We start from the raw sequence: 144,179 nt of genomic DNA on the forward strand, positions 1-144,179 counted from the left end.
CTGAACTCTGCCCTAAGGACAGAAGGCATAAGTCAGACCCTGGAGTGGTTGGTGCCAGGGCTGTTGCTGGGCGGTTATGGGTGATGACAGAGGCCAGGGCAATGCTACCCAGAGCAGGATGGGCGTTTGTTACCAAGGAGTTACGTCCTTGTTACAGAGGTTGAGAGTGAGTGTTTAGAAACCTTTATAGCAAATCAAAATGGTACTTTCATGTAGGTCTTATCTAATAGTTAAAAACAAGTGCATCTGTATGCCTTTTCCATTTATTTTTCTCATAATTCACTTTTATTACTTTACAAAAGAGCTGGTCTCTGATGGATTGGACATTTAAAAAATGTCGCTTCCCCACAGGCAGCTTGAGAAGCAGCAGTCTACAGTGTGATCGCAGGAGTAGGTGAGTAAGGCAGGATTGAAGTCAGATTTACTGGAGGTGAGAGGCCAGGACCTGGGGCATCATTTGATAGTCAGTGCTGAAGTCACCAGGAATGGTGTCATACACAAGGTGGAACAGACATCAGTGGGATATTTCAGCACCCTGGGGACACGGGTCCTGAGGAGGGAGGACAGAGTCTAAACTGACTTCCTTAAGATCATGTTGCCAGCATCCAGGTTAGCCCGAGGCTTCCAAAGCCATGTGCCTGGTATCTTGAAGCCAGGCTCCTGTGCTTTCTCTGGCCTGCATTGCCCCCAGGAAAGCCAGCAAGGGCCTGGCTTTGATCTGAAGGCCAATGTGGAAAAGCTGCAGCTGACACCCTATGCAGGTTGACAGGGCCTGGTTTCAGAGGCAACTCTCACAAGAGGAGGTACCCAGAGTCTTTAGAATATAAAGTCCTATCCCTCCCCATTGCAGGTTAGGGAGACAGGAATGGTGCTGGGACTGTGGGAGGTGCACCTGGCTCTGGTGTGTGAGAACAGTCTTGGGCAGCAGTTTCTGATTAGGGTGGAATCAATGACAAGTGGCCCCCATCAAAAGAACAGCGGCCATTGGACCTGAGGCATGTGTTGGGTTTGGGGGTAGTGAGAGGTACTTGTATTGAAGTCTTTCCCCAAATAGAAGAGGAGGTGCAGGCCCTGACTCATCCGGGTCCCCATGATTTGGGATTCACTGAGACACACAAAACCTGGTCATATATTTATTAGGGTGATGAAGTAATCCTCCACCCTGCAGTACTTTCAGATAGATAGGATTTCCACATGGAACTCCAGCTGGTTGGAAGTGCTCTTGAATCGTGCCTGCAAAACCTCTTCAGTCTGAAAGGCTAGGTAATTGTTTGAGGCCTGGGGTATACAGACAGCTTTGCATATCTGGCTGTAACGTTGATGGCACTCCCACATGCGAACCAAGGACTGGAGCTTAACCACTGCCTGCTCCTGGATTACGTAGGATTGCAGCAGGCGCTGCCTCAGCTTAAGTCTCCGGCTCCGTATGGTTGTCCTCCACCACTGCTGAATCATCCAGGCCCTGAGGGCGGCCACTAGCAGCACCCGACGCACCAGGGTGCCACGCCACCAGGCCTGGATCTTCTTGGCCGCTTTGACTCTTTTTATTCGTTCTTGTTCTTGTTGTTTTGCAACAAGCAACTAACCAAGCAAAGCAGAAGACTCCCAATGAATTTGTCACCATCAACCACAGTTCTGGTGTCTGCCAGGATCCTCTCAATAATCAGCTTTCCCCTGGGGGTTCTGAGGACTCAGAGCACCTGGGTGGGGTTTTACCTCTACTTCCATCTTGTCTGTGGCCATGGACACAACTACTCATGGACGTACCTGCTCACCCTCTTATCACTGCATTCTTATCTGTGAAATGGGAATGTGCTGCCTTATGGTCTTCACAGATTTGTAGAAACACTTTCTGATCCAGAATACCCAAGTGGGTGAGAGGAACCAAAGAATCTGCATGAAAACAGGCCTCTGCACTTAAGGCCTGTGTCTCAGCTCAAATTCCAGCCCAGGATGCTGTTTTCTGATGCCTCAAGCCATGCTACTGCCCTTATCTCTCTTCTTTTGACTCCCAAACTACCTCAGTCACCCCCATATCCTTCTAGACCTTGCCTGACCCTTCTCTGGTGTCTAGTTTCCATTGAGCTATGCCCTACCTTCCACAAGGCCTGCCTGCATCCTGATTTCTCACCCCTCTACCCTCTCTCTCCATGCATAACACAGCTTGTCCGGAACAGGAAGGGAATTTATAGGGGCTGGGGAGCAATGTTGAGCTGATTCCTGTGGGACCAGAGCTAGTTTCTCCAATCCCAGGGAACTCTGGGGTTAAAGGGCCAATGATCTGCAGCAACTCTCATGCTCCTGGGCCTCACCTACCTTTTGCTTCTCCTTCGCTGCTATTTCCTCTGCATTTTCTCTAGGTGGTTGAGCCTTCTGCAATCAGAACATAAGGAAAAAGCATGTGTGAGGATCAGCCCCTGAGCAAAGTCCTCACAGCCCCACTCCCCATTCTTGCCCTAGATCCTTTGATGTCATCTGGGGCTTCCTTTTGTGTTGGGGCAACTCCCTACCACCCAGGTGGCAGTGTCTGAGAGTCTTACACCAGGATGATTGCCCATGGCCAGGGCAGCGGCTCTGGTGTTCCCTCACTCCCCGTCTGGTTGCTGCTCCCTTGCCCTGGCCGCAGGAAGGGTGGTGGGGAGGAGGCGGGCATGATGTCACAAGGGCAGCGGTGACCCAGCGACGTGGCTGTCTTCTCCAGACTCCAAGTTGCTGGATAAAGGAGGAAACACCCGCCCTTTCCCTTCTGCAGGGATGGCCCCGAGTCTTCATGGAATACAGCCTCTGTGGGCCTGTCTCACCCCAATAAAGACCTCTGCTCTGCTGCCCTCAGGACCACCCTTCATCAGCCACGAGGAGAGCAAGTCACAGGTGTAGAGGAAGGTGCTGGTTCAGGCTGCCGCCGGCGCCCTCCTGCCTTTCCTGCCAGGGTGCCCTTCCTCAGTGGGGGGCAGTCCTTCTTTTAATGGAGTGGCTGTGGGTGTGGAGTGTCAGCAGAAGGGTCAGGATGGTTGTACCTCAGGCGATTTCTGCTCCCTCCTTTCAGCTGTTGTAGCCCCCCTCCCTCACCCCTCTGAAGCTGCTTTGGCGCTGAGCCATCTTTATATGTCTGTTCCTTCAAACCAAACAAGCCCTTCCATTCTGGGTCTGAAATCTAGTGGGCTGGCGGAATTTCCAAGCATGAGTCACTACCCAGAAGATGGCTTCCCCTCCGCACTGCAGGTTTCTCTGGCGGTGGCAGTGGCGTCTGAAAGAGGCCACCAGTTATTCAGCAGGCTTCCCAAGCCAGCCGTGCTCTGGCTGTCCCAGACACCATTCCCAGCCACGTCGGCTCCTCCTAACTACCCTGGGGAGCCCTCCTTCCAGATCTTGGTAACTCACCGACGTGGCCCCTTCATTTCAAGGCATTATCGATCAACTATCCACCATGGGAGATGAAGATTTCACTTTCTGTCTCATCCCAAACCACCCCGCTTTTTCTTCCCTCCCAAGCCATGTGTCTGGTATCCTGAGGCCAGACTCATGTGCTTTCTCTGGCCTGCATTGCCCCCAGGAGAGCCAGCAGGGGCCTGGTTTTGGTCTGAAGTCCAGTGTGGTAGGTGTTGCTCACAGCTGCCCCGCGGAGCTCTCCCCTCCCCTTTCTCTTCCTGCCCAGCCTCCCCAGCCTCTTTATTATGAACTGTTTGAGTACGTGCAAGGTACCGCAGGTAATGGCGTCCATCTGTCCTCCTGGCCCAGTATTACTTGTATTCCTCCTCTCTTCTCCACTGATGAATTGATTTCCAAGTCCCCTCCTATGAATCTCCACAGTAGACTACGTCATGCATTTCTGGGCAGCCAAGGGCGGCATCCTCCAGGGGATACACGCCGGGGTGCTTGTTGAGTCATAGGACGGGGGACTCCTCCATGCCACGAAATGCCGACAGATTGCTCTCCACTGTCGCAGCTCCTAGCTGATCTCTGTCAGTCACTTTCCAATTTTTACTGTAAATATGTCAAGATGCTGCCTTGTTTTCACTGGCATTTCTCTGAGTAGGGGTGTGAGCAGAATGTGACTCTTAGGAATGAGTACCTGGGCTGGAGAGAGAGGCTGCCTGCCTGTGTGAACTCAAGTGAGCCTTTCCGCCTCTTTGTGTCTATTTCCTCTAGTGAAATTTTAGGGGGTAACATGGTTCTTCCTCCATTGAGTCATTATGGGATTCATATAGGGCCTGTTCTTGGAATAGCATCTTGTCCTAACACCGCTTAGTGTCTCTTAGCTCCTATTATGATCGAATCTTGGCCCTTGGACATCACTGTGCAATTGCCTGGTCCTGTCCTTGGCCTATTTTTCTACTGGATTCCCATCATTCTCTTGTGTGGCTTCCCTGGGTAACTCTTTGCTGGATGGAAACGTTACAAGACTTTCCCAGGCTGTCATCTCTCAGTTAACTTTTTCATGGTGTCTTTTGTTGCACAAATCTTTCCACCTATTCCTCCCTTTATAACTGCTTTTGAAATTGTTTAGTGGGAAAATCCATGGTCGCATGTTTATACCGAGGGCTTCCCCACGTGACAGGAACATGATCTGTACACGGTGTCTCTCTCGTTCTCACTTTTAGTCCCTTGTTTTGATAGTTCCCTAGAAAAGGTACATGGATATAAATGTGCAGACTTGTGTGTCTGAAAATGACTTTATTCTGCACTCAAATCTTTTGATTGTTTTGCTTAACATAAAATTCTAGATTGAAAATAATTTTCTCCTCAAAGTTTTGAGGACTTTTTTCCACTTTCTCCTAGAAATCTAATGCTAATCTTATTCCTTTGACTGTGTGGCTATAACCTGTAATTTCCATCTCTGGAAGACTTTAGGATCTTTTCTTTATTCCTGATGTTCTGAAATTATTATTTCAATAACTATTTCTGTAATGAATACAGGATTCTATCCAGCTGTTCTCTAGCCCTGAACTGTTCCCTCAACCATCATCCCAGATCCTGCAGACATCACAGCAAGTTGTTCTCAGTCTCTCTGAGAAGAGCTGATCATTGTGTATGATCCTTTTAAAATATTGCTAAATTCAGTTTGGTAAGATTTTGTAGTTTTCTTTGCTTGTGATATCCTTGTCTGCTTTTGCTATCAGGATAATGTTGGCCTCATAAAATGTGTTTGGAAGCATTCCTTCAATTTTTGCGGAAGATTTTGAGAAGATTAGGTATTAGTTCACCTTTGAAGATTTGGTAGAACTCAGTAGTGAAACCAGCGTGGCTCTCTTAGAATCACAGCCTTGGGGGCACTGAGGAACACATTTGGAAAGTGGAGGGCAAGTATGGGGGAAATCAATGTGGGGCTGTGGAGGAAATGAGAAGAGGAGGCTGTTAAGGCTTGGCTTGTGGGTGTGAAGGGACTGAGGAGAACACGAGTAAGCTGTAAGATGGGGAAAGTGGCAGGTATGATGAGCGGGACAGGAAAGGTACAAGATGAGTCTGTTTGAAGATAAAGGTTTTGGACAGTGCCCAAATGCCAGTCTTGCATTTCTAGATTTCTTTCTTAGTTTATTTATTTTTAAAAATATTTTATTTTATATAATTCTTGCATCATTTTTCATCTTTGCACAATGTATGCATTTTCATTTTGTTTATATTCCCCATACAATTGCACTTCCCCCCTTATTTTGACTCTAGTCCTTCCTCTCCCCCGCCCCCCGCCTCTCCCCCCCTCACCCCACAGGGTGTCTGGTTTATAGTTGCTTGCTGATTTTGATTTTTACTTTGTATTAATTAGTCTTTTTCCTGGTCTCTTTATGTAGGTTTTCTAAATTCCTGCTATGAGTGAGACCATCTGGTATTTTTCTTTTTCTTTCTGACTTATTTTGCTGAGCATTATCTCTTCTAGCTCCATCCGTGTTGCTGCAAACTGCATGTGTTTATTTTTTTTGAATGCTGAGTAATATTCCATTGTGTATATGTATCACATCTTCTTAGTTTATTTAGATCATGGAAAAGAAATTTTTTTACTATATTGTTACTTTTCAATTCCTTCAAGCAGAAATTTTAAAATAATTTGATCATTTTTTCCAGTTAGTCTCAGCAAAGGATCAATCCTAGTTACTTAGCAAGAAGCGGGAGTCTCTCCCCTGATATGTTTTTATCCACTACTTTATTTTTAACTTCTTATCTTCTTTTGTTAACAAAAATACAGGTGTGTCTATTTTGATCCAACAAAAGAGTCTTATTTTTAATAAACAAATACTGAAAATTCATATTTATTCCAATTTCTAATATGCCTGGACTTATTGTCATGCTATATCGTGGTTTCTATCATCTTTTTTTTGTTTTTTTTCATTTCTCTATCTTTGTTGTATTGGTTAAGATTTCTGTAGAATTTTATTCAGTAGAAGTGGAGATAGAGACTACTGTTTGCCAGATAAGTATCCAATTTCCTCATTTTCTTAACAAACAAAACCATAATTTGAGGTAGCAATATGTTCAGAATAGGGAAGGGGAAAGAAAGACAATTTTCATCAGTCTTCCTTGCAAGTAGGGGTGGTCATGTGGCACTCACTGACCAAAGAGCTGTCAGTATAAGTCCCTGGGTAAGTCTTCTAGAAAAGCTTGTAAAGAGCTGCCTCAGGCAAAGATGACCTTCTTACCTATACCCATTTGTCTATACCGCTCTTCTTTACTGAAGTATACACGTGATGGCTGGCACTCTCACAGCCATATTGAGAGTAAGAGGCAAGGGAGCACAGGAAAGCAGAGTGATAGAAGTCTGAATTCCAGCTAGGGACAGCCCACTTCTAGAACTTTTCTCTTCTTTTTTTTTTTTTTTTAAAGATTATTTATGCATACAAAAGCTGGGGTAAAGGCCAGAGGTGGGGGGGAGGTGAGAGGATTCACCAGAGACAGAGTGGGGAACAGAACAGACAGACTGACCGAAGTACACTGCAGAGGGGAACAGCAGGCAAGTCAGGAGAGGTCTGCTGTGCCATGTGGGTTGCTCCCTGGCCCACCGGGATCGAATTTGTAGCTATAGAGGCTGCGGATAGCTTCATAGGTTGCATCTTAACCCCTTGTGCCACCAGGGAGGCCCCCACTTCTAAAACTTTTCTATGTAAGATAAAAAGCTAGCCTTTTTCTGTATGAAATAAACTTCCAATTTATTTGAGCCACTGTTTAGGTTTCTGGTATATAACCAAATACAATTCCCTATTGATATAAAAGTTATGTATCTTATTGTTTTTCAAATGTGATTCAATATTAATGTTTATTTTGTTTTCTAATTTGCAGTTAACATTTAAAATAAATCATTATGTATCTCCTCCTCCTCCAATCAAGCAAAAATTTTTGCCCAATTTCTTTTCCTCCACCCACTCCCTCAACAATCTCACAAGATGTTATCATCTTAAGTAAACTGACATATTGTTTTACAGTCAAGTCTTGTTTAAACAATAAATTTGACTGACTTCCCAGCTCGCTGCTGCTTCTTGTATCATTCCCCTACTAGTTTTTTTTTTAATACTTTTTTTTAAGATTTATTTGTTTATTTATTTATTTATACAAGCACTGGGTACAGTCAGAAGCACGGGAGGGTGAGAGAATTCACCAGAGCCAGAGCGGGGAGCAGAGCAGGCAGGAGGACCGAAGTACACTGCTGAGGGGAGCAGCGGGCGGCAGGAGAGGTCTGCGTGCCATGTGGGACCCTCCTCCGCTGGCCGCCGAGCAGCCGGTAATCGAAATGGAGCTGCAGAGGCTGCAGGCAGCTTCGCAACCCGGCGCTCAACCGCTGCGCCACTGGGGAGGCCCAGTTTTTTTTTTTTAAACTGTGATGGAAGATAAACACATGCAATTTGCAGCAACATGGATGGCGCTGGAAGGAATCATGCTCAGTGAAATAAGCCAGAAAGAAAAAGAAAAATACCGGATGGTCTCACTCATAGCAGGAATCTAGAAAACTTAAATAAGGGACCAGGAAAAAGAATAACTATAAGAAAGTAAAAATCAAAATCAACAAACAACTATGAACCAGAGACACTCTATGGGGGGTGGGGGGTGGGGAGGGATTGGGGTCAAAATAAGGGGGTCGCAATTGTATGGGGAATATAAAAATAAAAAAATAAATTAAAAAAATAAAAAATAAAACTGTGATGGAGTTTATTGCACAGTAAACACTGCCGGTTAGTATAGTAAATGTTCTGAGTCCACATATATGAATGGTCTCTCCTTTGTCCTTACACTTTAATAACATTTGAATGAGTTTATAATCCTGTGCTCAAAAAGTTATTTCTTCAAAAGTTATTTTCTTCAGAAAGCTACTCCTTCCTTGCTGCTGAGTTAAATAATGTCAATTTGACTCCCTTCTTGGTAAGTAAAATCCTCAGTAGGTTTTATTTCCTCTTTAAATGTTGAAATATTTATCCTTGCTAGCTGAGATTGCCCCACAACATGTTTTAGGTTTCAAATCATCTGTTTTCAATCATCTCAGTGCAAGCAACAGGCAACCCACTGTCTCCAACTGTGATTCTTTCCAAAGGATCACTTTAAAAACACATCAATGTCTAGAAATTCTCCCATCAATGCTTTGAACATTGCTTCCATCCATTCTCTAATCTTCCTTTCGCAGGAGCACACATTTGGCCAGAGCTAGAACTTCTAGGCCTTCTGTTTCTCTGCCCTTTTTGTCTTGCATTTCGAGAGAATTTCTCAATGTCAAAGAACCTGCACTTTTGTCTTGCCCATTCTGCTCTTAATTTCATACACTGGATTTCAATCGAGACACCTATGCTGTTCCTAATTTCGATATGTGACTTTTTAAAATAGTGGCTTGTTCTTTCATCATGGCAAGTGGTGTTCTTTCATCCTTCAAGAATATTAAATTTATATGGAATATAGAGGAATAAAATGAAGGATCAGACAGAATCAAGTTGATAACAATCCTAGAAGTCTGACTGTAGAATTGAGGCTACCAGAGAGGGAAGAAGGAGGTGGAGAGCAGGGTGTGGAGGGGGCCCGATGGACTAAGTGAAGGACTTGGGGTGCCTGGGTGCAGTGAGTGTGGTGGGGTAACACATCTGAAGAGGTGCCATCCTATACCTCTGAATCATATATAGTGTTGTAAACCAGTGTTACCTCAGCAATTAAAAAAATAACAATATTAACTTTATTTCTTTGAATTATCTTCTTAATTCTTTCCCTTGCTGTTGTGCTTCTGCTTGTTGAGCTTAGGGATGTTTTTTCATGCTGTTGGTTTCCTCCAAAGCTTGGTGATTCTCGCTTGGGTGCTCATCTTTGTTTAAAGATTTCCCTTGAGAAATGCAAATCAAAACTACCATGAGATACCATCTTACACCAGTGAGAATGGCACATATTAAAAAAACTAGCAACAACAAATGTTGGCGAGGGTGTGGAGAAAAAGGAACTCTTCTGCACTGTTGGTGGGAGTGCAAACTGGTCCAACCACTGTGGAAAGCTGTGTGGAGATTTCTGGACCTACTAAACATAGAGCTTCCATATGACCCAGCAATTCCACTCCTAGGTATGTACCCAAAGGACACAGAAACATCAATTCCAAAGAACACCTGCACCCCTATGTTTATAGCAGCACTGTTTACAATAGCTAAGCTTTGGAAACAACCCAAATGCCCAAAAATAGATGACTGGATCAAGAAGATGTGGTACATATATACCATGGAATATTACTCAGCATTCAAAAAAGATAAACACATGCAATTTGCTGCAACATGGATGGCGCTGGAAGGGATCATGCTCAGCGAAATAAGCCAAAAAGAAAAAGAAAAATACCGGATGGTCTCACTCATAGCAGGAATCTAGAAAACTTAAATAATGGACCAGGAAAATGAATAACTATAAGAAAGTGAAAATCAAAATCAACAAAAAACTATGAACCAGAGACACTTTTAGGGGGGCGGGGGCGGGAGGGGAGGGATTGGGGTCAGAATGGGGGGCTGCAATTGTATGGGGAATATAACAATAAAATTTATTAAAAAAAAAAAAAAATAAAGTTAATATAATAAAAAAAAAAAAAAAAAAAATAAAGATTTCCCTTGAGCCTTTTTTAAAAAAAATATTTATTTATTTATGCATACAAGAACTGGGGTACAGGCCAGAGGTGGGGGGGTGAGAGGATTCACCAGAGACAGAGTGGGGAACAGAACAGGCAGACTGACAAATACACTGCTGAGGGGAGCAGCTGGCAAGACAGGAGAGGTCTTCAGCACCATGTAGGTGGCTCCCTGGCCGGCCAGGGATCAAACTCATGCTGCAGAGGCTGTGGATAGCTTCACAGTGCTGTGCTTAACCCCTTGCACCACCCTGAGGCCTCCACCCTGAGCTGTGGTGGGGAGCTGTGGGCTGTCAGTGAGTGGAGTCTTGGGGCGGGGAGTGAGGGGGGGCTTCCTGTGCCAGGGTGCCACGTGACACTAAGCCCTGCCATACCTCCCCAGGTCAGTCATGGCTTCTCCCTCTCTTGCAAACTGCATGACTTAACTGGAAAGGTGGCTGTTCCTCCTTCGGTCTACTCGGCCAGACCCCACAGTAGCCCACGCCCTCTGGACCAGCACCTCCAAGCTCAGAGGGTCTGCTTTTGTATAAGGACATTTTTTAGAGTTTTAGTTTATTTTCTTTCAATTTTTCATGTCTTCCTCTGTCCTTTAAAGAGCCACATGATTTCTGTTCACTGAAGGTCCCTTTTTAAATTTTTAGGTAGTATTGGAGGTTTTTAAAATAGATACATTCCTTTTCTTTTATTCCTATGAACTCACAATGGGAGAACGCCTGAGCCTGTGCTTAAATATTTTAATTCATTTTCTGATGGACATTCTCTGGGTCTCCTTTATGGTTATGCTTCCTTGGGGCATGGGGTGAAAGCATTGAAACAGATTTAATCCAGTGACTGAGATTTCCTCTACAGATGGTACGTATCTACTTTTTAAAATAAAGGAAAGTGAGAATGTCATTTCTTCTTGTTCTCCCCATCTGTTTCTTCCCCTTATTTCCTAAACAATTCAGCCTGAAAATCACTGGCCTAGGCAGTGCAATGTAGGTGCCCTTGGAGGAAAGACAGCCACAGAGGAACAGGGAGGAGTGTGGGTCCCCAAAGGGTAAGGAAGGTGTCAGCATCGGCAAGTGGCCCAGCGTGGAACCCAGGCAAAGTGAGGTGTCCACATAGATACCCACGATCATGCCAGTAATGGGCATCTTACCCAGTGGGAGGTGGCGGGTACTCTAGAAAGTTGAAACTTGAGTATGAGGAGGATAACCACACAGAGGGTGACCAGACATTTCGTGTCCCCTCAGATTCGGTGGGGGGATAATTTACATAGATCCGTAGGCCAGTGAGGGGTGCCATGAGGAGTGTGTCTACACAGGGCCTGTCTGTGGAGACTGCTGGAACCTGAGTAGAAGAAGGTGTCGATGTGAGGAGATTCCCCAGCATGGCGATGCCCGGTCCTGCAGGGGGCAAAGCCGATTGTCCACATCGAGAGGCAGCTGGCAGAGGTGTCAGAGCCTCAATGGTACCAAGCTGGTGTGTACATGGGAGTTGGGTAGCAGCAGGGATGAAAGACTGGTCACAAAAGGAAAGATTCAACAGACAAGAAAAAATTTTAAGGATAGTTGGAGTCAGAGTAATGTCAGCAAGCCAGCAGAGGAGATAGCAGCCTTCATCCACAGATTAAAAAAAAAAACAACAAACTATTCAACTGTTCACAAGCGAAAATAACCCTGGGGGAGCTCAAGAGTCCAGTTAAGACCTATAGCAATCTAGTGAGGTAAAAAGTAGGGCTCATTATACACTTGATCACTGGGGAGGTTGGCTTAGATGAGACATCTGGAGACAGAGCAAAGAATGGCAGGAGCTGTCAGGATCAGCCCCGCGGCACCGCTGCCACCACTCCCATGGCCTGCTCTGCAAAAGACCCTGATCACCTGTGCTACTGAGGCCTTGTGGGTTTCCCACAACTGCATAGCAGAGGACTCCACAGTGTTTATCCACACAGGCCCCAGCAGTCTGCTCCTCAGAAGACATTGGCAACTTTCACCATTGAGGTAAAAAACAGCCATAGTATTAGAACCCTTGAAGAGGGAGACCTGCTATGCCTCCTGCCCCAGCCTCCTGTTACACCACCCCAGGAAGAAGGCTGCCCGTACACCCCATGGACCCCACGGGCCAAGCTGCTCTGCATGTGCCGCCACTTCAGATACTGGTGTTCAGGCCCCTTTGTCCACATCCATGTTCCAAGCTCTGGCTCTGGCCTCTCTGCACACCCCCAAGCTCCTGACTCCATCCCCTGGCCACCCTGCATGCACCCACATGTCAGACTCTGATGTCCACACTGTGGCCAGTGCCCAGAATCCAGAGCTGCTGTCATTAAAGTGTCCCTGTGCACAGACTCCAACCTCGTGGCTGCTTGGCAGGCAGCTGCGTCTCAAAACTGGAGCTGCTGCTGCTGCAGGTTATCCAGACCCCGGCCAGAGACGCGATGACTCTGTGAGCACTTGTGCCTTGGCTTTGGCTCTGTGGCTGCTCTGTACCTGCCTGCACCTCAAGCACCAGAGTCCTTATCACCGTGGGGTGCCTGTGAGTCAGAGCCAGAGCCAAAGGGGAGCTCTTCAGTCATGTCGCCCCCTGTGGGAGAGGGGAAGGGTTACTGTCCCAGCAGGTTTGTGACAGAAGACCTAAACAGGCAGAGATTCACCACCGCAGCAGACACCCACATGCTTTGCAGTGAGGACCCACATACACTCACCTCAACTAATGGGGCTGCATGAAGACTAAGCCCGTGGGCTTTCCCTAGACCTAGAAGTGGCATGCCCCGCTCAGCTGGTGCCCTTGCATTCACTGTGGATAATCTTTCCTTCACCAAAATCTATCCTTTATGTCTAAAGGAAGTGACCGCTCCAGCAAATGCGGGCTACAGGAGGCACAAAAATATCGAGGAACTACAACCACCACCATCACCTCCGTGACACTGTGACCACAATTTTTCAGTAACAAAGATATGGAGATTTGAAATTTCCATTTCAGACGTTCTTATATTTTAATTTTTAGCAACAGGAATACTATACAGTCAGGAAAAATGAAGCAAGAAGAGAACCAGAAGTTGGGGACAGGAGCCAAGGATAGTAGTCTGAGGAAACTTAAAAAAGATTCAGGAGGTTGATTTTACCCCCACTGCAAATAACTTCAAAAGTGTGAACATAAGAGTGACAAGCGGTTTTTCCACGGTCTTCTAAGGAGACATAGCCAGGATGTTCAGGCAACAACCAGCCAAGCCCAAGTTAGAGAGGAGGGAGCCATGAGGAATGGCGGGTGTGGGGCTTGACCATGGCCAGGGTGGATTGAGTCCAGAGTGCTGGTCACATCCACAGTCCCCTTCCAAGTGATTCTTCAGCAGAATCCTGTGGACTGAACTGGAAGTGGATGCCTGATGCCAGGACTGAAATTTAATGCAGCAATGGAGGAACGGAGATGGCTGATACCAACACTCTACTCATCAGACTGACAGTCAGTAAAAGAAGCCACTCTTGAGAACTTTTGACTTGATACAAGGAGGTTTCTTGGTTGACAATAGGGCCGGAAGCTGCAAGATGCCCCAACGGACGCGCTATGCAAGCAGTACAAGGGATGGGACACGGCTCGCAGGAGCCTTAACAGGAGCCACAGTCAGCTCATGGCTCCAGGGGCGGAGGGGACCCAGCATGCCCTCAGGCAGAAAAATGAACCAGTGTGGATTTCTGGAAGCACGAACACACATGCTGACCAGGGTCATATCCCATAGGACTCCCAGCACCTCCGCTTCACTTGGGACTGCAGTTGCAGTCCTGTCTCTGAGTCTAGAAGCACAGCTCTCTGTGAGCACCCCCGAGACCAGGCGGCACAGCGGGGCAGCACAGTTCTGCTTCTTACAGCACAGCCAGGCAGATCCTGCTTTGTGGGACCTGAAGCTTGTACAAATTGGGAGGCCTGCTTTAAGAAAAAGAACACAAAGCTAAGAAATCACAACAAAAGATACATTTTTAAAAGTGGGAAAATACCATAAAATAGCACAGTGTTTGCATTCGTTATGTCCCACCTCTGTAATAATTTTCCTACATTTTTAACTCATAGCCTTTGGTTACATCTTCATATGATGATTTGGCAATATCAATTTCTATAGAAACTTGTTTATTGTTAACATCCGGGATGCAGAAAATAGGTGATTTCTCAAGCTGACCGCATTCAGCTCACACTGGCTCTGCTGGGTGGTTCCCTGTGATCACGGGAATTCTGATAAGTTCTAGTTAACACACACACACACACACATTCACAGACAGAGAAAAAATATGGCATGTTTTTAACTGTCTCGTTGCATTGCCAAGTATCTTCCTGACAAGACAGACATCGACAAAGACAAAATATTCCACTTGCTGTTTTACATGTCAGGTAGCAGGAGGAATCTTCTATAGAACATTTTGTCTCCAAACTGTGCTTCTCCTCCAGCAGCACTTCTGTCCCCACATTTCACAATGACCAGTGAAGGAGGCAGTAACTGTGAGTGCTCCTGGAAATTAGCAAAATGGCTAACAAGACTTTATTCCCAGGGCTGACTGTGAACCACATAGCTACCCCATTTAACTCAAGCTAAGTATATCCCAACTCAGCTTCCCCTTAGTCACGTGCCGAAAGAGGCTACAGACACGCTACCCTTCCAACAGGAGGAAAGCAGGGGTCAGAGTGGGGGAGGCAGAGGTCCTCTCTGATTGCAACCAAAATATCTTCCTTTCATAAATTCTACACAAAAGCACACTAACGCATGAAAACATGGTTCAGATCCCTCCCACATACTCTGACACTTCAACTTCCAGAAATCCACACTGGCTCTGAGTAGTCCTAAGTAAAACCCCTTTCCTGAAGGAAAGCTGTGTGACTCTTTTCACTGCCAACAGCAGGAACAGGGCCTCCCATGGTGGCTCAGCGGTTGAGCACTGGGCTGCGAGGCTGCCCGCAGCCTCTGCAGCACCACTTCTTTCCCTGGCCACCGGTGAGGGTCCCACAAAAAAACAAAACAAAACAAAACAAAAAAACAAAAAACAGCAGGAACAGAAATAAGTGAAGAGCAGGTGTGGAAAGAGCAAGACTTAAGATGACAGGTGGGCCTGAGAAAGAAACTGAAGGCATGAGATATGGCACCCTCCAAATGATAGAATCCATAGCTAAAGTGACCCCAATCCACAAAGAGACATAAGTCAGAGAAAAAAGAGATGTGGTTAAAATGTAGAGGGGCAGGACCTGATGAAGGGGACCCCAATGTGCAGGTGGGCGGAGTCTAATGATGGGGGTGACTAACAGTTGAGGGTGGGGCTAAAGACTAGGGTGGCCTAGCTGATAGACAAGGACTGTAAAGACCAGGGCCATGGACACACAAAATATAGAAACGGCCCATGAAGGAGGCACCTGCCCAGCGGATGATGAGCAGTGTCTAAAGGTGAGTGAAGTGAGAGATGGAAATATGGCTGGGAACTAGAAATGAGATGGCAGGGTCCCCTGGGCCAGGCTCCTTTCCTCCCAGCACCAGAGGTGGGGATAGGAGTGACAGGGTACCCCACTGAGCATCTTTGTGTTCTTCCTTCCCCTGACCAGTTAGAGAAGGCAGCCATAAAGATTCAGTCATGGTGGCGAGGCAACGCGGTGCGCCAGACGTTACTGCACGCGGCGCTCAGGGCCTGGGTCATCCAGTGCTGGTGGAGGTCGATGCAGGCCAAGATGCTGGAGCAAAGACGGCGCCTGGCACTAAGACTCTACACCTGCCAGGAGTGGGCAGTGGTGAAGGTGCAGGCACAGGTTCGAATGTGGCAGGCCCGCAGACGGTTTCTCCAGGCTCGACAAGCAGCCTGCATCATCCAGTCTCACTGGCGCTGGCATGCCAGCCAAACCCGAGGTCTGATCCGGGGTCGCTATGAGGTCAGAGCCAGCCGGCTGGAGCTTGACATCGAAATCCTCATGACCTAGGGTGCTGGCAGAGCCAAGGAGACTGGATCTCTCTCCCAGTGAAGACATGTACTCACCACAATCTTGCCCTTTGAACATTAGACCCACAGCAGAGGAATCAACCCCTCGCCCTCCTGCCTTCCACCCCAAGAAATTTTCCCCTGGCATGGTCTAAATCCATTCCAGGGGGCCTCCCCTCCCTGGTGGCGTAGGGGTTAAGTTAAAAAATAAAATTAAATAAGTAAATCCATTCCAGAGCAAGCTACCTTCCCTTGCTCCTAACACCAACTTGACCAATCTTGCCTCCAAGAGAAAGGCCAGGCCCCACATTAGGCTCTGACATCTCCACCAGCCTGACCTCAGCTCTCTCCAAGGGGGAATGGCATTTGGCTTAATTTTCCTGCAGCACTTGCCCAGGCATCTCCATTCAGGGCAGGAGACCAGTCTGGCTGCAGCTGGAGCCAGCTGGGGAGGCCAGGACTTCACAGGCTTGAGCTGGGCAGGGCCCTCAGGACCAGAACAGCACTTGGCAGGGAGCCAGGAGGATAGGGCACCTCAGCTGAGCAACAGCAAGACAGCTGCTGCGCGCCTCTGCGGGACAGCAAGCCAGAGCCAGACCCCCCGGGGAGGCCAAGGCAGGGGCTGAGGAGCAGCAGCTGTGCCCACTGCCTCCCTCTTGGGGGCTGACAGACAAGATTTCCCTCCCCTCTGCTGGTCATCGCTTGAGAAAACCAGGCACATGGCAGGGAAGCAAGAGAGAGCCAAGGTGGTGGGGTGCAGGATAAACAAGCAGCGGAGGGCTAGGGGTGGTCAGAGGGAAGGCTTGGCCCTCACTATTTGAGGTAATTGGTTTGAGGGGGGCAGCCTCTAAATCCTGCCACATCCTCAGAAGTGGCTATGCTGCTCTTTCCCCCAAAGCCCTCTCTCCCCCTCCACATTTACATTTAACATGCGAAAGGTAGAAAAAATAGAAAGCCAAAACTCAAATAAAGTGATGAGCTTATAGTAGAAGAAGGATCACTACCAAGGTCTTCTGGCTCTAAACCATGTCTTTAAACTCCCCTGAACTCTGAAGAAAGGCTTACTATTAAGAAAACAAGACAAAGCAAAAAAAAAACTAGGCCCTTCCAGAGAGGTCCTGCAGGTTGCCAAGGGCAGCATGAAACTCTATCTCTGCCTAAAACAGAGTACAAAAAAGAGTAAGAGCATCTGTGAATAAACAGGTACAGAGGTTAAGTGGTGTGCTGGACACTGATGTATATGACCCTCAGAGCCTGGATCATTCAGGGCTTATAGCAGCTGATGGTGGAGAAGCCTCGGAGAAGAGAGTGGTTACATAAAAAATGCCTAGGAATGACCTTAGCAAGCAAATGAAGGAACTTTACACTGAAAACTATAAGACACTGATGAAAAAATAGAAAAAAAACACAAATAAATGGAAAGACATTCTGTGCTCATGAATCAGAAGACTCAATATTGTCAAAATGACCATTTTACCCAAAACAATATACATATTCAACACAACCTGCATTTTCTTCACAGAACTAAAACAAAAAATGCTAAAATTTGTATGGAACCACAAAAAACTCTAATAGCGAAAGCAATCCTGAGATAAAAGGATAAGAATATAGATACCATGTGCCCTGTTTTCAAACTACAATACAGAATTGTGGCAATCAAAACAGTATGGTTGGAATAAAAACTGGCACATAGATCAAAGGGATAGAACTGAGAACCCAGATATAAAACTTTGTCATAACAACTAAGTTATGACAAAGAAAGCAGGATAATTAAGTGGAGAAAGGAAAGTCTTAAATAAACGGTGCTGGGAAACTGGAGAGCATCTTGCAAAAGAATGAAACCAGACCACTACCTTACATCATATACTAAAATTAATGCAAAATGGATTAAAGCCTTGAATATACGACTTAGCACCATGACACACCCAGAAGGAAACACAGGCTATAAGTTCTTTGACATTGACTTTAGCGATGTCTTCATGAATTTGTCTCCAACAGCAAGAGGAACAAAAGAGAATACAAACAAATGGGTCTACATTAAAACCAAAAAGCTTCAGCATAATGAAAGAAACTTGTTAAAACAAAAAGGTAAATACCAAATGGAAGAAGTTATCTGCAAACTGCAAGATTAAATCTTTTTTTGAAATTAAAAAAGATGAAAAAGATTGGCCATAAAAAAGATGAAGTCGTGGGCCTCCCCTGGTGGCACAGGCGGTTGAGCACCGCGTTGTGAAGCTGTCCACAGCCTCTGCAGTGCCAGTTCGATCCCAGCCGGCCAGCGAGGGTCCCACATGGAGCAGCAGACCTCTCCTGTCTCACCCGCTGCTCCCCTCAGCAGTGTATTTCAGTCAATCTGCCTGTTCTGTTCCCCACTCTATCTCTGGTGAGTCCTCTCGCCCTCCCATGCATCTGGCCTGGACCCTGGTTCTTGTAATAAATAAATAAATAAATCATAAAAAAAAATAGATGAAGTCTTACTACTGGTATGACAATGTGGATTGAAAGGATTATGCCAAGTGAAATATATTCAAATGAGAACGACAAATACATTTGTGGAATAGAAAAGCAAAATGTACAAATAAAGCTAAAACAAAAACAAACCTTTAGACAAGGACAACAGAATGGTTGTTACCAGAGTGGGAAGACAGGAAGAAAGAGTAGAAGGGATTGATTTGTTGGGAAGGATAACGTCTGGACATTTGGTGGCAGATGTGATATGATATATAGATTCGCTGAGGTGAGAAATAACCCACCTGAAACTTAAACTGTGTTATAATGTTACCTCATTTTTTTTTTTTCAAAAAAGAGATATAACCCATTAAAAGTGGGCAAAAATTTGAACAAATACTTCAAATAAAAAGAAAAGATATATGAGTAGCCCAAAGTACATGAGAAGATGTTTAGTATAATTACAATAGAAATATAAATTAAAACCACAATAAGATGCCAGTTAACTGGAGTTAAAAGAACTAACAGGTGACAAGGAGGTCCAATTTCCTTTTTTTTTTTTAGATTTATATATTTATACACATAAGAACTGGGGTACAGGCCAGAGGCGTGGGGGGTGAGAGGATTCACCAGAGACAGAGTGGGGAGCAGAATAGGCAGACTGACCGAAACTGCTGAGGGGAGCAGCGGGTGAGTCAGGAGAGGTCTGCTGCGCCATGTGGGCTGCTCCCTGGCCGGGGATCGAACTCACACTGCAGTGGTTGAAGATTACTTCATAGGTTGCGTCTTAACCCCCTGCGCCACCAGGGAGGCCCGGCAATTTCTAATAAAGTTTAAAATGACTCCATCGTTCTACTCAGGCATTATTACAGAAAATAGAAAACCTATGTGCAAAAAGACTTGTTCAAAAGTGCTCATAGTAAATATAATTATAATAGCTTTAAAAACTGGAAGCAATCCAAATAATGCATCAATGGGAGAACAGATAACCAAATTACCATATATTTGTACAATGAAATACCGCTCAGCAGTCAAAAGAACAAAGGTCTGATGCTCACAAAAACCTGGGTGAATCACATAAACACACTAAGAGAAAAAAAGTCAAAACAGCAGAGTACAGTATGGTATGGTTCCACTTATATAAAGTTCTAGAACAAGAGGCAGTATGCTTAAAATGGGGTGGAAGTTGCTTTTCATATGAAATAAATGGTTAAAGCAGAAAAAAGAAGTTCTGGAACAAGCAAAACTAATCTCTGGTCATCAAAGTCAGACAATGGTTTTCTCTGGGAGGAGGTGATCATTACTGGAAAGGGCCCTAAGGGAACTTTCTACATCTAGATTTGGGTGTTGTACCTGGCTTCTATGTATATCAAAATTCACAGAATTTTACCTTTAAATTTTATGCATTTTATAATATATAGAAAACAGTAATTCTTTTAAAATCAGATAGACATCAGACTTCTCTACAACTTTATTCACAACTAGAAGACAATAGAGAAACGTCTATCAAGTTCTAAAGGAAAGAGTACAGACTCCAAAATACTAAAACCAGTTGAACTTTTATTCAAGTAAAAAGTCAAGTGGTGGCCTTCCCTGATGGTGCAGGCAGTTGAGTGCACCCGCAGCCTCTGCAGCGCTGGTTCGATTCCGGTCTGCCGCGAGGGTCCCACATGGCATGGCAGACCTCTCCTGTCTCGCCCGCTGCTCCCCTCAGCAGTGTATTTCGTCAGTCTGCCTGTTCTGTTCCCCTCTCTGTCTCTGGTGAATCCTCTCACCCTCCCGTGCATCTGGCCTGTACCCTGATTCTTGTATAAATAAATAAATAAATAAATCTTTAAAAAAAAAAGTCAAGTGTCAAACATTCCTATCATTCACCTTGTGAAAAAATTCATTGAGATTTGCTTTTATGGATTGTGTGCATTTTTGAATTAAAAAATTATTTCACATCTATAGAATAAGTATGTTAATGGAATATAGCTAATATAGCTAGAGGATTAAATTAAAGGACCTTCGTATGTATGTACAATACATATGCCATTCAATAGCAGTGTCCAGAGCGCATTAATACTCAATGAATGTTGTATATTATCTTAACTTAAAGGATAAGAATTAAAAAATTCCTGCGGGGTGAAAGGAAAAGAACGGGGGTACATGTGAAAAATATTGGCTAGAGGTTGATAATTTTTTTTTCTTTTTTCAGCCCCATCCCACCTTAAAGCTAATAGATTCTTGGAGATATTCCACTATTTTACTTATAAATAAAATATTAATAATAAAAAGGGAAGTAATGACTGCAAACAAGGGGATCTTTTTTATTACAATGAGTTGTAGTAAAGTTTGGCAAAATTAATAAAATTCATTTTTGTAATAACATGCCTGGAAAGAGGGGCATTGACAAATATAAACCAACTTAGAATATGAGGCCTGTGAGCCTTTCATGAAATAAAAGCTAAAAAAACTCAGCAATCAAAAGTTAGAGCTCAGGACTGGAGAAACAAACAGAAGGGAAGGTGTTGACCTGAGGAGACAGGAGAGTGAACACTAAATAAGTAAACTACAGTTACCAAGCAGAATGTGAGCAGGAGAAAACTTGACATTGTAAAACTACCAGCTAATGCTGATGTTCTCAGTTTCTCAACAGGGAGTCAATCAATGTCTACAATGAAATATGGTTAATAAACAATGTTGCTGCAAGACCGCCAGACTGAGTTTTAGATTTTGTGAATCAACTCACAAGACACAAGAGGTTGTCTCAGTGCCAAGTTTATTTCTCCTGGGGCGGGGCGGGGCGGGAGAGAAGCCCAGCACCCCTGCCCTCAGCGCCCCTCAGCACCCCTCCCCGAGGGGGACAGCTGACTTGAGCGCTCAGCACTGCTGCGGCTGGGACATGCCAGGTGTGGGGCCCCTCATCACCAATGCACAGGGGTGTCCGCGGCCTCACTGAGCCACCCAAATAGCAGGTTAGACTGACCCGGCCGGGGCAGCACCCCGGGAAGGACCCCTGTCAGCAGACCCCCTTCCATTCAGCTCACTAAAAGCTTGGCCCTGGTCTGGCTCGTCCCAGCATCCCTGAGCCTGAAGGAGTGTTCACCTCTAAATGTCACTCTCTCTTTTCTGAAAATTAAGGAATCTTTCAGGGAGAAAAATAACTTTTGTGGTTAAGAAATGGATGTGAAGTTCAAGAATTTCTTCAGTTTCATTTTCTTCAATTAGACTCAAGTAAAATGAAATCTTTACCAAAAAGAAAATAGACATATGGCATGATCCCATTTTTATGAGAGTATTTCTATCTCTCCTTCTAGCTGCAAAAATGCATAGAAATGTGTCTCGGTTGCTGTACCAGAAATGTTAATGATGGTTATATTTGAATGGTGAAACTTGAAGTAATTCTTTTATTTTCTTTTCATACTTTTCTGCTTAAACCGCTTACAGGAGCAATATTATTTTCACAGAGAGAATTAAAAACCCTGACTTCTTGGCAAGTGCCCTCAGGGTTTAAAGCTTCCATGTTTTTCTTCATCTGTTCCATTCCCTCTTTCCTCCCTTTGCACTCTCCCCGGTTTTCACTTCCTTTTAACCCCCTCCCTGCTTCCCCTACTTTGCCTAGCTCTGGCCCCTGTCCCCTAGACTGAGAGCACCCCATCTTTTTGCTCCCTGTCCCTCTGGCCCGTGGAGGTAGGAGTGGTCAGCCTTCCTTTCTCCATAGGAGGCTGGGGTGGAGACATTTTCAGAGGGGCTTGAGACCCTCACTGACCCCTCCTGTCCCCCTCTGCTCCCTCCACCCCCACACCAGAAGAGTGGAGAGCTCGCTGGCACGAAGGCAGCTGAGGGACAAGGTTCTCGTAGGAACCAGGGTGTGGAGGACCTGAATCTATGGCCAGTCCCATGTCATCTGGTCAGCTCCATTTTTTGGTCCCTGACAGCTTTGCTCAATACATCACCAACTTCTTGGATTGTGATGTTCATCTTTCTATCTCAAGGCTGTGCTCCTAGAGGGCTCACGTCCCACTGCCAGTGCCAGGGCTGGGGGAGCAGTGAGCTGGGGGAGCTGGCCTGAACCACGGTCACCCACACACAGGCACTCCTGGTAGAGGCAGCCAGGCTCACCAGGACAGGCTACCTGCAACTTGAGCAGGACCAATGGAGAGGAAAGGTGATAGGAGACAAGTGGGTGGGGAGGGGCTTTGGGCAAACTGGCTACCCAAACAAAGCAAACGGGTGTCCTAGTGCTCAGTGACGGTCAATGCACCGCGATGGGGAGCTCCCTGGTGGTGGTGGTGGTAAGAACCCCAAAACTTGGCATCTCTGTCCATCAGTCCCCAGAAAGGTCAGGACTGTCATTTCAGGATTCCAAGTCTCACATAAGCAAGGTCAACCCAGCAGGGACCAGGGACCTCACACCTCCTTCTCAGCCTGGGGTGTCAGGGTGCTGTGGGCCATGAAAGTGATACAGGAGGGGAGGAAACAGTTACACAAACCCAGGCCACTGGAGGAGAACTGAGCTGAGTGTAGAGGGGGTGCAGGCAGCTGGAGGGCCTTGATCCTAGGAAAGAGTGATAAGGATTGAGAGTTGAGGCATGAAGGCTGGGGTTCTCTGCCACAACCCCGTGTGGGGCAGAGTGAGGATGGTGAAGGAGGGATGGAAGGTGGGTCAGCAGAAAGAAAAGGGTGTGGGTGACACCCATCTCCTGCCCTCCTCCCCCTACCCCTAAGCCTCTGGGTCCTTCCCCCTGGAAGGGTGACATGAATAGGAACCTCTTTGCTGAATACCCTTTGTACATTTTTTTTGGCTGTGAAATATATAAATTATTACCATTCAAAATTTATTATTATTCTTATCACAATTTAAGGACAGTATCCCTAAACCATACGAAGGAGGGTTGCTTTTCAGGTGCATGGAGATCAGGACCCTACCTTAGCCTGTCCAGGGGCTAAGAGGATGGGCAAATGTTCCCTGGATGCAGTTTGTCAGGAAAACTCAGGAAAGGCCACACTGGAATCAGAGATTAGCACCACAAGTCTTGACACTGGGGGCCACACCCAGGCCTGGGTCACACAAGACCAGGGATCTGGAACAGATCCAAAAAAGTTGCCAAAATTAACAAATAAAAATATAGGATGCCCAATTTAATTTGAGTGTCAAATAAACACAAACATGCTTAGTATAAATATGTCCCAAACATTTCATGGGATATACTTATAGTAAAAAAATTATACACTGTTAATATGATATTCCAATTTAACCAGGCAGTCACATTTTATTTGGCATCCTTGGAATCCCAAATATTTGCTGGAGAGGAAGAATTATTCCTGCAAGTTTTTTTTTTCATTTTTCTGTTTTGAATTATTTAAATGTTAACCCAAATTTCTATCTGCTCTCCAGCTCATAGGTGCAAATTAGCTCACTGAAAAATAGCAAATGTCTCTGGCCTGCCCCAGTCCACCGCAGGGAACTTTGTCCCCCTAAGAGACTGCTGGGCAGGGTCCCCCAAAATTTTGAGTTGGGCGCCCACTTGCCTCTAGGCCACAGGAGGGCAGTGATTGCCTGAGTGAGCGGCGTGGCAGACGCTGTCCCTCGGCGCCCTCTGCTGGTGAAGCCCCGCAGCGCGCACGCAGGGAAGCCCACAGGACCAGAGCGCCCCAGGGCCGCGGCTCCCACCCCTCATCAGGCTGACCGCAGATGGCCTCTCCAACTGCCCGGCCTCTGTGCTCTCTGCTTCACTGCCCTCCCCCTCACCAACTCTTCCTGGCTTTGTGTGCGCCTGGTGAACAGGGCGCGTGCCGCTCCCTGCCTCCTCTTGCTTCCCTCCACATGGCGCGCTTGACCTGCCCCTGCACCAACCCACGGCCCTCCAAATGCCAGGAAAGCCCACAGTTCCCAGGGGTCACAGCTGCCCTGCCTGCCCGTCACCCACACTACCCAGGTCCTCCCCCAGACTGCCAGGGGAGCAGGGCCTTGGCTAGTCTGTAGCAGCTCCTTTTCCACCCCGCCCCCCCTTCCACTCCTTTGGCTTTCTCCAGCCCCCTCCCTCCCTCCTTCTGGACCTCAGCAAGCCTCACTTCATTTATCACTGCCCGCCTGTTTTTATAAGTATTTTGCTTGGTTGAATTGTCTGCTGTGTAAACATCCAGTATTTGTTTTTGTCATTCTGACTTCCTTTGCCACATAGAATTCCCTCGAACAGCTTCCGCGTTGCTGTAAGTGGCATCATTTCATCTTTCCTTATGGCGGAATGTGGGCCACTGTGTGGCGACCCTCCATCTTCTTGGGGCTGCCCGCCGTCCTTGGCCACCGAGGCTGCTTCCGTGTTCTCGCTGTACTGCACTGTGCCCTAGCAGCGCCTTTCAAGGGGAGATGGCTTATTCACATTCCGTCTCCCCACCAGGCAGGGCTGCGGCTGGGGCTCCGTGGTCTGAGCTCGGGGCACAGGGAAATGCCAACAAGTACTGGTGAAATGAAGGTTGAGGGGGCTCACGACGCGGCCCTGGGCCCGGAGCAGAGTGATTTTTTTTTAATAAAGACAATTTATTTACAGATAATACAAAATAAATCACAGGACAGACTACTGTGCAGGGGGAGGGATGGCCCCACAATAACCCCCTCCCCATCCCAGAGTAACATATAAAAAATTAAAAAGGCCCTAAAACGAAGGAGGGGCAGGGCTGGAAGCACCTTTCTGATTGGGGCTTGGGATCTGCAGTCCTCAACCACCCTGTTCCAGGACAGAGTGGACCCTGGCTTGTGGCCATTGCAGAGGTCCCTTGGCCGAAGACCCTGACTTCTGGCTCTGAAGGGTTAGAGCAGGGGGGTAGCGGGGAGGGAGCAGGGGTGGGTGTTATTGCAGTGCTCCAGCCAGCTCCCTCCTGGCCCCAATGCGGTTTTGTGCCGGGTCTGGGGAGCAGCTGTGTCCAGCGGAGCAGACGGTGGAGTCCTCAAAGTGACGATGTTGTTGAGTCCACCACTTCACGGCCATTGCAGACAGTGGGGACAAACTGGGACCCAGAGCCTGTGGAAAGGAAGTCGGAGTTGGGGCTCAGCTAAGGTCCTCCACGGAGGGTGGGCAGCCCAGGAATCTGGGCTGCAGAGGGAGGTCCCCGCCCTGGCCCTCTCCTGTCTTGTCTCCTCTAGAGGCCATTCTGGGGGACCAGGAATCTCAGCAACCCAGGGGGTGACTCCCGTGCTCAGGAGCTGAGGGGGCAGGGCAGGTGGAGGCTGCGCTTGGGGTAAATGCTCACCTTGGCCGGTAGAGCTGGCTCGGGCAGCAGCACTGCCAAAGCGGCTGGTGGGTGCGCGGTGGGTGACCACATTCTTCTGTGGCTGGAAGAGGATGATGTGCAGCTTGGGTGCAAAGAGACAGCCCAGCACCACAGAGCCACTGAGGCTGACCGACACGCACATGGTGGTGGTCTGCACCTGCGGTGGGTGAGGTCGAGGATGAGTCTGGCCCCCAGGCCTGGGCCCGGCCTTGGGATCCCCTACCTGGACTTGGGGTAGGGAGTAGGGGAGACAGGAAGCATTCAACACTGGGTCACCACCCATTCGCCAAGCCCTAAAGGATTTCTAGGAAGGCTGGGCACTGTCCCAGCGTCAGCCCCAGTAAATCTTCTTCCTAGGGAAACCAAAGTTCCAGCTGTGAGGGTAAACATGCAGGGGTGCATGTGCACATGGGAGTGTGTGTACAGGTGGGGGGGCATGTGTGTATAGAAAGGCTCAGATGTGGAGCGCATGCATCCAAGTGGGTATCTGTGTGAGTGTGTGTATCCAGGCATTGGTGAGCGTGTGTGTGTGTGTGTGTGTGTGTGTGTGAGGGATGCATGTGTAGGTGGAAAGATCTCTGTGTGTCCCAGCTATGCCAATGTGTTGCACATGTGTGATATGTGTATGTGTGCATGTATATACACACATGCACGTGTGAGCCTCTGAGTGTGTCCCGGATGAGTCCATAGCCACCTATGATTGGCATGCAAATGCAAATAATATGCAAATGCAGGCTGAGTCAGAGCAGATTCCCTCCCCAGCCCTGGCCTCAACCACCCAAGCAGGTGGCCCAGCAGGTGCAAGAGCAGCCAAGCTCAGCCGTTCCTGTCCCCCAGCACTGCCCACCATACCTCTGTTGTGGGGGAAAGGGCCTTTGCAGGGACTCTCGCCTCAATTTTGCTGCTCCTTTAATTGTTAAGATTATCAGTTCAGACCCTGCTTTATATTCCCAAGCTGAATGACCTTAGGCAAGGGATTAAACCTCTCAGAGTCTCCATTTCTTCATCTGTAAAATGGGGAGAGCCGCAAAGTTTACTCCAGAGTCATGAGGATTAGCCAAGATGATCCTCATCATTCAGAGCTCAGCTCCCCTGTCACCTCCTGAGAGAGGCCTCCCTTGATACCCCAACTGAAGCAGCCATTGCCCCTTGAGGCTGAGACACTCCGTGCTAGTTGGAACTTTGCTTGGAAACCACCAACGGGGGTACAGTTTTCGCCAGTTTTAGTCTTACTCGACACTGCATCCTGAATCTCCTACCACTCTTTGCTTTATGTTCTTGCCTTTCCTGGTTTCATTTCTCAATCCCAGAGTTGCCCAGCCCAGAGCATATACCCTCAGGCTGCTGCAAAGCTCGATAACTCTGCCTCTCCCCATCTAGTTTCCTAGCTGCTTCTCTGCCTAACTTTCCACTATTATTTCCCCCTTTGCCCAAGCTGAGAAGTGCAGACTCTCTGCTGCAATCAGCCTCCACAACAGCTGCCTCCCCATCTTCTATGTATTCAAACCTGCTTGTCTTGCAGAGTCAGTTCCAAGGCTCCTCTCCCAAGAAGCCCTACTTGATTCCCTACATAAACACACACTCACTACCACCAGCACCAACACATATCACCTCCCCCTTCTGCACGCTCACTGGGGCCTTTTGTCAATCTAAATCAGTCAGTAGCATTTCCTGACTTAGCTCTTTAGTCAATCCTCTGGCCACCCGCTAGCTCATGATTTCCCCAAGAACAACCAGGTCTCCCCTCTGCAGTCAACCCCTCAGGGGAGCTGGGCAAAGCCTCTGCTCATTTGCACCCCTATCTCCTCCCAGGCAAGGGGTTAAGCCACATTCCTATCTCCTCCCAGGTCAGGAGAGGGCAGCTGAGTCCTGAAATCCCTTCTCAGCTCTAAGCCCACCACTTCTCTGGTCATTTCCCCAAACTTCCTCAAACTTTCCACTGTTCCCTGGAATCCAGTCTGAACTGAGCCACTCCAAGCTGTGTGCCCTCTGGGTTAGCATTTAACCTGTTGGAGCCCCCAGGTTATCAGAATATTAAATAAGACACCAGGAAACAGAAGGCCTGGTGTCCTGCCCCCCAGTCTCTGAAGCAGGTGGCTCACCCGGTAGTCACTGGAGGTGACATAGAAGATGGGCAGGAAGGCCAGCCAGATGATGCAGGTGGTGTACATGGTGAAACCGATGAACTTGGCCTCGTTGAAGTTCTCGGGGCACTTGCGGGTCTTGAAGGCGTACAGCGTGCAGAGTGCGATGAGCAGCACGTTGTAGGCCAGTGAGCCCAGCATGCTGGCATCGCGATGGTTGCAGCGCAGTGTCACCACCTCCCGCCGCTCAGGGGCTGTCTCCTTGCCTGTGCCCGGTGCCTCCACCACCAGCCAGGTGGTCACAATAAGCAGCTGACCTGAAATGAGCGCCAGGCAGATAGCCACCTGCGAGGCAGGGCTGATGAACCTCGGCCGCTGGGCTCCCTCCCGGGCCCCACCGAAGATCCGTGCAATGCGATTGGTCTTGGTGAGCAGGGCCGAGTAGCAGACGGAGAAAGCGGTGCCCAAGCCAAGGCGCCGTAAGGTGCACACCACGGTGGACGGCTTGGCAATGAAGATGAAGGTCATGCAGTAGCAGAGGAACACGCCACCCAGCAGGATATAGCAGAGCTCCCGGCCCGAGGCCTTGACCACTGGTGTGGCATTGTGCTTCACAAAGACACCCAGCACAAAGAGGGTGGCCAGGGCACCCAGGCAGGCAATGGTGACAGGTCCCACGGCCCAGGCATCACCCCAGCGGATGTACTCCTGGGGCAGCTCAAAGCAGCCAGTCAGGCTGGCGTTGGGCCAGTAGCCCAGGCCGCAGTCAGCACAGGTGAATTCATCTAGCCGGTACTCGTAGGGCTGGCAGGGGATGCAGAGCCAGCAGCAGACCTCGCCCGGCTGCACACTCTTCACCTCATTCTGGAGGCAGGGCTCGCTGCAGCGAGAGGGGGGCAGGGGACCAGCAGTGGGCGAGGCCCATGGGATGAGGCTAGTGTCCAGGGTCAGGCCTTCTGCCCAGTAGCCCACCTTCTGGTAGCGATAGCGCCCACTGCCTGCCCGCAGAAAGGTGAAGATGTTGTAGCGACCAATACCATCACCAAAGCGGTCGAAGCGGACCTCACTGTGGGTGTCGGCTGGGCGGAAGGGAGCTGGGGGTGGGAGGGAGGAAGAGAGGGTTGGGTCATCCTGATGTGATCCCAAACTGCACCATATCACCAAGCCCCAGCGTTTAGGCCACTCCTCAACCTTCTGATCCTTACCCCAACACTAAGCCTGCCTTCCCCACAGCCATTTTTCTCAATGGGTGGCTACAACAAACCCCAATTCTAAACTCCACATAGAAGCCCCACCTCAAAGCCCTAGCATCTCCCACAAACTTAACACCTAACTACCAATCCCCCAAACCCCACCTCAAGTCTAGTCTCCAACCCTGAGCCCAGCGCCATCATAATGCACACCACACCCCTTGCCCAAACTCAACAGACTCCCAAAGCTAAACTTGGCCTTGGATCCATTCCTGGTCTCGCTTAATCCTGTCGACCTAGCTCCCCTGCTCCACCCCCTGTCAGGGTCCTACCACTGACCCCAGTGCAAGTTGAATCCTAACCTCAGCGGTCACCTGTTCCCACTAACGTTCGCCAGAATGTGCTTGGTAGCTACAAATCGCCTCTCTCCCTGCCACGCCTCAACCCTGCCCAGACCCCTGTGAACCTCGTGTCTCCCAGGCCCAGAAAGCAGGACCCCTGTCATCCCGAGTCCCATGAGAAATCAGGGCTCAAGCAAGCAGATGATGTGCTACAGGCCTGGTGGTGAATGGTGCAGGGGGAGGCAAATGCAGGTCCTCCACAGACCCTAATCTTTCTACCCAGCTTCAAAGTCCTCAAAATCCAACTCACACCCCACCATAAATTCCACCAAACCCAGGGAACTAAATCCAGCCTGGTAATAATTCAACCAATCAGACCCCAGGCTCTAACCTTAACCAAAACGCTGATTCTCCCAAAACCCTGAATGCCAATCTGATTGGAATTCCCATCTGCCTCGACCCTGGGCCGGCGGGCACGCCAAGTTTCATCAGACTGGCGCCCCTTTCTGCAGTGAGTCTTCCTGCAGCCCCACGATTATCTGGAGGCATTTATTTTTCTTAAGCCTGGAACTTTTATTAAAATGGCTTTTGGGTTGAAGAGGCTGTGGCCACCTGGATGAAAAAGCCAGATAAGGAATAGAAATTGTCTATGGCGAGACAAGGAGTGTCATCCTGATACTCAGCCACGCTTACTCTGCCCCCCACTGCTGTTTTATTGCCTGAGAAAGCACTCCAGGTCTCCTGGCTGCTACTCCTTGCAAGATAAAGAGGCAGGAAATAGAAGGCAAGGTCTAAGCAGCAACCAAAGACCCTGAGAGTTGGGTGCCAGGCCGGAGGTCTACTCTCTGGAAGGGCCTCAGGAAACAGAATCTCACTCCTGACTCCGGTTGGATCCTTGCCACCTAGCCATCCTCGTCCTGGCTCTGGTACCAGGCCCTGGGTGAGGCCCTTATTTGCTATAAGCTATATTTTATTAGTCAAGTAACGGAACCTAAGGGTCTGCTCCCCTGCTACACACACACTCGCAGGGCTGGCAGCCAGCACCATTACCATCAAACTTGACGTTGAGCACGAAGTCCTTGTAGAGGCGGCGCCCGTTGACAGGCCGCATTGCGTCACAGAGGCGGGTGGTGTTGGGGCAGAGGGCGCGGTGCATGTTGTGCAGGGCGTGGGCCATGGCATACACTGCGTTGACCACAAACATGATCTTGGACTCTTGCTCAAAGGGCACGGCCCTCAGTGAGTGGGCCGCACAGTCTCGCTGCCGGAAACTGCAGCCAAACCTCTGTTCCCAGAACTCACGGAACCAGGGGTTCCGGCTGTTGTTCCACGGGTCCAGGCTCCGGAAATAGGAGGCAAAGTCGCTGATGGGGTAGGAGGCCAGCTCAATGGTGATGGCGCCTTCGGCAGCCCTCTCGCTGCCTGCCACCACGCTCTCCAGTGCCCCCCAGCCATCGCTGGCCACCCAGATGAAGCTGGCATTGAGGCGCTGGGTGGCAGCCAGGAGCTCACGGGCATCCTCTGAGCGTGTGAACAGCACAGCCACCCGGGCGCTGGGCTTCTGCAGCAGGGCTCGCACCACACCCTCGAAGGCGGCTCGGCTCATGGCACGGCCCACCTTCTCTGAAGTGGCCACGCAGATGTTGCGGGCGCGAGCTTCTAGCTCAAAGGCTTCAATGCCAGTCTCGCCGTAGTCGCCCTCAGATGCCACAGTGGACACATAGGTCCAGTTGAAGAAACGGAGAATCTCAGCCATGGCCTTGGCTTGGAAGAAGTCGGGGGGCACCGTGCGGGCAAAATAGTCATAGCGGGACTTGTCACTCAGCTTGGCGCTGGTGGAGGCATAGCTGATCTGCGGGATCTGAAATAACCGCAGGAGGTTGGCCACCTGGGAGGGGCAGAGAGGGCAGATATCAGAGATCAGGTCAAATGCTAGCAACCTTATGTGTCCCCCACAGCTATGGATCTTGGGTTTGTGTTCATGAGGTCAGCCCTGAGGTCTCCCTTAGGAGACATATCCTGACTTGATGCGTCTTCTACCTGGGTACAGGGAGATTTCTGTCCCCTCCCAAGGGCTGGGAGAGACAAGACCCAGGGCCAAGGCACCAGGGTCCTGAGTCACACCTGAGTTCCCTGCTGTCCCTTCGGATGTGTGGCACTGTTAAGAGCAACAGAAGGGAGCCTGAGGTGAGCCCAAGGTTGTCAGTCGGCTGCACAGGAGAGGGACGCAGCACGGGACAGCTGGGATGCTCAGAGCTCTTAACTTCTCCTGTTTAGGGCAGGAACCCCCTCCCCAGAGTCAACCCTGCTGGGGTAATGGAGAAAGAAGGAAAATCTTCGCCTGGGAAGGAAGACCCTGATCGGAGGGCTCCATGGCCCCAGGAACTCAAGGGTTGGTCATTGGATTCCTGAGTCTGAAATAAACAAAGTTTCCTTTTACCACTGACTGCATAGCAGCCATCTCCCACCCTTGGGCCCCTGGCTCCTGCCCCTAGTCAACAACCTGGTGGCATGGCAAGTAGGTGAGAGCAGATCATGGCTCAGAATCCACGGGAGGGACTAGGTCCTGCATTTACAACGGGGACAGAGCCGCTCATTCCAATAGTCCCAATGCCCTCGCCCCTGCTCTCTACCTCTGTGCTCCTGAGCAAGTTAGCAACTCTCTGAGCCTCAGTTTCCCACTCCTGCCTTATAAGGCTGCCGAACAGATAAAAATGATAATGCATGGGAGGCCACGGTACCTGGCATATGTAAGATGACAGGGATTTGGATAAGAGAGAAAGGGCAGGAGTGAGGAGAAATCATTAACAGACAGGTGCAGCTTGAGAATGAAGGGCTGGGCCTTGTTTTGACCTACACCGGGGAAAAAGCAGACTGATGCTGCGGTGAGGGCTGCAGGGCTCCAGGAGGCAGGCAGCGCGGGTGGAGGTAATGGGGCTCCTGCAGATGAATACATGGGGAATTACAGGGAATTACGGGGGGCGGGGTAGGGGAAAAACACCCGAGAGGCCCCTGAACACCTGAGCCAGGCTGCCCACCCACCCTGCCCCCAGGCAGAGCTGCAGATGGAGGAATGAGCACAGCCACGTCTGGCCACCTCCAGGAACCGGGACTACTCCCTACAGTGGGGAGATGCCTCCATCCTGGCCAGAAGCTGCTTCCATGTTCAGACTTCTGCTTCATTCTATCCTGAAGGAGCATTCTGGATCAGGGTCCTGGTCCTGTTAGGAGACACCCCCAGTTGACCCCTAAAGGAAGTTGAGCCCCCCTCTGCACTGACTAGCAGGCCCCAACTACAACTACCTTTCTGCTGAGCACCAGGCAGATAAGGGCCTGGGGGGGGGTGCGGTGGGACTGAGTCAGGGTGGGGGTCGGAACCCTCCTGGCCTGAAGCATCTAGTCACGCCCAAGCCTATCAGTTGGGCCAGGACCTGCCGGTGGCCCCTTCAGGGACAACCGGAGGAAGGAGGCCCTGGTTTTCTCACCTTCCCTTTTTCTTCAAACCTTGCACCCCCTGAGTACTCGGCCCCTGCTCCACACACATTCTGCTCCCCTTCCTCTTGGGCCCTCCATTCCTATCCCTCTTCTCTGTGCTGCCCCTGGCTTCTATCTGTCCCCAGATATGAACCACAGAGAGATGATGACTTCAAGGCCCTTGGCTGAGAACCCTTGGTTCATGTCTCCACTTTGCAAATGCCTTGATTTACGGCCTGTCTCTCTCCAAGTGTCAGTTTCCTCATGTATAAAATGGGTTACTAATATTATGTCCTTGTGACTCACCAGGCCCCCAGCCCACACTTTGCATGTAGTAACCTCATTCAATTTTCACCACCACCCTAACAGTGACAAATGTCATATATTCCATTTTATAAAGAGGGAGCTGAGGCCCAGAAGAGGGAAATACCACCCACAATACTAAGCAGGTGAGCCAGGATTCAAACTTGGATTTCTGACTCAGGAGACCTGGCTATTAAGTTTCTCGGGACTGTTAGCATCAGACGTGTGTGTGTTAGAAGTGGGATATTTTCTCTGCATAATCTCTAAACATCAACCCCCATTAGGGGAAGGGCACTTGATTAGTTTTCTGTAAAAAGCTACTCAAAGAAAGTTTCTAGCCCCTCTTCCAATTCTGGGCCCCCGTCTCCACCTCCCTCCCTATCCCCATTTTGGGCAGCCCCCAGTACCTGGATGGAGACGTCGCTGTAGGAGCCGCCAATGACACCGGTGATGGCAGTAGGGGCATCACCGTGGGTGGCATAGGACCCGTCGGGGCAGATGTGGCGTGAGCCATCAGCGCCGCGGCTGAGCGAGGCACGCACGAAGTCGAGTGCCTGCTCCAGGGCATGTGTGTCTTTGGAGCAGCTGTCGAGTATGTGTGCACCCAGGCGCACCCCTGGCAGCAGGCTCGGGTCGCGGTTGATGCGGTCCAGCGCAAAAAGCATGGCTTCCAGGCGCTGGATGCCGCGATGCTCATTGACAGGACCACACTCCTCTGCTGGGCCACCCTTCTGGTGGACCGGGAACAGCCCACCCAACACCAGGTCCCCCTCCAGGGTCAGCACCTTCTTGGCTGGGCCCTCAGCCCCAGTGCCCCACAGCAGCAGCAGTGCCAGGAGCCCAAGCAGTGATTCCATGGCCCCAAAGGGGATATGGGTCCCGCAGACCTGGGCCTCGGGGGGGTGAGGGTAGAAGCAGCAATGACAAAGAGAGGAGGAAACAGGAACCAGGAAAGTACAGACAGGAAGAGAGATGAGAGGGGCCCGGTTCCTGCAGAGAAAGAGACAGACAAACAGGCAGGGAAAAAGAAGCGGAGTCTGAGGATGCCCACCCCTCCTGACCTGCCTGCCCTAAACCCACTGCCCGGGGGCCCAGGGGCCGGGGAAAGTAGTGCCACTCACCAGACCGACAAGCTCCTAGGACACCCCCTTAGTCTGTCTTTCAACCCTACCCTGATCTGGGTCTGAAGATGGGCCCATTCCCAACTCAGCAGAAAGGGAGGGAAGCGGAGAGTAACGGCTCAGACAAGAGACAGGCGAGCCCCAACACCGGGCACAGCGTGTAAGACCTGTCCGAACCGCCCAAGGCCAACACCTTTACAGCAGAGCCCAGGTCACTGAACAATTTTGGGATGGGGAGCACTGGATTTCCAGAGAGGAGCCATTATTTGCTGAGAATCCACAGGGAAGAGGGAAGGAAAAGTCTCTAAAGGAGAGTCTCCGGCACCTCGGGACACTGGAGCCCAGGTGAGCACCCAAGGGTCCTAGCCTCTGGTTCTTACAAAGCCATCCCCAGAGTCCCCTGACGGAGGAAGTAATAGAGACTCTAGGCCCTGGGCATTAGACAGCCAGGAGGAAAGACTGGCCCTGGCGAGGGACACCAGAGTGGCCACAGGTCCGCATCACCAGAGAGAGTAGATGCGAGTGTACGTGTGGGTCAGGGGTAGGGGCAGTTCGTCTGTCAAAACCCCAAAGCAGAGCTCAGGATGAGACTTGGGACACCTTAGCTCGATGTAAAGCATGTCTGAGACTTTTTGCCTGTTTTCTCTTCAGCCCAGAACCAAGCAGAGACAGTCACCATCTCCAACCTCCTCATCCTCAGTCTCAGCACGCCATCACCCTCTCCCTGGCTCGGAGACCCCTCCTTCCCTTTTCTGCTCTGCACCCCATCATTTGTGCTCCAACTGCCCTCCCAGACACCCACCCACACAGGCTCTCACAGTCACGGAGGCTGGGGAAGCCTAGGTAAGGGAAACTGAGGTTGAAGAAGGGCCGTAGCTAGTCCAAGGATCCTGTGTCCTGGCCACAGAGACTGGGGCTCTTCACTTTGTCCCCTCCGTCCCCCAGGATTAATCTTCTGCTGGTGCCAGGGTGGAAGGGCTGAGATCCTGCAGGTACCCCCAAAGAAGGAGCCCAACCAGGGGAGAGAGGCAAGCATGAAGACCAGCACAGACGGGGATAAGGACCTAGATGGGGGCTGAGGCCCAAATCTGTCAGGACCAGGAGCCTTCCACAGGGGGTGTGAGGACCAAAGCTGCTTCTGGGGCAGAACCTCAAAGGCGGCAACCCCGGGTCTTGGGTTCCAAAGCCTGCGACGGGAGTGAGAGAGGCTGAGAGGCTGAGACAAAGGGGCACAGACAGAAAGACGGATGAAAGGACAGCGGGGCAGGAGGAAGGAGGGAGTGTGATGCGGGTCGTGTGTTCTCTGGGGGTCGTGGGGGGAAGAAGGTGGACGCGCAGGGCTGTCTTCCCGCTTCCCGGAGCTGCTGGAGAGTGCTGTCTGGGCTCTCCGGCCAGGGTGCCCCCAGAACTCGAGGGCCCGCAGGACTTCGGGAAGGGGGGGAATCAAGATTGATAAGGTCGGCGGCGGCCGCCGCGCCACCGGCTTACCCTACCTGGTGCGCCCGGCTCTGGCGCGGAGAGAAAAGGAGAGGAGCGGGGCGCGGGGTTCCTGCTCCCGCTCGCTCGCTCGCTCGCTCGGAGGCTCTGCGCTGTCCGCCCGCCCGCCCCGCCGCTTTCAATCGCGGCCCGCCCCGCCCCCGGCCCCGGCCCGCCCCCAGCCCCTCCTCCGTTCCTCCCCACTCCAGTTCTCCCGCGCCCCAAGCGGCCTCCGCCTCCCTCCAGACTCCGCCAGAGCCTCGCCCCGCGTCTCCGGCTCGCGTTCTTCGCGGGCCGCGGCCCGGAGCTGTCCGCCGCCGGGTGCTGAATCCCGGGGCGCTCCCGCCCTAGGCCGGGGCAGATGCCTCAAGCCTTTACCCGGAGAGGGGCGGGCACCGGACACAGCCCTTGGAGGTGCGCACAGCAGCCATCTGCAAGAGCAGAGGGGTCGGGCCTAGGGTCGCAGGGCACCAAGGGGGGAGAGATGAGAGGGGCGCGGGGAAGGGAGGTGGAGCACTTAGCCTGCTGGGGCAAGTCTGTCCCTGGCCTCATCAATTTTCCCCACCCATGAGCTGCAGCTCAATCTACACGCCAGGCCTGAGAGGGGGGCATGTCTTCGAACCTACGGGAGACCCTGGGCCTGAGTCACTAGAAAGAGATAGGGGGTGGGGCTTTAGAAGAAATCGGGGGCCTCCTCTTCCTGCGATGACCGTTGAAGCTGCTTGCTACCTTCCCCCACACACATACCCAGCCTTGACACCTCTCCATCTCCACTGCCATGAATGAAGGGGATTCATGGCAAAGAGCTATCAACCTGGGTTGGGTTGGGACTTTAGGGCCAAGGATAAGGGTCAGCCCTGTGGGACATGCTGAATCTGGCAGAAGGAGGTGGGGAAAAGGCTCCTGAAACTGGCTGCTGCGTAGGAGGGAGCAGGAGTTGGAGCCCGAGCAGAGGGAGGACAGCTCTGAGAGGATGCTCTTGACTTTTCCCTCTTGCAGCAGAATGGGGAAGGGCGCCCCTTGCCAGGGGGTGGTGGGTAAGCTGCAGTACAAAGCTGTGAAGGACTGGAGGGGCGCGATCCAGAGTTAAGGCCCAGAGCCTATGTTATCTGCCCCGAGGATGAACAAGTGCTAAGGGGCACAGCATCCCTACACATGTCCCCCTGGCACTGCCCTTTCTCCCACAGGTGTCAGTAGAGGCAAAGCTAGCTCAGACGTGCCTACATAACACATGCCAACCCCAGGCCTCTCTGGCACTCACACCGACATGGATGTGGCAGTTGTGGGTGGAGGATCACAAAGACAGGTGTTCTTTTTTTCTCTAGACACAGAAACCCGATGCCCCATGGCTCTGGAAAGAGCACAGCTGTGAAACAGACAAACACACCAAACCCAAACCCAAACCCTATCACTAATGGGAGGCAAGGTGGCAGCGGGATGATGGTTCAGAGCTGCCAGACAGGGTGGAGAGACAGACACTGTCTCCCAGCTTCTGCTCTGCCACTGGTACTCTCAGCCTCTGTGGCTCCCTCAGAGTGACTGCTTCCGGGGGTAGGTGAGTGATAAGCTGGGGCCCTGGAGCAGAGGGGCTGCCAGCAGCAGGGTGAGCGGTAAGGGGAGCTGTGCAGCAATCTATACCACACTCCAAGCCCCCTGGCCTTGGCAGCTTCAAAAAAGACACAGGGCTTTAAACATAGCGCCAGCCCAAGAGACCCATTCCCAGGCCTGCAGCAAAGGCTGCACAGTCCCGCTGCAGCACAGACATGCAGTTACACACCCAGCTACGCAGGCACCACTCCCTGCTGTACAAAGACACATACCCAGCCTCACACCCACAGCAGAATACATAAACACCACTACACACAGCCACAACCATGATACAAAGCTTTTACATATGGACACACACAGCCGTACACAGAAGAACATACATAGAGCTGTGCATGTGGACATAGAGCTGTGCATGTGGACACGGACACGCAGCTGCACTTCCAGCTGTTCACATGCACGCACAGCTGTACAAGGACACAAGTCACACACAGACGGCTGCACATGGGCCAAGCCTCCATAGCCATGCTCCCAGCCTGCCAACCTCACCCCAGTAATACAACCACATACATCTGCACATGAAGCACAGCAACACACACACATAGCTACACACTTTCACACAAATACAGTCACCCCAGTCACATTCACATCCTGATATCCACTTGGCTACACCTACACACAGGACCACCACCAGCAGACCACAGGCGTGTGTGCATGCATGAACACACGCACGTACACAGGCGCTGGCAGGCACAATAGGAATGTCTTCATTTGCTACACATGAGCACAAGCACACGCAAACCAGACACACAAATGCACCCCTTGGAAGCAAATGAAGGGTGTGTGCTCCCACTCCTTAGCCCTGGAGGCGACCCCATGCTCCGCTCTCAGCCTGTGCCCAGCTCTACCCACCCCCCAGCATCCTGAGGGAAACTCAGGGGCTGCTGCCATGAAGGGGTGGCTGTCAATTGGGGCCACAGAGCAGGGAGTGGAGGGCCTCCAATACCCCCCTTTCTCCCACACCCAGGATTCCGGGCACATTGCTCCTCCTCCTCCTCTGGCTGGGAGTGCATAGCCTATCTGCACAGAGCCCCCCAAGGCAGCACACGCAAACAAATGCACAGCTCAAATCCAGGTGAAAGAAAATCACTTGCTTTATTCAGGGTCCTGGAAGCTCCAATGTGAATCTGAAAAAGATGTAACAGGCCAGCAGCCCTGCGGGCTGAGTGCAGAAACAGTCCCTGGCACTTTTGGCCCTGGGAGCTGAGCGGGCAGTGAGGAGAAGGCTTAGCTCGAGGCCTGGGGTGATGAATTCAGGCTCCCCTGAGACCCCTGGCCCCAGCCTGGGCCCTGGATGTGGAGAAGGAAGAGGGCTGGAGAGTCTGCTTAGTTCTTAGCAACTGCACCACTGGAGGGTGCTGGCCCTGCGTTACTCCTCGTCCTTCTCAGGAGTACTGGGCTCCCGGGGCCACTTGGCAGCCCCTAGAGGCTCAGCCTCAGGGCTCAGCCTTAACTCGCCCAGGGGCCCCTCGCCCTCCAGGTCCAGCTCCTCAAAGGATGAACCGCTGGCGCCCGACTCGCTGTAGCTGTGCTCACTGCGGGTATCACCGTCGTCCCAGCCACGGCTGCTCACCCCGGGGGACAGGGTGGCAGCTGAAGTTTCCCGGCTGCCAGGACCCACCTCCAGGCTTACAGAACTTGTGTCGCTCATTGTGTCAGCTCCTGGGTCAGGAAGAGGGAGCACATGTTAGCTAGGACCCCCATCCCACTCCGGGGAGGGGACAGCAGCTTTACTACTAGCCCAGCGGCTCAGCAGGCACAGCACACTCATCAATAATACAGACGCTCCAGCTCAGGAGGCCCATTCCAGCTGCCCTCTGCCCTCTGCCCTGGCTGGGTCTGCACTGACAGGGCAGAGGGAGAAGGTGGGGAGGGAGGGGAGAAGGGCAGCCTGCTGTACTCCCCTCTCCCTGCACTCCCACAAAGCCTGCTGCCCCTCCCCAGCAAGTCAATTAAGGGTCACTCAGCCCTGAGGTGAGGAGCTCAGGGTAGAACAAAGAGACCCAAGTAATGTCTGTCCCCTCCTCCACGCCCCCCTTCAGGCTTAGAGAGAGGTTTGTCCCAGCCAAGAGGATGGGAGGATGGACCAGAAAGCCTACTCGCGTGCCCCCTACCCCGTTGCAAAGGTCCCCAAGGAGCAGCCATAGCCAGGAAGTCAGCTGGCTCTTGCCTCTGGCCCACTGAGCCCTGACGTGAGGGGGAGGCTGGGGCGAGAGTGGGATGGAAAATCCTGAGAAATGAGCAACCAGCTAGCTGCACAGGACGCCGCTGCACAGAGGCATTTTAAGGGCTTTCTTCCTCTACACTTGGGTCACCCAAGAAGAGCCTTTACCCACTCCACCCCCAGCCACTGGTGGGTTCCTGAGCCACAGGCAGCAGAAGGGGACCAAGGAGCACCCTGTTGGTGACTGGAAAGCCCTGAGACAGCGTTGAATTGAGCTGAAGATTCCGATCCCTCCCAGTCTACTCACTCCACCTGCAACGTGCCATCCACACAAGCAGCTCCTTCATATGCCCTGCTCAGATGCCCACCCCTCAATTCATCTCCCCAGATCAGAGGCATGGACAGCAGAGGCAGCAAGGATGGGCAAAGAGCTTGGCCCACTGTGTGCAGGCATCCAGACGGAGAGGCTGGTATGCTTCCAATACTGAGTGAGGAGGGGGCAGCTGCTGAATATCACAGAAGGTGAGGGGTGGGTCAGCATCCCCAGATCTGTGTCCGTGGTGATAGAACCCCAAGTAAGGCATAGCTGGGGACTGCCTGGCATTTGGAATTGGCCTGGAACTTTCAGCGAACCTCAGCTGGGATCTAGGGTGGGAGCTGGGGGTTTGGGACCAGCTCTCCCAACTCCCTGGCCTCAAGAAGATGCCCTCTGGGCCCTCCTGGCAGAGCTAAGCCTTGGAAATGCCAGGCTGCTGACTGGGGCCCTCTTCAAGCCCCAGTTAAAGCTCTCAGGGTGGAGGCATTCAAGAGGGTCCAGGCCGTACTCTGAGTTGTAGACAATGCCCTCTGACCCTCATTTGCTCCTTAATGATGATCAGTGCCTAAGGGGCTGCCAGCCTGAAAGGAGCAAAGAAGGGTGATAGTCTCTGGTCCTATTAAAGTGTCATGTCCTACCTGCCTGCCCACTCAGTGGCTTTCTTAGGACCTGGGTATGCAAACCTGCCTGTTGCTAACCAGCCGCTTCCTCCCTCCAGCTCCTAGGCTAGGAGCGATCAGAAGAAGGAGCCAGGGCTACCCCTTCAGGCCTGGCTGAAGGACCCAGCATGCTGACATGAGGACCGCCACCAGGGACATGTGGACAGTTCTCGTAAGGGAGTGTAAGACAGGGAAGTGGCATCCCTCCAGCTGGACCAAGGTCTGCGCAGGAAGAAACTCCAGAGACAAGGGTCTGTGTCCCAGGGCAGAAAAGGCCAGGCAAGGGCAGGGCAGTATGTAAATTCCCAGGGCTACTGGGGCAGGGAATGAAACTTCCACCTTCACACCAGTCCCTGCCTCCTCCACTGCCCACAGCCAGTGCAAGATCAAATATTCATCGCCTCTCTGGAGCTAAATAATACATCAATGTAATAACAGGCACAAGGCACTTAATCACCCCCTTTCACCTCTCAGCCCAAGCTGGGGCGCCAGCAGGGAAGCAGGCAGGGACAGGCCAAGCCTGGGGCAACTGGGAGCCTACCACACACTGCTTCACAAGTGGCATGCACCTGGCAGGCAGACACCCAGAGCCCGCCCCGGGTTTCAGGGCAGACCCTGTCAGAGGTGGGCAGACCCCTCAACCCCCACACCAGGGAGTGGGCGGGCAGGCTGGTGGGGAGGACAGGCCAAGGAGCTGGGGGCGTGGGAGCCAAGGCTACAGCCAGCTGTAGTGGGTGCCAAGCAGTCCTTCAACACCCCTGGCAGGCAGTGTTTGGGAGGGAAGCCGGGTGGGTGGGCCGAGGGGGGCACAGGCAGCAGGAGGAGGTCGAAGGAAGGTCAAGGCACTTCCCCTTCCTGCACTGTGAGCCGCCTGGGAACTGCCTGCTGACCTTGTGCCACACCAGTGTGCCCACAGTAGGGGCACCAAAGAGTATCTGCCAGGCATGACCAGGCGGGTGGGAGCAGTGCCCCACGGAGGTAATTAAGTGACAGATGAAGTTAACTGTGTTGGACATGGCCCCTAGGGAGTAGAAATTTGCAACCCAGTTCTCCCTCCCCACCCCTCCACCAACACATGCCTTTCTAGGATGACCTTGGCTATTATAAATTGGATGGACAGAGGGTGTCTCCTAAGGAGGTGAACGGGAACAGCTCTCCTCCCAGCCCTACCACTGCCACAGATCATGGAGCTCCAGAGTCACCAGCACAGACTCCCTGGGACCACCTGGGTTGTTAAGATCCCCCTGACTCTGGAGATATATCCAAGATCACAAGAGGGGGTGTGGGCTAAAAGCAGCCACGTGACCTGCAGGCCGAGACCTGGGGTATGATGGCTGGGTCTGGAGCAAGGGGCTGGGCACTGATCTGATGGCTCCCCCCTGCATGCTCTCTAGTTGCTCTTTGACAGGGAGAAAGCGGCAGACTCTGGGCAGGGCCCCGTACTGGGTGGGGACAAGGAAACACCTTGTTCCCTTCCTTACCTTTTAGATCCAGTGCCAATCTTATTTCCTGATGAGCCCCACCCAAGTGACGCCTTTCCTGAGCAGCCTCAGCCCCCTCCCATGAGCATCCAGCTGTCTGTGAGCTGTGTTTCCAAGGGTACTCCTGTTGCATCTGAAGGGAATCCGGACAGGGTCTTTGTATCTGTGTTGCCAGGGGTAACGTATATGAATCCACATCTATGTGATCCACATGTCCAGGAACAGGCAACTCTGCATGTGGGTCCAGCGATCGGTGGGGCTTCTTGTTCCACCTCTGCCAAGCACAGCCTGGACGCCCACAGTGCCAACCCGCCAGGGAGGAACCTCCTCCACCACACCCCTGCAAGGCCCCAGAGAGGGGCTCCAGGCAAAGCCCCACCCTCACTCCCTTCATCTCTGTACCTGTGCCGTCCAGGTGGGCATCATCGGCCTCTGCAGGGACCCGACTCTTCCGCTCTGTCTCCTTCACTTCAGGCACGTAGAAGTCTCCCTGTCGTGCCAGTGGACACATAAAATAGATCTGGTCTTGCTGATAGATCTCCAGCCGAGGGTGGGCGCACAGCTTTCGCTCCTTGGTGGAGAGTGGTAAAAGGTGGAATAAGCACTACAAGGTCTCTGATCCTCTTGTCCCTGAGAGGGCCTAGGAACTGTCTATTGCTTATTCCCTCCTAGGGGGCTGGCTCTGCCTCCTGCTCCATCTCCCCGGGGTTTCCAAACCCTGCTTAGGGTGGCACACACTGAGCACCCTAAGAACGGGGTGCCAGACTCCAGAGGGCAGTGGTCTGAGGACCCAGGAGTACCTGGGACAACACCCTAAGGGTGCTAAAAGAATTCAGGATCCTGGCACTGCCAATCCTATGTGTATGTCTGAGAACAAAGGGCTGTTTCAGAAAGCACTCTCTTAAGAATCATAAAGCTTAGCATCCTGGGCCACCCCAGGACAGGGACCCCATAAACTATGGTCCCGGGTACCTTAGCCAAGCGACGGTTTGACCTGTCAGACTTCCCATGATAGGATCCCCTGGCCTTGACCTCGCTCTCTACCCTGGACAATGTTGATGGATACAGAGATATATTAGAAGGAGCCAGTGTCTATGACCCTTGGGGCCTCTAGCCCTTGGTCTTGCAGACATGACTCCAGCAGACCTGCACAGGGACGCCAGGCCAGGCCAATGAAATCCCTTTTCTACTACTATTCACCTACTAGCTCAGGTCTAGCCGAACCTCGGAGACTCTCCCATGTGGTTTCCCTCCTCTTCTCTCACCTGGTAGTAGAGTTTTAGCTAATGGGGAAGAAGCAGACCCCAGGCCTAGGGAGCAGGCAGAACAAGTAGGTCTAACAATGGACATTTCCCCAGCTCCCCAGTGGATTTAAGTATCAGCTCATAGGGCTCGAAGTTCTGAGACAGTCCGTCCAATCCTTACTTTGGACACATGAACCCAAAGCTCCCTACCCCCGGTGTCTGGAAGGGGACACAGAAAAAGGGCAGGGTAGCCCAGAGGCCGCAGGAACGGTCAGAACAGGGGTCAAGTGCATCCTGCTCTTGAGCCAGCCCCCTTTTCCTGCGATGCAGGCCAATTACCCACTAAGATGACTGCGAGGCCCCTTGCCCTGTCACCGCTCACCCGCCAGCCTTCACAACACGGCTATTTATAACACCGCCCGGCTCTCACCATGAGCTCTGAAATGAGCCTTCCACTTAGCAGTAATGAGAGACTTATCGCTTGGTGGGGAGAAGCCACTCCAGGACTCCACTTGTCCGCCTGCCTGGCCAACCTTAAGATTGAGGAACCCCCTCCAATTAAAGCCAAGTGAAGAGGGGTAAAAATGAGCTCCTTGGAAGGCAAGGGGAAGGAGGAAAGAGCCTGAAAAACTTATCCAGCTGGGGGCCCGTTGCATCTGCCACGGGCAGGTAGATGGCCCAGCTCAAGTCTGGCCACAGCTCAGCTTCTACCTCCACTCCAGGTGAGATGTTGCAAACTAAGCCTGTGTGCTCCGATGCAATGACACCTCCAAGGGCAGTGAGGGAACATCATTATTTCTAATATGAGTCCCATCGTTTTTGCCAACATGGGTACTCTTTGGGCCATCTCTAAAGACCACAGCCCCCAGCTCCTCCCATCTCTGAACGCACTGGTAGCTACCTCTGCTCCTCTACCTCCCCACTCACCCACCCCACCCCTGGTCCTCAGGAGGAGGATGAAAAGAATAGTATCAGGAAGCAGGAACTAGCAGGCTCTGGGACCCTTCTAATGCCAGCACTAGAGGTGGGCCTTTGACAAGACTGAGCCCCCATTCAGTGAATGGGACGTCACTAAGGCCAGGTTCAGGGGGGGCTGAAGAAGGTTCAGGTCCTTCTCTGGCAGCTAGAGGGAAGAAAAGGGCCCCTGAAGCCAATCCCACATGGACTTCACCAGCATCCCCATACTCTGGGCATTCAAAGGGTCCAAAGGGGAGCTGCTGGTGGCCACCAGCGACCTAATGGTCCATCTTGGAAGGACTGTAGACAGCTGACTTTTGGGGATACTCCCAGGAGCCACAGTCTGTGCCCATCCAGAGATTACAGGGATAAAACCCCAACCCTCATCAACACTCAAGTCACCTGCGTAGCTTCCCTCCTGGAAGTAAGAGAGATAGGCAGTGACAGGGATAAGATGGAGTAATGTGCTCTTTCCACCCTCCCTCCAGGCTGGGCCTTAGGGTGGGCAGCACTAGGCAGCCACTCTATGCCACCTGCTCTGCCAGCCCCCTCATTGGCAGGCGGGAGGCAGCTCTGCGGCTGCTCTGCGCATCTGCCTCCTCCGGAGAGCCCAGCTCTGAAGTTGCCTGGCTGTGGACAGCCCCGTTGCCATGGAAACTGCATCCTCCATCCTTGCCATCGCCTTCATCTCAAAGCCATCGGGGAGAACAGAGGAACAGGGGAGACAGAGGAGGGAGAGAAAACTGCGGCCTGGCTACATGGCCCTTCCTTCCCTGCCCAGTCCTCCCTCCCCACAGCATCCCACACAGGGCGAGCCAGCTGCCCAAGCCTGCCCCTGGGCCCCTGGAGGGGCAGCCTCATGCCCAAGCCCATGCCCATGACCAAGCCCCGCTCATGCCCAAGTCCTACCCCCAGCACCTGGGGGCCCCTGGCCCATCCTCCTGGAGGGAGGCAAGAAGCTAATTAAAATCTCATGATGGCTCAGCCCCAAATCATTGTAACACATGCCGGGGCCTGTCAAAATTCAGACTGAAGGAAAGGAGAAGGGGCAAGAAACAATGGCGCAAACTTCCTACCCAGGCCCACAAGAAGGGAAGGGGAGCTTAGAGTGGCCCCTGCAGCCTCTCCTTGAAGACACCTGTCCATACTCTGCTCACTGGAGGCTGGGGACGGAAGATGAGGGGCAGGACATGTCATCTGCCCTGTAACTAAGTGATAAGGCAGAGAGGCCACACCCTTTCCATCTCCACCAGGAGCAGCCTCCAAGAGAGGAGAGGGCAGCCATAGACTAGCTCTCAGGTCCTCGCTACAAAGCAAGAGCTATGGCCCAGCAGCATGTCACTGAGTTGGTAAACATTGGAAAATCATTGGAGGAAGACAGGCCAGCTGCCTCTCCTTCATCTAGCCCCAGGGAGCTCTTGGAAAGCAAATTTCCTAGGGCCAAGGACACCAGGTCAATGCCATACTGGACTGGCACTGATAGGGATCAGGTCTGGAGTATTCCCAGCCCGGGCCACACTCCCTCCCACGACCCAGAGAGCCAGAGGCCTAAGCGAGCATCACTGGGAGAGACACCCATCCTGGGCACTTAAGCCACTAGCCATTTGACAAGACCACAACCCAGAGCAGCTCAATACCACACACAAACTCAAGAAGACTATAAGGCCATTCTCTTCCAAGGGGGGGAGATGCAGATATCCACAATCCTCCCCACCTAACAGGAAGAAGTCAATAATCATGCTGCCAATAATCATGCGGTCAGAAACTGGACTCAGGAGTTCTAGTCTCTCACACACCTCCAAGGCTTCTCTCCCACCTGAGTCTTCTACGTGCAGAAACAAGGGAGACTTGGGACATCATCCATAATGCTGGGATTTCCAGGAGATTTCAGGCTCCAGCATTTCTTCCCACCACCCCCACACCAGCACTGGCTCACCCTTGCTGGGGGACAAGGGAAGAAGCAGCACACAAGGCTGCCATGGTGGCACCGCCTCAGCTACCTGAGAACACACGACTCTCCCTCCTCACTTCAGACTGAGTTCACGTCCGGGGCCGGGGTGGGGGGTGGGGGGTCGGTAAGCATTTGGCACATGCAGCTCTGGTCTCCGGCAAAGGGGCTAGACTGATATGCTGCACCAATGTTTCATAGCAGGACAGGACCCACAGTGCCTCCCTGAGAATTCTTAGGGGAGGTGGGAGAGGGGACTGAGAGAGAGTACCTGGACCACCTTCATTTGATCTTTTGCTCTGGGGCCATCAACTGTACCCTTGATTCAGTTAGGGGAGGGGAAGAGGTTGGGGGACAGAGGCAATCAGCTTCAGGTAGACACTTGAGAGTGGATCCCATTCCCAGGCTGCTGTCCAGAAGTTGGGTTTTCGCAGAGCTAGGTGGCCTTAAATTGCCAAAAGAATAACACCATGGGTACAGGCCAAGGACTGGGTAATAGCATCTCCTATATGAGCTCTAGGCCCAGAAAGGGATAAGGTCTGCTCAGTCTGACTCCACCCCACCACAGCCCCTTACCTCCTATCTAACTGGAGTGAGAGGCACTGGCCCTCTCTGTGTTCACCCTGGGTTGCCCAGTCCTACCCAGCCATCTACGCCAGGCTGGGCAGCTGGGCAATCACACAGTCAGCAAACAGCTGTTGCATCCCACCCGAGGTGGTGGCATCTCCTCACTGGGTGAAGTGAGGCATGCTCATTTTTAATTACACAGACACCAACATGCACCCGCCTGCACACAGCAGTCCCTGTGAGTGGGGGCTCAGACCCTGGAGGCTCCTTAGGCAGCTGGTCTGCATCGCATGTGAAAGTGATGGGGGAGGCGCAGTAGGGGCTGCAACTGGAATGTGGCATATTGTTATCATTCTGCCCAGGAACTTCCGTCAACTTCCTTCTCTTTGGCTCCCCTCTCACTCCCACTGGACATCCCAACAGGCTCTGGCCTAGAATCTAAACCTGTCTGTGAGGTGGGAGGTAACAGCAGGCGATAGTTCTGGAGGCCTTGCAATGCCAGCAGAGAGAACCTGGAAAAGGGCTAGTGAGTCCTCACCCCACTCACAGCAGGAGGTTCCAAGCTCTGAAAATGACAAAGGAGATAAGGAGTGAAATGGGGCTACCAGGGAGGGGAGAGAGGGGGTTGCGAGTGGCAGCAGAGCTCCAGGAAGGAATCTAGAGCCTTGGCCTGGCTACTGACAAACCAGTGGCTTCCCTTTGGGTGTCATTCTCCTCAACAGTAATATAGAGATTGGAACAGATGATCTCAAAAGAAGGAAGGAGCTGGAAAATACAAATAAAATCGTATACTCAAAAAAATCGAAAAAGAATCAATGGAGAATCTACCACAGATATGAAGATCACAAATTAACAAAAGCACAGTCCATTTCTCTGCGCACATCAGCCATTTATAAAATAGAATGGAAGCAGGAGATGAAGGCCCTCTTAGGGTGAGGTCTAGCCCTGGGCTGGTGCGGGAGTCCCCTGGGATGACAGTGCAGGGACTGGCAGGGGCCCAAGCCTGGGCAGGAGCCTGGGGAAGACTGCAGAGAAAGGAAGGTGTGAGAGTGGGGTGGGGAGGCGGGGCTGCAGCGCCTGGCACCACAGCCTGCTGTGCTTGCCACCGCCGCCGTTGCCTGAAGACTTTCATTTTCACCTCAGAGCCGGCAGCTTGCCACGCAATTTACACCTCTGCTCATATTCCTGCACATCCAGGTCCCAGTTTCCTGGGCGGCCCATGTGGGGTGGAGGTGGCTAAGCAGCGTAAGATAAGGGTGGGCTGTGGCACTGAGGGGGAGTGATTCCCTCCAGGCAGGCACAGGGGTCGTCACAGGCGCTTAAGCACCACAGTGCCCGGGTTGCCTGGGAAGCCCATGATGCTGTAGGTCATGCCCAGCATCAGACCCTGCTCAGACCTGTTTTGGCCTTCCTGGGTCCTTGTGGAACAAGACCAGAGGCTGGGAAGTATGGGGGTAAGTCCCCATGGGGCATTCAGGAGCTCAGTCCTGGGATCCCACCAATCTCCCTTCCAAAAGAAGGGAAGCCGTGCTCTCCCAAATGACGCTGCTAACACGGCAGGAGGCTCCATAGTCCATCCATCTCCAAGATCCAGCCACTTTGCAGCATCTGTGCAGTCAAAGACCTTGAACCCCTTCCGGCTCACAGACTGACAAAAATGTTGCTGATTGATTATCCAGCAGCAGGAAGGCGGCTCAGTGCAGATGGAGCCATAACGCCAAGCACCTGGGAGTCAGATGAATCAGGAGGTGCCAGAGAGGAAGGACAGGTGGGAGAGCGAGGATGGAGAGGAGGAAAGCAGAGATGGTAGGGGAGGAGGAGGCCCCAAAATTTCTCATCTCTGACTGGCACCGCTGACCTCCACTTGCCCCTCAAGGCAGGGAAGCCCATCCCATCTGGAGTTTGAGGTTTCCTAGCTGCATAGGCAGCTACCCTCTCCTTATCTGAAGGCTCTGCGAAAGGGTAAAGTGGTTTTGCTCCGTAATCCAAGTAGCCTCCTTGGAATCTCTCCTTCTTCATTCCCCAAATCTCAAGCTTTCTGTAGAGCAACAGAATTCTTCCTTGGTTCGTCCCATCTGCCTAGGGAAGAGGGCTCCCTATAAACTGGTGACAGTCCAACCCCACAGCACCAACCAGACAAGCCTCAGCCCCCTGGGTCCTGCCGGGCTGCCAAGCTACCATATCCAAGCTGGTATTTCGAGAGTGGTGGCTCCCACGCCCGCCCCAGCAAAGGCTGGCTTTGTGCTTTCAGTCCTGGGGTAGGAGAGTGGGGAGAGGTGAAGCCAGAGAGGCTGAGGAGGCATTTCTAAGGTCTAGGCCCGCAGAGGAGGAGGCCTGGCCCCCTCAACACCCAGGGGTAGCTCCCAAAGGGGAGTCAGGGAAGCCAAAGTCTGGCATGGAAGGAAGGGTCTACTCTTGTCTTAGGGCTGTTTAGGGAGTGAAGAGTCACTGCTACTGACTACCCTCATTTAGAGCTCAGTTGTGGCCTCCAGCAGTTCCTCCCTACCTCCCCAAGCTCAAGTCCTGCTCCAAAGCCTAGTGTGGATGCTGTTCCTCATCTGTTCAGACACCATCAGCGGCTCTCTGAAGCCTCCAAAACCCAATCTCATCTCTTGGATCCAAATTCTCACTCCTTCCCTGCACGCCAGCCAGTGTCAATGCTTCTGCCTGACTTACCTTCCCTGCTTGGAGAACATTACACCACTTTTCAAGGCTGAGCCCAAATGTCACCACCCCACACAAATTGCTTTGCCCTCCCCAATGAACCCTTCCTTAGGCATGGCTAAGGAGGCTTGGGGACCCTCAGGCTGAGGGAAGCGGGGGAAAGAAGGGAAGCACTCCGGGGGGTTGTCACTCAGCCCAGGTCTAGTGCTGCTGAGAGTGCCCTTCTCCCTGAACTGGGACAGGCCAATTAGCAGGTGGCAACCCTGGCAGGAGAGCTGGCCCTGAAGCCCCAGTCAAGGAAGCCTGGGAATGGAGCCACCTGAACCTCACTGAGGGTGAGGACCTGAGACCCAGTAAGGCACCTGCAGCAGCTGCTTCCTCTGCCCAGAGCAGCTGCCAAGGCCTCCCCTAATGAGTGCCTGCTGGGCAAATGGGCAGCCGGGCTTTTCCTGCCCTTTGCTGCTAGCTCCCTAAGCAGTCTACCAGACCAGCCACACCAATTCTGCCTACCAAAGCTAAAGATCAAAGGGTCAAGTGGGGGTTGGATCATAGTGCTGCCATCCCAGGTCCATTCTGGGCACCATTCCAAGTGTATTTCAAGTTCATGAGACGTCCTAAGCCTCTTGGGGCCAGCCCTATTTATGGTCCAAGCAGAGTACCAAAAGGCATGTAGCCATCAGAATGATCTCCAACCAAGGGGACCCAGTCTGGACTAGGGCACTGCTTCATCCTTTGACCTTGGGTCACCTCCCCTCTCCAGGCCTCAGTATCCCCATTTGAAAAATGATGGGGACGCTGGCTATGATTGCCTTCTAGATGGTTCCCACATGCCCCAGACAATAAAGAAGTAAGTAAGTAAATAACTGCCAAGGAAATTACTGAACTGAGGTGCCAGGAGGGCCTGCTTTATTGAAAATACTGCTCATTGGGGCCTACCTGGTGGTGTAGGGGTTAAGTTTCAGTGCTATCATGCTATCACCACTGCAGCCTGAGTTCAATCCCCAGCCAGGGAGTTAACCCACATTCAGCGCAGCAGACCTCTCCTGTCTCACCCACTGCTCCCCCTAGCAGTGTATTTCAGTAAATCTGCCTGCTCTGCTCCCCACTCTGTCTCTGGTAAATCCTCTCACCCCCTGCACTTCTGGCTTGTACTCCAGTTCTTCTATGCATAAATAAATAAATAAATAAATAATAAATCTTTAGAAAAGAAAATACAGCTCATAAAACTCCATATTAGCTCAAAGCAGAGGTGATAGGCATGGAGGGAGAGATGTTCCCCAATTTCGCATCCTATTGGAGTTTCCTCACCTGGCTTCCCAATGTCTGCCCCCTGCTGATGTTCTGGCCCCAGCATGGACTCAAATCACCCCTACCCCTGACTCTCTCAAGGTCATCCAGGCAGGTTAAGGTGAAACAAATACAGGCGATTCCAAGGCAGTAGACAGGAGCCCACTGCACCCTGCAGTAGCCCCTGATCCTTTGTTCCCAGCTAGCTACTCCATGGCACTGCCATTCTATCACCCACCACTGGAGAGTTCAGTCAGAACCACCCCAGGGACACTCCCAGGGCTCCCTCCAGGTCCAGCTTCCACTTAGTAATACTCCCCCTAAAACAACTGCCTCTTCTGGAAGCTCCTACCACTGCCTACAAAAGGGATGAGTCCTGTGCACAGCCAGCAATACTTACACCGCAGCTGTTATAGTATCCTTAGGATCCAGAACACTCAGTTGGCCAACAGTAGAAGGGGCATGCCCAGCTGTGTACTACCTCTCAGAGGACAGAGGTTTCAAACCAGTTAAATCTCAAATGTCCTCCTCCAACCAAAAACTCACAAGGTCATCTAGCATGTGAGACCCGGGAGCAGAGCTACTGCAGTTCAAGTAGATAAGGGTGCAGCCTTCCAGATAAAGTATGTTGACACAGATCCCAGGCTCCAGCCCCAGAGCAATCTGGAATCCCTGCTCACTTTAAAGCCCTGACAGGACAACCTCACCAACCTAGCTGGCTCAGAACTCTATCAAGGTTCCCTCCCACTAGCTCACTACATTCACCCTGCACCCCACCCCCCAGCTTTTCTCCAATCCTATGAAGAAAAGGCCAATGTCTGATCTCTAGGACCGTTCTGAACTTCCCAGCCAATCAGCCCCCTTGCAGACAATGCCCTCTGTCTCCTTAAACTTGGGCAAGAGTATAATATTTCAAAAGGACACTTTCTGGAGAACAAAGACTTTGGGGAAGGAGGTTTATGGAGATTATGGATCCTGTTGGGATCCACCGGCTTGGGGAGGGGGGGTGCCTAGCAGGCCAATCACTCTAAGTGACCTCCCCTGCCAGTTGCTATAGAAAGACATGGATCTCACACACATGGATCCCAGGCCTTCCAATCAGTCCTGATCTATTCCGTGTGTCCCAAGCTTTCTCCACTTATTAAGACTGCCAAGTTTCCACCCAGTGGTGAATTCTGGGGTATTCTTATTGCTCTGGCTAACATCTGAGCCCTATCTTCCCTGGGGCTTTGCAATTTTAAGGCAGCTCAGATCCCTTCTACAGCTGCCAAAAGACACCATCCCCCCCAGCTCCCCTCCTCTTTCCTGGGACTCAGGGTGTGGTCTCCTTCTGTCCTGGACTCTGGGAGAGCAGCCTGACAAAACTGCTTCCATGTAGACTGATAAATCACATGATGCTCAGAGATGCCTCACACACATGCTGTCCTAGAGTACTCAACCTGGTCCCCCAGGGGGTTTACATGCAGAAAGACAGAGTTCCAGGCACTACTACTCAGTTTGCTAGGCAGCCAGGCTGAGGAAGGCTGATCAGAGCGCTGGGGCTGACACACAAACCACAACACTGGGATCCAGCCAGCCTTCCAGAATTCCCACCAAAGACTAACAAATGCTTCCCTCCAGACTCGTCCCAGTGGCCCCAGAACCCTTAATGTCCCCTGAGACCAACTCTGCCCCAGGCTTAGGCACAAGTATAAACTGCCAAGACAGCAGCTGCTCTCCACCTCCCTTATCCATAGCTCTCTGAGACCATCAGCCCCTGCTCCTTGCCCCAGCCTCTGGGGAAGACGGTGAGCTTGTCAAGCCCTCCTCCCCCTTCCTCCTGGCAGCAGGAATTCTGGCCTCCCTCATCCCCTCCTGGAACAGAAAGCAACAGTTGCTGTCATTCCATTTGAAACACCTCCACAGCAAACCTAGCCTCAGACACCCACCCCCCTCCCACTGCACGCACACACACAGGCACACACTTAAAGGTGGTCAGCTGTTAGGGTTGGGAGAGTCAGAAGAGCCCAGCATTAGCGGTTTCCTTTCTTTGGTTCCAGGGCAGCAAGGAAGAGGTGTCAGAGGGAGCCTCATATTCCCTTTACTCTGTCTCCTAGAATGAGAGAGGCACAGGGCCACTTTCCTGTCCACTGCAGAGTCTGAGACTAACAGAGTCTTTTCCTATTCTTTCACCTGATTTTCTTCCCCGGGGTGCAAGGTCAGGCTAGAGAGGGGCAGAGGTGATCCCTTTGCCCTAGAAACCAGCACTGTGGACCACGCCTCCACTACGGGCAGCTGGGCACCTCTCTCCCCAAGATGTGGCTAAGCCCCTACCAGCATGCCTCACAGACATCCCTGGAGAAGCCCCTTACTATTCCAGATGCCCCTGGTTTCTTCATCCCAGGCAGGAGAGACGATGGTACTCCCACTGCTCCAGCCCCCACCCCAGGAGAATCAAGCCCAGAGCACAGCTGACAGGCTCCCACGGGAGGAGGAGGAAGGAGGAAGGGCTTTCATCAAAGAGGTGACGTCAAAACCAGGCAACTTGTGAAGCTGTCAGGGGCCGGGAAATTTGGACAAAGGTGTCTAAAAATAAATCCCTGAAGCCAGGAAAAGGCTTTGGTGGCTGAGTTGCTCGCCACCACACCACATGCCACACGATCTGTTCTGAGGTCTGGAACCCAGAAAGTCTCCTTCCAGGTGGTGCTCCTCAGGATGGGCCCTTGAGATTGGCACAGACAAGGTGGCACAGACTGCCCCCTCCTTGGGTGACAAGAGAGAAGCCCCCTCAGGAAGCATGCTGAGCAAGGGCACTGGTGTCATCTTCCTGTCCTCACCATCAGCAGCCAACCCCCCTTCCTTCAGTCTCACCCTGGCCCCAGTCTCCAGCCTAACCTCACTCCCAGGCAAGCAAGCATCCTCCGAGCACCCTCTGGCTGCCACCCTCCAGCTCACCAAGAAAATCCCTGCTCTCCCCTCCCAACATTCAACACACAAAACACCAGTTCTACCTCCAAAATCTCCACCACTGTGTGAATCTCTACAGCCCCTGCCTAGCCCAGGCCACAGCCATCCACAGGAGGATTCACGACAGCCTGCTAATTAAGCATTACATCAGACCATTATCCACAATCCATTCCACCCTGCCCAGGGATGGAAGAGCCTGTCTTGTACAGGAGAAGCTCAGATCTTTTACTTTCCTGGCTGGAACACCACAGTGACTTCCCACTGCCTTTAGATCAAACCCATGTTTTTACCCTGCTCTGTCTAGAACCTTCTTTCCCCCTCTCCAAGGGCTCTTTGAGGATTGTGCCTAAGAGGTTAGCTCCTCCAAGAGGGTGTCTTTGACCACTCTATCCAAGTTGGTCTCCTGCCTTTTCTCACCCTGTTCTAACACATACCCCATTTTTGTGTTAACATTTATTATCTATGACCTCACTCTGTGACCTGACTCTAAGTGCCTATTTCACAAATGAACACGTAACATGATGGCTAGTACAGTTCCTGGCACACATTCAATAAATACAAGTTGAAGAGATGAATAAACGATTCCAAGTTCAAACTGGGTCATTTACCTAGCACTTGAGTTTACAAAATATTTTCTACAGGGAGAAACGTACAACAGGGCAGTTTTAAAAAACCTCTGTGGACACAGCGACCGCTGTGAGATCTCCCGGTAGCTGTCTCTCTCCTTCCAGGCAGGCCAGTCTGCCAATGTTGCCAACAACCAGGTTGAGAACTGCCCCAGTACTGGGCTCAGGAAGTATGTGCATACGTCCATATGGAGGTAGGGCGAAAGACAACACATCGACACTTGGGGTCTGCTCAGACCCTGGGAACCTCTGGGCCCTCTTTCAGCAGGCCTCTAGCAGGATGAGGACAGGGTGGACCTTCTGTCCACGTGAGTCTGGAATGGGGGCTAAGCACTAAGGGTGTCTCTGGTCCAACCCAGAGTTCATCTAACCAGATCAGATTTCTGAAAGAGCTTCCCTGCTTCTGGGAGATGCTCCGGTACCCACAAGGTCTCAGGTATCTGGAAGAGATGCCAGTAGCCTCTGCCCATCCTCCTAGCTCCACTGGCAACAGCTCCAGTAGGCTGCAAGGTATTGGCCTCCCAAAACCATCCGCTTTCTCCCAGACTCCCTGGCTCTCACCCAAAAGACTGGTTGCCTCCCCTTCCCCCAACACACACACCAGGCCTGTGTCTCACCTTGATGTAGGCATCCAGGGCAGGATGGACACGGCGGGTAGCCAACCAGATGGACAGGGTGGTGGTGTAGGGGAAAGTGGCTGACACCACATGGCTGGGTGCCGGAAAGGAGAACACCTTGAAGCCAAACTTCTGGTAGAGTTGGATGAGCTCAGGGGAGGGTGATTCCTCACCTTCGCTCAGAATGCTGCCCACTGCACAACGGCACTTCTCAGGGGGCACCTGGGGAGGCAAGAGAATGGTGTCAGAATTGGGCAAAAGAAGGAGGCCCACAAACCTCTTCATTCCTGGATTGTGTGCCATTTCAGGCCTGGAAAAAGCACCAGTTCTAACAGGCCACACAGTCCGCACACCAGGATAGAGATTTAGATTTTCCTGTTAGAATCCGTCTATGGCCGAGGTCAGCAGTATCCGCTGGAGGACTCATCCATCCTTCCTTTACTCCTCCAATAAACATGTCATATCCCACCTTGACTGTGGAAGGCCTGTAGGAAGCACTGGTTAGGAAGTGGGATAGTGTCGAACTTGGTCGCTGATGAAACTGTGAGGGACCCTCTTCCCCAGTCCTCTGGCAAGGCCCCACCATCAATGAGGCCTCCAGACCTCCTCTTCAACCTATGCCCCACCCCACGCTTTGCTCTACTTCCCAAGCCCCTTCCTGGCTAAACTGGAAGCTGCTGGCCCCCTCCATGTCTTTCTGGACTCCAAGAACCTACACTTCACTACACTCTACTTCCTTCCCTAACTGCTCTGCCTCCCCAGGTACCCACAAACCCCAGCCAGGTAGGGTTCCCATACAAGTCTCCAATGCTTCCTCAGTCTGACCCCAGGCCTATAAAGGCCAGCAATCACTTCTCCTCCCAGCATCAGAGGGACCCAGTTCATCTCACCTCCTGCCGTCTAAGTCTCTAACCACCCTCAGGGGTGTCTGCTCCAAGACACTCACCACAGACCTTGTGCTGTCAATCCTGGGTTTTCCTTGATCTGAAGGCCTCTTTCTTCCTCTATCCCTAAACTTAAAATTCCCTCTATCTCCTCTTGCTCCTCTCCCTAGCCCACCTTCCCAGCACCATGAAGTCATTTTACTTGTTCTTGACTCTGCCCTCCCATTCTGGCCCTTTCCAAAAACCCTGTCAACAATCCCCTAGGGGATCCTCCTCAGTTCTGCCTCTACCACCCTGGCCAACCAGTCCTGTCTTGAGCTTCTCATTTTGTCTGGACTTGGGCAATGACTCCAGGCTCTCACCTCTGTGCAGTATCTATGGGTCACCCCCAGTTCTCTGAAACTCTGGTCCCTTGCTGTCACCTAGACATCTAGTCTAACTCAGGGCTTTAGTGGCAGGAAACATGATGCAGTAGTCAGGACCACAACTTCTAAAAAAAGGCAGTCCTGGATATGAATTCTGAGTCTTGTGATTCTGGACAAGTCCCTCAGTTTCTTGGAGTCCTAGTCCTTGATAGCTACTTGTGGAATTGTCCTGTTCAATGAGCTACTTCATATGTGGACTTAGCTTGGTCCAGCATTGGGAGTGTTCCATAGTTGTTGGTTATTAGTAGCTGGACACAAACCAAACAACAGATCCTTGGCCTAGAATGCCCATTTACCCAAACCTCTGCATATGCAACTCCTCTCTACCCATCCTCCAGGTTCAAATACCCCCTTGGACGACTTTCAGGGTGGCTTGGTGGTATAGCCATGCACACATACACACACACAAACATTCTGCATTAAACTCTTGCCCACGCCAAATCTACCACACCAAAATTACCATATCAAACCAGTCACATCTCTGGGCCTAAAGGTCCTCCCACCCTGCAGTACCACATCTAATCTCTAGATGGTGCAACTGCCCCATTCACCCCCAAGATTTGTGGAAGGACAGAAGGGTGAAGGACCTGGTAGGCCTCCTGCTGACAGACCAAGGGACTGTGCCTGCCATAAAGCCCATCTTCATGTCCTGGCCTAGCAACCTAATGCTACAAAAAGACACAAAACATAGGTCAGGTAGAAATGGACAGAAGGTAGCCTGATCTCTCCTCTCCAACCCCTGACCTGTCTGGATTTGCACCTGGGGTTTTTTTCTGGGATTATTTCAGTAGCCCTCATGGGAAGACGTTAATCTTCCTCAGTTGCTAAAAAGTACTAGAACACCTGTGATCATCCTGTTTCGAACTCTTAGCGGCTCCCAATTCATCTCTAGGATGAAACTCTTGAGCCTAGCATGCAAGGCTATCATAGGCTGGCCCATGCAATGCCGCACAGATTTGTCCACACTCACCTGCAGCACACTTTTCTGCATCCCCAAGCTTCAGCAGGGGCCAGAGTCCAGGTGGGCAGGCGCCCACGGAATATCTGAGCGGCAAAGGGAGGGACAAATCCAGGCTCTGGCCCAGTCGGCCTTGCCAGCCTCCTCTCCTTCCACACCCCCGCACACGCCCACACGGAACTATTTGCAGCTCCCCAAACATGCCACGTCCTCCCATGTTTCCTGGCTTTGCGTAAGCTACTTCCTCTGTCTGGAATGTCCTCCTTCACCCTACTCCACAGTCCCTTCTGCCTGGGAAACTCCTGCCCATGCTTCAAGACTCGGTGCAACCCTCCTCCTCAGTCCTCTGTTGCACTGCTAAGCAGTCCTTAATCTCAGCCCTTAATGCCCACCCCAAGGAGGAGGTCTTACGCTGTACTGTAACTGATGGCCTCTCCATCCCTCTCCATCTCTCCCCACCACTCCCAGCCTCTAGGCCATGCACACAGGACACTCTTGACATATATTCAACAGTATCCACATGCAAACACAGCACACATGGGCCCTGCACCATGAGCAAACCTCCCCTCCCTCCACCTTGGAAAAAAGAGGAACTCCTCTGACAGGAGACAATTCCACAGGCGCGGACACTCCCTGCCCCCACCTCTGCCCTGACCAGTGGTTAAAGGGCAGCCGAAGAGGTTATCCAGCAAGCCAACCACTTGCTAAGCCCCATAGTAAGCTGGAGACAGGAGGTAGCTAAAACAGGTACCAGCAAGGAGGAGAAGGGAGAGGTCCTAGGAGTAGCAAGGCGGTTCTAGGAGCAGGGGAAGTCTCCCAGGAGAACCCAGGCCCACCTCTAGGGGTATGGTCCACTGAGGTTAATGATCCAGAAGGAGTCATAATGGCTAGAAATCTACCTTGGTTCAAAATAAGGTGTTCATTTGGGCCTAACCCTAAGTCAGCCCAGACCTCCCAGTTCCATTGGCCTGATTTCCTTCCCACATTAGTAAGTCCTCTAGGTACCTATGCCCAGAACAGGAGCTGGACCACAACTAGAACCAGCAAGGAACCACACTATGGAGACAGCACAGTGGCCAGACCTACCACTACTTTGGGTAAAGGCAGGCCCATCCAGAATCTGCCTCAAAGTCTAAGAACTAGAAAAGAGATACTAGAGCAGTCCCGTCAAGCTAAGAGGCATCCTGAGAAGGGGGTGGTCTGCTTGGAATCTAAAGCTTCCAGGTATGAGCTGAACCCACTGCTCCTTCTGGAGAGGCCTTGCAGTAGCCCCATAACCCTGCCCTCTGAGGTCAAAAGTAAAGAGAGCCACATTTGGGTCCCTGTCTGACCAAGACCTCACTGAATCTGAAACTGGACAAGGTAGATATCTTCCAGTATCCCAGAAGGGAAAATGGTGTCATGCAGCCCACACTGAAGTAAGACCTTGGGTTCAGTAGACACTGCCAGCAGGCCTTCAACCTGTATAACCCAACAGGGACAGTTGCACTGTCTGGCAATTCTAAGACCACAGGGCTTCCCTGACTTCTATGCTAGCCTACCCGCTCAGAGCTACCCATGGTAAGGAAAAGCAAGGGCGGTGCCCTTCACCCACATTGGTGGCTTCCCCCAGGGGAACAGAGGAGTTATACCTGCCTATTACTGGAAGCTGAACGCTGGGCTCTTTTACCATCTTGGGTGCTGCAGGTCCACACACCAAGCCCCACATGTCCACCCTCTCTGAGCAGCTGATGGCCAAAGGCTAGTCAGGACGTGGTCAACGCACCAGCTGGGTCACAGGACAGGATCCATACTTCAGGCTGGGGATGGGGCTGTGTGGGAAAGGGAGTCAGCAGGATGTCAACCTCCAAAGCGGAGGGGCTTCAGGGGCTTTCTGAGCTCCCACCTGGAAGTCTTTCAGGAGTCTTCCTCTTTTCACTCCCAAGTATAATCCTGACAATAGCTGGCATCTGACAAGGATCTCACCACTTGTCTCAGTTGCGACCTACCATGTATCAGTTCATTAAATCCAGAGAGCACTATACAACAGGTCCCACTACCAACCTTGTTTCTGAGGTCCAGAGAGCAAAGTTACCTAAGAAAGGTCACACAGCAAAGCATTGTTGGAGTCAGGATTCAAACCCAGGCAGACCAGTTTCAGAGCTGCACCACACAACCCACATCTACTCGGGAGCCTGAGAAATACGCCCTGGCTAGGAATGGGCTGCACAATGGCTTCTCCTTTGGCTGTGTCTCCTTATACAGACCAGGTAACCTGCAGAAAGCTGAGACAAGAGACAGGTGGGCCGGCAGGGCTCCTTCAAGTACAAAGTCCCAATAGCACAGGCCCTCAGAGGCAAGGGCGGATGCCAAGGGTGATAAGCACCTATTAGAGGCCAGGTATTGGGTTTTAATCCTCATTATTTAATCCCCCCAAAAACAAAACCCCAAGGTAAGGATTCTCGAGACTTGTGACTCACTCAAGAGTCACAGGCTGGTAAGCAGAGGATCCTTGACTCAAACCCAGAGATTCCAATGCTCTCTTCTCCCACACCTCAATTTTCCTCGCAGCCCTGCTGGGCAGAGAGGCTCACCTTTGTAGGACTGCCCTACAGTTAATCTGCTGCAGAGCAAAAGCATGGAGTCCATCTGACAGGAAATCATCACAGAGTCACTAGTGTAGAGGATGGCCTGGGTCCTCAGGAAATACCCCAGCCCACATTTCCATTACCCTCACTGGCTCACCCCTTCCAGGCTCCATGTAACTTCCATGCTTCCAGGGAGGGCAGGAGACTCATCCCCACATACACACTGAAGGGGAAGGAGAAGGGGAAGTGTGGCACAGGCACAGGTGAGAGTCAGACCTCTCACCAGCCTTCACCCATGCAGACTTGGTGACCCTGGGTCAGTTCTCAGTGGATTAGGGGGAAGAAAGTAATTCCACAGCTTCTAGTTTACTAAAGGTGGAACCCCAGTGCCACCAGTTTCCCCAACCTCTCCATGCCTGAGGCAAGCACCCTCTCCTAAGCATCAGCGAGGTAAACTGAACCAGCTGCCATGCCCCATTTGACTCAGCCAGGCTCCCCACAAGGGCAGGCAGGAAGGATGCTCAAGCCCCAAACACAGCAGTAGAGGCAGAGGCAGCAGAGGGTGGGGCAGGATGTAGAGGGGACAAGCTGGCAGACAGGACAGACCCATAGGCACAGTGATAGCAGCCCAGTTATTAGAACCTGTTCATGGGCCCCAACTGGCCAGGACGAGATGCTCAGGGTCCTCCTAGCTCCTTTCCTCTCCCGAACACCCAAGTCTCCTTAAGGGACAAGGCCTAGGAGGGGAGGCTGAAGTCACTGTCCAACCCCCGTGCACATCTCAAAATCAAGGCTGAGCACAGAGCGGACCTGACCCTCCCCAGCTATACACACGCAGGGCAGTATTTGATCTAAATGCGTGCACGCATGGAGGATGAGGCCGCTAGCCCTGTGACTGACTCTGGCACTCACCTCCCTCCCAAAGTACTTGGAAGAGGAAATGGCCCACAGTCCATGAAAGCCCAGGAGGGGCAGTATGACCCACTGTCTGGGTCGGTGCAGCTCCTACTTGGTGCTCCTTCCTTCCTCCCCCACACCCACCAAGGTCTTCAGAGATACAGAATGGAATCCTTCCTTCTGCCCTTCAGGAACCATTCATCCAGGCTCTGCTGCCTTCTCCTATGAGGAACTCCAGGATATAAACTGACATACGTGTATATCCAGGATATATGTGCTCCACATCTGATATGAAGGGGTCCATGGGTCCCCACAATCTTGCCGTGGTAGTCCCCTTTCCTGTGTCACTTCCTGCATCACAGTCAGGCAGATGAGGCCTCATCAGGAACCAGCCTTGCCCCTGCCCAGCTGAGGCCCAGAAGAAGCATTACGAAGTAGCTGTCAGTCCGCATCTCATAGGGTGGGCAACATCCACAGCCAGGTGGCACCTCCAACCTGGTCCTTCACTGTACCCCACACACAGCCTGCAGCAGTCTTACTCCTATCCCAAACTTATGAAGAAGCAGGTTCCAGCTCCCACACTGTGAGCTACGGAGGGGACAGTGGGAATGGGACATTCAATAGCTCAGCCGATATCGTATTCTTTCCCTGCGACCCAAAAGATGCAGGACCTCATGCTGGACATTGCTGGGGAGCCAGCCTAGGAAGCAGAAAGCTGGGATTCCTAGCCTTCTCCAAGACAGGAGGAGGCCTTTCTCCAGGCTCCCCTGACACCCCCATGCTTACAGTTCCTTAAGGCTCCCACCACCTTCCCTCCCCCTCCCTGTATCTCAGGCACATGAGTGAACTGTGTGAGATCAGTACCTCACCTCCTGCTATCTCATCTTTGGTCTCTTCCTCTTTCGTATGAGCGGTGTGAACCCAGAGGCCTTAGATACTTAGAAACCAGACAGTCTGTGGTGGTCATGAGCACCGGAAGCCTGGGTGCACCATACCGCATGATTCCCTGAACCATTTAAGAACTCTGCCAGGCAGAGAATACACTGCCTAGCTCCCAGAGCAGGTGGTAACTAAGCATCCCTGAGCCACCCCAGGTGCCAGGATATGACCTAGCTCTGAATGGGGACACAGGTGTCCTCTAGAATGACCCACGACTGGGAGGGACAGGATCAGAGGGGTTATCTTCCATGTTGGCCAGGCCAAGGGTCTAGGACTGGGTCACGAATGCTGGGTCTAACTCCCCAGCATACCTAATTGGCATGAGGTTTTTTCCCCCACCCTTTTCTGTTGCTGTTGTTAAATATTTGTTGAAGGCATTTGGTAAATGCCTCTCCTATGTCTCTTAACCCTCATCTGTCTACCTATGAAACAGGTAATTCTATCACCACTCTAAAGATGAGGAAATGGAGGTTCAGAGAGGTAATGTGATATGCCCACACCGCAGGACAGCGACAAGACAGAATCAGGAGCCAGGACTGCCAGCCTTGAGGTTGTACTCTCAGTCCATGGCCCCCCAGACCGGTACTCGAGTCAGCCTGGAAACCCAAGGCCCACACACAGTGTCTACCACGCCTCTGGGAGAGTGCCGTACCGGGGTTCTAGTTCACTTCTCCCTGACCCCGACATACCCTGCTGCCTTGACCCCTTCCCACACTAGAATTAGCACCTCCAACATGTGTTGCATCTAGAACAGGCAAACATGCTGATGAGGAAAAAGGCAGTTGCAAGTATTCTCCTCCCTCCCTGAGAGCTTGAAGAGGGCTCCACTGGACAGGGTACGGAAGGTGAGCAGGAACCAGAAGGAATAGGAGGGAAGGAATATACACAATAGACCCCCGCAGGAGTGGGGGTCGGACATCTGGCCTAGGAGTGTCCCAGAGTCCAGTGGCTGTCCCAGTCCACTTGGCTTCAGTACGCTTGACTCCCACTTACTGCTGTCTCCCGGTCATGTTACCTCAAAACTCCAGCCTCTACTCATGCCCCAACCAGGCCATGTCACCTCTCCCCTGAACCCAGCCCAATCCCCTCGACAGCATCCCTGCCTCATCTCCTTCCCTCTTCCATCTGCCATCCAGTTAGCTTCCTAAACTGCAGGTGGCCTTTCCTTCCAACCTGCTGTGCCTCCTACCACCTGGCCCAGCAAACCCTCTACCTCTTTCTCCACCCACCACATGCCCACTGGCACTTCCCAAGATCCCAGGTCTCCAGGCCTTTATGTTCTTGCATTTCATTTCCTTCCCAACAGAGTAAAATTATCATAGGAGAAAGCCCAGTTGAAACCCACCTCTTCTCTGAGCCTCCCCAACATTACTGAATCCTCAATACAAATGGGCATCGAGCATAGCGCCTTATTGGAAAATCATTTGTGTGAGGCTAAATTGCGAAGCACACAAAGCTTCCTGAGGAAACAGCCAGGTCTGTCCATCTCCAGAGCAAAGGTGTCAAGCAGAATCTGGACAAAGAGGGAGTCAAACGCCCTTGTTTCAACCGAGGACCCTGGTGAAGCCTGGTCAGCAGACAGTGAACAGGCTATAGTAGGCCTTATCTCTTGAGGTCTCCAGGCAATGACACCAGGGCTGGGGATTCCAAATGCCTGGGTTTCTAAGGTTCACAGCTGGAGGCTGAAGAACGCTTGGCAGAACTACCAGTCCATGCAGCTGTGGGCAGCACCACCCATGGTATGGCAGGAAGCTACATTGATAAGTTTTGACTCACTGCAGGCTCTAAGTATAGCCAGACGCCCACAGGGTGCCTGTGATGCTGGCTCAGTCTCTGACTCCTGCATTTCAGACACTCTGGGCAGCTTACCTGGCTCCACTTGCCACCACCCTCTCCCTTCCCCACCCTAGCCCCCAGCCCTCTCCCAACCAGGTAGCTGGATATCTAAAGAACAAAGTATCACTGGGCCAGGGTCTACCAGAATGGTTGGAAAGGTGTAACTGCAAGTCCCATATCCAGCCCTCAAGGACTTGCAGCCATAGCAGGAGAGTTGAAAGAGGGTAAGCACAGAAATGATAAAATATGAGACGGTCAAATCTGAGCAGTCTGGCCTTAGAGCACTGACCTTAAATGGGGATAGAAGAAAGAGTAACAAGAGAGAAAGCAGATGACCAAAGTTCCCGCAGCGGCTAGGGACTCACAGTGGTGCAGTCCTTTGTACTCAGAAGTCCATGGGCAGCCATGAACCAGGGGAACAGACCTGGACAAGTAAAAAGCCAGCATAGGGATGCCTAGAGCAGAAGGTCAGGCTAAATCTAAAAAGGAACTTCAAGCTCAGAGAGGAGGTGGTCTGGAGGGCCAGCTCACCATCCCTTCCTCAGAAACCAAATGTCCCTCCCCCAACAAGTCTTGCCCCATGGACATTCATGGGGCAGAACCCCAGCCAAGACACAGGAGGTTCCTTACCATTTGGGGGTTGTCATAGTAGATGGCGATGGAACGGAGCTTGGGGGAGACACTACAGCTCTCGGTGAAAAGTCTCCCAGTCTCGTTGTAGGATCCCATGTGGAACTTGTAGGCCACAGTGACATTGCGGAGGGGGGGTGAGCCAGCACTCACTGTCACCCCAGCCAGCAGCCCTGAGTACCCGGCAAAGGCCAGCAGTGTCAGCAGCAGCAGCAGAGTCAGGCCCCCTATCAGGCCCAGAAGCAGCAGGTCCGACATGGCTCTATACCCCGCACGCCGCACCCCGAGGCAGCTGCAAAGGAGAGAGAAGGGAGAGGAGGCTGGTAGCCTGCTCTGACCAATGTGTCCACCTACCTGCCAACCAGTTCTGGCCCAACCTTAGCTCTGCCTTAGGTGATCTGACCCAGGAGGGGGAGGGACTAGAAGTGTTTACACATTAGTGACCTAGAAGGGAGCTACAAAGGATGACTGAAGCCACAAGCCTCTTTATTTCTTAATCACAATAGTTGAGGCTCTCAGAGCAGCTCTGCCTGTCAGCTGGGAGCCTTGGTCACACCTGGGGAAACTGAGTCATAGAGGGGTACAGGAGTGAGTCATAGTCAGGGACATATTCCCAGCCCTGAGCGCCTCCCGAGATAGGCCAGTCGTCAGCCATCCTGCTTTTCTCTGTATTGCCTTCTCCTACTCAGAGCTGAGCACACTGCCAGCCCAGTCCCCCCAAACTTCATGAATTCCCTGAGAGGAAAGGCAAGTGCCAGGATGCAAACACTTGTGAACAAAGAAGGAAACAAAACCCCAGTGGGAAATGTGCCACAGGAAGAGGCTGTCATAGGAAACTATCCTTTGCTAATAAGTACATCTGGCCCTCAGAATCTTGCTATCCAACAAGCTCACCCATCCAGAACCAGAGAAGAAACCAGATCAAATCAGCCTGAGCAAGCAGAACAAAGTCCAGCAGGAGGCTCCCCAGACCTGAGCTCCATTCCACCTTTCCAAGTCATATATTAGAAACAGCAAAGAGGCAGAGGAAAAGGCTGCTAGACTGGAGACACACAGCAGGGAGAAGTAACAGTTAACTCCCATCTGGACAGCACACTTCATCCTGGGGGGGGGGGGTGCTGTGCTAGGGGAAGACAATCACTTCTCCTACCTTCTCTTCCTCCCTCCAACACCAGCGGGTGTTTAGAATTTACTGGTTGTGGCTCTGATCTTCCCACCCTATCTCTTCTACTAGGTAATTCAAAGAAAGACATCCTGGGGTAGGGTGTGGTGTTTGTGTGTGTGTATATATAGTTTGTCTGGCAATTCTCCCTCCTCTCCACTGGCCTTTCCCCATTCCTCAAATTTGCACAGTACCAGCAATAAAAATGATTGCGGGGGAGAGGGGGTAAGCAGAGAAGTTATCCAAAAGAAGGTCCAGAAACACAACTCAGACTGCTGTGTGAGCAATGCAAGGCAGAAAGCCCAGTCTCCAGGAAGCCTGGGGTCAAAAATCTTACTGAATCAAAAAAAAAAAAAAATCACAACACAAAGACAATTTTAAAAGGAAGGAAATCACACAAACCACTGGAGAAGCATTCCTACTCCAAGAATTTAAAATAAATATTTAAAATTTAAAAGGTTTGGGGGCTAAATGTCAATACTTTGGTCCTATGGAAAACCTAGCTCTATGGAATGTTTCCTGTGGGTTCTGGGTGTCAAAACTTTTTACTGAAAAATTGTCTTTGGAGTTAATGTGTACATGTGTTTATCTCAAAAGAAGTAAAGCAAACTTTTAACCTTTGCTGTCCATTCTGAGGTGTCTTACATGGGTCTTCTCATCTATCCATGTTTCCATCACCTAGGAGCCCCAGAGTTTTTGGCAACAGAGGCAACTATCTCTTGGGGAACACATTCCCTGCATTTTGCCTCCAGTTAGATTCATTCCTGTTTTCTTTGATAAGTCTTTCACTTAGTACTTACAGCATGGTGGGCACTACCTAAATGTTGAAACATAGCTACTTCATTAATCCTCAAAACAAGGTAGGTATGGATTAGGAAATAAGTGGCTAGAGGTCACACAGGTATTAGTATTAAATGAAACCTCATGGACAAAAATGCAGGCAATCTGACTCCATGCTCCCATTTCCACTTTCTCTCTGCTCCCTGGTGAGTCCAGAAAAGTCCAAGCATTTAATTCACTGTGAACATATCTGAACTCCAGGCCCTCAACTGGAAGCACTCAGGATCTAGGTCCCCCATTTGACTTGGGAGTCACCGGTCCTCATTGTGACCTACCCTCTCAGCTGCACACTTCCTGTCAAGGGAACTTAGTTCCCACGTTTCTCTTCCTTTCACCTACTAAACATCTGAGAGGAGGGGGGAAATGCACCGAGGGGGCCTCAGAGGTTTGGGCAACACAGGAAGGAGGCGGGGGCAATGTGAATTTCCCCATAGTCAAAAGAAAAGGAAGAAGAGCCGGAGAAGCTCACCTGAAAAGCCAGGCTCACTTTTAGCAAATCATGGCATCCAGCGCGGCAGGGACCAAGTCTTTCCAATGCTGGGGGCAGAAAGGAAATAATCACAGAGTTGGACACCAAGTCCGGACTGCTCCCCTTTCAGGGCAAGCCCATGGGGCGACTCTACAAAAACGCCCTCCTTCAAGGTTGCATTCCCACCACTTCCTCAGACCCCTTGAGGGACATCACAGGCCAAACTCTTTACTAGGGTCCTGCCCAAGCCCTCTGATCTTGTTTCGCCCTCTTCTTGAAGGGCTCTCTGCTCTAGGCACAGCTCCCGCCGCTAACCCTGGGCAGGCACTGCCCCCTCTCGGGCCTCGGTTTCTCCTGATTCAGAGGCCGGGTGGTCGCCCGGTCGGGAGCCGGCGAGCGTCGCGGCGGGCAACCAGCGCCCGCTTCCTGGAGTCGCTCACGTGCGCCGGCGCGGCGGGCCCGGCCCTTAAAGGGCCCAGCTGCCGGCAAAACTTGGGCGCCCGCCGGGAGCGGAAGACCGAGCTCCGTGAGGCCTGCGCGGGGCGAAGCACACGCTGCCCCCTGCTCCCCGCTTCCAGTGCCTGCTCAGCGGCTTCCTTCTTTCCCCAGTCCCTTTCTTTCCGAACACTGCCTCACCGGGCCCCCACGCACCTCCGCGACTTAAGGGACGCTCAAAGTTTGCAGCCACCGTGGCGAAGCGCGGCCTCAGGGGGCGGGGGCGGAGTTCAAGCGCGGCTCTCGCCTCCTCCCCCCACCCCCGCTCCGCCGCCTCGAGGCGTGCCCCGCACCCGCGGCTGAAGCCGGGGGTGGCCCCGGGTCGGGGGGCTGGTCCAAGGTCGCGTTCGGGCCCTAAGACCCGGCCTGGGCCACTGTGGGCGAGACAAGATGCAAAGAGCGGCCCGGGCCGCGGGGTAACTCAGGGGTGAAGTGGGCCCTGAGGTCGCACCCGGGCGGACGGAGGTCCCGGGGCTCGACACACGTGGGGCCGCCCCTGCGGGGACACCTCTACACCAGCCGGGCCCTCACCTCAGCCGCCGCCCGCCGCGGACGCCGATCCGCGCAGGCGGCTCCCGGCTCCGTCGCGGAGCCTGCGCGCGCCCGCCGCGCACGCGCGCTCCGCCCCATCTCGCGGCGGGACGTGGCCGTGGGCGCGTGCGCGCGGGACCCCGAGGGTGGAGGCCCGCCCCGCCCTGCCGCCATGGAAACGGGCGTGCGCTGTCAGGGGCGGAGTCCACCCGGCGCTTTCCAGCTTCCCATAAACTACCGGGTAGCAGAAGGTGACTTAGCAACAACCTTGGCATCTAGGCTGGCAAGAGCATCACGAGAGCGTGGGGGGACGCCAGCCTAGTGACCCGCAGTAAAGAACCCGGCTGGGGTCCACGAAGCCCCACCAGAGAGGAGCGTTTAAAGGTCGTCGAGAAGTAAGTGCCGCGTAACCGTACAGTTTTAGGCTTTTGAACTACCTGGGTCTTCCCACTTTGCTCTCACGGAGGCTTCGCAACAGGCCTGGGAACTGAGCCAGGCAGGGCCACTTACTCCTGCTTTACAGATGAGGAAACTAAAGCCCAATCTGGGCTCAGGGAAGCTGATGGACATAACCTCTGGACAACGCAAAAATTATCTTCATGCATTCAACCCTCCACCCCCTCTTTCACCCTGCCCCACCACCTGGAGTACAGGGGTGATTATTAATCTACCCAACATTATTAAATACCACTCCATGCCAAAACAGTTCAGGGATTTGGTGATACTGAATGGACAAACCCAAGGTCCAGATTTTTTGGAGCTCTTCAGAGAAAAGAACCTTTCCAGGTTCCTCCCCCAGTGCCCCGGATGTGGCTGGAAGAGGTTGGTTGGTCAGCCCTTCTAGCCTAGTGTATTCTAGGTAACTGCCAGGTCAAGTATAAATGACTTGAACTCAGGTTCAATCTTGTGCTCGTGTTTCTGAGGGTCTACAAACCACAAAGCACTCTTCTAGGACACAAAGATCAAACCGCCTCCTGAGAGGCCCAGTCTTGCAGTGGAAGGTTAAGAAAGGGGACAACTATGCACATAAGCTTGGCTACATGACAGGCTGGGTTAAGTTACCTGGTGTTCCTGAAATGAAGAATTGATGTTTGGGAGATGAATCATCTTGTGGATCTCACTATTAACGCTAGTAAAGAGCAGACTGGGCAAAGACACACTTAATTCTGGCTTCCTTTTCCTTGGCCTCATAGTGTTCCTTCCACTGGCAGGAAATATTGAGCCTCATCCACAGGGTGAAACCTATCTCAATTCTCTGGTCAGACTGGCAGAATGAACAGCTGAGCCTTTACAGGCACTGAGGACTGGGCTTATGAACATCAGGCACATTATCAAATCCTTTGGGTGCCCCAGGCAAGTGGGCTCTACACTTAGAAGCATTTCCTGTGAGACAAGGGTCAGCTCACCAGTGCAGAGACAGACCGCCTCTGCTGCATGGTTTTCATGGGTCAGCTCTCCTGCTTCTCAGAAGCTGATGAATTTCTCCCAGGAAACATTGTCTGAAGCTGTCTTTGCTTCATCTTGTTCTCTCTGCTCACTTCCTTTATCCTGGATGGGAAACTCCACAGTCCCAGGTCAGAGCTCAGGGCATGCTTTAGAAAGGAACTTCAGTGCCCCTGTCCTGAAAGGCATCTGCCTGTGGCTGGGATTGCAGGCTATCAGCCTGCCAGTCTTCATCTCAAGTTGCACAAACGGAGCACTCTACCCTTGACAGATCCCAGTAAGGCCTCTGCTAGCCACCAGGAGGCAGCAGTCAGACATTTTATACTCCCCCTTGTAGCAAGTCTCAGCAGATCTGGTCACTAACCATTTGACATGTCCATGCTCTATTCCTAGTCCTATTTCCCAATAGCACATACATATTGTCCTCTCATGACCCCAGATTTAGCCTTTGTCTCTTTCTGCCTTTTCCTCAGTCCAAAGAATCCCCACAGGGGCCCTTTAATTTCCCTTAGTGAATTTTCAGAGACTGTTTCCCCATGGCTCCTACCCTTAAAGGGACTGAATGTAGGAAGCCAAAGAGTGGCCATTCCCACCTTTTTTTGCCACCTCATGTTGCGAAGTCTTGGATAGTTCTCTTTGTCAATGGTTAGGTCCTCTAACTCAGATGACAGAGAATATATGTTCCGTGTAGGATGCTCTGCAAACCCTGTCACCAGTCATCTCCCACCTTCTGAAGGCTTTGATGCTGCACCCAGGATCCAGCCACTCACAGCCTAGTTAGGAATGCCCCTGTAGGACATGCCATGACTGAGAACCAGCCTCAAGTCACTCCAAGGCAGCTCCAGTTTCCTCTGGAAAGGCAGTCGTCTTCAAGTTAACAAAGGCAGAAAAATCTGAGTGAACCCCACTGCAACAAAAAGTGTACCAATATTCATCAGTCTGCCCTCTTTTCCCACTTCCTCTTTCCCAACCCCTGCCCCCATTCCATCCCAGTGACCACTATGCTCTCAGTTAGATCCCTTTTCCCACCACCCAGCTAAACAGCTATTTAGACAATCCTTGATCAAACAACACTGCCTTTTTGAGTTTAAATTTTATTTTACAAAAAGAGAAATAAAGAAAACTGATAGGCAGTTATACTGACTTACAATTGTTCTGTTTGCTTTTTTAAAAAAGTGACATGAAACACAAGTAAAAATAAATACGTCATAGAAACAGCCAGTTGCCCAGTCTCTGGGGCAGGAGCACCTGCCCTGCTGAGAGAAGAGGGAAGCCCATGATCACACCAGTAGCTGGAATGCCCAGCCACTGATGCTCCTCAAAGCCAGGCGCAGGTCCCAGGCCTCAGGGGGCGTCCTGAGGAAAGAAGACGGAAAACCAAAGCCAGATGCCAGGTCCCTGGGGCCATCCCATCTCCCCCAAGTCCTCCTGGCAGCAGTGTGGCCTTAGTGGTTATCCACTGTGACCCCCTCAACCCACCTGGATCCCCTTCCCCTGACCCCTCTGGAGAGGGTACAGGAAAAAACCAATCTTGGGCAGGCTGAGGAGATGAGTCCCCAGCCGACCCTGAGTAACACAACCAGATTAACAGTCAGTTTACACCCATGTGCACATAAGTATGTATGTGCACACATTCTCAGCTTCTCTCACACACACGCATGTACACACACGTACACACACACACCCACACACACACCCTGGGCTGAGCTCTCTTCTAGGGGAGGATCCTGGGGCAGGTCACAGTATGAGGTCCCCTCTCTTCTGAGTATCATCCCAGTAGTGGTAATAGAGAGTACCCAAATCTCCCCTAGTCCTCTACACTACAGACTCTGCAGTCTGCCTGGCCTCTCCCTCTAACCTCTCCCAATGCACTAGCTTACTAGATCTGCAAGAGAGGAAAGGGTTAGACTGAGGTTCCTGGAGAGCAAAGAAGCTGGACACTGCCTGTTCAGGAAGTTCATCGTAAGACTCAGGTATATTCATAAAAGGCCTAAGGTCAAGCTAGTGGCACAGAACAGATATTAAGCGGTCACAGCAGAATACATAGGGCAGAAGAGAAGAGTCAGCAGGAAGGAAATGGAATCCAAAGGTAACTGATGAAGAGTGCAGCATTCTCAGACAGGCCATGAGGTGCAGATTTCCCGGGAACAGTGGGGGGTGGGGGGAGGGGGGTTTGGGGTTGGGAAAAGAGTTCTGTTTTTGTTGGGGAGGAAGCACTTAGCTGGGTGTACAGGAGACCATGGCTCAGAAGGGAGATTGATTTTCTGAGGAATCACAGGACTAGAAAATAGGAGGAGAGGAATCACGGCCAGAACAGGAATGTTAAGCCCCCAGAAGACCTTCCCCAGAAATGAGGACTCAGTTCCAGAGCGATGTCTGGCTTAAACAGACTGAGGCAGAGGACCTTGCACTGCTGATAGCTTTGAGACCCCTTAAGTTTAGTTGTCTTTCAACCTATCAAACTTTACCCCAGCTATCTGCTTCATGCCCTGGAGTGGGAGATTTCATATTTCATTGCGAATCACAAGTATATAGATATTCCACACACTAATTTCTAGGGAAGAAAGCTCCAAGGACCAGACAGAGTTATTCCTAAATCAAGAGATGAGATAGATGCTTAAGAAGCACAACTCCAGTGGGTGAAGACTAGAGATAACAAATCTAAAAAAGCAGATGATTCAACATTGTTCGTTTTCTTACTTAAATGGCTACTTGGTTCAATTTTTCTCTGCAAAGATATTAATGATAATCCTTAATTTTTAAGTTGTACTATATTCCCAAGGCTGAGGATTTAGGCTAAACCAGATGATTGGGGGTTGAGAGGCCCTTGGAAACATTCTGTGGAAGACAATAGTGAGGGAAAATGCCTAGGCCTGATCTTCTGTTCTTTTTCATATCACTTGGGCCTTGACGGTAAGGGGAAGCCACCACCAGGTATTTCTGATCAAAGAAGATATAAAACATGGTTCTTAGGCTCTGCGACATTTCCTGCTTCCCTCATACACATGCTCATGTTTGGTGTGTTTGCACACTTGCCATCAGCACATACAGACAGACAGCAGGAAAGTCAGAAGTGTTTTCAGGTTCATTAAAAAACAAAACCAAAAAACTGATAACATTCCAATTTCTCATGATCCCACTCCCATCCCACCCCCCTACACAATATAAGCTCCATTTATCAAAGAAAAACCTTCTTAGCCAGGTTAGCCTCCCAAAACTATGACCTCTCCCAAAATGAAGCAAGACCCAGCGCCTGGAACCTCAGGTAAAGAACAGGCAGAAAATTCTGCCTCTCAGAATACCAATTCAGTTCCTGGTACCTTCAAAAGCCTGTTCCCCCAATGACTAGTTTAAGTCACTATTCCTTGCTGGGATAGTTTCTGGATTCTTTGAGCCTTTGCTGTGATTTCCTAGAGGCAAACACAGAAATATCCCTCCTGCACGCAAGCACACACACGCACACATGCATACTCACACACCCTCTGGAACCCAAGTGCTCCAGGGCCTTAGAGTCATCAGTTGTAGCCCAGGTTATATGCTCTGCAAATGAGAGATTCAAGAGTAAGCTCCTACTTGACCAACCTCAACCTGACAACAGCCCATTCCAAGTGAGTCCCTTCATTCTTGGGATGCATCTGAAAGAGAAAGCACTGGTTGGAACTGCTATTTTTAAATTATTAAAATAATTTGCATAGCTAAATTGTGTATCTAAGGCTTCTATGAATGAGTTAATAAGTGTCTGACAGGGTGCTTATGAAAACAGACAAAGCAAGCTCCGTAAATTCCACTTTCGGTGTAACTGAACAGCACACATGCACACATGCGTGCGTGCACACACACACACACACACACACACCCCATCAGCCATCTCCTTGCCTATTCTCTGGGGGTGATACCCCACAGTATAAGACCTGCCAACAATGGAAATGGGCTGGTCAGAAGAATTTCAGAAGCAGCTACTTATAGGGGCAACCTGGCTAAGCTGCCTTCAGGGCTGGGAAGAGGCAGATACAGCAGCAGCCCAGTGAGGAGGTACCCACAAGTAGGTAGTAAAGCTCTAAAGCCAGACAAGGTTTATTCATCATAAAGAACTGTCTACCAAAATCTCAGTAGCAGGAGGGGGAAAGTAATGGAAGGCAGCCAGTGTTTATGGTTGAAGACTATTTGTCCCCTCCCCTGGCAAGAAATGAGAGTCCCAGAAAGACTGATGCTCTTTATGACAAAAGTCAGACTTAAGGCTCCCACAGAGGAAGGGGTCCTCCATGTTCCTTCAAAGAGGATAGAGGTAGCAGACACTAGGCCCACACTGACCATCTGATAGACTGGGAAAGATATCTCCCAATAGGAAATCAATAGTCTGTTCCCTCAACCAAGCAGTCACCTACGTACAAGTTTGCTGTTTAGCATGGAGAGCCTGTTTCTAAGGTCATCCCAGGAGGTCACAGCTCCAAATTTGGGGTGACTTATTTCCCAATAGTAAATTCTATGATCCCAAGTTTCAATCTCTGTGGAATGAGTCTTACCCCTACTAACTATTCAGTCACAGGATTCCCTGATCTACCTGAGAGGCCAACTCCTGAAAACATAGTTGATTTAATGTAAACCTTGGTCAATTCACTCTCTACCTGGAATATTTTTTTTACCAGGATCTGAGCTATCTTAAATTTCCCCTCCAACCTCCTACCCTCCTTACCCCTAACTTCCCTTCCCACCCTCCCACCCCCCCAAAAAACAAGACACGTGAAAAGTCCAAATAATAAATAATTGCCCATAAGAAATAAATTAACATGGAGCTCTCTAATGGGGAAGGAAAGGAAAGGCCACCAGGACAAGCAGCTGGGGGCTCAGTTCTGTCCTTGTGAATAATGTCTTTTCTGGCCACAACTATGACCTCACTCTCACACTGCAATGTTTCTCCCTCCCAGACTCAGCACAGATAAGCTCACACCCTGGAAAGGGAAATCTGCTCAGAGACAGCCACTGGGGAAAGAGACAGAAATTGATAAAGCCCATTTTCTCTGCTAATTTCCCCAAATTCTGAAACAAATGTGGCTCTGAAAACCAGGGACTCACGTTAGCTGGGCCTTCTCTTCACTCAACTAGAAGGAAACTTGTGGTTTCCATGGCTCTTCTCCTGGGCACACCCTGATGTTCATGCTAATAGTTGCCATGAACCACCACACTCTGATTTCCACTTTTAAAAAGATAATTCATTTTTTAGTTTCCCCCTTAGTCCCTCCCTCCCTCCCTTCCCTCCCACCTTCACCCCTGCTCCGTCACATACATGTATGTACACACACACACACACACACACACTTACTTTCTCTCTTTGCTTCTTTCTTACCCCCTAAAAAGACTCCACTTCAATGGAATCTCAGTCTGTCCTCCCCATCCACCCTATTTCATTTCCTTCCCCCTCCCTCCCCTCCCCTCTCCAGGTTAAGTTAAGTCACCCAATAAGGCAGCTCTCTTGGGAGAGAATGTTCCCAAAGACAGAAATGGGATGTGAGCTTCTACACTCCAATGGGCAAGCAAGCAAGTAGACAGCATAAGCAAGGCAGGCAGGAAGAGAGGCAAAATGCCCTGCCCCCCCATTCCTGTTTTGGGTCCCTGATTTCCCACTATTGCTGCTCTGTTAGATTTTTTTTTTTTTTGCCTCTTTTGTTAAACAGCAACAGAGTCTTGCCACTATGGTTAATCCCTCTTCTTTGTCCTCTTCCTTTTCCTTCCTGCTAAGTGCCCTATTCTGAGAAAGCCCAGATCACTGCCTTCCAGATTGGTGGGCAACCTGTTGGGAGCCCCAGAGTGAGGTGGAGAGGGGTTCCCCAGCTATTTCCCAGTGACCTCTATCACATCATCGTCCTTATCCTCATCATCATTGGAGCTGAACCCCACCTCGGCAACCTCATGAGAGTCAAATGGAGGCACCTGGGACCGAAGGAGGCCACCAGCTGGGTAGCCTGCATGTGGGGACATGTAGCCTGGGTAGACAGACATGCCCCGCGAAAGGTTGCTGGGCAAGACAGGGGAAGGAAAAGGCGCGAACATCCTTGGCTCGGACAGGAGTGGCTGTGAGAATGGGAGTGAGTAGCTGGGTAGTATCCCTGGTACAGAAGGGTTGAGCATGAAGGAGGGGTTGCTGGCAGTGACTGAGGTAGCCGTGGAAGAGGAACTGACGGGGCCTGCTGGCACCAGAGGGTCAGTAGTCACTGGAAACACCAGGCGGGCATCTGCCAGCAAATTGGACAGCTGGTAATAGGAGGGGGTACTGCCCATAAACAGGGAGTTCTCCCCGGCCTGGGAGGTGAAGGGAGGGGTGAGGTTATGGTTTAAGGAGACGGGTGGCATGGCAAACCCGCCAGAAACTGGATACCCGTGTTCATACGGCTGCACGGGGGCTGGCAGATGGCCCTTCCTGGAACGCCGGCGGGCTGACTCCTGGGCAGCAGTTGGTGTGGCCAATTTTCGCTTGTGGCCCCGTAAGTCCAACACTGGGTGTCTGTCACCACAGGGCTGGCCGGTCACCAAAAGGGAACTATTGAGGCAATGACCCCCGTGCCGAGGTTCAGTCCCGAGAGCTGTCCCAGGAACAGCACTGCTGTCCACAAGTTGGGCTGGGGGGCCAGGCAGGGCAGCATTGGAGCCCGGGGAACTCTGATGGGATTCACGGGCGGCAGCCACATCTGCATACTGCTGGAGCTCACTGATGATCTCTGGGCTGTCTGGAGAGACGGGCCTGGCCAGCCCCTCAGGGTCGGGGGCTTTGGGTGATGAGGCACTATGTCTGCCGTTGCTTGTGGACTCAAGAGAAGGCCCCTGGGAACCTGGGGGAAAAAATGTAGATAACTGAGAACCACAATGAACAGGGAGAAGAGGAGGGTAGAAGAAGAAACATCCATTTAAAAAAAAAAATTCCTGCCCTATGGTTCCCAAATGTCCAAACACATCACCCAGTCAAGTTTTCCCTAGTTACCACGAAGAAAAGCTTTGATCTGGGAAAGAAGTCTATCTGTGACAACACACATCACTTTTCTACACTCCAGTTTCCTGATCTGCAGAACGCCACCAATTTGAATCCTATGAGATAATGGGTAGGAAAGCTAAGAGAGCATTCCTATAACTTGTCAGACTTTCTGTGGACAAAACACAACCAGTGCCATAATGGGAGGAAAGAGGAAAACGAGTTTAAAAAGTGGACCATCCTCATCTAAAAAAAACAAAACAAAATCTATGGTGACAGAAGATGATTAGGACAACTGGGAAATCTGAATATGGACAGGCATATGAGGGAACATCATGGAATTAAGTTTTTTAGTGTAATAATGGTGGTGTGACTAGGAAGAGAATGTCCTTAATGTTAGGAGTGACATGTCTTCAACTTACAAGTAGTTCAAATAAGAAAAAGAGAGAAGAAAGTCTATGAGAATAATAACAGTCATTGGATGCAGGGGCAGGGTATATGGGTGTTCATAATGCTTTTTCCATTTGTCTAAACATTTGCATGTAGGTATGAATATTTCCATAATAAAGCCTGGGAAATAAGCAGTCTAGCTCTTATACCTTGGTGGTTAGAAGGTAAAAGATAACCACTCCCACAAAAGAGAACTCAGCAAGAGTTCCTAACATTGTTAATGTGCCACACATATACTCTGACCCGACAATCCCACTGCTACTTTATCCTATAGCTACAACCCACATGACTATGAACCAGTACTGTAAGAGGGAAGTACAAACAATTTAAATGTCCCAGGACAGGGGCTTCGCTGGTGGCGCAAGGGGTTAAGATGCAACCTATGAAGCTGTCCGAAGTCTCTGCAGCACTAGTTCGATCCCTGGCTGGCCAGGGAGCAATCCACATGGTGCAGCAGACCTCTCCTGACTCGCCCGCTGCTCCCCTCAGCAGTGTATTTCAGTATCTCTACCTGTTCTGTTCCCCACTCTGTCCCTGGTGAATCCTCTCACCCTCTACACCTCTGGCCTGTACCCCAGCTCTTGTATGCATAAACAAATAAACCTTTAAAAAAAAAAAATGTCCCAGCACAGGGTACTCAATAATGTACCATGTTACATATTTATCTAATAGCATCCCATGCAAACCTTCAATTTGGCATGTTTAGAAGAAATGATAAGAAATAAGCACAGAGATCTCAGCAGTGAATGAAAAAAGTAACAGTATACTATATTGTTTTAAAACATTTTAAAAAAGTATTATATATATATTTCATACATATACACATACTTCCCTGTACCAGGTATATATCTGGGGGGAAAAATGGAGAATACCACCTCCCAAAGGAGCAGCAAATGGGGAGAAAAAACTAACTTTTCACTTTATCCCTTTTTACACCTTTTGAATTGTGAACCAGGCATACATTATCTATCCAAAAATCAATCAAAAACCAAAATAATACCGTGTAGGTTAACGGAAAGTAGAAGTCACTATACCTGAGGCAGCCATACGACCATCTTCAGGGGCCTTTGGTTTGCCAGTCGCCCGGACAGCAAAGATCCGCCCATCACTGGTGCGGATATATGTCCCTGAGAAGAAAAATGAGGAAGACTGCTAGGAGCAGACATGAAACACAGTCAACCCTAGGAAACTCTGGCCCAGGCATCATGGTCTGGGAAACAGTTATAACATTAGGCCTCACATCCTTTCTCAAGGCCCCTGAAATGAGGAATGGGGTAACTGAGCTTTATTCCACAAACACTGACGGCATGATTACCCTGTACCAAACACTGTTCTAGACACCAAGGCACAGCTAGTCCAGCCACAACTTTGGCTCTGACTCTAGTCTGTGGGGACTTCCCAAACAGGACCATGTGAGTGCCTAAGAAGGAAGGCTACAGGCATTCCTTCCTAGCCTAAAGCATACTAGACATAGGCTGTTACTGACACAAAATATGTTTACCCATCCACAGCCCAAGATTCTTCATAAAAATGATAGCAAAATACAGGGGCCCTAATGCCCTTTTATTAAACTATTGACAAGCTCTTCTTTAGGCCCAACTCAATTCTGCTCAGCTCCTTAAACTGTCATTTTCAGATGGTTCCCCTACATGTGACACTCTCATAGGGTGAGTCCTATCCTCAACAGTTCAGGTCATATGTATTTATTCTGCATCCTAGTTCAGAATTCTCACCAAACAGAGGGGATGGCTCTCACCTTTCGTCCCACGGATGATGTGGATACTCTCACCAGCATTAATTCTTGCTTGAACATCTGTGGAGCTGTTGAGTCCAGGAATAACGATATCTAGTGATGACACAGACCTCAAATTTAGATTACACAGGATCTGACTTACAGAGGGAAAGAAAATGAAAAATGCAAAGTTCTTCAATGGTTTCGCTAAAAGCCTCTCAGTGGAGTAGAAGTCAGAACCAAGGAAGGTGAAGCAAGCAAGACTTCTCAGAATTGTCTAACAAAGAATACTATGAAAACAAGATTATGTTTTAGCAATCTGATCTTTCTGATCAATTTCCTTGATTTAAAAATTCATAACCTTTGATTTGGAAAATGTTTTTATTAAACAGTTATTTTCTATGCACTTTTTTCTCCTCCCTATGCTATCTGCATGCATCTGCTCTACTGTACTTTAGGCCATGAAAGTGGCGCCATCCTCTTCCTTGTTGGCATTACTTCATATCTAACTAAAGAATGAAGAGAAAAGTATTTTCAAGAACCAGTAGAGAAGCAGAATTACAAGAGGCTATTTATATTTATTTCAAAAATTTTTTACAATGGCATTATTTTCATACTCAAAAAATCAATTTAGGTATTTTCATTAAAATTTTTGTATCATGAATATTTCTAGATAACAAGATGGAAAACAGCTTTCCTTCCCAATTACCATAAATCATAAAACCGATGGCTGGTGGATAAGCTGCCCACCTCCTACCACTGCCCACAGGCCCACCATGTTCAATCTACATTAGACTCACAAAGAAAGAAACAAGAAGCTTTCAGATCAACCTGTTTGACAACTGCCCTTTATATGCAGCTAAGCCATACTCAGGTAGGACTCAATATACTCACAACTCTCTCAGACCAACTCTCTGTCACCTTAAGTGACATTTCCATAGTCTCTGCAGTACTCAAGTCTATCCCATCCACTAGACTCAAGGAAACCCAGGTCTGTGTTATTATTGTTAAGATAATTCATTAGAACACTAACTCCTCAAGATCAGCATTGCTATCTTCTCTATTTGTACCTACAGAGTCAGTATAGTTAAGGTCTAGAATACAAAAGGTGTTGACTAAATACTTCCTGAATGGACAAAATATTTTTGAAAGGGACAGCACCCCAGACAGAACCCAGGAGTTCCTGACCTGTTGTGGTGACCACCTTCTGTACAAGAACTCCCGCACGCTGCAGGTAGTTGATCGGGAAGTTCATAGCTGTATTTGTGCCAGAGGCAGAGCTTACACTGCCTCCCAGTGGGACGTGCCGGGGCATCATAGGGATGGGGGTCGACTGTACGGGACGAACACTAGCCACAGGCTTCTCATCACTCTTCAAGGTTGGTTGCCTGTAGGAAAGAAAAGCACACTGAGAGAGTTCAGCAAAACAAAACAGTCCTTCCTTACCTTTCTGCAATAGCTGTGGAGCCTCTCCAGACTTCCTCCAGACACCCTCAGTGTCTGCTAAGGGAAAGATCAGAAGAACCTGCAGGGTATGGTCAATTCAAAAGGAGAGCAGAGGCAATACTAAGAGCATCAGACAAAGAAGCAGTGAGGATAAGAATACTAAGAATCAAGAGGTCAATGAAATAACACCTTTTTGGTGTCATGAGACATTTGTTCCTCTAGAATTTGCACTGTCGACTGTAGGAATTGGTCCTTGGCAGGAAGTTAGAAAGAGGTAAAAGTGCAAGAAGGGAGAAAAAGTTTTTCAGACGACAGTGCATGCTAAGTTAAAGACAAATGGGTAGAATTTTCCCACTCACCTAAGGAAAAAGGGGTCACATGATCCCAAATGTTGAGGTAATTTTCAGAGGCAGTCCCAACTTAACTGTATTTACTCTCTGAAACCTCAAGTCTCAATTTGTAATGCAGAACCTCTCTCCTCCACATTACTTTTCATTGGGATCCTCCCGGCGCCAGTCCACAAGGTCCCCCTGTAGTCATGGACACCACAAAAGCAGGAGGAGCTAAAATGCTATGCACAAAAGCCTAGCTTCTAAATAGTACAAGGTCATGGCCAGCCAGAGTTCCAGCAGTGCATCTCCTAATACCAACATGCCAAAATGTTACCCCAATGTCAATGATGCATTTCTCACTCTTCACCTTCCTTTCCACTGGAAAGTGTTACCTGGAGAAAGCTACTCCTGATTTAAGATTTTTGAAATGAAGTCCTGTCTCTGTCTCTAAGCTTTCTTAAGTCTTTGCCTGGGAAAAAGACTCCCTTGGATTGGTATGTTCTTCCTCACCTGACTGAAGACTGCCACGTGAATGATAACTTTACACCATTCTTCTGTTGTAGTCAGTCTGCCTGACTGCACATCCCCATTGCTCTCAGGATGTTATGTCCCCCTTTGGGAAGTCCCTGGGTCTTGTAGGCCAGAAAGCATAGCAAACTCATTAGATCTGGAGCCCGCACCCTCAATGTATGCCCAGGGTAGCGTGTAGAATGTCAGTCCCTGCCATCCCAGGATTCAGAAGAGTAACAGGAACTCAAGCCAGCACCGTACTCTGCAGGGACTAATGCTAGGTATTTCAGCAGGAAGACACCCTTACATGTACCCAGACAAGATAAGGAATGTGCAGGATCATGGAATGGCTCACCAAGTGCTGTGAGAGGTTGAAGCCTCCCACGGGGCTGGAGCTGGGCCAGAAAAGTCCAGCCCATTTGTCACACCTCCCCTCCCTCACATGGCTTTTCTCTCCCTGGATTCAGGCTTAGTCCATTCCTGCTGTTACACAGAAAAGTCCACTAAAGAGGAAAAAGGATGGAAGACAAGAAAGGAAGACATCCCAGTCTTGGAAAATTACACAGAAACAAAGTCTGTAAGCTTTGAAAGAGAGCAACACCTTCCACTTGAAAGCACCTTATTCGTAAAAAGTAGCAAAGATACTCACCAAAAGTTAGTCTTATATAAAATCTTACATGATTTCAGTTCCTTTTATCCTTACTTAACAACTTTTTAAAAATATCGAATCTTCAAAAGTTTGAAATCTATTCCCCTCAAATAAAACAATCTTTTATCTTTAATATAATCAAACATCTTAAAAATGCAAAGCAGGGCCTCCCTGGTGGTGCAGGCAGTTGAGCGCTGCACTATGAAGCTGTCCACAGCCTCTGCAGCGCTGGTTCGATCCCGGCCAGCTGGTGAGAATCCCACATGACGCGGCAGAACTCTCCTGTTGCGCCCGCTGCTCCCCTCAGCAGTGTATTTTGTCAGTCTGCCTGTTCTGTTCCCCACTCTGTCTCTGGTGAATCCTCTCACCCTCCTGCACATCTAGCCTATATCCCAGTTCTTGTATAAAAATAAATAAATCTTTAAAAAAAAATGCAAAGCACTCAATCAGGTAGCTGATCTGGTAAGAACTATGAGGCACTTAGTCTTGAAATGAAAAAAAAAAAAAATTAACCATAGATAACTAATTTCTTACATTGAGCCTCTCTTGTATTTAGCTTCCATCCTGTTCCCATTCTGACAGTTTTGACAGTTTTGTCCCTTGAGGCATTTTATTTTTTTGTATTACATTCTAGAACTTATTTATAGGGATGTATTACTTCCTTAGAATCCCAGGACTTTCCCTCCTGGGTGTTTTTGTCTTGCTTTTTCATGGTCCATGATGCCAGACAAACTCATAGGACAGGTGCAGGTTATTCTGCCGTTTTTCTAGACCTTTGAACTGCACATCAAATCTGAGACTGATCATTTCACACTTGTTTAACCTGTCTGTGAGGTTCACTGCAAATTCTCCAGCTCTGTGATCATCAGTGATTTCAAATTTGCAAAAACAGGGCCTCTCTGGTGGCGCAAGGGGTTAAGATGTAACCTATGAAACTATCTGCAGCCACTGCAGCACGAGTTCAATCCCTGGCCAGGGAGCTACCCACATAGGGCAGCAGACCTTTCCTGACTCACTTGCTGCTCCCCTCAGCAGTGTATTTCAGTCAATCTGCCTGTTCTGCTCCTCAGTCTGTCTCTGGTGAATCCTCTCACCTCCTGCACCTCTGGCCCATACCCCAGTTCTTGTATGCATAAATAAATCTTTAAAAAAAAACAAATTTGCAAAAATAACCATGCTTTATCATCATAATTAGAAACCAGAAGATGACTGGAGCACAATTTAATAATAACTGGTGTATGTCTGTCTTTTTGGCCTTGTTGGTGCTCTTGAGAATATCAGGCAAGACATTCACATGCACCATTAGGGAGGCATGGAGAGATGGCAGAAAAATTTTTTTTTTTGCTGAGAATCAGGGCACAAGCACAGAGTGATATCCCATTAATAGCAGTTGACTCCCCCAAGACCCACAGAGGACCTGCAATCCAAGACCCATAGGGGACCTGTCATTCACCCTTAAACTTTTACTGCCATGAAAGGTCTAGGACCAAGGTACCATGGATAGAGGCAGTTGTATAAAAGGGCCAAGCCTCTGTGTTTGGGGAAGATGTGCCTCTCCACAAGTCCAAAAGGACTCTCCTGAGTCACAAGGCCACCCTCATTTTTCCAGCCAGAGTCCACTTAAAACATCTGGGCCGAACTGCTTTGGTACCTCATCTAAGAGCAAAGCCTGTCAGTTCATAGCAGTTAAAGAACAAGTTGTAGGCTCTCCCTTTGTTTAAAAAAGAAACTAAAATAGATAAAAAGAAAAAAGAAACTGGGGGCCTCCTGGTGGTGCAGGGGTTAAAGTCTCAGTGCTATCAAATTATTGCCAGCCACTGTGGCATGAGTTCAATTCCTGGCCAGGGAGCTACCCACATGGCGCAGCAGACCTCTCCTGTCTCACCCGCTGCTCCCCTCAGCAGTGTATTTCAGTCTGCCCATTCTGCTCGCCACCCTTTCTCTAGTGAATCCTCTCACCTCCTGCACCTCTGGCCTATACCCCAGTTCTTGTATGCTTAAGTAAATAAAATAAATCTTTAACAAAAGAAAATAAATAAAATGAAAATAATCAAGAAGTTTGGGCCTAGCTCAGTGGCAGATCTTTCTTCCCGCCCTGGCCCCCGCACCCCTTTTGTGGACTCACCAGTTTCTCTGACTGAAGGCAGGGATGCTGGTCAGGCTCTGGTCGCTGGCAGGATAATACTGCGCATATGATGGGCGGGTGTAGGGGACTGATGTGCGTTTGTCTTCCTCATAGCTTTTCTTTGCTGCTTTTTTCTCAGCCTTGGTCAGCTTGTGATCCTTCCGGTTAAGGAGCAATGACTCATGCTCAAAAGGCTCCTGGTGACACAGGAGGATGTTGATTTAATTACTTGTCTTTGTGCTGGCATGACTGATAATTCAGTGAGCCTTACTTGAAACCAAGAAAGCGCTAGTTATCCAGCACTAGTGAAGAGGCTGTTCACAGACACATAGGCAGGTTTACTGCCTTTCTGTCAAGAGTATGATTTACGACTATATATAAATCTAGCACCAACTGGCTTTAGACAACCTAAGTCTACCTTTCATATCAAAAGGATGGGAGACTGCAGAGAATAAACAAACTACATCTTCAGAACTTTTCCTCTTTCTTTTGGTTGAAAAACTTATTCTAGCCAAATTATTTCACATGGCTGAGCTCAACACTCCTAGGTCCAGACTAGGGATGGGGACTGCAATAGTCAAAGCAAAGAACCAGCCCACATGAAACAACATTTCAGATTTCCTCCATGGAGACTACCCTAATGGGGGCTACACGCATACCAGGTTCTTACCTTGGTGATGAGGTGAGGGTACTTCACACAGGCAAGTTGCAGAACTGGCTCCTTGATTTCCTTTATGTTCAAGGATGCTTGGGGAGCTGGCTCCTTCTCAACAAAGTGCAGTAGATTCTCTACCTCCTTCCGTGTAAAGTTCAGCATTGGGTTGAGATCATCCACCACTCGATCTAGAAGGGAGAAGACATGGAGAAAGTCAGTACACGGCAGAGACTGCAAAAACACCACTACCAAGCTTGGCAGAGAGAAAGGAGGTGTGGGTGGCATTAATTGTCTCTAATACCTAAAACACCTCAAGCCGTCCCATATCTGAAGGTCAAAGACCAGGTCTGAGGCCCTGATGAAACAGAAACATCATTAAGAGAAACCTGTATAACTAGCTTGGCTCTTATCATTAAACCCACCTTCAACAAGCTGAGGTCAATCATCTCTTAAGCAACTGTATGAATCAGAACAAGATGGGACTGCTGACTTTCTGTCAATGATAGCCAGTCTATAGTCCCACTTCCTCCCCCTCCCCAACCTTGATACAATAAGGAGGGTAGTCTTATGGTATGGGAGCCAAAAAGGATGGTATACATATGCCTCTCCTAAGCCCTGCCCAAGTCAGGAAGATGGCCCACCTGACATGCCCTGCTTCGAAATCTGACGGTCATAGATCTTCTTTTCGAGGGTAAAATCAGCCACAAGGCGATAGATGTGACAGGGCTTTTTCTGGCCATAACGATATACCCGACATACTGCCTGGGCATCATGGCAAGGGTTCCAGGAAGCATCAAACACCACCACACGGTTGGCACCAATTAGATTCACACCTAAGCATCCAGCCCTTTAAAAAACAAGCCAACAATCACAGAGCCTTTAATATTAAAGAAGATTTTCAAATAGTTACTCTCTGTGACTCTTACCCCAGTACCACCCTCTTTTTACTAAGCACAGTACACTATCTTCGCGATGAATGAGATATTTCTCAAGCACTGAAAAATAAGTCCTGGAAATCAAATATGGAAGTGCCTAGCAGCTCAGAAAGAAAACTCTCTACCTGTCTATAATGAGTAAGGTCCCCTGAGTGGTGTTCCTTGGTGAGGGAAATCATGTGCATACAAATGTTTCTGGTATTTTCAGTCTAACAGCTTAGGAGAATGACTGGTTCATACCTTCTATCAAGGGCATTCTGATGGCAGAAGGCAGCACAGTTTTCAAGCTGCTTGATATGAGACAAATAATGCCATCAGTCTTTTATAGTTACGTTGCACTTTCTACTTTTTAAAGCATTTTTCACATTCATCACATTGTCTAAGTCTCAGAACACTTCTGAAAGAAAAGCGAATAGTGATCATTGGTCATGAAAGTCTCAAAGAACTTCATGGCAATAACATGATTGCTCTTCTAATGCAACTTCCTTTGGGGTTCCCATTTTGACCTCAAAAATAAGTCACACACCTGAGCAATCTCTTCTGATAGAACTTGGTTGATCCTTTGGGGCACCTGCCCATGTGACCAAATGCCTTGAGCCCTCTGATTTTCACTCTCACAATCCACTCACCTTGTGGAGAGAAGGAACAGCCAGGTGGTGAGATTGCTGGGATCATTGAACTGATTAATGAGCCGCTCCCTCTCAAAGGCAGGGGTGCTACCATCTAGCCCTAGGAAAGAAACAACCACAAGTGGACAGATGAGGGTAGGGGTACACAGCAAAATCACTAGGCAAATGTGTTTTAAAAGCAAAACAAAACTAAACAAATTAGTTTCCGATCATAACCCCTGGACATGTATGGGTCTATTGTGAGTCCTAGGGATTTATAATTTTGAGATACTCCCAGGAGATTCTCACATACAACAGGATTTTAAACTGTTTTTCCCTTTAATATTTTGGGTCAGTGCTAAGGTGAAGGTTCCCAGAAGTTACGAGTGCCTAAGAATCACCCTAAACAAGGGATCATGGTAAACAGTGTCTCAAGATGGACTCTTTCAGTCCTGTGAACCCTGGTGATTGCAAGAGGATCAAGGGTTTTGTGTTTTGGTATGAATAATGTTCCTTGCCCAGAATCTACATTGTTAACAAGCTCATGAGGATAAGAACTTGCTACAAAGAGACAGAAAAGGAATAAATTGGTAGCAGTGGGATGGGACATATGAAAGAAAATAGGGGAGCTCAAATGAATGAAAAAAGGCAGCTTTCAAATAAGAAACCTGAGTAAGAGAGGAGGGGCAACATGTTACCTGGACAAAGGGTAAAGGTAAAAGTATGAAATAACACATGGATAACTAAATTATTATGGTAGTAGGAAGCATTAGTTTAATGCTGGTATTATAGGCTCTGTTAATGAGCACTCTAATCTACCTTTCTAGCTTGAGCTCCCACATTTCTGAGCACAACTCACCATTGATTCATTGGGCAGCCTCCAGGCTAGACCCTGTGTTGAAGGGGTCCCCTCACCATCTGGAGATATTTTTTTTATTACACCCAGGTGAATACTACTGCCATCTAGTGAGTGGAGACCAGGGACACTGCTAAACATTCTACAAATGCACAGGACAGTCCTCTATGACAAAGAATTATCTGGCCTAAATGTCAGTATTTGGCCAGGAAGTACCGAAGGCCAATATTTTGCAACATTTTCTTTTTCACTACCACCCCTTTATAGAGCCTATTCATATTTTTCCCAATCATCACAGCTCTGTGAAATTTTTTTTTTTCCAGTAAGCATCATTTTTGTTTTTGTTTTTTAAAGATTTATTTATTTATTTATACAAGCACTGGACACAGTCAGAAGCGCGGGAGGGTAAGGGAATTCACCAGAGTCAGAGCGGGGAGCATAACAGGCAGACTGAAGAAATACACTGCTGAGGGGAGCAGTGGACGCAGCGGAGAGGTCTGTCGCATCATGTGGGACCCTCGCTGGCGGTTGGGGATCGAACCGGTACTGCAGAGGCTGCAGGCAGCTTCTCAGCCCAGTCCTCAACCACTGCACCACCAGGGGAGGCCCCATTTTTTTTTTTAACATTTATTTATTTATACAAGCACTGGGGTACAGGCTAGAGGTGCGGGAGGGTGAGAGAAGTCACCAGAGACAGAGTGGGGAGCAGAACAGGCAGAAGGACTGAAGTACACTGGTGAGGGGAGCAGCAGGTGAGAACAGGAGAGGTCTGCCGCGCCATGTGGGAATCTCCCTGGCTGGCCAGGAATCAAACCCGCACAGTAGAGGCTGCGGACAGCTTCACAGTGCTGCGCTCAACCCGCTGCACCGCCGGGGAGGCCCTCTTGTGAAATTTTAACACTACAGATATACGTAGATCTGTTTATGTACTATATGCATATTTGTAGCTTACACTCTAAAAAAGTTAAGATTTTTTTCATTCCTCCAAGAACCAGTTTTCACTCCCTTAGGGATAACATCTCCTTATAGAAAATGCACGGTCTAGGCTCTGCTCACTCTGCTCCTTTAACCTAGAATGATCTTTAGGCTAAAGGGGCTTTGGATACTCAAATGGATACTCAAATTCTTGCTATCTTTTTTTTTTTAGATTTATTTATTTATACAAGAACTGGGGTACAGGTCAGAGGTGCAGGAGGGTGAGAGAATTCACCAGACAGAGCCGAAAGCAGAACAGGCAGTACAGGCGGACGGACCGAAGACACTGCTGAGTGGAGCAGTGGGCGAGGCAGGAGAGGACTGCTGCGCCATGTGGGTTTCTCCCTGGCCGGCCAGAAATCAAACCTGCGCTACAGAGGCTGCGGACAGCTTCACAGCACAGCGCTCAACCTGCTGCGCCACTGGGGAGGCCCAAATTCTTGTTATCTTTGCCAGTCAAGTTTTACTTCCTCCAGGAAGCTTTCTCCAACTATCCTCAAACATCCTTAGAATCCTTCAACCAATGCTACTTTATAGTTGTCCTCAACTTGTTATTTTGTAGATGAAGACATGACTTATGCCTTCTACCCCCATCATGCCCAAGCTCACACACAGCAGCTGACTCAGTATCTCCCTGTCCCTTGGCTAACCAGATATTCCTACACATTTGATGGAGAATGGAGTTAAAAAAAAAGAGAGAGGAGAGGGGGAGAGGGAGGGGGAGAGGGAGAGGAGGGGAAGGGGGAGGGGAAAGGGGAGGGGAGGGGAGGGGAAGAAACCCTTAAGCAGATCTTGCCAAGGCTTCAGGAACAAAGCAGCAATAAACTCACGGAAGTAGCTGATGTTGCGAACCCACTTCTGTACTCCTTGCCCCTCAGCACCAGACAGACAGGGCACATCTCGTTTCCCTAGGAACTCCTCGATGAGAGCCAAGGTGGAAAGGCTCTGGCTGAAAGGGACAACATTTGGTTCAGAAGGCTCAGCGACCCAAAGGAATTTTATTCCCCACAGGCCCACACTCACGTACAGCCTTTTGATAGTAGGAGCTCCCACAACCTACTCCTCAAAAGAAATAACCCCACAAACTACCAAGGGTCTTCTCTCTAGTTCATAAATGGGAGCAGAGTCATCTACATTGTTTAGTCCTGTTACAGGGCAACCCCAATATAAAACGGGTTGCCTGACTGTGGGTCCTCACCCGCGTGCTTAAAAGGGACTTACACTTAGGTTCTCGCAAGTTCCCTTTGGGGATCATGGGATTTGTAGTTCCCAGTGTCTTGATGGAGTGGGGGTGGCATCCACAAAGCCTGTATGGAGTTTGCTCAGGACATCCTTTCCCCCTAACAGTCCCACCATCCCACTAAAAAATGCTCTCCCCTATTATTTCTCCAATTGAAAATTCCTGGGGCTTAGTTAAGTACACAGAAACAAACAGCATTCAGCAATAAAAACCAACACTGCATGAATATATATTAAAGTTAATTATAGGCCAGAGGGAATAATATAGGTCTTACTAGGGCTACAGAATCATTTGGCTATTTCCAAGTTATGTAGAGAACCAGTCGCCTCAGAAGTGATCCATAAAACCAGTCGGACACTAAGTTAGAATTACTCCCCAAGTTAGAATTACTGCTGTCCTCTCAAAGAGTATCACATGTGAAAACTCTCACACTGAGGCTCCCAAACCAAGATTCTGCCACTTAGCAATCATTGGAACATAATCTAGTTAGAATAAAAAAGAAGATACAATCTACTTTATACTTCTTTTCTCTGAGGACTCAGGTATTGATGAGAATCAAAACTATGGCTAGATTAAGAGTGTGACTCTGGAATACATATTATTGCTTATTTGTCTTTAAATACAAAGCTTAAAAAAAAAAAAAAAAAGGACAGAGGCTTCCTTGCTCCTCCCTGGCTTGGTTCCACTGGCCTAGGAGTCCCACTTTATTTCTGTTCCTTTTCTCCTTAATAAAGTTTTTCTTTTTCTAAACCAAAAAACAAAGGAGTAGAAGTAGATTAGATCAGGCATCAGCAAATGTTTTCTGGAAAAGGGTCAGATAATAAATATTTTAGGCTTTGCAGATCATACAGTTGCTGCTATATATTCATATTGTTATTATTTTTTAACTCTTTAAAAATGTAAAAACTAGCTCTCAAGCTGTACAAAAACAGACCACAGGCTACATTTGGCCTAGGCCACAGTTTGAAGGCCTATGGGTTGTTTTTTTTTTTTTTTAAAGATTTATTTATTTATTTATACAAGCACTGGGTACAGTCAGAAGCGCGGGAGGGTGAGAGAATTCACCAGAGTGGGGAGCAGAGCAGCCAGAAGGACCGAAGTACACTCCTGAGGGGAGCAGCGGGCGGCAGGAGAGGTCTGCGCGCCATGTGGGACCCTCCTCGGGTGGCCGGGGAGCAGCCGGGGATCGAACTGGCACTGCAGAGGCTGCGGGCAGCTTCTCAACCCAGCATTCGCAACCCAGCGCTCAACCGCTGCGCCACTGGGGAGGCCCTGAAGGCCTATGGGTTTTAAGTTGTTTTCTGCAGAGCAATCTCACTGGGCAAATAAATAAAGAAACTCTAAGAAAGAGAGGAAATGAGGTCTTCACAAGAAGCATGGGTTAAACTGGTTTGGAGAGAGAAAAGGGGGCTGGTGCAATCCCCGTTGGTCTACTCCACAGGGACTGTGTCGCTCTTTATCACAGACACACAGCATTCCTCAGGAATTTCTCTTCATACCTGAATACAAGGATCTTGTCCCCAAGCTTCACACTTTCTTCAATCAGGTGGAAAAGCAGTACCATCTTAGGAGAGTTCTCTAAGACTCCAGTCTGGTAATTAGTCAAAAGGTCCTTGGCCTGCAAGAGAAAACAGCTTGGAGCAGGTCCATGGCCAAATCTCTAGAAATAATATTTTCTCCCTCCAAGGCAGCAGCTCATAGTTCCCAGCAGAGACCCTAGCAGTGTAAGGCACTATACATTCTACACCCCTTCCCCACTTAGGCCTTGCACCTTTTCAGAAGTGTTTTATGTTCATAGAAGGATCTGCATGACTCACCCATTCATACGTGACAATGTTGTTGCCTCGCTCCTGGAAAGGGTTGAAGCCGACCCCTTGTAGGAACTTGCTATTAGTTGCTTCTCCCATTGAGGAGGCCAAGGCACTGTCCTCCCCCTTGCCTTTTGTTCCCTGTGATGGGCAGCGGGCACTAGTCCCTGCTGAGCCAAGCTCTTCCACATCGAAGTCCTGCTCATTGGCCAGGTTCTCCTTCTGAAGGGCTTCATACAGCACATCAGGGTGATTCCAGATCTGAGGTTCAGGTTAAAGGAGAGAACACCGGGAGAGACTATATTAAGGATGCCCCAGGGAGTATGGAAACAGGCAACTGCTCAGATACATACCTCTCACAGCACACACTGTCGCACCATAAATTAAAATATCCACAACTCTTTCATAACCCAAGATCCTACACATTTATCTTCATTAACTGACTTTAATCACATGACACATGAATGGGCAAGTTCATACCAGGACCATTTATTATGTTTGGTACATAACCAAAAAAGGTTGTCACAAGTTTAGCATTCTTATTCAAGTAAGAGTAAGAATTACCATTTCACTGTGTGGTTACAGTCAACTACTGTATGAAACTACAAAACAAGACCCAACCTCCAGGGGACACCCTGGTGGTGCAAGGGGTTAAGTCACAGCACTATGAGGCTATCCACAGCAGCCACTGCAACAAGAGTTTGATCACCAGCCAGGGAGGTGACCCACATGGCGCAGCTGACCTCTCCTGTCTTGCCTGCTGCTCCCCTCAGCAGTGTATTTCAGTCAGTCCGCCTGTTCTGTTCCCTACTCTGTCTCTGGTGAATCCTCTTACCACCCCCGCACCCTTGACCTTTACCCCAGTTCTTGTATGCATAAATAAATCAATCTTTAATTAAAAAAAAAAAGACCCAACCTTGCTCTGCGGACAAATGTATCTGACTTACAGATGACAGATGGCTAACCAAAAGTCATTTCAGAGACTATTCATGGCAGGAGTTGCAAATTCCAAGAATTAAAAAAAAAAAAAAAAAAATTAATTAAAAAAACATTTCCTTAAAAATTTATCAAAAAACTTATAGGGAAAAAAAAAAAAAAAGAATTCCAGAGGTGGTGGGGTGAGGATCTAGTCCTGCTCTAGGAGTGCAACTACAAAAGAAATATTTTGAAACCTCATTTACCCCCAAGATGCACCTTCACCTGACTTATTAAAGCAGAGTTCAATCAAGAATAATACCCGACACATCAGCTAAGAATTGTCAAAGAAATGGGCGCTTCATGAGAAAACAGGGAGCTCTTGGCTAGATCAAAGACAAGTAAGTCACAGTTCATCAACTATAAAGATACCTAGGCCTTGCTGCTCCCAAACCATCTCAAGGTAAAAAAGATTTCAATTTGATTAAATATTGAATCAAATGGAAAATATCCCAAATAACTTATCTAAGCTACATATTTCTTGAATCTTGATTATGCTACCAGTCAAAAACTCTGCCCCACAATGTTCTCCATCACCCCAGTTATCCAAGTGAGAAAATGGGTGAGAAAGGAAGAGCTTACTCTGGGCCTCCCCAGTGGTGCAGCGGGTTGAGCGCCACGCTGTGAAGCTGTCCACAGCCTCTGCAGCACCAGTTCAATTCCAGGCTGGCCAGGCAGAATCCCACATGGCAAGGCAGACCTCTCCTGTCTCACCTGCTGCTCCCCTCAGCAGTGTATTTCAGTCAGTTTGCCTGTTCTGTTCCCCACTCTGTCTCTGGTGAATCCCCTTACCCTCCCGCGTCTCTGACCTGTACCCCAGCTCTTGTATAAATAAAAACAAATCTTAAAAAAATAAAAATTAAAAATAAAAATTTAAAAAAAAGAAAGGAAGACAGCTGAGTTGCACAACCACAGAGGTACCATTTACATTACAATCTATGAACAGTACCTCTAGAATTGTGCAGCACACAACCAGTACATTTCACCTTCAAGCTCCCAATCCTCCAATGCAGGGAACCAATGTGGCCCTCTCTCATTTTAATTTTCCTTTACCAAGGACTCCCAGAAGGAATAACTCCCTTGGGACCCTGTATTATCTTTAGTCCCAATTTCAGTCTTCCCCGAGACCTCAATATACCTTGCAGCACACACAGAAAGCCTTGAGGGGGTTCAACCCCAGCCAGCCACTGCTACCACAGTCCCGGAAGCGGTCCATGAACTGTGTGTACAAATCTCGCTGGATCTTAGAGAGCCGCACCAGGATCACATTTTCTTCCTTAGCAGGAAGATGAATCTTCAGCACAGTGTGACCTCTCCTACAGAGGAAGAGATCAGAAGTGATAAGGTCGTGTGGCCAAGAGGGATCAGGCCAGGGTAAAAACAGCACCCTGAACTTATGCACACTTCCCTCTTGAAGATCTCAACACTACAGTCTTACAATAATGAGGACTGGTTCAGTGAAACATCAGGAATAAATCCATCTTAAGGATAAAATATAAAACAAAGAGGCAGAATAACCTGTCCCAGGTCACTGACTGTATTCCAACTGACAGGGGAAATCTAGGTTCTTACTCCAATTCAGGACTGTCTGTCTCTGAGCTTCCTTCACACATGCCATATTAAGAAGGAACAGGAGACCTGCTTTTAACTCTCCTAAGCCACAACTTGCCTAGATGCTGAAACTGATGAGGCCATCTAACCACCACTTCTATTTGTTCACTCATCTTATCAGAATACTAGCTCTCTCTTGCTTCCCTCAGCAAGTAAAGCAGGTGACCCCAGTAAACCTCAAAGATTAACTTTTGAGAGAAGCACCCCTGAGCCAAACATTCAGAAAAATGAAACATTCAGAAAAATGAAACCCCTTGGTGGCGCAAGGGGTTAAGTGCCACACTGTGAAGCAGTCTGCAGCCTCTGCAGCACGAGTTCGATCCCCAGACGGCGGGAGAGAGACCCACATGGTGCAGCAGACCTCTCCTGTCTCGCCCGTTGCTCCCCTCAGCAGTGTGTTTGGGTCGGTCTGCCTGTTCTGTTCCCTGCTTTGTCTCTGGTGAATCCTCTCACCCCCCTGCATCTCTGGCCTGTACCCCAGCTCTTGTATGCATAAATAAATCAATCTTAAAAAAAAAAAACTAGAAAAATGAAATTGTATATGCATTATTTGCTAGCCCTTCACACAAAGGCAAGTCTTACTATTGCCCCATTGGAAAGGGGCATTCCTACTGTATCAACATTTTCCCTTCAAAACAGTATGGGGGGGCTTCCCCTGGTGGCGCAGCGGTTGAGCACTGGGCTGCGAGGCTGCCTGAAGCCTCTGCAGCACCGGTTCGGTCCCCGGCTGCCGGCGAGGGTCCCACAAAAAACAAAAAACAAAAACAAAAAAAAACCAGTATGGGGAGGTGCGTCCTTGGTGGCGCAAGGGGTTAAGACTCAGCACTAGAAGCTATGAAGCTACTGGCAGCCACTGTAGCACGAGTTCGATCTCCAGTCAGCTAACCCACATGGCGTAGCAGACCTCAGACCTCTCCTGTCTTGCCTCCCTGCTCTGCTACCCTCAGAAGTGTACTTCAGTCAGTCTACCTGTTCTGCTCCCCACTCTGTCTCTGGTGAATCCTCTCACCGCCCCCCCCCCCACATTTCTGGCCTACACCCCAGCTCTTGTATGGATAAATAAAATAAATCTTTAGAAAAAAAAAATAGTATTAGCAGGCCTATTTGATTGTGTACTCTCAGACAACAGGGCCCTGAGAATGACTCACCTCTGCACAAAGCCTTCCAGGAGGCTGTGCAGGACATGGCTCCTGTACCTCATGAGACGAACATCCTGAGGTGTGCTGTCAATACACTGTCCATTCAGGATGGGGCGTTCAAACATGTTGCTGAACTCCTGCCGGGTGCCAAGGAAATCTGGACGCACAAAGTCCACCATGCACCAGTATTCAATGAGGTTGTTCTGCAAAGGGTACCCAGTCAGCACCACCCGGCGGCGAGAGCGAATGTTCTTCAGGGCCTGTGAAGTGCTGGCCTGGCAGTTTTTGATGCGGTGTCCTTCGTCACAGATCACCACATCAGGGCCAGGGCGGCATAAGGCCTTCTCAAACTCTAAGGAGGGAAGAGGATCCGGAGTCAGAGGGTGAGAGGGCCTGCTCTTAGTCAACAATATGAGAAGGAGGGGTGCACCCTGGAGGAGACAGAAGAAATGAAGGAAGCAGGAAAGCAAGAGTCAGCCCCCATTGGTGAAAGGGAGCCAGCCATTCAAGCTCCTGCATATCTGGTATGACACATTATGTCAGGTCTGCTGACTCTTGCAATAAACATCCCTTTTCCCTTCTCATTTTTTTCCCTGTTAGGTTAAAAGTAAAACAAACTGTGTTCCTAGAGCTTACACCAACTGGGCAATAGAAAGCCATGACTTTAGAGAATACCAGCCTAGGATTAAAAGTGTGTCTGGATGAAATTGGTTAAGACAGACACTCAGCTCTCACCATTGTAAGCATCTTGGTGCCATCTGTTGGCTGGCTGGTGGGAGCTACCTAACGGATAAGGTCTTCCTGGAGTTACTTGCCAGACACAGCTAAGTGGCAAATTCATCCCAGCTACCACAGAAGCAAACCTAGAACAAACATAACTCATAGATGAAAATACCTATAAAATGAAGCAGCCTCAGAACCCTTAAAAACTTTCTTCCCCAAATGGGCAAAGGCAACAAAACTTAAAATTATGAGAGGAATGACTTTCACTATAAGCAATTGGATTAAAAATCTCTTTTTATTAATTCACAAACAATGTAATTATTACTCTGTATGTTTGAGATTTAAATACTTTATATTTTATCATTGCTTTCTCAGAACATGTCTTGGAAGTGGTAAGAGGAACAATTATTCTCCCAACTGGCCTGAGAGAAACAGTCAACCAGGCAGCGGAGTTTACCCTGCACCACTGTGTGGCCTGGCCTCCCCTGAATGCCACTGCCTGCAGAGAAAGCATCTTGAGGGCCAGTGGCAATCACCTCCCCTATGCTGGTGATCAGGATTTCTGGCTCATGACAAGTGTTCACATCACTAATGTTTCACATTTGACTAGGTGCTATTGTAGACACATTCTATTCCCCTGAAATGACCCCATGATGGGCTCCCCACCTCTCCGAAACTCCTGCTGCCGATCTTCCTCATCCAGGTCAATGATGACCGGGTGAGAGCGTTTCTTGGTTTTCTTCGGTCTGCCTGTGGCAAAGGATTTCTTCAGGGTGAGGAGTCTGTACATTTCGTACCCCATCAGCAGCACTCCCCCCTCTGACACCCAATCAGCCATAACTTTAGCACGAGCCGCCATTGTCCTGCAAGAGTGAAGAAAGAATTATTACTTCCATTGCTCCCCAGGAAGACTATCTCACAATCAAAGCTGTTTTGATATATTTTCAAAACTCATTGCCAAAAACTTCATGTGGGCAGTGGCATAGGACTGCTCAAGGACTTTCCCAGCAATCTAGAAATACTAATTGCATTAAGGGATGTTTATTGCTGATGACAGTTAAATAGCAAAAACCAGAAACTCAATGGCACAAGGTAAGCAATAATGATAACCCCTTGGATGGGGGTTAGAATTTCAAGTTATCCCTATAATAAATATAAAGGTACTAAAAGCAAGAGCAACATTCTGTTTCAAATACCCAGGCTACTGTGACTATAGAGCCACAAATAAGCCCTAAAGGAGACAGAGAAGCAGAAACCAGATGAAACTCATACAGTCCCTCCCTTACTCAACAGCTGGGCCCTGGTCGTATTTCCCTAATCACATACACAAATCCTGAGTTCTAAGAAAGAAGAGCAGGTGAGCAACCACCTGTGGGGCCACTCACGGCATCCTCATTTTGATACATGTGACCTGACATCATAAAAGAAGTCTCTGCAGAAGAGAGGCTACCTTGTCAATTATCCTTGCTAATGACCAGAAGGGTAATCTGGATAGTTTGGTTGCACCAAGAAATATCTTTAGATTTTTGGAAATCACGTTGAATTTATGGAAGGGAAATAAAATCAATTTTATTTAAATCTAAAACAAGCAAAAAAAAAAAAGATTAGCACCTTTCCAAGTTTAGAAGTTGTACCATTAAAGGTCAACTGTAGATCAGTGCTTAAAAGAACAGACTGATGATTAGGTTTCTAAAGAAAGAGAAACGTAAAATGTAAAATGTTAGAAGATGGACAGTTTCATTTCATCATATTAAATTTTATTACTATACACATAGTAAAATATGAGCATGCATGAAGATTTTCAGGATATAAGAGCATCCTCATGCGGAACATAAGAACTCTCCCAGGCTACATAACTCAGCTTTATGGAAAAGCTAGGTAGGAAAAATGGATAGTAATAAGAAAGAAGGAGACATATGAAGAAACCAAAAGGAATCTTGGAGTACAGAGCACATACCAAATAGACTGCCTTGATATCCGGGTCCCTGGAAGAAGTCTAAAAGAAATGGGGCAAAGAGGAGAGGGCTAGCCACCTACTTGTGCTCATCATTTAAGATGTGAACTTTAAAGAACCGAGGCTGGACTTCTTCAGGCTTGTTGTCAGCTGGAAGGGCCTCAGGAGCTGGGATCCACATATTGAACTCTGCTAGCCAATTTTGAAGCGTGTTAACCTGTCAGAAAGTCAAGTCCAAGAATAAACTCAGAACATCAAATTCTTTAGTGTCCAATAAAGCATTATCCAGAGCTCTTCAGTGGCATGACTAAGCGGTACCTTTCCAAACTCTTACCGGCACAATGGCAAGGACAGTTTTGGCTGGCGTGTGGCGGAAGAGGACATCAATGAAAGAGATCACTTGCAAAGTTTTTCCCAGACCCATGCTGTGGGCCAAGATACAGCCAAAGCCACTACTGGTCTTAAACCTCTCCAGGGACTCAACCAGGTTATCGTACAGGAATCGGATCCCACCAATCTGACAAAACAAAAAACCACCATGTCAGAGGGGCTGGTCAAAGACCGGGGTACTTGTATCCATTTTGGAATTAGTCAGAATTAAAATAAAGGGATACAACACCAGACTGCTGGTGTGGATGGTTACAGAAATCCCCCTGTACCCTCTCCAGTCTACTGTCTGGTGACAGTCTTTTGTAGAAGACACAAAAAATTATTTATCTAGTACCCTCAGAGGTAAGAATGTGCAGTAGCAAATTCCTGGCGGGGTCTTTCACTGAGATTTGGCTTGGCTGCCCTTGGCTGATCACTTCAAGGCAATCCATTCCATTAGGAGCAGTTCTTACTGTTAGAGACCTTATGTTGAATCAACCTCAACTTTCTCTCACTAATCTATGCGTCAACGCATACTATTCTGTTCCTTCCTATAACAGTCCCTCAACTTCTCCAGTCTCTTCTGGAGTCACAACTTCCTACTCAAAGCACTGTTCCCCAAAGAACATTTTAATCCATCTTCCAAATCTCAAAGAAAGAGACTCAAGATTATTAAGCGTCTTGCTTTCTACATGAGAAGGCAAACCTGAGGCCCATCCTATCCCACCCAACAGGAAGCATGAAGCATCAGTTGCTCATGGCACCAAACTAGTACTTCACAGGTTCTGATGCTAACCACCACCAACAGGTGATGTTCCATAGCAAGGAAGCTAAAAAGAAATGGAGAGTCAAGAATTGCTGCACCTGATGAGGTTTCACTGCCCGTGCCAACTGTGGGGCCAGGAAGACATTCTCCTCCTCTGGAGGGTGGTTCAGGTTGACAAGGACCCGCCCTAGAGCATCACGCTGGTTTAAGACATCATTCACGTGGGTACCACCCTTCTCCTCTTCTTCATCCTCCTCACTGACAGACTCACTGCTGTCTACAATGTGCAGAGTATCTTCCTCTCCAGAGCTCAGTTCTATCACCTCTGAGACAGCCAACAAAACAAAAGAAATTTTGTTTATTTTGGGGGACCAGAGATCATTTATTGCATATTGTGAAAGCAAAAGCATGGCAACAAAGAACTTGTCATCATTTACAAATATTTCAATTGTTATTATTTCTCTCTTCTATTTTCTTGTTAAGACAAGAGCAAAACTTACATTTAACATGGAAACTCAAGGAAATTTGTCAATCAGACCGCAAACGGAATGTAAACAGACTGAATTCTTTTCTATTCAAAGATAAAACCAACCTCTCAGAGTGAACACTGGGTAAGGAGAAAGAAAAGGGACTTGATCTTACCATCTCGACTGCTTTTTTCATCCTCACTGCCACTGCTACTGTCCAAACAAATGACTTCCTGGGTCAAGACCCGAGGAGGCAGTTGAGGACCATCACTTGCTCTTAAGACAATTTCCTCTAGGAAAAGAAAGACGGACAGGAATGTCAAAATCACACTTAGCCCAAATATATTGCCCAAAATGACTCACCATCCATCTACTTTTATTGCTCAAAAGGAACTGTCCCCTGAGGAGAGAAGTAGAAGGCATCTCAAAAACCTCAGCCACTTTTCCAAATTTTTTTTCCTCTACTGGTTCTTACTTCCTGGTATCCACTAGACCACTAGAAAAGGTCTTAATTCCTTGGCCTATTAAGAGCCAAAGTTATTGAGGAGGAACACACAGGCGGAAATCTATAGGAGATAAACTTAGATTTTTAACAGCTTAACTATTTATACAAGTTCCTTCTGATTGTGTGCTCCCAAGAAGCTGAATGACTCAAAAGGATTCCAGAGAATTCACGACTTTACTCCAGATCTGTCCCTGACCACTGTGCAAGGCAAGATCATCTTCTTCCTGCAGTACTACCTCAACTGCTTACCAGGCAGGAACTCCAGGGGGACAGTGGGAATGGGGGCTGCATAATCCTTCCTCTGCTGCTCCAGGCGTTTTCTTCTTTCCAACTCCTCCTGTTGTGCTGCTTTGGTAACAGGCTCCAACTGATCTTCCCGGAGCAGCTTTCTAAACATTAAAACAAAAGAGAGCATTTGGATTCACTTGAGATTTGGACAATGTAATATCAAGTTAAAGAGGGAAATCATCATTGCTGAGCTCAGAGAACTGAGGAGGAAGTGAAGCCACATAGCCCATTTACGTTCATATATTAGGCAGGGTGGGGGGAAAAAAAGGTTGGGAAGGAAGACTCCAGTGGCTCTGAACTAACATATTTTTCGTATTATTTATTTATTTAAAAGATTTATTTATATATGCATACAAGAGCTGGGGTACAGGCCAGAGGTGTGGGGGGATGAGAAGATTCACCAGAGACAGAGTGGGGAACAGAACAGGGAGATTGACTGAAATACACTGCTCAGCAGAGCAGGTGAGTCGGGAGAGGTATGCTGCACCATGTGAGTAGCTTCCTGGCCAGCCAGTGATCGAACTCGTGCTGCAGTGGCTGCAGACAGCCTCATAGGCTGCGTCCTAACCCCTTGAAGTACCAAGGAGGCCCGTACTTTTCATATTATTTAACTACTTGACATATTATTTAACTGCCCACACATCTCTGCATATATATAACAGATCAAGAGTAAAATAGAATAATGTGATTCATATATGTGATCATAATATGGGATTTCATAAAGCTGAAAATCAGTATTTAAAAAGAGTTGTTATATGGAAAAACAGGATTATGAATGATTCTACATCCTTATTTCCCAAACTTAGAGTAGTATTTTCAATTTCCCATTATGTTTAAAAAAAGAGAGAGAAGAAAAAGATGGGGGTAGGAAGAGAAAAAGGCATCATTAACCTCCTTTCAATGACAAAATTATTTGGTAGATGGAAGGACTGTTGGGGATTTGAATAGTTAAGGAAGTTTACATCTGCTGATCTCTTAGCTCAAGGAATAAATCCTGCTTTGGAGCAGTTCCCCACCAGCTCGAGTTCTAAGAAGATGAGAATCCAATTTATTTTAAATCCCCTTGCTTTGAGAGAAAATAAAGGAAGAAACAAGATTCCAAACAAAGCAACCCCATCATCCTTTGGGTTGCCACCCAGGGCCTCAATGAGTGAGACACTCTCCAGTGGTGGCCAAATGCCATCCACATCCTCTATACAACGTCTGACAACCAGGCCCACTGGATTTTCACTATTAGTGAGGGCTCACAGCTTATACTTTTCTCCTTTGGATAGAGGACTCTCCTGCTCAAACCACTACTTCTGATACTGAATGCCTTAAAGTGAGAGGGATTTCTGTAACTCACTCCCTCTTCTCAGACCCTGAGCACAGCTTACCGTATATTTCTCCTCATATGGGAAGGCTTCTGAGCTCTCTTCTTTTTGGGGTCCTCAGAGGCTTGGGGGCGTCTAAGCTGCTCTGAAGGCTCAGACTGAGATGAGGTAGTTGAAGTGCACCGCGGTGGCCGCTGCCCATCTTCCCCCAGCTGGGCACAGTCAGTGCCACACATGTCTTCCAGGGATGGATCTGAAAAGACAGCGGTAAGAAGTGCCAGGGGCTGACCTTTACTCAGGTTATGGGTTTTGATTCCAGACACACCTCAGTTCAAATCTCAGCTAGCTACTTACTAGCTAGTGATCTAAGGCAAGTTACTTATTTCTCTCTGATCTTTAACCGATGTTTCTATAAAATGAGAATAGTGGAGCTCACACTTCAGAGCTGTTATGAAGACTAGTGTGCATGCCTAGAACAAAGTCTAGCCTAGAGTAGACCCACATTGAATGACAGTCATTACCACTCTTACTATAATTTCAGCACTACAGTCATAGTGAGGAAACTTCACAGCCTCAGACTTCTCAGAAAGGAACAGTGGGTTGCAGTTGTTCACATTCATTTGCGTGAGTCTAAGCACATCTCATCTCCCAACGGGAGAATATCTGTCCTTTCACTGTCTTAAAATATTCACTCATTCAACTCACTAGCCAATTAAAGAGGGCTTACAATATGGCAAAAAAAACCTTTAAGGGATATTTATGTACTCCTTCCCTTCAAGGAATCTGTTTTCCAGACGTAAGGCAAGAAAGCTTATCAACACATCAGGGCCTCCCCTGATGGCGCAGTGGTTGAGCGCCAGGCTGCGGAGCTGCCCGCAGCCTCTGCAGTGCCGGTTCGATCCCTGGCCACTGGCGAGGGTCCCACGTGGCACGATAGACCTCTCCTGCTGCTCCCACTGTCCCCCCTCAGCAGTGTATTTCCGTCGGTCAGTCTGTTCTGCTCCCTGCTCTGGCTCTGGTGAATCCTCTCACCCTCCCGCACTTCTGACTGTACCCAGTGCTTGTATAAATAAATAAATGAATATTTTAAAAAGAAAAAAAAAAGCTTAACACATCAGTTTTCAGCTCAGAAGTAATTAGTTAAACTAATAATTATGTCACAGATATACAAAAGACAATACTTCATGAAATTATCATACATGAAATAATATGCGGGGTAAAATTTCAGTGAGGCCTTGAAAGGTAAGCAGAATGTCTAAAGATACTGCCTTAGGATAGGTGAAAAAGGAAAGAAACTCCTGGCAGAGAGAAAATCATTTGTGGCATCAACCACTAGCAAGAACTGGGTTGGGTTAAGAAGATTCATATGCACAGCCCTCTCTCCTCAGTTGGCTGAAACATATCTGTTCACTGGGTGGTAGGCTTTGGTGTCACATAGACCACAAGCCTGTCTCAAATCCACCAAAGCCTCCCAGACACAGCATGACACCACTATAAGTTAAGAGAAATTCAAAACTTGAACATAAATGCCATAACTGAGATATTCTAGTTAATGCCACTTGGTGCTCAGACAGGAAGGACTCAAGAAGTTTGGTTTTTTGGTGTTATTATTTTTGTTTTTAATTAATCTTTAAAGTTTACTTGAATTTCACCAGCTTTCCACAAATGTCCTTTTTCTGTTATAGATTCCCTTCTAATATATCATATTACATTTAGTTGTCATATCTTCTTAGTCACCCCTAAATTGGTGGTTTCTCTGTTTATTCTTGTCCTTATGACCCTGATCCTTATAGATGTATTACACAGACTGTCCCCCAATTAGTCTGACATTTTCTTGTGACTAGATCAGGATTATGGCTTTTGGGAAGAATACCACAGAGGTGCAGTGTTCTTCTCATTTCATCTTATCAGGGCTACATGATATCAACAAGTCTTATCACTGGTGATATTAACCTTAATCACTTGTTTAAAGTGGTGTCTGCCAGACTTCTTCACTGAAAAATTACAAATCTCTAAGCCCAGCCCACAAACACAAGGAAGAAAATTAAGATCCTTTTCCTAGAAAGAAAAGAATCAAAGAATTTCCGGACCTTTGTCAAAATCACACATCAAAAAATGTTTGGGGGTCAGACCAATTACAATTAGCGAAATTGAAATGGTAATAAAAAACCTCCCAAAAAACAAAAGCCCAGGACCTGATGGATTTACAAATGAATTCTACCAAACATTCAGAGACGAATTAGTGCCTATCCTTCACAAACTCTTCCAAAAAATTGAGAAGGAAGGGACAATACCAAACACGTTCTATGAAGCCAACATTACACTAATACCAAAACCGAACAAGGACAACACAAAAAAGGAAAACTACAGGCCAATCTCCCTAATGAACACTGATGCAAAAATCCTCAATAAAATTTTAGCTATCAGAATCCAACAATGTATCCATAAGATAATTCACCACGACCAAGTTGGATTCATTCCAGGGGCACAAGGATGGTTTAACATCCGAAAATCAATCAACGTTATCCAACACATCAACAAAAAGAAATATAAAAACCATATGATAATATCAATAGATGCTGAGAAAGCTTTCGACAAAGTGCAACACCCATTCATGATAAAAGCCCTTGAAATTCTTGGGATACAAGGAACATACCTCAACATCATAAAGGCCATCTATGACAAGCCAACAGCCAGTATCATTCTCAATGGTGAAAAGCTGAAAGCAATTCCATTAAGATCTGGAACAAGACAAGGATGTCCACTCTCACCATTGCTTTTCAATATAATACTGGAAGTCCTAGCCAGGGCAATAAGACAAGAGAAAGACATCCAAGGAATCCAAATAGGAAAAGAAGAAGTCAAACTATCACTATTTGCAGACGATATGATATTATACATAGAGAACCCCAAAAACTCCACAGAAAAGCTAATTCAACTCATCAATCAGTTCAGTAAAGTGGCAGGATACAAAATCAACACGCAAAAGTCAGTAGCCTTCCTATACACAAACAATAAATCTGAAGAAGAAGAAATCAAAAAGACCATCCCTTTTGTTATTGAAACAAAAAAAATCAAATATTTGGGAATAAATCTAACAAAAGAGGTAAAGGACCTATACAAAGAAAAGTATAAAACACTGTTAAAAGAAATAGAAGAAGACACAAAGAAATGGAGAGACATCCCCTGCTCATGGATTGGAAGAATAAACATTATTAAAATGGCCATCCTTCCAAAAGCAATATACAGATTCAATGCTATTCCAATCAAAATCTCAATGGCATTCTTCAAAGAAATAGAACAATTATTGATGAAATTCATATGGAATCACAAAAAACCCCGAATAGCCAAAGCTCTCCTGAAAAAAAAGGAAGGGAATGGAGGCATCACACTCCCAGACTTCAAACTATACTACAAAGCCATAATCATCAAAACTGCATGGTATTGGAACAAGAACAGACATACAGACCAATGGAATCGAATAGAAAATCCAGAAATAAACCCACAGATTTATGGTCAACTAATCTTTGACAAAGGAGCAAAGAATATGCATTGGAGCAAAGAAAGTTTGTTCAATAAATGGTGCTGGGAAAACTGGGTCGCTACATGCAAAAGAATGAAGCTTGACCACCACCTCACACCATACACAAAAATCAACTCAAAATGGATTAAAGAACTAGACATAAGACCTGAAACCATAAAATATATAGAAGGAAATATAGGCGAAACACTACGTGATTTGCACATCAAAGACATCTTCACAGACACATCACCCAAAGCAGTGATAGTGAAGGCAAAGATAAACAGCTGGGACTACATCAAATTAAAGAGCTTTTGCACAGCAAAAGAGACAATAACAAAAACAAAGAGAAACCCCACCAACTGGGAGAACATTTTTGCACCCAACACTAATGATAAAGGACTGATCACAAAAATCTGCAAAGAGCTGATGAGACTCAACAACAACAAAGAAAATAATCCAGTCAAAAAATGGGCAGAAGAGCTAAAAAGAAACTTCTCTGAAGAGGAAATGCAAATGGTCAACAGGCATATGAAAAAATGTTCAACATCACTTGCCATCAGGGAAATGCAAATCAAAACTACCATGAGATACCATCTTACACCAGTGAGAATGGCACATATTAAAAAAACTAGCAACAACAAATGCTGGCGAGGGTGTGGAGAAAAAGGAACTCTTCTACACTGTTGGTGGGAGTGCAAACTGGTCCAACCACTGTGGAAAGCTGTGTGGAGATTTCTGGACCTACTAAACATAGAGCTTCCATATGATCCAGCAATTCCACTCCTAGGTATTTACCCAAAGGACACAGAAACATCAATTCCAAAGAACACCTGCACCCCTATGTTTATAGCAGCACTGTTTATAATAGCTAAGCTTTGGAAACAACCCAAATGCCCAAAAATAGATGACTGGATCAAGAAGATGTGGTACATATATACCATGGAATATTACTCAGCATTCAAAAAAGATAAACACATGCAATTTGCAGCAACATGGATGGCGCTGGAAGGGATCATGCTCAGCGAAATAAGCCAAAAAGAAAAAGAAAAATACCGGATGGTCTCACTCATAGCAGGAATCTAGAAAACTTAAATAAGGGACCAGGAAAATGAATAACTATAAGAAAGTGAAAATCAAAATCAACAAAAAACTATGAACCAGAGACACTTTTAGGGGGGCGGGAGGGGAGGGATTGGGGTCAGAATGGGGGGGCTGCAATTGTATGGGGAATATAACAATAAAATTTATTAAAAAAAAAATGTTTGGGGGAGAGATATTTTGAGGTTATGCAAATACCCTATTTCCTAAAAGTTTCACCCCCTAATTATAACATTCATCAATGTATCTTACCTGAAACAATTGTTACTGCAGTTCTCCAAAGGTGGTTTTCTATTTCCTTTTTGTTTCTACCTTAGTCGGAAATTTCCTGTAAGGGAGATTTGTCCCTTCTCCCTCATGTGTTTCTATAATACAGCATTTTTTTCTGTCACTAGCGACTCAAGTGTCTAATGAGGTAACAAACATTCAACCCTATAGGCTTTGGTAGAGAGAAGTAGGGTTGCCATAGATCTCAATGAGAGAACCAGCAAACTGATGTGCCCAAGTCAAAACAAAGATGTACTGTGGGTCACCATCCTATGCACTCAATTACCACCAAAAAAATAACAAATGAGCTGTCTCACTGATCAATGTCTAGGAATTATGGGTGTCCCAGAAGTTATATTACTGCTTACTTTCTTTGACTTGGTATAGCCCATCCTTTACCATCTTGGGTTTCTTATGGTCTTTTTCATATTAACGACAGATTCTAGAATAGCAACAAGTTGGAAACTAATGTTTCATGAGAAGTAACAAAACACAGAGATTCACTAGGGACATTGAGGCCAGAATGCTACACCAGCTCTGTCCCTCACTATACCTTTCTCAGTTCCTCAATTATGAAAAGGGAGTAACAACTATCCTATTATTCCTTAGCCTCAGAGGGTTGTGGAAAAAGCCTAAATAAAGCACTAAAACAATGCCTATCAAAATTCCTATACACACTTTATAAACAGCTAGTCCCTTTACTATGACTACAACTATTTCAGGTATAAGGAATGAATTTGGCTTATCTCCATTCTTCCTTGCAATAACTCTACGAGGTAAGTTTGGCTCTCATCATTTTAAAACTAAAGCCCTGATAAGTTAAAAATGACTTGTCTGTGGGTATATAAGAAGTAAGCAGGAAACAGTTCAGATAATGAGCTTCACAGTCAAAACAGTCCTGGCACCAAATCCTATCTTTGCCACTTATTACCTCTATGTTCATAGGTTCAATTTCTCTTAACCACATTTTCCACATTTGTAAAACAGGGATGTTATTAGCTCTTTCATGGAAAATAGTCTTCAAATCCAGGTCTGCCCAACTCCATGGAACTCCACATTCTTAACTACAGTGAGCATTCTGGGAGCATACAAAACTCTAGGGCAGGCTTGATCAGTCAGGCTGGGTAGCAGTGTTTGTTTGGAGAATTCAAATTTCAATCATATATCTTAATCAAAGATCAGAAATAAGATAGAAAAGGGGGAAGAAATGACATGTACAAACTAAATTTTGTTCTCACAAAATGTGTGGTTCTTGGGCCTCCCTGGTGGCACAAGGGGTTAAACACTGCACTATGAAGCAGTTCGCAGCCTCTGCAGCACGAGTTCGATCCCCGGCCGGCCAGAGAGCAACCCACATGGTGAAGCAGACTACTCCTGTCTCACCCGCTGCTCCCCTCAGCAGCGTATTTCAGTCAATCTGCCTGTTCTGTTCCCCACTCTGTCTCTGGTGAATCCTCTCCCCCATCTCTGGCCTGTGTCCCAACTCTTATGCATAAACAAATAAATCTTAAAAAAAAATGCATGGTTCTAATAAACAGAAACATGTTCTTATAAACAGACACACACACACACACACACACACACACCCCTTCATTTTAAACCTTTCTGTGGGGGACTGCCACAAACCAATCACTGTTGTCTCTCTTGCCCCTGCCTTTAATTTTAACCTAACACACATCTGAGCATCTGTCAAGATATAGGGAAATGGTACACATGGTGAAACATATACAAAGTGGTGAGTGCTTAACAGCAACACTTGGAGACAGGAAGCTTAATCCAGTCTTGCCCAGGACTAGGCATGGGGGTGCTTACTTGGGAAAGGTAAAACCTAGGTTTACTCTTACAGAATGGTAGGCACCAAAGGAAGAAAGAAGTAGAGATTTTAAACAAAATGGAATAGTTGGGAAAATCGTGCAGCTCAATATTGGCTAAAATGAAATAAAGTGGCAATAGGAGGGGCCTTCTAACCCAACAATTACTTCCCAAGAAACCTCTCATTCAAAGCAGATTTGGGTGGAGATCCAAGATCCTTCCTGGATATTGGTAAAGAAATCAACAACACCTGTCCTGGAAAGGGCTACTTCCAAGAAAAGCCTTTTCTTCCTAGCACTCTATATTCCAATGTCTGGGGTTTGGATGGAGAGGTAAGCTAATGTGGTCATTGTAAACGCGGAGGGCAGAGGGCATAGAGAGTGGAGTGCAGAGGGCATGAGTGGGAACATGTGCATATGCATACACTCACACTCACACACGAATACCCAGGGTGATCTAATTCACTTCCTGTGGCAGCGGCAGAAGCCTCTTCCTTGGCCTTCACATAGTGACTACTGAAGGTTCCAGGTAGACAATCTTTGCTTTTCAAAAAGTAAAGAGAAATGACCAAGGTAGGCCAGCCAAGGAGTGAGAGGACAATGCAATGCCATTAATAAGAGCAAGAGATGAAAATATCACAGCCCCCTCTCTAGTACCTCTGGGTTCAGCTTAGACCTTTTTTCAAAAGACTTCCCAAAGACTACAGAATGCAAAGTGTCAAGAACACTGGGACTGCAACATGAGCCTTGGCTCAGGGACATATACCATCTGCTGACAAAGCAAAGTGTCACTGTTCATGTGCACAGTCAGACATAGGACTAAAAAGAGATTCCAAAATGGAGCTACATGTCTGATTACTACACCCCTCAAACACTCCACTCCCATGTCCATCTAAAAAACACTACAAGATTGGAAAGCTCAGCCATTCTGTTTTCCTTAAGAACTATAATTCCTTCAGGACCCTCACCTCTCCAGAGATCTTATATTTCCACGGCACTGCCACAAAATACAACTGTCATCTTCCCTTTAACTCACAGCCCTGAATTCTTCCCTCCTAAAAGTCACCTCCTATAGGAACAGCTGGCTGAATAGCAAGCTCCCTATAGGGGATATCTACTGCTAAATGGCCACTTCCACCAACAGTGTAGTTTGGGCCCCACACAACAATTACACTTGGGGTTGGGTTGGTACAATTCAACTTGGTGTTTTGCTAGGTCCTCTGCCCTGGTTCTAATGATGACATTTGATGCTCTCCTGACTTTAAAGCCTTTTGTTTTGTTTCTATTTCCCAAGTAAATTTATTTAGTAACCACTTGGAGGAACAGTTGGAGGCAAGCTTAAAGAGTAGGCAGGCAAGACAGAATCAGAGTATAGAGGAAAAGTCTTAAACTTGAAGGGGTTTGAACTTGATGCTGGGCAGTGGGAACTTTCAACTGTTATATTTCTATTTTCTTGTTTCTGTCTTGCAGAGTAAGCTGTTTCTGGGAAGAGGAACAAAAAAAAATCTGATAGCCTTTCAATACTGCAGACAAATTCACTATCAACCATTCTAATTTATGAGGCTTGGCTGTTAACTCCTATCCGGCATGGAGTTGATATGACAAAATGTAGTAGCAATTTTAAAATGATCAGACTTAGTATATGCAATTCCCATGCAGCCGTAGTTCAGATACAGGTTTTCCCATTGCTTTATACAGAAAACACAGACCTAAGTCAGCTCTTTACCATCTAACTAAATCCTCAGCTTAGAGGTACAACTATTGTTGCTTGCTAAAAGGCTCTAGTTATGGATGTGCTAGTATTTAATGCTGTTGCTGTGTAAGACAGTGTTTTAGGGGCCTCCCTGGTGGCGCAAGGGGTTAAGACACAACCTATGAAGCTATCTGCAGCTACTGCAGCAGTTCGATCCTTGGCCAGGGAACCACCCACATGGCACAGCAGACCTCTCCTGTCTCACCCACTGCTCCCCTCAGCAGTGTATTTCAGTCAATCTGCCTATTCTGTTCCCCACTCTGTCTCTAGTGAATTCTCTCACCCCCCAGAGTATGTACCCCAGTTCTTGTATGCCTAAATAAAAAAATCTTCAAAAAAAACCCAAAGCAGTGTTTTACAAGTGTTTCGCTGCTGCTTCACGATGCTTACTATGCAGTTTCTGGTTTCTATACACCATACACTAGATATCATACCTTAAATTATATTAAATTATAATATTGTCATTTCAAACTTCTTTCCTTTCTAGTCAAAGTGTAACTTTTTGCTACGTGTTCTTTTGTACCTTCTGAATATTGAACCATGTGAGCTTGGAACCTAATCAAAAGAATTAATCTTCAAAATATAACCCTATCTAAAATTCTATAATATAATTCACTAAAACCACTGAGGATAAAAGAGAAAAGGCCCAGTCAGGTGGTAAAGAGATGTGTTTTGACAGACAAGAAAGGGAAATAGTGCCTGCACGGCTTAAAAGTCAATGACTAGGGCTTCCCTGGTGGCGCAGAGGTTGAGCGCTGGGTTGCGAAGCTGCCCGCGGCCTCTGCAGCGCCAGTTCGATCCCCGGCTGCTCCCCGGCCACCGGAGGAGGGTCCCACATGGCGCACAGACCTCTCCTGCCGCCCGCTGCTCCCCTCAGCAGTGTACTTCGGTCCTTCTGCCTGCTCTACTCTCCCCTCTGGCTCTGGTGAATTCTCTCACCCTCCCGTGCTTCTGACTGTACCCAGTGCATGTATAAACAAACAAACAAACAAACAAACAAATAAATAAATAAACATGCCTCTATTAAAAAAATAAATAAATAAATAAAACTAAAAAAAAAAAAAAAAAGTCAATGACTATTACCACCCAAGTTCAGGATCACAGAATCAGATCTGGTCATAAATACTCCTGAACTTTCTCCTTCACGTGAACCAATGGTGAGCAGTAATCACCACAGTTATACAAGCACCAGTGAACGCTTACGTAAGCTTCTTAGGAATGAGTTATGAACACCACCGCAACAAATATGTCTAGGCAAATGAGCAGCTTTGAAAAAAAATTTCCTACATTTCATTCAATGAGGGTACAAGGTACACACACTGCCAAGGCCCTTGTCCAGTTGTTCTGCATCTTCTTTTTCAATTCCACTGTATAACTGAAGATCAGTAGATTCCAAACCTCACCACGTGCCGTTTTTATTTTTTTACCACGTGCCTCTTGAAGAGATTTGATAGGATGTATATACCAGAATATCTGATATATGTGTGCAAAACACTGAACTCACTCCAAGATTGCAAAAATACAGGAGACAAAGGACTATGTTAAGCTTGCCAAATATGACCACAAATGATTCTACTGGAAAAATCTAGAAAAGTGCAAAACTACAGAACAAATGAATCCTTTTCTTTCACAAATAGTTGCAAGGGTGGAAATGAAAAAGAGGTAGAAAAGCTTACAGATTAAAAGAGACTTAAAAGACAAATCAATTAATGTGAATTTCATAGGGATTTGAATAAATTATCTATAAAAACAATTAAAAATAATCAGGGATTATCTGAATATTTTATGATACAAGGAGTTATTGTTTTAAAAAATGTAAGTGTGTGGGGCTTCCCTGGTTAAGTGCTCAGCACCATGAAGTTAAGTCTCATCACTATGAAGCTATCAGCAGCCACTGCAGTGTGAGTTCGATCCCCGGCCAGGGAACTACCCACATGGTGCAGCAGACCTCTCCTGACTCACCCGCTGCTCCCCTCGGCAGTTATTTCAGTCAATCTGCCTGTTCTGTTCCCCACTCTGTCTCTGGTGAATCCTTTCACCCCCCCACACACACACTTCTGGCCTGTACCCCAGTTCTTGCATGCATAAATAAATAAATCTTTAAAAAAAATTTTTAAAAGAATAGAAAAAAACAGAAAGTAAAAAGAATAAACACTAACAAAGCTGTCATATCAATACTAGTACAGGAGAAAAAGACATTAGGGTAAGAGGCATTACTAGAAATAAAAAGGGATGCTTCTTTTTATTTGAGGGGGAAAAATATTCTTATTATAGGTTGTTCCTTGGGAAGAAATAAATCTTCAAAATATTAACACCAGAAAGTATTTGTAGATTCTAAATTAAACACATATTTAAAAATTAGGTCTGGGGCCTCCCCTGGTGGCGCAGGCGGCTGAGCACAGCACTGTGAAGCTGTCCGCAGCCTCTGCAGCGCCGGTTCAATCCCAGCCAGCCGGCGAGGGTCCCACATGGCGAACAGACCTCTCCTGTCACGCCCGCTGCTCCCCTCAGCAGTGTACTTCGGTCAGTCTGCCTGTTTTGTTCCCCACTCTGTCTCTGGTGAATCCTCTTGCCCCCCATACCTCTGGCCTGTACCCCAGCTCTTGTATGCATACATAAATAAATCTTAAAAAAAAAAATTTCTATTAAAAAAAATAGATCTGAAAGCAAGGGAAGTAATACTTTTCTGGCTAACTCATGAAACAATCTAAGACAAGAAGAAAAGAAACAGCCAGCCATCCCCCTGAGCTCTCACAGGGAAGGGAAAAAATTACAAACCATTTCTAAAAGATAGCAAGACCACAAGGGTTTCTCATCCTTAGCACAAGTGGCATTTTAGACAGGATAATGCTTTATTGTGGAGGCACGTCCAGTGCAGCATATGTAGCAGCATCTCTGGCATCTATCCACTAGATTATAGCAGCACCCTCCCAGCTGTGTCAACTAAAACGTAAGTACAAAGTCTCTAAGTTGGGAGAGCATTCATCAGTGATTCTCCCAGGATCCTGCACTCCACGGTACACAAATGTCTACAGAACTCTACCACACCAGACCACCACCAAGGAAAAAACCTTCATCTTTGCCTTCTCTCCTCCTCTCCTCATATTCAATCATGAATTCTGTGGCCACAGAAGGTACCTAAAAATTCTGCTCTACTTCTCTCCATACTACTATACTACCTGGTCTGGATTCCAAATGGTCTCCCTGCCTTCTGATTGCTCCCCTTCCAATTCACATTGTATAAAGAGTTACCTTTCTGAATCTGACATCATAGTCTTCACCCATCCAGGATCTTTTAAAACTATTCCTTCTACCCTTAGGGTAAACTCTAAGATGCTTCATGCCTTTTCTGATTGCTAGCCTCCAGCTTTTTCTCTCCCCCCAAGTACATTACTTGCTGTCACCTCCACCCACACGCTCTCCACTCCGTGTCCTCTGCAAAGCAGTGTTCTCAAGGATCTCTGGGCCTTGGCTGAAACTGTGGCCCTCTTTCCCCATCTCTTCATCTCATATTTATGCATCAGATCCTAATGACTTAAATCTAACTCATTCTCTTTTTAAGAACTCTGCTTAAAGGTTAGATGCCAGAAAGTCTTTTCCAGTTTCTGCCTTTTTACTTCAGTATGTGCCCAACATTGTCCCGCTACAGTGCCTTGTCAATATAGCTGAAGAGAAAATTAACAGCTGCTGCTCTCTCTCTTGGTATACTCTTTGGGGAAGTTCATTCAATTCTGGCATATCCTGCTTCTATATTCTAAATCAGACCAAAGACCACTTGAAAACTTCAGAAGAACATTCAGAAAATTCTCAAAGACCTTCTCTTCCAGAAGACTGCTGACTTAAGGGTAACTCAAGTCAGGGCAGGCACAGCAAATGGTGAATAACTGTAGGCCCACCAACAGGTCAGTGATGAGTCCTGCTAGACAGGGACCCCACACTCCTTCTCTGAGGTCCTCCAGCATCTGTTGTAGTCACTAGCTCTACTCTCAGAAGCACTGGGAACCAGTTTGCCAGTATTGTTTGTTATTCTGCTTCAGCCAGTTTTATTCACACTACAAATATTAAATCATTCAGTCCGGGAAACAACCCTATTAAGTTGATGATGTTATAATTATTTCCATCTTATAGATGAGGAAACTTATTCCTCAAAGTTATAAGTAGTAAAAAAGACAGGATTTGATCTGGCACCAGAATTTAGATAAGCTCTCCTCTACTCTCATTTCTCTGAATGCTCTGAAGGAACAAAAAAAGAAAGTTCAGGGGCAGAACCACTATGTACTGTGCCTTAGTTTACAACAAAGGGTACAACAAAAGTGAAATGAGAGCACTGGATCAATTAGATAATCATAGTGGGGGAAGATGAGATGAACCTTGACCTCTTCCTTACACCATACAAAAAATCAATTCAATGACGGACTGAAATGTGAAAATAAAACATTAAAGCTTCTACAAGACAACAGGAGAATATTTTTATGACCTTGTGGTAGACAAAGATTTCTTCAACAAGAAACAAAAAACACTAAACTTAAAGAAGGAAAAAATATATTTATTTCCTTAAAATTAAAACATCTATTCATCAAAACACAATTTAAAAAAGACTATACAACTGCAAAATAGGGCCTCCGTGGTGGCACAAGGGGTTAAGACACAACCTATGAAGCTATCTGCAGCCACTGCAGCACGAGTTCAATCCCTGGACGGCCAGGGAGTAACCCACATGGCGCAGCAGACCTCTCCTGACTCGCCCACTGCTCCCCTCAGCAGTGTCTTTCCATCGATCTGCCTGTTCTGTTTCCTACTCTGTCTGTGGTGAATCCTCTCACCCACTGCACCTCTAGCCTGTACCCCAGTTCTTGTATGCATAAATAAATAAATCTTTTTTAAAAACTGCAAAATAAAAACAACACACAATTAAAAGGGTAAATAAAATCAAGGAATAAAGAAAGATGTGTATTGTGTGTTTATTTTTTTAAAGATTTATTTATTTTTATACAAGAACCAGGGTACAGGCCAGATGCACAGGAGAGTGTGAGGATTCACCAGAGACAGAATGGGGAACAGAACAGACAGACTGATGAAATACACTGCTGAGGGAAGCAGTGGGCGAGACAGGAAGGGTCTGTTTCGCCAAGTGGGTTTCTGGCCGGCCGGCCAGGATCGAACCCGCGCTGCAGAGGCTGCTTCACAGTGCGGCGTTCAACCACCTGCGCCACCAGGGAGGCCCCTGTGTGCGTGTGTTTATAAGATAAAATAAGAGTCATATCCTGACACAGAGAATTCCTATGACTCAATAAGAAAAGGATGGAAAAGAAATGTAATGAAGGCGGTAGCTAATATTCATTTTGCAATTTATAAATGTATCAAAACTCAATATACTTATATAATATCATGTGTCAATCATCTCTCAATAAAGCTGGAGAGAAAATGGGTGGAAGAAAAGAAAAAGTCAAAAGAAGAACACTTTACAAAAGTGAAAATGGTCATATCATATGAAAAAAAGTTCAACATCTTAAGCAATCAAGGAAATGCAAGTTAAACAACAATCAGAAGTTCCCATTCCTGGATAATTGGGAAAGAGTGGCAAAGGTCCTACAAAATGACTCTGAACAACTGGGTCAACATGTAACAGGCTTTTCTCATATAGGGTTACAAAGCAATCCTCTGCCCCCAGCACATCCAAATTCTTTGCCCCTTGGTGTCTGCAGGCCCGGCACACAGACACAAAGAACAAGAAATAGTATCAAAATTGGGACTATTTCATATCTATCAAGAAGGTCACCATAAACTCTGACTTAGGCTATTGGAAAAATCAAGAACAGACATTCAAATTGTCTCAGGAAAAGGTTAAAAAACTTTCTGGAAGGGGAGAAGGAAAATAGGACAACTACAGAGTAAAAAGAACTCTCTTGCATCTGTAATTTAAGGAATGCTCTCTACATTGAGAGCAAAATGCTGAAATGTAATAGGGGGCAATTAACACTGTCTTGTCTGTCCTAGTGACATTCAGTCACAGGACCTAACTACTCTCCCAGGCTGATTCAGTCATTAGATAAGTAAAGACAAGCAAAATACCATAGAATTACAAAATAATTCTGATTGCTGAAGAATTATAAAAGACACATAAAAAAGACTACAAAAATTAGAGTTCGATTTGTAAAATGAAACACTTTTATTGAAAAAAGACTGGTGGACAAGTAAAATATCAGCACTCTTGCTATCTCTGGTTGATGAAATCATGCATGATTTCTGTATTCTTTATAATTTTCTGTTTTTCCAAAACTTATTTACTAAGCACACACTCAAAACCAAAAATTATTATTAAATAGTGAAATCAACAAGCAGTTTGGCATTATAGATTTTTAAATATTATCCAAACTCCAGATATAATAGCCAAAGAAGGATCAAGGCAATCAGAGTTTCTAACATTTATTTAAAACTATTCTTAGAAGAGAAAGGAAACTAGGCTCAAAATAAGTATGTCTAATATAACAGAAAGGTCACAATAAACAGTGAAAACTACTACTTTCAGAACTGATGCTGCCTTGTGACAGGCCTGGGGGCTTCCACAGGAAGGAAAAAACACTAGATTGGATTGCCATTAGATTGCTGAAACTACTCCTACCAGGCGCCATTCTTTATGAAAAAAACAAACACAGAGGCCTCTCCTGTGGCACAGAGGGTTGAGTGCAGCACTGTGAAGCTGTCCGCAGCCTCTGCAGCGTGGGTTCAATTCCCAACTGGCCAGGGAGATACCCACATGGCGCAGCAGACCTCTCCTGCTTCGCCCACTGCTCCCCTCAGCAGTGTATTTCATCAGTCTGCCTGTTCTGTTCCCCCTCTGTCTCTGGTGAATCCTCTCACCCTCTCACGCTTCTGGCCTGTACCCCAGTTCTTATATAAAAAAAAATAAATCTTTTTAAAAAATTAAAAGAAAAAAAACATGGCCCATTCTGATCTTAGTTAAAAACTCAGAAGGAAGGGCTTCCCTGGTGGGGCAAGGAGTAAAGTCTCAGCACTATGACGCTATCAGCAGCCACTGCAGCATTGAGTTCAATTCCAGCCAGGAAGCCAACCCACATGGTGCAGCAGACCTCTCCTGTCTCACCCGCTGCTCTCCTCAGCAGTATATTTCAGTAGATCCACCTGTTCTTCTCCCCACTCACTCCTCCCCACCCCACCCCCACCCTGCACCTCTGGCCTACACCCCAGTTCTTATATGCATAAATAAAATAAATCTTAAAAAAAAAAACAACTCAGAAGGCTCCCCTACATTTCTTCTACTACCGATGCTCAGAGAGCATGTCTTTTTCTAGTGCCTGCTATTTACTGGCATGTCCTAAAGACACAGTAAGAGTCTGAAACAGTGCAAACAAATACACCAGTGGTTCCACCACTGCTGGGCCTACAAGCTTAAGCTCCTCATTCCAATCACTCTGTCCTTTGCTTTCTACACTCCAGCTGCGGTGACCTCTACCATCATGCTTTTTTTTTTTTTTTTAAATTTATTTAATTTATACCAGAACTGGGGTACAGGTCAGAGGCGTGGGAAGGTGAGAGAATTCACCAGAGTGGGGAGCAGAACAGGTAGATGGACCAAAGACACTGCTGAAGGGAGCAGCGGGTGCAAACAGGAGAGGTCTGCTGCGCCATGTGGGTTTCGCCCTGGCCAGCTGGGAATCGAACCCGCACTGCAGAGGCTGCGGACAGCTTTACAGTGCAGTGCTCAACCTGCTGCGCCACCGGGGAGGCCCATCTACCATCATTCTTAAACAAGTAAATTTGTTCCCACCTCAGGACCTTTGCCCTGTCCCTCTTCCTAGAACATATTACCCCCAATTCTTTATATTGCAAGCAAAGAGGGAAAACAGAGGGAGTCAGAGAAAAAAACAAACTCCCTCGGGAAAGTCAGAGATCCAGGAGTTGAGGGTACCAACGTTCCTTCCTCAGAAGAAAATGAAGGTGGTCAGTCTGAGGTCAAAGTTGACATTCAGGAGGCTAGCTTTATAACAACAAGATGACCATGAAGCAAGTTCCAGAAGAAACTAAGTATGTCATGTTATCTAGCTGCAAATCTTGATCCTAGTGACATGACATGCCATGTAAAACAGACAAGAATAAAATGAAGAAAAGAAGACTTATAGGTTCTAAAAAGATGTGAGCATCAAGTCAGTCAGTATATGTCCAGGACTAACTTAAATCAGAACATCTAAAAAAAAAAAAAAAAATACACACACACACACACATACACAAAACCAAAGCACCTCAAATGTTTCCACTGAGGGGTCCTAAATCCCCACAGAAAATGTTCTTATTCCTTTGGGGCTCTTAGGGCATCATCCAAAGTACTCAAATTTGACTCTAAACTTTATTTGAAAAAGTCTTATTTTATCTCTAAAATGTGCATAAATTCTGATTTCTATGTTCTAATTCTCACTACAATTTTTTTAATTCTCACCAGTTAAAGTACCAAATCCCCCAACCCCTGATACTACTCCCCCAATCTTCTGAAAAAACTGACACTCCAACACTGCCATGTTCATCCCAAAACTCTTTAAGCTCCCAGTACTCCCACCACAACCTGAGGAACTAAGTTTGGAAATAATACCCTTTGGCAAGCAATCATTCTTAAAATTATCAATAAACTCTTTAAGTCTGAAATTTCTGGGTGGGACATTGTTTTTTGTTTTTGTTTTTTTTTTCCATAAAATTCCTTAAGAAAAAAACCTACTCTAGCTTAGCTGAATGAGGCTGTTCACAACCAGACAGCCTGACTGAGCAGAATGCTCTCAGAAGGAAAGGATAAAGAAGGACCCAGGATCCTTGCTGGAGAACCAGGCAAAGACCTGAGAAAAGGCACAAGAAGTAAAAATGCCAGAGGAAAAGAAGTGAGGCATTTGACTTTTCTTTGCAATGTAAGAAAAAAGTGTAGCCTAAAAGAAGTACAAGAGGCGGAGGAAGGGGAGAGAGGATCTCATTATTAACCGAGGTTTACTATATACCTGGGGAACAACTGAAACTGAAGTGAAATCAGGAACTGGAACCATTAAACCACATGAATGTTAATAGGAAACATATGAAGTTCTTGTTAAATGAACATGTTAAATTCCAAGCATCGCCCCTAAAACATCCCAACCTTTAGTGCATACTTAGACCCAGGTTTCTTACTGTTTTTCTCACGTTTTCCTACTTAAGAAGAAAACTATCTAGGGGAAATGATACTAGGATTTTTGCTGTTTGTACAAACAGACAAACACTTGGAAATATCTCTTTGTTTAACATTCTCTATCACCTACAACTGCCAAGGCCATGAAAGGAATAATCTACTGGAGGTTTAAAGAGAACAGTGACAGCGAGGAAAACAAATGTGCAAATGAACCAAAAAAGCACAGAAAACTTTCTTTATAAAACCATGAAAACATAAGACTCAAACTGACACACATCATCCATGACACATTTTTACATTCACTAGAACAGACATTAAGGAGCAACTGAAAAACTTTTTAGTAAAGGCTAGATTATTCTAGGATTTCCCCTCACGTAAATATTTCAAAGTATGTTATCTGGAGCAAGAGATTGGACATGAAGCTGAAGCTAGAAAAAAACACTGAGCCGGAAAAAACACTGCATAATGAAAGCCAATTCACAGGCACCAGGCTTTAAATTTCTCTCTTAATACTCCCAAAGATGCTGACACCTAACTTTTCCCACAATTCCAAAAGAATATAGAAAGCACAAATATTAAGAGAAAACAAAAAACAGGGCAGAGGGGGCCAGGAAACCAAACCCAAAACATCTCACAATGGGTCATGGGGAAGTTCCCTTGAAAACAGTCCTTGACATCCCAATAGTCAAAGTCCCCACTTTCGATCAAAATCAGAATGGCAGGTATTAGTCTAGCCAACATTTAAAAAGCTCAGTATCAAGGTGAAGACAATGCCCCTACTTAATGCTGCTAGGCTAAAAATATCTTTAACTTTAACATTCACTTTCTACCTTCTCCTTCTCAACTTTGTAAAGGTTTCACCATCCTTCCAGGTTTTACCTATTTCAAATCTCTTCAACCTTCCCCCACATATCCAAAAAGTCACCAAGACCTGTAGTTCCCACTGTAACAATATGACCATTTATTTCTCCTGTGCAGGTCAAATGACCCAAGCAGTAGAAATCTCTGTTAACTCTCCCATAAAGTTCTACCACAGACCTAATTGAGCATCTCTACATAGAGGTCATCTGTCTGTACACTGCCAGAATAACATTCCTAAAATCAAAGGCCTAATGAATGTGCTTCAGCAAAAACTTCCATCAGTTCCATGCTGCCCATAAAACAAATGTTAATTCTAACCTGACCACAAGCCATCACTCCAGTCTCACTGTGGTCGTTCCTCTCGTGTATCCAATGCTGTACCAAACAAGCTAACTCATCATTCTCTAGCATACTTTCCCTTCCACTCTGCCTTTATTCAAGCTATTACTTCTAACTGCCCTCTCATCTCTGCTCAACAATATCATCAATCTCATCGTTCTAACATGCTCAGATGTTGAATATGTCCTACTGAAGGAGGAGAGACTATGATGTAGGGCACCAGCAATATCTGAAACAGATCTTAGTGCTAGAAATGCAGGTGGAATTTGAATCCAGTACCTTCTAATACTGAAGTAGAATGTCATTGCCACACACCATGTGCCACCTGGAAGTTGGGACATTTACCTGTAATTCTAGAATTATTGCTACTGGATACTTAATTGGGCAAGCTTACAGTTAAAATTTCTAGTATCTGGACCTCAGCTTTTTTACCTCTAAAATAGGGATACTGACTAGTTCATTATTTCCCGATGTGTTCAATGGTAATACTGCAGAATGTCAATTAATAAAGAAATAACTTCTTCCCTCAAAATAAACTAAGAAAGAAAGCAAACACATGATAGGTGAGGGAATGACATGAACATACAGTCTCAGAAGCAAACTGGGTTTGAAAACGGAGCACCACCTTGAAAACCAAGGGCCCAGTTTTTCCACTTTCTTGTTAAACTCAGGAAGCATTTACTTTTGGAGCCTTGGTTTCTTACAAAGCCTTACGAGGGGCATCTCCATCCACTCTCAAATATCTGAGATGAGTCTGCCCACCTGTCAAGGATGAGCTAAACACTACAGGTCCTTCCAATACCAGCTGGAGGTTCATGCAGAAAAAGAACAGTTCATTTCCTGATAAGGAGCGTGTGAGTTCACTGTTGTGCTCCAGGTCTCTGACGTCTCCTGATGGATGACCTAAGAAATCCAACTGGAAATAGCTACTCTCCAAGCAAAAATTCCATTAGATAAGGCCACCTCTGTCATCTACCAGAATCACTCACCATCCAGCAGGTCTTCCTCATCATCCCTGTCATGATCCTCCACTGCCACCTCCTCCTCCTCCTCCTCCTCCTCCTCCGCATCCTCCAGCTCCACGTCCGGGTCCAGATCTGGATCGCTCCCTGAGGCAGATTCGTCTGACATGGCTCCCAGAGGTCCTCAGTGGGCATTACCGACTCATGGTCCACTGCAGGGGTCCTGGAAGGACAAGAGGCATCAGAATCACTAGGGACTTCACTTAGCACCATGAATCTTTCAAAGAGACAATGCCAAAGATGAATTCCCTGGAGCTTTTCTAAGCAGGGCAAGCTAACCATACTTGAATTCCAACCTTCCCCACAAGTACACTGATACTGAAATATGTTTTGGTGAATTCTCTGCCTGGCTCAAGCCTCTCTTACTTGCTTGGAGAAGTAAACATATTAGCAAACAAACAAAAATACTATAAATCTCAGAATCTGTATTTGTTCACTTCTTTATATATCAATTACTTCCTGAGAACCAACTCTTCACATATTTACATATATATGTATACACATTAACAAGCACTATACTAAACTTCACACAGTAAAAAGCAAAACAAAGCATGTTAGAGTGTGTTAGGAGAAACATAGGATGTATATGCCAGGAGGAACTGGTAGTTTGTTTATATGTGGTTAGGGGATATCCCAGAGAAGTTTTCACTGACCTGAGGCCAGAAGGAAAAGGAGCCACAGAGACATCAGGAGAGAGTGTTTCAGGCAGAGGGAGCAGCAAGGGCAGACTCCTATAGTGGCAGTGCTTAGGGAGTAGGGAGTGGGTACTGCTTGGTAGCAGGGTGGTCTCATGCCTTGGAGCACTACAAGTAAGTTAGCCCACTCTCCAATCACCTAAAGCTTCCATTGGGCAGTTGGTTATTCACCACTCCGTCACTCCCCCAAACACATGGACAGCCTGAGGCTCTCCTGGCTCAGAATGTGCCCGTGCCCATCTCTACTCTCAGGCTCTGCCCTACCTCTTGGCTCAGTCCAGCTCCATTGCTTCCAAGCAGTTTTTGTGAACTGCCCCAGCTTTCTAGGATCACATTCCCTCTTCTGAACTCTAGCAGTCATACTGACCACATTATCAACATTCACAGGAAGTTTTTATATGGGCCACCTAGCAAAGCAGTAAGCCTCCTGACCAACTACTCAGAGCCTGACAGAGTAGTAAGGCAGGGGTTTAATTAGGAGTTGTTTCTTTGTACCCTTGAGCTAAAAGCATGTCCAATTCATTCACTTACATTCACCCCCTCATTTGCCAACCTGCTCTACTGTATCTACTATGCGTCAGGCACTGTGTTATCTGCATTTCTGTCTGTATGCGTCTTGCTCCACTTAACTATAAATGACTATAAAGATTGTTTTTCTTGAGGGGGAAAAAAAAAAACCCAAACAAGTAAAGAGAAAGCTAGATGGAAAATTCTATGATAAAGCAAATATAGTAAAATGTTATCATGAACAGTCACTGGCCAATTTCTGTATATTTCAAAATTTTCACAATGAAATGGGGTAAGGCACAAGATAAATAATCTTTTACAAGACAAACTGCTGCAGACAACCACATCAACAATCAGGACATCCTAAAATGCCTCCCATCTCTAAAAATAAAAACCAAAACACAAGTCTCCAATTATTCAACACAAAAACTATTACAGACCTAAAATCTCATAAGATCCAGAAACAACTTGAAGGCGAGCTTCTACGTTCACCTGAAACAGAAATAGAAACAAAATGAAGCAAACTAGATCCTTTAGCACTTTAGAAAACTAGAACTGAAGTTTAAGACTGTTCAGTTAAAAGCCACAGAAATTAAGAAAGTGTATGATCCTGATGGGTCATGTACTCAGTCTCTCAAAATACGAAAACAAAGAACAGCTGTGAAATGATTTAGTATAAAATTTAAATGTTTGTATTAATAATGCACTTCCAAAAACATCTACAAAGTGCACAGGGAAGAAAAGTGATCCACAAATACTAATTAATATAACTAATGCTGAACTACCACGCACTGAGTGAGAAAATTGAGTCCAAATCTTTAGCTCATTAGTTTTTAAAAAGGAACTAGTAAATCAAATAATAGCAGCTTTGAAGTGAAATCTATTTCTGAACACAACATGATGATTCATTAGCAACTACTAAGTGTTCAGAAGTCAAAGTTTGTAAAGTAACTTTCTAAGCCCTCTGTTTCATCCTGACTGCTTGAACTAAGTTTTTTCACTTTCAGTGTGATTAGAGTAACTTTAGAAAACAATTTTTTGCGGGTGGTTCCCAAGTTATATTTGAGAACTCATGGAAAATATTCCAGATAATGAGCTTTCATCTTCTTCCTCCACTTCTTCATACTAGTTAATCTGGAAGTAACTCTTTCCTGTTAGCAACTAAGCACAACTAATCACATAGATTATTCTTCTTTATGTATTTTTTGGTGAGATAGTTCAAATACCTTTTGGGAAAAGGCACCTCAGAAGTTATGGTTGCTCTTGCGCCATTCAATGGTCACAACCCCCACCAATATTCCAGGCCATCTCATTCATTTTGAGTCTTTTCTTCAATAGCTAAAAATTGGTAGGTCAACGGTGAACTTCAGAGCCTTTTATTTTTTTTTTTGCCCCCCTTCACTACAAGTTTTTTCATGGGGCACCATGGTGGCAACAGACAATAGGGTAGATAACAATTTTTAATCAGGAAGTACCTTTAGATAATCTGAATGACTGTCACTTTAGAGAAGAAACTGTTTAGCGGTAAAAGAGTGACAATCACTTATATGTGAACAGTAACAAGGAAAAGCCACCTGCAAACCCTCAGTTAACATCTTCCAAAAAATTTCAGTCCCAAGCTCCCAATAGAAGCAAGTATCAGATAAATATCCCAAACCACACACACACACACACATATATATATATATATTTTAAGATTTTTATTTATTTATGAATACAAGAACTGGGGTACAGGCCGAAAGTGCTGGGAGTGGGGTGAGAAGATTCACCAGAGATAGAATGGGGAATAGAACAGGCAGATCAACTGAAATACACTGCTGAGGGGAGCAGTGGGCAACACAGGAGAGGTCTGCTGTACCATGTGGGTAGCTCCCTGGCCAGGGATCAAACTCTTGCTGTAGTGGCTGCAGATAGCTTCATAGGTTGTGTCTTAACCCCTTGTGCCAAGGGGGGCCCCTAAAACCACACATATTATTAGAAATGGATCCAGTCCCCTACTAAAACATTTTAACAACAGAGGTCACTTTAAAATACTTCCTAGACTATAAGATGCCCACAACAGAGAAGAAATTGGGATTCCTAAAATCCCATCAAATTAGTTTTTCTTTCCCTCCCTTCCACAAGCCATGAAATTTCTTTACAGAGATAACACAAAGAAATCTCTTCTTAGTTCTTTACACACATACCAACTACTTAAGGGATAGGACTTGCTGTTTGTTACTAATGTTCAAAAAAGCAAAAAGGAGAAAATGGCAGGTGGAAAGCTGGTCTGGGGGCACAGCAGCACAATTACATTCTGTCTCGGTCTGTCAAGGGGCTCATCCGCACATACAGATACTTTCCTTTCAGAACACAGGGAAGGCAGCCCTGGTTCAAGAAGTTAGCCTTTAGAACTATTAGCAAACATGAGGAAAAGGCTGATAAAAAAAAAAATGCATCTCCCCCAATTGCTCCTCGTTTCAAGTAAAACACTGCCTCAATCCTCAGGGAAGAGCAGTTCTGCCTCCAGCACACATGTAAAGGAGGAGGGTGATTGTGGGTGTGCTGTACCTTAACGAGGACCTGTATTGCTACAAAGCAAATTCTAGGAATCAAATTCTATTTCAATGGAACTGGAGAACTAGTTATTAAAAGAAACTCTAAAGATAACCACTATGGGGCCTCCCTGGTGGCGCAAGGAGTTAAACACCACACTACGAGGCAATCCACAGCTTCTGCAGCACGAGTTCGATCCCCGGCCAGCCAGGGAGCAATGCACATGGTGCAGCAGACCTCTCCTAACTCACCCGCTGCTCCCCTCAGCAGTGTACTTCAGTCAATCTGCCTGTTCTGTTCCCCACTCTGTCTCTGGTGAATCCTCTTACCCCCCCCCCCACATCTCTGGCCTGTACCCAGCTCTTGTATGCATAAATAAATAAAAATCTTTAAAAAAAAAGAGAGAGAGAACTACTATGAACAGCAAACATTTAATCGTAAGTACATGTTAATAAATCTACAGTTTATTATATTCAATTTGCTAAAAGGAGGCTGTAATGATAGAGAAACCCACAGTCTATCCCAACCAAACCTCTTATTGTAATCTTGAGAATGAAGGGAGAGGTTCTGCTGCCCTGCTAAGTTCAAAGACAACAACACTGGGCCTCCCTGGTGGCGCAAAGGGTTAAGCACCGCACTACGAAGCAATCCGCAGCCTCTACAGCACTAGTTCAATCCCCAGCCAGCCAGGGAACAACCCACATGGCGAGGCAGACCTCTCCTGTCTCATCCGCTGCTCCCCTCAGCAGTGCATTTCGGTCAATCCGCCTATTCTGTGCCCCACTGTCTCTGGTGAATCCACCTCCTGCATCTCTGGCCTATATCCCAGCTCTTGTATGCATAAATAAATAAATCTTTTTTTAAAAAAATAAAAGCATTGAGGGCCTTCCCGGTGGTGCAGCAGGTTGAGCGCTGTGCTGTGAAGCTGTCTGCAGCCTCCGCAGCACGGGTTCAATTCCCATCAGGCAGGGAGATCCCCACATGGCATGGCAGACCTCTCCTGTCTCGCCCACCGCTCCCCTCAGCAGTGTCTTCGGTCTCTCTACCTGTTCTGCTCTCCGCTCTATCTCTGGTGAATTCTCTCACCCTCCCGTGCCTCTGATCTGAACCCCAATTCTTGTATAAATAAATAATTTTTTTAAAAAAAAAAGCATTGAGAAATCCAGAAACAAAGAAAACCTTTAAAGAAAAAAAAAAAAAAAAAGACAACACCACCTCTATAGCACAATACCTGGCGAAGAATCAGTGAATTAATTATGTGGGCACAGCCCTCAGACACACCCTGGGGGAAGACTACACAGGGGAAAACACACACACACACACACACACACACAAAAGCAGAGTTTTTGTTCACAAAGCAGACCATGCTTGGAAAGTCCACTTTGAAATAAAAACACATGCTCACATACTGCCTCACCACTGAGGAGCAGCCTATACAATTTCAGAGACCTTTTTTGTGGTTCTCAGCAGCATCCTCATACTGCCTTTGATACAAAAGAATCTGTTCCAAACAGTCATGTCCTCATTAATTTTGGTGACTTAGGTGGTATTAAATTTCTTCAATGATTGCTAATCAATTTCATAGCAAGTGCCATTCATGCATTCCCCCCACCCCACCATTAAAAATAAAACAAAACCATGTATTTACTCTAATTAACAAGGGAAAAAGTTTTTTTTAAGGCATCAAAACATTTGGCCCAAAGTTTTGGGCTGTACCTTTTCAAGGAAACTCATTAAAGAATTTATAATTCAAAGCGGCGGGGGTGGGGAGGAGTAGCCCATATATATCACACTCACTGTGTGTCCACAGGGTTCTTCCAGTCTGCTGAGAGAACCACTGTAGGTCTTTAAAGTTATTTCTAAACACCTTTCCTGTGCAAGACAAAGATCCAGGGTGTATACTTCAAACTTCCATATGACCCAAATGACCTTAGATCAGTATGTCAGTTACTTAAAAACACATTTAATACACACAAAGCAGCACAGAATTCAAAAAACCAACACAACTCAAAATATCTGTTTGGAAATCTAATGAGAGTTCTGGTAATTTGGAACTTAAAATGGGATAAAAAAAAAAAAAAGTGGACTTCAGACTACAAGGAGCACAGCCACAGTAGATACTCTACCCAAAAGATAATGTAGCAGCACCAGGCCCAGGACCCCAGCATGAAGCACAGGAGAAGCACTGAAGCCAAGTTTATAAAATAGGTCAAGAAACCTAAATTCTGACCATAACCCCGGAAAATCAGCCACATGAACTTGAGCAAGTTAGTTTTCCCTCAGTTTCTATTACCCCCTTTTATTCCAGTCTGAGAGAAATGGACCTGATTTCATCTTCAAGATAAGATCTCTTCAAGATTCAGAGACAGCATTTTTAAAGGATGGTCCAGATACCCCGATAGGCCGTTGAGATTAAAATCATGCATGAGCTAAACAGCCCTTCAAAGTGCAAGAGATTTTAATGCAACAAAGTGCAATGGATTTTAATGCAACATAATATAAAAAGTTCCCTGATGTGGTTTCAAAATCAGTATAACAATTAACCTTGAGGGCCTCCCCGGTGGCGCAGTGGTTGAGCGCTGGGTTGCGAAGCTGCCCGCAGGTTCTACAGTGCCGGTTCGACCCCTGGCTGCTCCCCGGCCACCGGAGGAGGGTCCCACATGGCACGCAGACCTCTCCTGCCGCCCGCTGCTCCCCTCAGCAGTGTACTTCGGTCCCTCTGCCTGCTCTGCTCCCCGCTCTGGCTCTGGTGAATTCTCTCACCCTCCCGTGCTTCTGACTGTACCCAGTGCATGTATAAACAAAACAAACAAACAAATAAATAAATAAATAACATGCCTCTATTTAAAAAAAAAAAAAAAACAATTAACCTTGAAAAAACTACCACTTGTTAGAGTTTTGGCGTAGTACCAAAGAATACCTGTAATTATCTGAAAAGATTATTAGAATGTATCTCCCTTTTTCAACTAAATTTCTGTGTGAGACTAGTTTTTCGTCAACAATATGTCAACAAAACAAAACATTACAACAGACTAGAAGCGGAAGCAGATTCAAGTATCTTTACTCAAACAAGCATTTTCAAAATGTAAAATAATTTCATTCTTCTAATATTTTTGTTTTGGAAAACACAGGATTTTTTTTTCCCATTTAAAGTATTATTTCTGTTAACATATTATTTTTAAATAAATTAATTTTTTTGTTTCTCAGTTTTAATTCTAATACAGCAGCTACTGACCAATATGATCTATATAAACAAAAGCTCTTTGAGGTCTTAGTACAAAAGAAACCAAAAGTTTTAGAACTATTATTCTAAGGCAAAAAGAACTATATAGTCTCTTCCCCTAAATTTTCGGGTATCACAAGAAAGAAAAATTAGCATTTTAAAAATGTAACAAGCAGAGAACCACATTACATGAACATCAAAAATACTAAAACAATTCTATTCTATATTCAAATTTAAAAAACTGCAAGTCTGATATTTAAATGATATACATTATTTTATAAATGTAATTAACTGTCAAAGGCAAACTTTCTCAACGATTGAAGTTAATACTGCATTTGCAAAGTCAAATTTTTGCTTTTACCACTGGATCTCTGCTATCCACATGCATTTTAAAAGGGGCAAGGACTGAGCTTCCCCCTCCAAAGTTTCCATAGTTTAGGCCCTTCATCCAAGAGGTCATTGAGTAGCATATCCCTGCAGGGTCAATTCCAGATATTTTGAATAAGTAGGAATAAAATTCTAGCAGATCACTGCTGAGGGAAGCAAATAAAAGACTCACTTCATTCTCCATGGAGTTAGTTAACTGGAAAAAAGAAGGCAGTGGAGGCATGTGTGGGGGAACAGGGCAAAGGTAGGCAGGACAGAAAACCAACAACTGGGCTGGGAAGATGAGAGGTAAAGAAAGGGATGACAGCTTTGGCTGTGAGAAGCCTGTGTGACAGACCCACTGTTCTCAGGGAAATCTGGGCTCTGTAAAATCTCTCTCTCTTACGCAACAACACACAGGAGCACACACACGTGCACATACATTAAAACATCACATCAGTATAATCTGTAAACTGTCCAGATCTCTGAATTCAGGGGATGAGACCTGAGTAAAAGTAATTCTGGCAAAATATGTTATAATTCAACCTGTGACCCTGTATCTCCTTACACAGCTCTAACTTCTTAAAATGGGGATTACAGAGATAAGGCTCACATGGCAGAATCATGGATGGCCCACTTTGCCTAGGCGTCCAGAGTCTAAGTCAGTCCTGAGTCTAGATCAATCTAAAAGCAGATCAGGTTCCTCTACTGCATAGTGAAACTGAAGAGTTTTGGAGATGAGCCCATGTTCCCTGCCCAGTCCCTCCAATGCCCCACTACCTTAACCACTCCTCACCAAACCTCTCTTCAGAGGTTTGTCACAAAGCCACAGAGCCCAGTTTGGGTAACTCAAACCCAAACAAATACAAGCAGTGCAGAGCATGGTTTGCCCTTCACAGTCTTGCAAACATCCAGCATGAACTCTGGGAAAAACTTCTCTGTACATAGTCAACCTACCCCCCTCTCTTCCCAAACACAATCAGAAAAAGCTCTGCAGGTAGCATTTCAACAAACCAAAGCTTTAAAAAACACAACTATAGCAGGGAATCTACATGAATCCTTCTATGATACAAATAATAACTACTACTTTCCTGAGTGGATGCTGATCACTTTCCATTTTCAATGATCATTTCTTTTAAAATAGCTATACTGGGGCCTCCCTGGTGGTGCAAGGGGTTAAGCGTCAGCACTGTGGGGCAGTCCTCAGTTACTGCAGCACAAGTTCAATACCTGGCTGGGGAGGTAACCCACATGGCTCAATAAAACCTCTCCTTTCAGCAAACCTCTCCTGTCACACCCGCTGCTCCCCTCAGCAGTGGATTTCAACAGATCCTCCTGTTCTGCTCCCCACTTTGTTTCTAGTGAATCCTCTCATCCCCTGAACCTCTGGCCAACACCCCAGTTCTTGTATGCATAAATAAAATAAATCTTTAAAAAAATTTTTTTAAAGTGATTATGAGAGTTAGGGGAAAACTAACAGAACCAATGAGAATCATTATTAATTAAGCAATTCAAAATACATATAAAGTATAACCATTACCATTTCTATTAGTTACTTCCCCTTTCCTTGGCTAATACACCTTAGACTACCAAAACCATTTATTAGTAGATGCTAAAATGATAAAGAATTGAATTACACAAATAAATTTCAAACAATCCCCTTCTTTTTAAGGTGGTAGCAACTTTATCTTGAACCCCATGAGGAAGTCAGGATCAAAATGAGTATCAGAAGAACCCTGGGATTGTATACACCCTACCACATGTGTAAAATAATTCTCAAAGAGCTATTTCATTAGAAAAAAACTAAATGCAATGTAAGATCCTGAGTTACATCCTGGATTGGAGAAGAAAACAGCTATAAAAGCCAGTAATGAGGTGAATATGGACTATGGATTGGAGTACTGTATTAATATTACCTTTCCTGATTTTTAAGGATTACTCTGATTATGTAAGAAAATATCCTTAGGAAAAACACAATAAAGTATTTAATGATTAAAAATAAATAAACAAACTAAAAGACAGTTAACACAGAAGAGAATATGATCATGTTTCCAATTCTCCAAAGATTTAAACACTCAACAACAAAAATACAAAAATGTTTTATTTAAAAGTACATTACTTAGCTCATTCTCTATAGTTAATTAGTAGCAAATTAGTAACAAGCTTCCTTTCCTTTAAGACACAGTAACTTAGGGTTATAAAGGCATAATAGTTATGCCTCCTAGCATCCCCATACACCTACATGATGTCCTCTTGCTAGAAGGTAAACCCCTCTCTCTATTCCTCTGAGCCCAGCAGGAACTGGAACCATTTCTGAGGCAAGTCTCACTTGGGTTCTCTCTAAAGACTCCAGGTCCGATCAATGTCATAAGCAAATAGCATCCTACAGGCAGGTAGAAAACAGTTTGCCCTCCCTTCTTGTGGAGATGCGGCCCAGTTCTGAACAGTCTTCCAAAGAGACTGAAATAATCTATATTATATATTCCACTGTTACTTCATGGCCAAGGTTATTCAACTTGTGCCCAGTTCTTTGCCCTTTACATATAAATACATACACACAGAGTATTTTTGTTTTAGGATTTATTTTTTTATTTATTTATGCATACAAGAACTGGGGTGGAGGCCAGAGGTGCAGGGGGAGAGAGGATTCACCAGAGACAGAGTAGAGAGCAGAAGAGCAGATCAACTGAAATACACTGCTGAGGGGAGCAGCAGGCAAGACAGGAGAGGTCTGCTGTGCCATGGGGGTTAGTTCCTTGGCCGGGGATTGCACTCATGCCACAGTGGCTGCCAATAGCTTGACAGCACTGAGACTTAAGCCCTGCACCACCAAGCAGGTCCAACACACGCAATATTATAGAAATAAGTAGCTTATGATTCATACCTAATCAGAGTTACATAAGTAAACTTGCCCTATAAGTCTCTACTCTAACAATGATCAAAAATACTGAAGAAAACAGAGACATCTGAATATTATCAAGGTAAGTTGGAAAGAAAGTACACTTAGCCTAAAACCTATAGAGTGAAGTACGAAAAGACTTCTCCTTTCAAACTAACACTTCTGGAGTAAAGCATATGAAGTCTAGACAAAACTTGGGCTATAGATTTTGCAAGTAAAAAGAGGATCTGCAAGGAAAAAAATTTTTTTATAAATAAAAACACAACAGGGCCTCCCCGGTGGCGCAGCGGTTGAGTGCTGGGTTGCGAAGCTGCCCGCGCCTCTGCGGCGCCGGTTCGATCCCCGGCTGCTCCCCGGCCACCGGAGGAGGGTCCCACATGGCGCACAGACCTCTCCTGCTGTCCGCTGCTGCCCTCAGCAGTGTACTTTGGTCCTTCTGCCTGCTCTGCTCCCACTCTGGCTCTGTGAATTCTCTCACCCTCCCGTGCTTCTGACTGTACCCAGTGCATGTATAAACAAAAATAAATAAATAAATAAATAAATAAATAAATAAATAAATAAGTAAGTAAAACATGCTTCTATAAAAAAAAAAAAAAAACACAACAATGGCAACCCTGGGGAAGAAGGACCATCTGTCAAAGACTAGAACATGAGCTGTACACATGCACAAGTCCAGCTGTGTATCTGCCATCACTCTTCAGATAAAGATGCTCACTATTCCATGGAGATAAGGCCACACTTCATTATAGAAATTGGAGGCAGAGACTGAAATAATTCACAGTTAGGAGATATTGTCATGGTTGAGAGAACAAAGGGCAAAGGCTGGGATTAAAAGTTGAAGAAATATTTTAAAGAAAGGTTAAAGAGAAAGACAGAAAAGCTAGTGATTTATTCAGTCCAAAGCTTCCGTACTTTCTATGATAAAGACACTGTACCAGGTACTATAGGAGTGATATAAATACAACTTTCAAAGATGTATAGCAAGGTGTATAGCAAGGTATACCCAGGTGTATAGCAAGAAGCAATAAGACTGTGACATTAAAACAGAAAGAACAGGGCCTCCCGGGTGGCGCAGCGGTTGAGCGCTGGGTTGCGAAGCTGCCCACGGCCTCTGCAGCACCAATTCGATCCCCGGCTGCTCCCCGGCCACCAGAGGAGGGTCCCACATGGCGCGCAGACCTCTCCTGCAGCCCGCTGCTACCCTCAGCAGTGTACTTCGGTCCTTCTGCCTGCTCTGTTCCCCGCTCTGGCTCTAGTGAATTCTCTCACCCTCCCGCGCTTCTGACTGTACCCAGTGCTTGTATAAACAAAACAAACAAACAAATAAATAAATAAAACATGCCTCTATTAAAAAAATAATAAAAAATAAAAATAAAAAATAAAAAAAAACAGAAAGAACAGGGCCTCCCTGGTGGCGCAAGGGATTGAACACTGCATTATGAAGCAATCCGCAGCCTCTGCAGCACAAGTTCAATCCCCGGCAGCCAGGGAGAAACCCACATGGCGAGGCAGACCTCTCCTGCCTCACCCACTGCTCCCCTCAGCAGTGTATTTCAGTCTTTCTGCCTATTCTGTTCCCAACTCTGTCTCTGGTGGATCCTCTCACCTCCCTGCATCTCTGGCCTGTACCCCAGCTCTTATATGCATGAATAAATAAATCTTTAAAAAAAAAAAGAAAGAATAAACAAAAATAAAATTTTTGGACACTAAAGAAGTCTGTAGCATTTGAAGAAATAGCAAATCAATTCTAATCATCATTAAAAGTGATATTCCTAACATAAAAGTGAAAAATGACAGGATTATCTCACTAGGTAATTTACAATGTGTGAATTCCCTTGATTACACTGAAAATCTATCCTAAACACAGCCATACTCTTTCTTAGTTGGTCCCCTGGTCACCAAAGATACTCATTCACTTTAATACAGCTAAAGGTACATTCTAGGATTGCATCGTTTCTCTGTAGCCAGGATGAGACTAAAATTAAACTCCAAACCTCTGCCTCATCAGTGTTTACTATGCCAATCAACAGCAACTGACAACCACCACCCAAGACAATCTAGCTGTCTGAAAGTGAAGAATAAAAGTGGAATACCTTGAGACAATTGCTAAACCCTTAAGACAGAAATTCCAGGCTTTTGTTTGGGCACAGAGGTTGGAGGAGTTCCAATGTACAGGAAGTCAACAAGTAGTTATTAAATATTGTTGTGACCTATCTCATGAGGGCAGCAACTGCAATCAAAATAAAAACGTCTCCCCTACCACTCTCCCTCCCCCCCAAAAAAAAAGAAAAAGGAAAGCCAGGGAAAGGACAGGATGAGGAGCTAATCCTCTCCACAGCATGTAAGAATGAGGAGTGCAACTCACTGTTACATAACAGTGAAGCTGAACAAAAGAGCCAGTTAATGGTGCATCTGTAGTGTTATAAATCCAGAGCTAGAGGCTGCCACTCAATCATGCTAATCAATAAATTACTGAACACCTCACATGAGAATTATTTCCAGAATCTCCTCATAATCTCTCCCATTAACTAAAGTTACAAGAATCAGCACTTGAAGGCTATAAACACTTGAAGGCCATAAACACTCAGAGAAGGAAGATCATCCTTACAGGATGCAACACGACAGCGGGCTCTTCTCTGCGTTGTAGCCTGTGTTAGATGAGTAAGAAGACATCTGGGAAGGCCAGTCACCTACCCAAGAAATTGCCTTTCCTTAAAAATAAGTGGGGCCCATGGGCACTGATATTAAGCATCTCAATAGACAAAAGATGTCATGCTCAATCAGAAAAGAATCTGAGAGACTGAGGAGATTCAACATTTATACATGCTCCTGAAGCTCAGTCCTAACAACTTATAAAGGCTTCCCAAAGCATGTAAGAACTGACAATTAGACTGAGTAGTATACAGGCGTGGGAAGGCCTGTTTCTTCTCCTCTCTGGACACTAATTTCAGAAGTCACATACCCAACGCTGCCATCAATGAAGTAAGAAATAGTTTCCCCCACCTTGATTTGTAAAAATAAATCAAACAGGGCCTCCCTGATGGCACAAGGGGTTAAGCACAGCACTGTGAAGCTACCTGCAGCCTCTGCAGCACAAGTTCGATCTCTGGACAGCCAGGGAGCTACCCACATGGCGCAGGAGACCTCTCCTGTCTCACTCGTTGCTCCCCTCAGCAGTGTATTTCAGTCAGTCTGCCTGTTCTGTTCCCCATTCTCTCTGGTGAATCCTCTCACCCACCGCACCTCTGGCCTGTACCCCAGTTCTTGTATGCATAAATAAATAAATCTTTAAAAATAAATAAACATGTACTAACATACTCCAGCAAAGCTGTGATTGCCCCTCTTTTTTAAAAGATTTATTTTTATTTATTATACATACAAGAACTGGGGTGTAGGTCAGATGTGCAGCGGGTGAGAAGATTCATCAGAGACAGAGTGGAGAGTAGAACAGACAGATCCACTGAAATCCACTGCTGAGGGGAGCAGAGGACAAGACAGGAGAGGTCTGCTGCGACATGTGGGTTACATCTGTGGCCGGGGATCGAACAAACTCATGCCACAGTGGCTGGCGATAGCTTGATAGAGCTGAGACTTTAACCCCTGTGCCAGCCCTACATCACATCTGGGCTAGTTTCTCCAAAAGGCTGTATCTGGGTTAGCCAAAAAGCCAGTATCTATGCTTTACTGAATCCTAATAACATTAATTAATTAGCCTCTTCTTTAGAGGGTTAGAAGAAAAGTCAGACTACAAGAGTCCCTCTTATTTAGTTCCTCTATTTTTATTTATTTTTTTAATAGAGGCATGTTTTATTTATTTATTTGTTTGTTTGTTTGTTTTGTTTGTTTGTTTATACATGCCCTGGGTACAGTCAGAAGCGCGGGAGGGTGAGAGAATTCACCAGAGCAGAGCGGGGAGCAGAGCAGGCAGAAGGACCGAAGTACACTGCTGAGGGGAGCAGCGGGAGGCAGGAGAGGTCTGCGCGCCATGTGGGACCCTCCTCCCCGGAACAGCCGGGGATCGAACCGGCGCTGCAGAGGCCGCGGGCAGCTTCGCAACCCAGCGCTCAACCGCTGCGCCACCAGGGAGGCCCTAGTTCCTCTATTTTTAACTCCTTATTCTATGTTCACATTTGGCAGGGATCCTAGATAATAAATCTCATATTTCAGTTACAAGTAATGAAGGACCCTAAACCTACTGAATTCTATTAATTTGTGGCCCACAGAGGGCATTTGTTGTTTTCTTGTGTAAGGCATTTGTTGTTTTCCTGTGTAAATTGCTTCATTGCTCCAGGGAAGATACTCCTAGCGGGTGGGCTTCCTGAGTCCTTACCAGGCCCTGGCTGCAGCCTCAAATACCTCAGAAGGGTTCTATCTATACAACTCATTAACATCAGGAAAAGGTGCTACAATCAACCAAACTCTGAAAAGTCTTACAGTAGCTGAACCATTATTTAATTTTGCTTTCTAAAAATTGTCTTCCTCTGGTTTGCCTCTACTTGACAGTAAGTTAAGGAGTTATTTAAAAGGAGTTATTTAAAAGGATCGCAATTTATGGCGTACAAACTGATACTCTACCACCTAGAAACTCATCCTCCCACACCTGAGTCTTTCCCAGTGTCAGGGAAAGTTAATACTTTCATTATCTGCAGACTTAAAAATCAGTTAAAATTCACTACATGTATTATCAAGTGCTTACACACAGAAAAGTGAGATTTGTTTGCTTGTTTGTTTTTTTTTTTAAAGGAATAAACTCTTGTCAGCAGAAGGATAAGGCAAATGCTTTTAAATGTATTAGCACATTTTAATTGCTGACTGATGATTTTTTCTAAGGTTTATTTATTTATGCATACAAGAACTGGGGTACAGGCCAAAGGTGTGGGGGGGGGGTGAGAGAATTCACCAGCGACAGAATGGGGAACAGAACAGGCAGACTGACAGAAGTACACTGCTGAGGGGAGCAGTGGGCGAGTCAGGAGAAGTCTGCTGTGCCATTTGGGTTGCTCCCTGGCCGGGGATAGAACTCATGTTCCACTGGCTGTGGACACATTTACAGGTTGCGTCTTAACCCTTGCGCCACCAGGGAGGCCCCAACATGTTGTAAGTTTAAAAACATGGCTTGAAAGAAAAATTTGCTGGAAGAAATGTGAAACATGGAATAAGAGGAAACAGGAAAGAGGCCAGTTTAAAAAGCCAGAGGAAAGGCCAGATTTGAGAACGATTTAGGAGGTAAAATAAATAGGGCTATTGGAATGCTGTTCTTTGAGCCTCACAAGAGAGCAAAAAGACACATGAGGTTTCTCTTGCAGGTTTCCCTGACCAGGGCCTGGGTACTGCAGTCACCTCCTCCTCAGATACCGTCCAGGCTGTAGAACAGATACTACACATAGCTCAGCTTTTACTATCACCACTGCCAAAGAGGTAGTAGGTATATCATGGAGTGGGAGTTCTTTGGTATTAGAGACCCAGGTTAATGGCACCACTTTAAGTGGAGCAAATTTTTTAACATCTCCTCATCTGGGATAATGACACCTATGCTTCTGGTGCTGCAAGGGTTCACATAGCATAGAACCAGCAAGATACAATATACACTCAACAACTTAGCATAATACAAACAAATCCTATAAGATGTGAAACTTATTTTTTTTTTTATAGAGGCATGTTTTATTTATTTATTTGTTTGTTTGTTTGTTTTGTTTATACATGCACTGGGTACAGTCAGAAGCGCGGGAGGGTGAGAGAATTCACCAGAGCCAGAGCGGGGAGCAGAGCAGGCAGAAGGACTGAAGCACACTGCTGAGGGGAGCAGCGGGCGGCAGGAGAGGTCTGCGCGCCATGTGGGACCCTCCTCTGGTGGCCGGGGAGCAGCCGGGGATCGAACCGGCGCCACTGAGGCCGCGGGCAGCTTCGCAACCCAGCGCTCAACCGCTGTGCCACCGGGGAGGCCCAGATGTGAAACTTATTTTACACTGTCACTCATGAATAGCTATAGCCTTATTGTAGCTGCAGCCCATCTGGAAGCCCCTGTAAGCTGTGAATGCCTAGTACACATTAGTACATTGTTCTCATACAGGCAACCAATGTTTCACTTAGGGAGAGCCTGTTTTTATTTCCAGTATGTGTGCAACATCTTACACCATAATATGTGCTATCTGGTTCCTAAACAAATAAAACTGGTTTCCGAGAGTTCATCTCTGGAGACAGCAGCTGGGATACTGTACAGTTTCACCCAAAAGTTGAGTAAATACTTGGCCTCAAGCCCAGAAAACAGGCATTCCTCCCAGACAAAACTTGATAAACCAAGTCTACAAACAATGAGTGGGTAAAACAGTAGGGAAGGGAAGGGAAGAATGTGGAGACAATAAACACACTAAAAGGCCCACCCATAGTCAAGAAAGGGAACCAAGTAGGGCTCTGGAATCTCTCAGTTCGGACTTGCAGCAGTCAAGTAAAGCAAGTTACCAAGTGTTAAGACACCAAAGTTACCAAATGAAAAATATCTGGAACAAAGTCTTCCTGTTAAGCCAGAGATAAGATTTATGGAAGCAGTAAGGACCAAATGCTCTACCCACATTAGTTTCAAGATTTCTTATAAGAATTTATGAAGCTAGAGAGATATAATGTGGGGGAGGAAAAATACAGCAGAAACAAAATCTGAACACATTAAATGTGAAAGAGTACCCATATCTACTTCAACAGGTTATTTTATTCATGTTGCTACTGTTTTCACAGATTTCATTTCTCATATGGGATGTAATGATTATATACTTCACAAGGCATTCTTATCTACTTTCACTAATGGAATAGTAACACATAGAAGTGACTCTTCAGGGCCTCCCCGGTGGTGCAGCAGTTGAGTGCTGGGTTGCGAAGCTGCCTGCAGCCTCTGCAGCTATGGTTCGATCCCCAGCTGCTCCCTGGCCACAGGAGGAGGGTCTCCCACATGGCACGCAGACCTTTCCTGCCGACCGCTGCTCCCCTCAACAGTGTACTTCGGTCCTTCTGTCTGTTCTGCTACCTGTTCTGGCTCTGGTGAATTCTCTCACCCTCCCGCGCTTCTGACTGTACCCAGTGCTTGAATGAATGAATGAATGAATAAATAAATAAATAAATAAATAAGTCTTTAAAAAAAAAAAAAAAGAAGTGACTCTTCAAGTGAGTTGAAAAACATGCCTCAACATCGAATTTTCTACAAAATGCTGCCATAGCACATGGCTCTGATTTTTACAAAATCAAGTCTTCCTCTAATCATCTAAATTATGTTTTAAGACATTTAATCTGCAATACCCACTGTAGCATCAGTAGACAGATGAAGAGCAAGTCTAACAGGGGCCTCTGACCAGAGATCAAGTGACAAGTCTCTGATATAAGATTTGGGCTGAGAGCACCAGCTGGGTCCATTGGTATATTCTAATTTGCCCTAACCCACACTTGAAAGACAGACCTGGTAAGCTTAGCAAATAAAATTTACCAATATATGAAACAAATGGCACTGCCAAAGGGCGTTCATAGATACAGTAAACAAATTTCAGAGGAAGATTTTCAAGACCAACTTGCAATATAATGTATAAAAAGAACAAAAATGTTAATATTTAGATCTCAATTTTAAAAATAAAATTAGTATATGTACAAGAATTTATATATGCATGGGGAAAAAAATACAAAAGGAAATGAACCAAAAGAGTAACTGCTTTTATCTCTGGGTGGTAGCATTATAAAAAAAGTATTTTCTTCTTTTTTTTGTTTTACAATAAGTATATTTGACTTATAATTTTAAAATGAGCATTTTATCTCTATATATGTATTCTCTCTGTGTAAAGTCAAACTATTAGCAAATCCTCCCTAGTTAAAATGCTGTTTGGCCTCATCCCTGTCCTTAGCATCATCATTTTTCAGGCTGTGACTGCCAACTGGCCACATGGATCCAGTGACCAAGCAGGGCAAGTTCTAATACTGCCAGCAAAAGTTCACTAGATATCTACTACAGGCCTCCCATCTAGGCTAGGGCTCACACAGACAGGGTCTAACTCTACAGATGAAAAAGGATCAATAGTTATAATAACCCTTGAAAAGCCTGTTCAGTTGCCCATATATAATTTTATCTATGTATTCCTATAGGTATATACAGAAAACAATTCCAAAGTATATAATATTCAGAAAACAAACCCCTCATATACTTTGCTGCCTGGACTAGTCCAGGGTTCCAGCTTGCAAGCTTTCCCTTTTTATCCTCTTTCTTATCATTTTGGGTTTTTTAAAATATTTATTTATTTATGCATACAAGAACTGGGGTACAGGCCAAAGGTGCAGGGGATGAAAGGATTCACCAGAGACAGAGTGGCGAACAGAACAGGCAGATTGACTGAAATACTCTGCCTGAGGGGAGCAGCAGGAGAGTCAGGAGAGGTCTGCTGCGCCATGTGGGCAGCTCCCTGGCTGGGGATCGAACTTGTGCTGCAGTGGCTGCGGATTGCCTCATAGGTTGCTTCTTAACCCCTTGCGCCACCAGGAAGGCCCCTTCTTCTTATCATTTTGAATGACTCTTTGTAAATCAATAATTCTCTGTGTTCCTCAATTCTGTTGTTTTTTTTTTTTTTTTGCTATAAAATACAAATCCATCACCATGCTGCCTAAATTTCTCTCCTGCCGATGATCAAGAGTTCTTAAATTTTGTTAATTGTGTTAACTGTAACAACACTGACTGCATCCACTGCCTGTGTGTATTCATTCACTGAGTAAAATGAGAAGTAGAAATTATTTGACTATTTGAGTCACTATTCCTTGCTCTTTTTTCCTTTTGAAAAGTGTGTAGTTATATTGTTCAACTTAGATGTAACTCCACTATGTAATTACAGCACCTTTGTAATGGGAGTGCAAAAAAGGAATCTTTAGTGTTGGTGCACATACCATAAATCTAATTAAAGACACAGTTTAGACTACCTTTATTAAGTACTTAGTGAGTGATACAGACCCCAGGGCAACAGAATTCAAAGAAATAAAAGAGTCTGAGATTTGGATGCTACTGGAAAACTACCTGGAGGAGGCAAACCTTGAAACAACCCTTGAAGCAGCATAGATTTAGGTAAGTGAGGAGGGGAGGAGAAGACATCCCCCACAGGAATCATGAATGGATCTGAGGAATGCTGAAAAGGCAGAAAGTGTCAGATTTTCTGGAAAGAAGATAAAATTTATGCTCATCAATAGGGCCTCCCCGGTGGTGCAGCAGGTTGAGTGCAGCGCTGTGAAGCTGTCCACAGCCTCTGCAGTGCCAGTTCGATTCCCGGCCAGCCGGGGAGATTCCCACATGGCATGGCAGACCTCTCCTGTCTTGCCTGCTGCTCCCCTCAGCAGTCTATTTCAGTCCACCTGCCTGTTCTGCTCCCTGCTCTGTCTCTAGTGAATCCTCTCACCGGCCTGTACCCCAGTACTTGTATAAAAATTTTTTTTAAATGCTTGCCAATAAATACTGATAAGGAATCTACTATTAACCAGTACTGGCAGACAATACAGATACACAGATGAGAAAACCCTGTTTTAACAGTGATGATTGGAGTCCTCCTGGGATTATCTGGCCCAATGACAGATAGGTAAACATACACCAAAGCAAACTGGTAAGTAAAGCAGATGTCTAATGTTCTTCTATAAGCTGCTGAATGGATAGACAAAGCATAGCCAATCTACAGGAAAGGAGATACTGATATATGCTACAATATAGGTGAACCTGGAAGCAGAACACTAACTAAAGCTAATCTGTCACAGAAGACCACATATTGTATAATTTCATTTCCTGAAATGCCCAGAAGAAACAAATCCATAGAAACAGAGGGTAAATTAGTGGTTACCAGGGGGTTGGGGGGAAGGGAGAATACGGAGTGACTGCTTAATGAGTACAGGTTTCTTTTTGTTATAATAAAATGTTCTGGAATTAGATAGGGGTAATGGTTGTATAATTTTGTGAACCTAAAACTACTGAACATTTTAAAATGGTGAAACTTATGTTATGTGAATTATACTGCAGGAAGGAAGGAGGCAAGAGAGGGAAGAAGGGAAAGCTTGAGGGAGGAAGAGGGAAGAAGGGAAGGAGTGAGGGACGAAGAGAGGGAAAGAACAAAGTTCTACAGGACAGAGAAGGAAATTATTTTGCCTGGAAAGGCTGGGGAAGGCTTCCCAGAAGAGACAACAGACCTAAATGTTAAAGGACAAACTGAGCTTTCCTTACACAGAGAAAGATGAAGTCATTCAAGGACGGGGGATGACACACACAGTTGCATGGATTTAAGAGGCTGGAGGGAGTAAATGAGGAGAGTGCAAGAGACAAACAATGGTCAGCCCAGATCTTGATCCAGCAGTGTCCCCGGGACCTTGCTATAAAGAGTCTGAACTCTATCCTACACAAAGATTAGCAAACATCTTTATGGCACTTGGCACTACTTTCCTGTCTGTACCTCTGGCATATGTAACTATTATGCCATTGAACTCTTCTCTGCGGAGCTTAGAAGTGGACTCATTATCTGTTTCCACTCAATACTCCCCCTAACCCATACACTCCCAATGCGAACCACTAAAGATCTCTAGTAGAGCAGTGGGTCATCTGAATCCCTAATTCAAAAAGACTCTGGTGCACAAAGGCAAGGAGACCATGCAGGAAGCTCTAAGTCTAGGCAAAAATGTAATGAGACCCTGAACTACAGTAGTAGCAGTGAGAAGAGAGACAGAGGAAACATCAGCAATGAAGGAGGCAAAACTATTATAAGACTTCAGCAGCCAACTGGAGTCCCAAGAGAGCAGACTTGTTCATGATTACTCCACGGCATCCACCAAAGCACCTGCTACATGGGAAGGGCTCCAAAATATTAACCAATTTGTTAAGTACTATTATCTACATTTTTTCATTAAATTTTCTCAATAATACCATGAAGAAAAATAATGTTACCCCCATCTCAAAAATAAGGAATCTAAGGTTTAGAGAGGGTAAATGACCTGCCCCTAGTATACTCAACTAGAGAGTAGTAGAATTCAATTCCAACTCAGACTTTAAATTGTAGACTCCAAGCTCCTACCCAAGGCTCAGGTTTCCAGCCTGAACAATGAGGTAGTTAATAGTGTTGGCAGTGATGCAATGCCAGAAAGAGTTAGAAAAGGATTGGTGTCAGAGATATAGATTTGGGTGTTCTTGCCAAATTCAGGTACCTGAAGCCTCAAATATGAAGAATACTCAGGGAGTGCCTGTAGAGGGGGCAGGGGAGTCATGAATGGGTCAAACAATGAGGGTAAAAAGAAAAGGAATCTATACAGAAAGTCAGAGAGACAGAAAAAGAATCAGTCAGGGGAGTATGCTATCAGAAAAGCAAGGCACAAGTGATCAACAGTCAAATGCTACAGAAATTTCAGATCCACTGGAACCAAAGAGAAAAATAGCCTTTAGAGGAGGGATTCTCAAAAGGACTGAAGGCACTTGGTGTTTTCTAAACTTGACAGGGCATCAGAATCTGGGGAGCTTATTAAAAATACAGTTTCCCAGTTTCCACCAATCTTGTACAAGTGACTCAGTCTCTTTCTGTGTCTGTCTTCTCATCTCTAAAGTGAAAATAATAGCATCAACCTCATAGTGTTCTTTAAGGGTTTTACTACAGATGCTTTTTAAAAAGTTCCCCAGGTGACTGTGATACTATGTGAAAACTAGCTGTTAAGAAGCCCAGTTTGGGGGCCTCCCTGGTGACGCAAGGGGTTAAGCACTGCACTATGAAGCAATCCGCAGCCTCTGCAGCATGAGGTTGATCCCCAGCCGGCCAGAGAGAAACCCACATGGCGAAGCAGATCTCTCCTGTCTTGCCCGCTGTTCCCCTTAGCAGTGTATTTCAGTCAGTCTGCCTGTTCTGGTCCCCCACACTGTCGCTGGTAAATCCTCTCACCCCCACATCTTTTGGCCTGTACCCCAGCTCTTTTATGCATAAATAATCTTTAAAAAAAAAAAAAAAAGAATCCCAGTTTGGGCTTCTCTGGTGGCACAAGGGGTTAAGCACAGCACTATGAAGCTATCCGCAGCCTCTGCAGCACAAGTTCAACCCCCAGCTGGCCAGAGAGAAACCCACATGGTGGAAGCAGACCTCTCCTGACTCACCCGCTGCTCCCCTCAGCAGTGTATTTCAGTAGACAAGCCTGTTCTGCTCCCCATCTCTACCCCAGTTCTTGTATGTGTAATAAAATAAATCTTTTTAAAAAAATGAATACAGACTCTGAAATGAGATGGCTTGGGTCAGAATTCTAGCACTGCTACTTTCTATCTATGGAACACTAATTTATTAATTTCCTACCATTATCACTTATGCCCCTTTGTACCCTTCCCTAGCCTTTACCAAATCTCAGAGGCCTCAGGAAGTTTACTGATGTCCACTGATTTTTTTCAGTGTCGTATGTCATCTAATAGTCTGCTGTGTAAATATCCAGCATTTATCATTTTGACTCGCTTTGAGACACATAATTCCTTCAAACTCCCCCCTTTTTGTTGAAAATGGCTGCATTTTATCCTTTCTTGTGAATTTAAGTATGGCTATACCACATCTTCTTGATCGAACTGTCTATCAATGAACTCTTAGACTGCGTCTATGTCCTAACTAGTGTAAATAATACTGCTATAACATTGCGGAACATATAGGTTTTTGTGCGACGGTTTTGTCCTTCGGTTAATGGGAATTGGTGGGATATTTAGTATTTCCATTTTTAGCTTTTTAAGATAAATCCAGATTGATTTCCATAATGGTTGTACCAGTTTACATTCCCAACAGTGTAATAGCTTTCCTTTTTCTCCACGTCCTCTTCAGCATTTGTTGTTGGACATCTTTTTTACTACGTGCCATTCTCTGAAGCATGAGATAGCATCTCATTGTGGCTTAAAATATATCTTTCACCTTCTAGAGATCCTCTTTGGTGAATTATCTGTTCACATCTGCTGCCCATTTATTGTTTTTTTTTAATTCTTGATTTGAGTGTTTTATGTATCTTGGAAATAAATCTCTTATCAGCTATATATTGTATAAATATTTTCTCTCATGTAATAGAATGTCATTTTAATGATCTTGTATTTTCTTTCTTTTTACATTTTAAAAGGACAGATCTACTAGGAAAAGGAGAAGGAAAAAAGAGAGGGACCTGCATAGTCAGTCACAGGAGGCAGTCTTGGGAGAAGAGCTCTCATTTTGTATTTTCTTTCACTGTATTTTCATTTTGTATTTTCTTTTTTAAAGATTTTTTTAAAAGATTTTATTTATTTGTTTGTTTGTTTTGTTTATTTATTTATACAAGCACTGGGTACAGTCAGAAGCGCGGGAGGGTGAGAGACTTCACCATAGCCAGAGCAGGGAGCAGAGCAGGCAGAAGGACCAAAGCACACTGCTAAGGGGAGCAGCGGGCAGCAGGAGAGGTCTGCGCGCCGTGTGGGACCCTCCTCCCGTGGCCGGGGAGCAGCCGGGGATTGAACCAGCGCCACAAAGGCTGTGGGCAGCTTCTCAACCCAGCGCTCAACCGCTGTGCCACCGAGGAGACCCTAAAGATTTATTTTTATATAAGAGCTGGGGTACAGGCCAGAGGCGCAGGAGGGTGAGAGGATTCACCAAAGACAGAGCGGGGAACAGAACAGGCAGATTGACGAAATACACTGCTGAGGGGAGCAGCAGGCGAGACAGGAGAGATCTGCCGCGCCATGTGGGATTCTTGCTGGCCAGCTGGGATCGAACCCGCACTGCTGAGGCTGCTACATAACGCAGCGCTCAACCCACTGCGCCACCGGGGAGGCCCTTTTTTTTTGTATTTTCTTCTTAACCCAATGGTTTATCTTTATGTTTTCAGTTCCTTTGCCATAGGGGTCAAGTCACCAAAAATATCTTTACCAGTGAT

At 47.1% G+C, this 144,179-nt stretch overlaps 4 protein-coding genes across 8 annotated transcripts; 1 reads left to right on the plus strand and 3 right to left on the minus strand.

The window, feature by feature from the left end:
- Positions 1-15,389: 15,389 nt before the first annotated feature.
- On the plus strand, positions 15,390-15,985 carry IQCF6 (IQ motif containing F6; the record flags this gene model as incomplete). Its single annotated transcript, XM_084247757.1, has 2 exons — positions 15,390-15,461; positions 15,617-15,985. 2 exons carry the CDS (start codon positions 15,390-15,392, stop codon positions 15,983-15,985), a joined length of 441 nt encoding a protein of 146 aa, XP_084103883.1.
- A 9,380-nt stretch (positions 15,986-25,365) lies between these two features.
- GRM2 (glutamate metabotropic receptor 2) lies at positions 25,366-33,953 on the minus strand (the record flags this gene model as incomplete). Its single annotated transcript, XM_084248081.1, has 5 exons — positions 33,489-33,953; positions 30,355-31,192; positions 27,792-28,867; positions 25,669-25,846; positions 25,366-25,439 (listed from the first exon to the last, which is right to left on the minus strand). The coding sequence occupies exons 1-5, from the start codon at positions 33,936-33,938 to the stop codon at positions 25,366-25,368; spliced, it is 2,616 nt and encodes an 871-aa protein (XP_084104207.1). The 5' UTR covers positions 33,939-33,953.
- A 4,406-nt stretch (positions 33,954-38,359) lies between these two features.
- Positions 38,360-64,153, minus strand: TEX264 (testis expressed 264, ER-phagy receptor; the record flags this gene model as incomplete). Of its 2 annotated transcripts, XM_084248083.1 has the most annotated exons (4): positions 38,360-38,945; positions 42,306-42,474; positions 54,760-54,981; positions 63,896-64,153. In XM_084248083.1, the coding sequence occupies 4 exons, from the start codon at positions 64,151-64,153 to the stop codon at positions 38,653-38,655; spliced, it is 942 nt and encodes a 313-aa protein (XP_084104209.1). In that variant the 3' UTR covers positions 38,360-38,652. The 2 variants fall into 2 exon arrangements, with proteins under 2 accessions (XP_084104209.1, XP_084104210.1); XM_084248084.1 differs by lacking the exon at positions 54,760-54,981.
- A 10,511-nt stretch (positions 64,154-74,664) lies between these two features.
- Positions 74,665-120,173, minus strand: RAD54L2 (RAD54 like 2; the record flags this gene model as incomplete). 4 transcript variants are annotated; one of them, XM_084246979.1, is made up of 21 exons in its annotated part: positions 74,665-75,659; positions 77,281-77,373; positions 78,003-78,092; positions 79,167-79,366; positions 83,041-83,237; positions 83,711-83,883; positions 84,337-84,542; positions 85,260-85,359; positions 87,900-88,018; positions 89,809-89,927; positions 90,127-90,378; positions 92,231-92,408; positions 93,852-94,194; positions 95,232-95,428; positions 96,603-96,721; positions 96,854-97,036; positions 97,753-97,979; positions 98,297-98,413; positions 98,876-99,015; positions 100,291-100,480; positions 120,032-120,173. In XM_084246979.1, the coding sequence occupies 21 exons, from the start codon at positions 120,171-120,173 to the stop codon at positions 74,665-74,667; spliced, it is 4,380 nt and encodes a 1,459-aa protein (XP_084103105.1). The 4 variants fall into 4 exon arrangements, with proteins under 4 accessions (XP_084103105.1, XP_084103104.1, XP_084103103.1 ...); XM_084246978.1 differs by having other exon boundaries at positions 85,260-85,353; positions 96,603-96,736; XM_084246977.1 differs by having other exon boundaries at positions 96,603-96,736.
- Between the last annotated feature and the right edge of the window lie 24,006 nt (positions 120,174-144,179).

The sequence above is a fragment of the Talpa europaea genome (assembly GCF_964194135.1).
Source record: "Talpa europaea genome assembly, chromosome: 11".
Classification (NCBI taxonomy): domain Eukaryota; kingdom Metazoa; phylum Chordata; class Mammalia; order Eulipotyphla; family Talpidae; genus Talpa; species Talpa europaea.